Source organism: Rattus norvegicus, chromosome 8, assembly GCF_021556685.1.
Source record: "Rattus norvegicus strain SHRSP/BbbUtx chromosome 8, alternate assembly SHRSP_T2T, whole genome shotgun sequence".
NCBI classification, from domain to species: domain Eukaryota; kingdom Metazoa; phylum Chordata; class Mammalia; order Rodentia; family Muridae; genus Rattus; species Rattus norvegicus.
Window position 1 is genome coordinate 73,319,391 of NC_141541.1, and position 112,702 is coordinate 73,432,092.

General features: G+C 50.2%; 2 protein-coding genes, 1 long non-coding RNA gene, 1 other non-coding gene and 2 pseudogenes across 9 annotated transcripts; 5 read left to right on the top strand and 1 right to left on the bottom strand.

Moving 5' to 3' along the window:
* The first annotated feature begins 15,125 nt into the window (after positions 1 to 15,125).
* Positions 15,126 to 51,147, top strand: Igdcc4 (immunoglobulin superfamily, DCC subclass, member 4). 4 transcript variants are annotated; one of them, NM_001108767.4, is given in 20 exon segments: positions 15,126 to 15,221; positions 27,005 to 27,358; positions 28,009 to 28,150; positions 33,602 to 33,738; positions 35,135 to 35,275; positions 36,006 to 36,161; positions 36,988 to 37,401; positions 37,840 to 38,004; positions 38,503 to 38,640; positions 39,968 to 40,138; positions 41,554 to 41,790; positions 41,865 to 41,966; positions 43,389 to 43,572; positions 44,165 to 44,292; positions 44,436 to 44,606; positions 44,749 to 44,886; positions 46,375 to 46,480; positions 46,950 to 47,178; positions 47,726 to 47,890; positions 48,334 to 51,147. In NM_001108767.4, coding segments are annotated over 20 exon segments (3,780 nt in total). In that variant the 5' UTR covers positions 15,126 to 15,136; the 3' UTR covers positions 48,751 to 51,147.
* Positions 51,148 to 54,657: 3,510 nt separating this feature from the next.
* Igdcc3 (immunoglobulin superfamily, DCC subclass, member 3) lies at positions 54,658 to 101,399 on the top strand. 2 transcript variants are annotated; one of them, NM_001372159.2, is given in 15 exon segments: positions 54,658 to 54,920; positions 57,790 to 58,095; positions 91,917 to 92,061; positions 92,411 to 92,541; positions 92,906 to 93,043; positions 94,540 to 94,698; positions 95,628 to 95,793; positions 96,282 to 96,529; positions 96,716 to 96,880; positions 97,161 to 97,352; positions 97,485 to 97,589; positions 98,251 to 98,389; positions 98,507 to 98,714; positions 99,445 to 99,627; positions 99,629 to 101,399. In NM_001372159.2, coding segments are annotated over 15 exon segments (2,451 nt in total). In that variant the 5' UTR covers positions 54,658 to 54,787; the 3' UTR covers positions 99,662 to 101,399.
* Positions 63,475 to 63,908, top strand: LOC134480195 (peptidyl-prolyl cis-trans isomerase NIMA-interacting 4-like; annotated as a pseudogene). The gene has a single exon (XR_015627784.1). The product of XR_015627784.1 is annotated as a peptidyl-prolyl cis-trans isomerase NIMA-interacting 4-like (transcript).
* On the top strand, positions 67,719 to 69,025 carry LOC148004206 (uncharacterized). Its single transcript, XR_015627785.1, has 3 exons — positions 67,719 to 68,258; positions 68,354 to 68,413; positions 68,902 to 69,025. It is a non-coding gene; the product is annotated as an uncharacterized LOC148004206 (long non-coding RNA).
* A 6,289-nt stretch (positions 101,400 to 107,688) lies between the features above and the next one.
* On the top strand, positions 107,689 to 108,266 carry Rps9-ps14 (ribosomal protein S9, pseudogene 14; annotated as a pseudogene).
* A 2,573-nt stretch (positions 108,267 to 110,839) lies between these two features.
* Positions 110,840 to 110,955, bottom strand: Rnu5b1 (RNA, U5B small nuclear 1). Its single transcript, XR_015628266.1, has one exon. It is a non-coding gene; the product is annotated as a U5 spliceosomal RNA (small nuclear RNA).
* Positions 110,956 to 112,702: the final 1,747 nt, after the last annotated feature.

A 112,702-nucleotide genomic window follows, 5' to 3' on the forward strand; every position in this document is an offset into this window, starting at 1 on the left:
AGGTGGAAACCAGTGTGCACAGCTACACAGCAGGACCTGTCTCCCAGGCAGCAGCAGCACGAGTTTACGCAGTCTGCTAGGTATGGTGGTGTGCACCATGGTCCCACTCAGGAGGCCAACGCATGGGGCCTCAGGAGCACAAGAAGCCTGGACAGTAAAGACAGCAAGACCTTCTGTGAGGCAGTGGGGAGGGTTCAGGGAGAATTGTGTCACCTTACCTACCTTTACTTTCCGCCTCCTCAGGTGGAGGCTTTTGAGGCTTGCCTCTCTCACTGAACGGTCTCCATCAGAACCAGGTCCTCAGAACTTTTACCTGTATGGGATTTGGGATTGCTGCCCAAGAAAGGTGGGGGAACAAAATGGCGTCCACAATGAGCTTGGCTACATTCTGCTCCCTTCGAGTTTTAGGGGCTTGGGCATGTTTCTATAATATCCTGACTCTCTGAGTTCCTAGGTGGCAATAATGAAAACCTCCCAAAGCACCTGCTGTCTGCTGCCGCACTGGAGAATTCCGTGAAGGTTACTCAGAGTTAGCTCTTCCTTTTATGTGGGACTAGTCCTTACTGACTTGCTTTCTCTAGTTGGATTACAGACAGGAGGTGGCACTCCTAAACTAGCTGACTTCTCCTCAAGTAGGGGTCACTTGCTAGATAGTTACTGCCAGAATTGGCTAGATAATAAATAAATGAACCCCTGGATGGCTCGGCAGATAAAGGTGCTTGCCTCCAAGCCTGGTGACTGAGTTCAAACTGGGGACTAGTATGGTGGAAGGAAAAAGCCAACCCTGGAAGGTTGTCCTCTGACCTCAACACACACACACACAGAGAGAAAGAGAGAGAGAGAGAGAGAGAGAGAGAGAGAGAGAGAGAGAGAGAGAGCGCACTTGGTCACAGGCTCTATTCTTGCATTTCTTCTCCACATAACTGAGCTTTTTTGTTTTGATGATAACTTTGCCTGCTGGGGGGTCGAGGGGAGAGTACAGTTTTGCCTTTCCCTGGTAGCAAATTCTACTGAGTGCTTTTCATTCTCATGAGTGCCGCTTAGTTTTGTTGGTTTGGGTTTGAGGGGTTAAGTTTTTTCTTAATGTGTATGAATATGGGGGGTGAAGTGAGATGGTCCCCATATTTAGACATTTGAGAACTTTGTCTCCAGTTGGTTGCACAGGGTAGGTTTATGAAGTATGGCCTTGTGGAGGAAATTGTCACTGGGGTGGAACTTTGAGGTTCTGTTTGAGTATGTTTTGTCTGCTTCCTGCCTGTGGGTGGTAGGAGCTCTCAGCTGCCGCACTAGCTACCATGTCTGCCTGCCTGCCATGCCCCACACTGTGACGGTGATGGATTCCGGAAAAATAAACTCCCCTGTATGTTGCTTTGGTCATGAAGTTCCATCATAGCAAGGGAAAGTAACTGATGCAATGAGTGTATGTGCATGCGCGCGTGTGCGTGTGCGTGTGTGTGTGTGTGTGTGTGTGTGCCCGTGTGTATGTGTGGTGGGTGTGCCCGTGTGTGTGTATGTGTGGTGGGTGTGCCCGTGTGTGTGTGTATGTGTGGTGTGTGTGCCCATGTGTGTGTATGTGTGGTGTGTGTCCGTGTGTCTGTGTGTGTGTGCATGTGTGTGGTGTGTGTGTCCGTGTGTGTATGTGTGGTGTGTGTGTCCGTGTGTGTGTGTGGTGTGTGTGTGTTCATGTGTGTCCGAGTATGTGTGTGTGTGCACGCATGTGTGTGTATGTGTGTGGTATGTGTGTGTGTGGTGTGTGTGTTCATGTGTGTGTCCGAGTATGTGTGTGTGTGTGCACACGTGTGTGTGTTCATGTGTGTGGTACGTGTGTGTGGTGTGTGTGTGCCCGTGGGGGGGTGTCCGTGTGGTGTGTGTGTGTATGTGTGTGTGTGTGTGTGTGTGTGCGCGTGTAAGTATATGCACCATGTGCATGCCTGGTGTCAGGGGCTGGAGAGGTGGCTCAGAGGTTAAGAGCACCGGCTGTTCCTCTGGAGGACCCAGGTTCAGTTCCCAGCACCCAGCACATGGCAGCTGACATCTATCTGTAGCTCCAGTTCCAGAGGATGCAGCACCCACACACAAACATACGTGCAGGCAAAACACTAATTGCACATGACATGAAATTAACATAGATAAATAAAGTGTAAAGGAGGAGGAGGGTGTCAAGCCTCCTAGGCTCAGAATCCCAGGAATGGTTAGCTGCTATATGGGTGCTGAGGACTGAACTCTGGTCCTGTGTAAGCCCAACAAGTGTGCTTAAACTGTGGGCCATCTCCTAGCCCTGGTTTTTGTCTTTTTAGGAAGGAGGATGTGAGATTTTCTTGTTTTGGGTTTTGGTTTTGTTTTTTGTTTTGTTTTTTTCAAAGAGGATCTCACTGTATAGCCCAGACTGGCTTCTAGCTTCCAGTCCCCCTGCCTCAGCCTCCCAAGTGCTGGGATTATAGGCCTGTGTCACTATGCCCAACTCTATGCCAATGTCTTGAATCATTTCCCATGTCTTAGTCCAGTAGTTTCAGTCTCAGGCCTCACATTTAGAACTTTGATCTACTTTGAGTTGGTTTTTGAACAGCTTCTGAGAGAAGCTCCACCATTTGGTCTTTTTTGGTTTGTTAGAAATGGCTGTCCTTCCCTGACGTAGCCCTGTATGCCTTTGTTACCAGTTGGCTATAGATATTTGGATTTATTTCTGGGATCTCTACTCTATTGACAATAGGAAGAGAAAACTCTAGATGGATACCCTAAGGATCACAGATACAAAACTATGTGCAAAAGCAATAAAATTCTAGCAACCAGAGCCCAACAGCTTATCAGAAAAGTTTACGCTACGGAGCTAAATTTATCTAAGGGTTGCAAGGCTGGCTCAATGTATGCAAACTAACAGGATGAAGAGTAAAATCCGATCCTTATGAAGCATAGCTCAGTGGTAAGGAGTTCATATTCCAGCACCAGAAAAAAAAACTACAGTCATCTCAAAATATGCTGGCAAGTATTTGATACAATTCAATATCCCTTTCCCTTCGGGGTAAAAATCCTGAACACATTAGGTATAGCTCTTGCTGTGAAAGCATGAGGACCTGCATCTGGCCTCCAGATCCCATGTAGACAATCCAGCTGTGGTCATCCCAGCATCAGGGAAACAGAGCCAGCATAGCCTACCTGGTGAGCTCCAGGCCAACAAAAGGCCTTATCTCTAAAAACACTGAGATGACCCGGCTAAAAGAACTGGTCCCAAGTTCAGATCCCTGGAACCCACAGAAAAAGCTGGGCGTGGTAATGCACACTCACAATGGACGTTAGGAATAGAAACAGGCAGATGCTGAGAGCGCTCTGGCTGGCCGGCCTAACTGAAATGATAAGATTCTGGTTCAGAGAAAAACCCTGTCTGGAGTCAAAGAGGCAAAACTGATAGAGGAGGATGCCCAAAGGTTTACTCTGGCCTCTGTGTGCGTACACATAGGTGTATATGCCCACATCCCATACATGCATGCAACCCACACACAAGGTGGATCTTCCCTGAGGAAGACCTAAGGTTGACCTCCAGCCTCCTCAAGCACAGACACGTGGTCACGCACACGTTCACACACGTACACGCACATGCAAACAGACACATAGCAGTTGAAGAAAAAGAACAAAGCTAGGAGCACTACAATACCTGCTCTCAATGCAGCATAGCCATAGTAACCAGAATAGCACAGTGTTAGCAGAACAGACATGGAGGTCAACAGAACAAAGAGCAAAGCACTGGGATCCTTTCTCATTGAGTCCCACTGAGGCTTTAAGCCAACAGAAGTGCTTTCCTCAGTCTGCTTACTATTACAGTTGCCTGGGGAGCTTTTAAAAACCGTGGATGTCTGAGTTCTTCCTAGGATCGATTACATCAAAACCAAGAGGAGGGTCCTGCCATCGTTTAATTTCTATAGACTCCCTAAGTGATCTTAACACAGAGCCTCCGAGGTGGAACCATTGAAGTTGCCATTCGCAGAACATGAGCTTGCACGGATTCTTCAAAATCAGCTCATCTGTTGTTTCACAGGGGAGCTGAGGCTGTGCTGGGAAGAGATTACACCTCCACGTGCCTGGAGGGGGAGGGGGAGGGAGAGAGAGGACTAAGAGCTATCTGTGGGGCTGGAGATGGGGTTCAGAGCACTGGCTGCTCTTCCAGAATATCCCAGCGCCCATGTGGCAGCTCACAATTTTCTTTAACTCCAGCTCCAGGACAGCCTCTCCTAGCTTCCATACAAAGTTAGCATGTACGTAGTGCACAGATACACATGCAGGCAAAAACCATTCGCACATGTAAAAGTAAATAAAGCTTTTAAAAGAGGGAAAGGGAGCTCCTGCCCGGGCCTTCTACCTGCCCAGTCTACCTCCACTGTGAGGAGCAATGTTCTACCAAGCCGTATCTCAGCAGAGCCACTTGCCAGAGTGAAAGAGTCTATGTGGACCACAGAGAGCGAGGTCTCTGGACTGGGGAAAACAGGGTAAATGGAAAAAGCCAAAACTCAAGCTGGAGGGATGGCTCAATGAGTAAAGAGCTTGCTGTGTGAGCATGAAGAGCTGAGTTAAAATCTCAAGCACCCACACGAGCAGCCAGGCAGTTCAGAAAGACTGTCTCAGTTATAAGAGGGAAGGCCTTTAGAGTACCTCAGCTGATAGAGCTGCTGCTGACCAGGCCTGACAAGCTGGGTGCAAGCTCCAGAACCCACACAAAGATGTAAGGAGAGAGCTGGCTCCATTGGGCCGTCCTCTGACCGCTACATGTTCACTGTGACAAGAGTGCTTTATGCACATGTATACCCACTGACAAACACATCACCCACTGACAAACACATCACAGAGAGAGAGAGACAGACACAGAGAGAGAGACAGACACAGAGACAGACAGACAGACACAGAGAGAATGCCAGCCAAGCAAGGTGATGTGCACCTGTAATCTTAGCACTTGGGAAGCTGAGACAGGAGGATAGTGAGTTCAAGATCAGTCTAAACCATGCAGCAAAACCGTGCTCCAAAAACTATGTCCCTAAATCCTAGGGGGAAAGTCTACTATGGCTATTTGTGGTGAGAGTTTTGGTTTCTTTAAAAACCCAGTTATGCTGTGGGAATATGTTTTTATTTTATTCCCACGTGCGGGATAAGAGGCTGCTTCACAGCCTCATGCACTAGCAGGGCCGTGGTTTTACCACCTGAAGATAGTTTATGTTTGAAATTCTGGGGACTTTGCAGAGCATATAAATGTGGGAGCCCCTAGAGGGTTCGGGGCCACGCTGAGAAAACAGCTGCTGCTCCTGGCTGTTGCTGTTGTGGCTTAAGAAGGAGGAGAAGTGGGCTGGAGAGATGGCTCAGAGGTTAAGAGTACCCGACTACTCTTCCAGAGGTCCTGAGTTCAATTCCCAGCAACCACATGGTGGCTCACAACTATCTGTAAAGAGATCCAATGCCCTCTTCTGTATGTCTGAAGACAGCTACAGTGTACTTATATATAATAAATGAATACATCTTTTTAAAAAAAGGTTAAAAAAAGAAAGAAGGAGGAGAAGTTAAAGATGACCCAAGGAAGAAGATTGGGCTCGCCCAAGGAACTCAACACCCCCAATCAGCAAGAAGTAGTCTCTTTTGTTGGCTGGAAGAGATTTATGCCCCCTTCCCCCTCTAATCTGCTTTCTCCCCCACCTAGTGTGTGTAGGGAGTAGGGCCAGGGTGGAATAACATTTGAAAGGGTGGTAGATATAAAAACCCAATAAAATAACTCAAAAAATGTCAACAGTTGTTTTACTAAACCGTCATGTCAAACTGCCTCCTTTATACCCAAAGATTGGAGCTGCTCTCCGCATTGGCGAGAGAAGATTCTTTTTGCCCTGGGCAGCAGTTAGAGCAGAGACGCATAACTGGTTGAAGTGCTGAGATTAAGTGAATGGGTGTTCAGCCTAAGTGTAACATCGGCATTCAAACCCCTTTCTCCAAGGCTCAGGGAATGTCTCAGAAAGCGTGTAAGAGCTGTGAAGTGCTATTTTCTGGTCACCACATACGGTACACTTGTACACTCACACAGCCCTCCTCATGGGCATGACATCAAGCCACTTAAATCCCAGCATGGCCATTAGAGAGAAGGCCCAGGGGTTAAGAGCCCTGTTGCTCTTCTAAAAACCACAGGTTTCATTCCCAGCGCACACATGATGGTCAATAACTGTAACTCAGCAAGATGGTGGTGGTGCAGGCCTTTAGTCCCAGCAGCACTAGAGAGGCAGAGGCAGGTGGATCTCTGAGTTCCAGAATAGCCGGGGCTACACAGAGACAGTCTGTCTCAAGAAATAAACAAGCAAAAATCAAAACAAACAAAAAACTGACTGCAGTCCCATGGCATCCAACACCTTCCGATCCTCACAGGTACCAAGCCTGCATGTTGTACACAGACTTACATACAAGCTTAAAACACCCACACACATAAAAAAATAAAATTGCTTAAACCCAGCATAGACTGGGGAGGCCCCATGTGTAGTTAATGGCTGCTGAGTAAGAGAAGTCAGTTTTCTTTGCTTTTCTCGGGTATGGCCAACAGTAAATTGCCCATTCTCTAGTGGGTGTCTCTACACTTGATCTTTATGTGGTCAACAATAACTAGGCTCAGTGGATTGTTTAAAAAAAAATGAAGTTGGGAGGGAGATGTGTAAATCAAAATGCATTGTATTGGACTGGAGAGATGGCTCAGGGGTTGAGAGCACTGTTTGCTCTTCCAGAGGACCCAGATTCAATTCCCAGCACCCACATGGCAGCTCACAACTGTCTGTAACTCCAGGTCCAGGGGGTCCAGTGTCCTCTTCTGGCCTTCAAGGGCACCAGGCACACACATATACACATACAAAACACAAACATAAACAAATTTTAAATTAAAAACTGCACTGTAGCCAGCACTCAGGTGGCAGAGGTAAGCAGATCTCTGAGTTTGAGGTCAGCCTGGTCTACAGAGCAAGTTCCAGGACAGTCGAGGCTATACAGAGAAACGCTGACTCCAAAATAAAAATAATTAATTAAAATAAAAATTAAATTGCATTCTCAAAGAATAAATTAAAATATTGAGACAATAATGAGACAGGTGGTGTCACACAACTTTAATCCCAGCACTCAGGAGGCAAAGGCAGGTGGATCTCTGTGAGCTCAAGGCCAGCCTAATCTACAGAGAAACTGAACCTTTTTTTTTTTTTTTTTTCCATCTTTTGAGACCTGGTTTCTCTGTGTAGCTCTTAGCTGTTCTAAACTCTCTAAACTCTCTCTGTACACCAGGCTGGCTTGAAACTCACAGAGATCTGCCTGCCTCTGCCTCCCAAGTGCTAGGATTAAAGGTGTGCGCCACCACCATCCTGCTTAGTTTCTTAACTGCTAAGCCACCTCTCTAGTCTTTGTTCTGTTTGTCTTTTTTTTTTTCCTTTTTATCGGAGCTGGGGACCAAACCCAGGGCCTTGCGCTTGCATCGGAGCTGGGGACCAAACCCAGGGCCTTGCGCTTGCAAGCGCTCTACCACTGAGCTAAATCCCCAACCCAGTCTTTTTTTTTTTTTTAATCTGAGTACACTGTCGCTATCTTCAGACACACCAGAAGAGGGCATCAGGTCTCATTACAGGTGGTTGTGAGCCACCATGTGGTTGCTGGATTTGAACTCAGGACCTCTGGAAGAGCAGTCAGTGCTCTTAACCACGAGCCATAACGTTTGTATTTTAACAGGGATTATGTTGAATTTCTAAGTCACTTAGATAGTATGAAGATTTTTAACTTTTTTGACCTTGACCTTGAAGTTCTCCTGCCTTCACCTCCCTGCGGAATTACAGGCATCTACCACCGTGCCTGGTTTATTTTAACTGTTCTTATATCTTTACGTTTATTTTTTCATTTTGAGTATGCGTGTCGGCACACATATGCCATGCTAGCATGTGGAGGTCAAGGGACAACCTGCAGGCGTATAGGTTCTCTCCTTCTATCCTCTGGCTTGGCCTGAAGTATCTTTACCCTACAAACCACATCGCAAGCCTTTACTTACCCCTTTTAACCTATAAACACAGTCTGTAGATGTACCTCAATGATAGGGGGCTTGCCTCTCTACAAAGCCCAAGATCCAGTGCCCAGCATCGAAAGGACCTTGTGAAAGAGATATCTGAAGAATCATGGAAATGTAATATTTGCTTGAGTTCCTGCTCCGTGCAAAAAGCAGGCTTTGGCTAGGTCTTGGAGAAGAATCTTCTTGCCCAAGGAAGAGGGGGAGCATGGGAAACAGAAGGCAACTCTGGTGGTGCTCGGCTTTCACCCCTGCAGCTGTGATTCTAAGCGACCCTCAGCTTCCCTCGCTGGGCTGGGGCGTTCCGTTCCGTTCCGGAGTGGGTTTTCCAGACTTGTTCTGGGAGCTGCTGCAAGGCCAGGAGGTGGTGCTTGGCGGGGATCTGTGAAGCCGAGGTTGGCTGTCTGCCAGTGGTCTGACCCCACCCCCTCACAGCTGCCAGTAGGGGAGCCGTCTGTTATCCAAGACCTGGATGTAAGGCACAGCCACTGGGAGATGACAGATGCTGGGTGGGGGAAGGACTGTGACTCATCCTCTGGGATCTTGAGAGAGAGAGGCAGATTCTGGGCCATGAGCAAGACAAGGTTCCAGAAGCTTCCATAGGCGACAGGACTCTGCTTGACCTCAGCTACTCCCCTCCTGCCTGACCCCCGTGCTGATCTCTTAGTATGGGACATTGCTTTGAATCAAGCAACTCTAACTGTAGGGCCCTTGGTAGGAATGACCTTTTAACCGCGTGAGCTACCGACGCACCGTCCTCTTGAGACTAACTGCCGATGTGTGTGGGTTGAGTTCCCCGATGGCACCATGTAGACATGTGAAGGTCAGAGGTCAAACTCTGGAGTCAGTAGCACTTTCTAGTCTGTGTGAGACAGGGTCCCTTATAGGTCACCAAAGCATATGGCAGGTTAGCTCTAGACTCAGCTTCCCATCTCGATGCATCTGGTCCTGGGTCCTCAGATTTGCATGGCAAGCACTTTATCCACTAAGCCCGTGCCCCAATCCCGACATGGACAATTTGATCTTCACAGTGTAATAAGGATATAAGGAATAAGGTGCATTATTCTCCCAGGCTTTGTTTTTTTAAGTGGAAAAAAAAATTGAAACCCAGAGACATCGTAGTCCTTTTTCAAGCTGTAGGCCTTTGCGTTTACAATGCACAATGGGATGCTAATCCTGATCCCACTGGTTCATCAGGAGACAACTTGAGATGAACTGCTCTTCTAGAACTGGTTCCTGCCTGTGCATCCAGGAATCTGGACACTGTCGAAAGAATCAGATTCTCCCCTCCCCCACCCCACCCCCAAGGACTCTCAGTCTAGTGGTGGGGACAGATGGGTAAATAGAAAGTCCAAGTGACAAGAGAGATAAGCTGAGTGGACCCCTAAGAGGCAGAGGAGGAAGCAATGCGGACTGTGGACTTTGACTTAGAGACTGAGCACCTTGTCTGTCTGATCCATTACCTACTGTGTGACCTTGAGCAAATGAGTTAACTTCTCTGTGCTTTTATTCCTTCTTCCCATGACACTGAGCTTCAGTAGCCTTGGAAACATTCTTCACATGCTTGGGAGATTTCCATGAGACCATTTGAAAATAATAGAATGTTTTGTTTTATTGATTAAAAAGCAAAACAGGGGCTGGAGAGATGGCTCAGTGGTTAGGAGCACTGACTTCTCTTCCAGAGGTCCTGGGTTCAATTCCCAGCAACCACATGATGGTTCACAACCATCTGTAATGGGATCCGATGCCCTCTTCTGGTGTGTCTGAAGACGGCGACAGTGTGCTCACATATATAAAATAAATAAACCTTAAAAAAAAAAAGTAGCTGTTCTAAGAACAGAGTGGGTGGAGAGGAGGAGCCCATGTGGCTGTGAAGGCCCTGACTCTGTGTCACCTGACATCTACTGATGCTCATAAATTTTCTGTAAAAGAAAACAAGGACTGACCTCAGGAGCCATAGAGGCCATCCTGAGGCCCAGTCAGTTTGCTGAGACAAAAGCAATGAGGTTCATTTTAGAGCCAGCCCTTCACACAAGCTAGCTAAAGTACACATGCACTTTACTTGCAAGGTCACCACACAGAAGGCTCCCTCTGGGCTCCCGGATTCCCAATTGCTTCTGAAATTCCACAGAAACAGTTGATGACTCCAAACTTCCTAGACCGATAAAGAGAATGATTTTATAATAGAGAATTGTCTCAGTGTTTAAAGTTGTTTTTTAAGATTTATTTATTTATTATACATAAGTACACTGTAGCTGTCTTCAGACACACCAGAAGAGGACATCGGATCTCACAGATGGTTGTGAGCCACCATGTGGTTGCTGGGATTCGAACTCAGGACCTCTGGAAGAGCAGCCAGTGCTCTTAACCTCTGAGCCGTCTCTCCAGACCCTGTTTCAGTGTTTAAAAGAATGAATAAATAAATAAAATGGGGAAGTGGGCTGACTCAGTGAGTAAAGGCACTTATCGCCAAGCCTGAAGACTTGAGTCTGAGGCTTGAGACCTGATGGAAGGAGAGAGCTCTCCCTGCGTGGCATGGTCCGTGCACCCACACACGTGCAATAAAAAAGTAAATGCAATTTGACTTTATTTTAATGATTTACTTATTCATTTTCATTTTGGGTATTGGTTTTCTGCCTGCATATATGTCAAATCACTTGGAGCTGAATTACAGAGAGTTGCGAGTGGCTGTGTGATGTGGGTGCTGGGAATTGAACTTGGATCCTCTGGAAGAACAGCCAGTGCTCTTAACTGCTGAGCCATTTCTCCAGCCCTAGGAGATGTATTTTTAAATGACAACAATCAACAACAACAGCTATAATGATAAAACAAATGCCACATTTTCTAAACATGAGAACTCTTTGTTCCTGGTTAGAAACGTCCATCACATCCTAACTGTCAGAGCTTCTCCAGGATGAAGCCAAAGCCCAGAGAGAGGAGAATGGAAGTCACCCAAGGGGCTGGAGAGATGGCTCAGCGGTTAAGAGCACTGACTGCTCTTTCAGAGGTCCTGAGTTCAAATCCCAGCAACCACATGGTGGTTCACAACCACCCATGATGGGAACCGATGCCCTCTTCTGGTGTGTCTGAAGACAGCGACAGTGTACTCACATACATTAAATAAATAAACCTTAAAAAAAAAAAGTCACCCAAGGCCACAGAAGCCTGACAAGAACCACATTTTACTTCACTGTTCTGGGTGTGGCTGCTCCAGGCCTGTGTACCCTCTTCTCCCCTTATGCCTACAGGGCATGCGCCCAAGAGGTTCTCAACCTGTGGGTCTCGACCCCTCTGAGTGGTTTAAGAAACGCAGATAATTACATGGTGATTCATAACAATAGCAAATTTACAGTTGTGAAATAGAAACAAAAGTAATTTTATGATTGGGGGGGGGTCACCATAACAACAACTGTATATAAAAGGACTTCAGGATTAGGAAGATCGGGAACCACTGGGTTAATACATTTTTATTTCCCTTTTTACTTTCTGGCGAGTGGTTGAATCTGTGGTCTGTATATGCTGAGCATGCCCCACCCCGGAGCTGCACCCCAAAGGCTGAGAAGGGAAGAGAGAAGTTAGCTGACCCTTTTGGTGCCTCCTGGAGTTTACCTCTCTAGACAGTGCTGTTTGTTTACACTTTCATTCCACAACTTAACTCTTCACCCGCTTTGGGAAGACGAAGGTCCACCTGTGCAGCCCAGCCTCTGTTGGCTCCACCCCTGCTCCCGGGGCTCTAAGTTCACACTTCCTAGGTTCTGTGTACTAGATTCTTCTAGTAAACCCTCCCTGGTTCACCAAGTCTGGTGTGGGTGTCCTGACCCCTGTTTCCCAAACTGGTGCACCACAGAGCGGTATAATTGTGCTCTAAGCTCAAGCACCACGCGGGGTAGGTAGGAAGCTTCAGCTCTGTGCTCCCAACTAGAGCTGTGATAGTGTGCAGACCACAGTAGATCTGTCTCCTCCCCATAGCCCTTAAAAAAAAATAGTCTACATTGTTTTATTTTATTTGTTTACATTTCAAATGATATCCTCCTCCCTGGTTACCCCTCCACAAACCCCCCATCACACCCCCCCTCTCCCTCCTCCCCTTGGCCTCTATAAGGGTGCTCCTTCACCCACTCACCCACTCCTACCTCACTGCGTTAGCATCCCCTCTGCTGGGGCCTCAAGCCCTCCACAGGACCAAGGGCCTCCCCTCCCATTGATGTCAGACAAGGCCTTCCTCTGCTACATATGTGCATACACACACACACACACACACACACACGATAAATAGATAAATATATTTAATTTTATTTTTTGTTTTGCTTTGAAGACAGGGTTTGCTGGTTTCAAACTCAGAGATCTTCCTGCCTCTGCCCCCCAAGTGCTGGAATCAAAGAAGAGTATGCACCACCACTTCGTGACTAAACTAAAAATTTGTTAAGGTTTTATTTATTTATTTTATGTATATGACTGCACTATAACTGTCTTCAGACACACCGGAAGAGGGCATCAGATTCCATTACAGATGGTAGTGAGCCACCATGTGGTTGCTGGGAATTGAACTCAGGACCTCTGGAAGAGCAGTCCGTCAGGGCTCTTAACCACTGAGCCATCTCTCCAGTCCCCCTAAAAATGTAATTTATAAAACTGAGAAGAAAATAAAACAAAAGCAGGGAAGAAGAATGGGACGTGGAGAGGAAGCTGTGAGACATATCCTACTTCATTGTTGTGAGAGGTGTCACTTAGCCCAGTTAGGCTAGAATGGCTCATATAGAGCCGAGGAGTCTCGCCTCTGCTTACCAAGGGCTGGGAGCACAGGCATGTAGAGCCAAGCAGTGCTGGGCACTGAACCCAGGGTTTCTCCAACAAGTGAGCTACAGCCCCAGCTCCTGGAAGATTTCATGACACTGTGTAGTAGGCAAGAGTGGACCTCAACTATGATGGCTAGGCCCTGCCTGCTCTCTCCCCTCCACCTTATTGCTCCTTTTACCTTTTACTTTTCCTTCTCCCCCCTTCCCCTCCCCTCCCCTCCCCCCTTCTTCCCCTCCCTCTTCTTCTTCTTCCCCCTCCTCTTCTCCCTCCCCCTCCTCTTCTTCTTCCTCCCCCTCCTCCTCTTGTTCTTTTCTCCTCAATAATGAGCATTGAACTTAGGGTCTTGTGTACATTAGGCAAGAACTCTAAGTAACATCCCTAGTTCTGGGCAAAGGTCATGAGGCTGGAAGAGAAGGGGTTGGTATTGCTGGGAAGGGGTAGGCAAGCAGATCAGTGGAGTAAGAGGCAGGACTCTATTCTGTTCTTTGAGGTGGAAGCCTAGGGAGAGTTGAGCAGAACTGTGACAGGAACTGGTTGTTGTATGAACTAAAGCACACAAAGGGGAAAGGTAGTGAGGAGGCTCGGTAACAATTCAGGTGAGAGGTGAAGAGGCTGGAAAAGCAGGTGGAGAGGGGTCAAAGGTGAATGTTTGATTTGATTGAGATTTGAGCTGCAAGGCCATGGAGGCCGCTCGGCAGGTAAAGCTGCCTGGTGGGCAAAGCCAGGTGAGCTGAGGTCAGTTCCTAGAACCCACGGAGAAGGTGAAGGGAAATTCCAAAGTTGTCCTCTGACCCCCAGGCTTGTGCTGTGGCAATTATGCCTGACCCCCATACAAATTTCACACACATAGCAATAATTAAGAATTCAAAATATCGGATCTGAGCTACAGGAAGGATGTTGGTTCTAGGAACTGAGACAGTAGGGTCTGGAGGAGGCAGGAGGGATGGGAAGATCAGGGTTGTTAGCCGCTGAGCAGGAGCTGGGAGTGCAAGTCTAGGGAGAAGGTTCAGGGTGGAGGGATCTTCTCAGCCTCACTAGTCTAAAGAGGAGAGCCCATTCAAGTCTGAGGACCAGGAGGTTGCTTGGTTTCAAGGAAGAAGCAATCGAATGAGGTGCTAATGATGGCTCTAGAATAAAATGAGGCTGAAGAAGGACAATTCCAGGTTCCCTGAGATCTGCTAAATACAGACATAGTGGGGCTGAGTGTGTGCTCAACATGTGAGGAGCCCTGGGTTCAGTCCCCGGCTGTCACCAACAAGGCATGGTGCTTGTTGGTGCACACCTGTTAGCCCAGCACTGCAGTAGAGGTAAGAGGATCAGAGGCTCAAGGTCATCTTTGACTACGGAATGTGTTTGAGGGTACAGGAACCTCTGCCTTAACCTCTCCCTCCCCCAAAAGGTACAAAGCTAACTGGCAGCATATGAACCAGACTCTAAATGGGTCTAAATCGTGGGACTACCAATAGATACAAGAAAAGGAAGAATGTAGCATTTTCCTTTAAAAGAAAATGTGTGTGTGTGTGTGTGTGTGTGTGTGTGCACTTGCATGAGTTTATGTGCACTATGTGCATGAAAGCTCCTACAAAGACCAGAGGAGGGCATCAGATTCATTGGAACTTTGGTTACAGATGGTCATGGCTACCATATGGGTGCCAGGACCAGAACCCAGGTCCTTTGTAAGAGCAGGAAGCACTCTAGCAGCCACGGGGCCACTTCTATAACCTCCAATGCAGTGATATAATGTGTGTTGATTTTTATTATTTTAAATTATATCTAATTGTGTGTCTGCTTGTAGGTGCAGGTGCCACAGAGGCCAGTGGCATCAGACCTCCTGGAGCTAGAGTTACAGACAGATGTGAGTCGCCTGAGTGGTGCTAGAACCCAAACCTAGGTTCTCTGCAAATGCAATAAGCACTCTAACTGCTGAGCCGTCTCTCCAGGCCCAAACACAATCATTTAAAACAGGGGTTTGGTGTATATTCCTCTCCCGAACCCAGCCTGACAATTGGTTCCCCAGCTTTAGACACTGAGGCAACTAACCTGGCTGGCTGAGTTGGAAAAGAGGCCGTCTTGGAAGTGAGAAGGTGGAGGGCCCAACACCATTAGCAGGCCCTGCACCTGCTGCTTTAAGCCTCCTGTCCTTAGAACGACCCAAACCCCAATGTTCCCAGTCTGCAGGTATGTAAAACAGTGGTAAGCCAAGTCTTTTTCCGACCCTCACAGAGGTGGAACACAGTACAGAGGGTTGGCTACTGAAGAGGAAGGAAGGAAGCCAAGAGGATCCCTCAGCTTGGCATGGAAGAGGCAGTGGGGACAAGGGACTGTGGTGTCCTCAGTGGATCTGTTGGTGCAGCCTGTAGAGAAGCTAAGCAGGATTCAGGTCAGGACGTGAGCTGGAAAAGGCCAGGGCTCAGTAAACTGGCCTCCATTGAGCCTGGAACAGAGGTGGAGGAGACCCCGAGGGTAGGGTCATGACCAGGGCAGGAAACAGAGATTCAGAGGCTCAGGTGAAAAGATGAACAGAAAAGAGTCCGAGGTGACCCGGAGAGCGGGAGGCTCCCGCGTGCTGAGTGAGTCGCAGGAACAGGCTGGTGGCGCGCGGGCGCGTGTCCTCCGTGGTGCAGGGTGACCACACTGGCGAGGCGCCCCCGCGTGGGCCGCTAGCCCAAGATGGCGATGGAGGGGCGGGCGAGCTGGCCGCGGCCCCGGCCCCCGCGCCGGCCCCCGCTCGGGCCCGGGCCCCGGAGGCCGCGCCCCCGCCCGCGGCGCCGCGCCTCGCGGAGCCACTGACGCCCGGCGCGCCCTCCCCCGGCGGCGGCCCAGGCGCCCGGACGCGGCGGCAGCGGCCCGAGCCCGGCCCTATGGCGCGGGCGGACACGGGCCGCGGGCTCCTGGCGCTGACCTTCTGCCTGCTGTCCGCGCGCGGTAAGGGCCCGGGTGGCCGCAGTCGCGAGTGGGCGTCCCCGGTGCCGGCGATGCTTGCGCGCCGGGGACTGCGGGGACTTGCCCCCAGGGGGTGTGTGTCCTTGCTGTGCACAGCCTGGCACCGTGCGTGTCCCCCTGCGCGTGGCCCTTGTGCTTGTGAGGTGTGCATGTGTGTGTGTCTCCGGGTGGGGGTGTCCTGCAGGAGAACGTGTCCACAGCGCGTGCCTAAGGCGCCGGGTGGCATTGCCAGCGCGCGGGTGGCTGCGGCGCGGGTGGCTCCAAGCGGGGCATGCCTCTGCCCTGCCCGCACGCGTCTCGCGGTCGCGAGTGTGCCTGAGAGAGCGGGCGGGGCAGGAGTGTACGCTTGCACCTCCATTTGTGTCGGGTGCGTGTGTAACTGGATGGGACTGAGCTAATATTTGGCCTTGGCTTTTGGGGAGTGTCCTTGCTCTTGGTTGGGGCGGCGGTGAGAAAAACCACACTCAACTTTGCCCAATGGGTGTGGCCCCTGGGGCCAGTTAGGGAGGTGGGGGAATGTGGGGGTGCTGTGGACCCAAACTCGGGGTTCGGAGGGGAGCTGGGGGAAGGGCAGGAAACCAGTTGCTTTGCTGAACGCGTCTAACACTCGCTCTCTGGATGGGACGCGTGTCACTCCTGCCCCACCCCCAAGGGCGGACCAGGGAAGCGTGGACGAGGTCAGCAAGGCCCCCTCCAGTCCCCGGGTCCTAGTGTAGGGTAGGGTCACGGGTAAGGATCACAATTGTCCACACCGAAGAAAGGGCTGAGAGGGGGACCGAAGTATCTAAGCGTGTATGCCAAAGCTGTTTCTACCACCCCCAGCTCTCTCACTCTCAGTGGGGTGAGCGTTTGGGGGACAGCCCAAGGGAGGTTAGGTGCTAGGGCCTGGAGGGGGATGGGCTGCCCGCTTTGTTCGATTACTTCTTGCCTCCCCTGACGAGGGGGGAGTTAAGGATGTGTCCGGGGCGAGTCGGGGAGGGACTTGGCAGTGGGGGTGGGGAGGGGGATTTTTTCTCCAGCTGCTGCGGCTTTCCAGAGAGACTGGGCCAGGCCACGTGGGAGGGAGGCAGGGAGGGCGGCGGGGGTGGGGGGTGGGAGGAAAGGAGCCTCCACTGGGCCAACCCCAGGCCCATCTCCAGGAAAACAGCGGGTGGAAGGGTGCTGGAAACAGCTCGGACCCTAGCTCGCCCTGCAAGACACGCCCCTTTCCCTCGGAGACCGTGGACCCGGCTGGAAGCCGGTAGAAGCTCGGTGCGCGGGGCTGGGCCGCAGAGGCCGGAGGCCCCGGAGTTGTCAGGTGAACGTGGCGCGGGGAAATGTCAGAGAGGTGTCTGTCTTCGCGGAGCCCGAAGGATTAAGGAATAGTTGCACCTCCCCTCCTCCTCCTGTTCTTCCCAAAGCTCCAGGAACGCGGGATCCTGGCTGGCAACCGCACCCGCGCTTTATTAAATGCTTCTGAGGCTTCAGGCCGGGACACCGGGGAGAAGAGTTGAGAGACTGGACTCTTCTCCCCAGTGCAGACTGTGAGGAACAGACATTGGGATTCTCCCTGGCTGCCAACTGAATGGCTACAGCAACTACTGTCCTTGCCCTGGCTTAACCTCCTTTGAGTGTGTAAACCTCTGCAGTGTGCACCCCTACAGAGTGGAGGCCGGCCATTCTTCTCACAGTATGTGCTGAGCACTCTATAGGCTGACATGTGCCTGACGCCCAGAATGTTGTGAATAAGGTCCTAGACTCAGGCTGCCAGTCTTAGGGTCAGGCTAAGGGGCCAGGACTGGCAAGGTACTGCAGAAGAGAGGCTCCTGAGCCAAACTGGAGCACCAGAAAAGGTTCTAAAGAAAATGATGGAGAGAGGAAAAGCCAGCCCTGCAGAGGGAGGAGCCTTTCAGATCAAGCAGGGGGTGCCAACGCTGGGAGGCGATTTACTCCACATCATTGCATCAAGCTAGATCTGGCTGGAGTTTAGAATATGGGGGTGGGAGTTGGGGGCGGGGTGTCAGCCTCCTGTCAAGAGAGGAGGCTAAGGAGGAAGCAAGGCCCAGCTCACAAAGTGCAGTGCCGGTCTCACCCAAGTTTCTGGCCTGAGACCCGCCTGCCCCACTGTGGGCAGGTTTTCTGACTAGCTTTCGGCTCACCACAGCCAGTATGAAGAATAGATAGTTCAGGGCTAGGCAGGAAGCTTCCCAGTCCTGGGGAAGAAGTGGCGATACAGGAGAGTGGTGGCAGCCAGTGGACTTCCTTTCTGGACTATATATCATGTGCATTGGTGTTTGCCTGTATATCTGGGTGAAGGTGTCAGATCCCCCGGAACTGGAGTTACAGGCAGTTGTATACTGCAATGTGGATGCTGAGAATTGAACCCTGGTCCTCTGGAAGAGCAGTCAGTGCTCTTAATCAACCTCCAGGCCATATGACCAGCTCTGTGACCTGTTAATAGGGACTCATTTTGGGGGAGGGGGCTCAAAACAGGGTTTCTCTGTGTAGTCCTGGCTGTCCTGGAACTCACTCTGTAGAACAGGCTGTCCTGGAACTCAGAGATCCATCTGCCTCTGCCTCTGCCTCTGCCTCTGCCTCTGCCTCTGCCTCTGCCTCTGCCTCTGCCTCTGCCTCTGCCTCTGCCTCTGCCTCTGCCTCTGCCTCTGCCTCTGCCTCTGCCTCTGCCTCTGCCTCTGCCTCTGCCTCTGCCTCTGCCTCTGCCTCCTGAGTGCTAAAAATGTGCCACCACCACCTGGCTTTAATAGTGACTCTTGCTGTAATTTACCTAGACCTGTGAGCCTGTGTGTATTTTCATGACCTCACTAAGCATATATTTATATATAATTTTTTCCCTGAAGGTACCTTCTTCAAGCTAAGGAATCTCATGATTATAGCATCATAATAATGTAGGCACCTTTGAAGCTAGGCCTCATGTTGCCTATCTCTTAACTCCAGTGCTTGAAAGACTGAGGCAGGAGGATTGCTATAAGATCAGTGCCAGCCTAAGCTGTATAGTAACTCAACTTATTCCCTTCAAAAAAAGAGAAAGAAATTTGCTATGAGTCCATTTTACAGATGAGAAACCTGAGCACTTGCCTAGCGCAATCAGGAGCTGATCTGGAGCTGGACTCTTCTTTGCAAGGCAAACCAGCCACTCTTCCCAGGCATTTGGTGCACACGCAGCAAGTTCATTGTCTCTGTCTTCTGCCTCCCATGAGAGAGGTTGGCAGCTTCAGGCCTGGGTCTTCTCTCTGGTTGGTCCAAGGACACGGAATCCGTTTTCACCTACCTCCTACTTGCTCCAAAGGCTCCTCAGCAAGTAGACTCGGAATTCCAGGTGCAGAACAGGTGTCACTGCCAGACGGGCCCGGGGCTCCCAGGGGCGCAGGGAAGGATCTGTGGAGAAGATCCTAGCTTCATCAGAGGGGTGGAAAATGAGGTTTGAGGAAGGGAAACCAGAAAGGAAGTCCTGAAGTCCAGCACGTTCTCTTCTGGGCCAGGCCAGTTGTAGCTATCTCCTGGCAAGGACTCCAGCCTGTGGATGTGGAAGGACATTGGGGATGTTGGGGACATTGGAGTCAAGGAAGCCAAGGGCCAATAAGCTTTCCCCTGGGTGCAAATCAGTACTCTCCATCACTCAATAGGAAACTTCTTACTTTATCTCGACCTTGTTGTGTAGTTTTAAGGGCAGAGCTCTGACACATCCGAGACACAGGTGAGCTCTGAAGAAAGTTACTTTTAAAGGTATGAACTGTATAGCAGAACCCACAGGGTAAAGGGCTCCCCACCCTTAGGATGTGTAGACACAGTGTCAGTATGAATTTGCCGTTCTGACTCATGTGTGCTTTTTGTTTGCTCGTTTCGAACTGGTCCAGTGTAGCCCAGGCTAGCCTTGAACTCGCTATATAGTCTTGAACTTTGATCCTTCTGCCTCTACCCTCTAAGTGTTGGGATCACAGGATTCCCCATCACACAGTTTGTGCAGTGCTGGGAACCAAAACCAGGATTTCATGCATGCTGGGTAAGCATACAACCACCTGAGCCCATCCTGACTTCCCACTCTCCGTGTATCACAGCATGATATTAGGTGTCTAGTGGAGGCTGCATAGCATGCCGCGCCATTTCTTCCTGCGTTATTCAGATTGCTCTTAGCCCTAGAGCAAAGGGGAGGCTTGGGAAGGCATAGGGGATTCTATGGTATTATTTGAGAGGGTCTGCATGTCTACACAAGCCATTTGGGGAGTTTGTGTTAGACATCTATTCTACACAACATGCTGTTTTAGATGCTAAAGCCTAAAGGCCAACTAGGATATAATCCTGAGGCTGTTAAGGACAAACCAAAAAACAGGGCCAGGGTCATAGCTCACTTGGTAGAGTGCTTTGCCCAGCATGCAAGTTTGGCCCTATGGCTCAGCCTGCAATCCTAGCACTTGGGACTTAGAGGGAAAGGAAACCGAAATTTAAGGTCATTCTCAGCTACACATAGAGTTCAAGTCCAGTCTAGGTTACATGGAACCTTGCCTCAAAAAAACAGTCTAGCAATGTAACATCCAGGGTCCTCGTGGCAGGAAAGGAGGGACAAGTGTCTAAATCAGACTGCTTCAAAGCCTTTCTAAGGAGTAGCAAGGGGGCCCACAAGGCCCTCTCAGAGACTTGGTGACTTTTTAGGGATGGGTAGTTGGGCAAGGATATCAAGGGGACCAGATGGAAGCAGGCCATGTTCATGTGGCTTTGCTGTGACCCTAGAGGACACTGAGCTTCCTTCTCAGCATTGCAGATAGAGGGAGGGTTGAGGCTCTCCTCATGTCCTTGGCAGCCATCCGGACTCTCCTTCCAGCTGTTGGAGGGAGGGACTTAGTGTGTGGTAAGGAAGGTGGCCAAGGTTCTAGAAGAAACTGACTTGTGTCTCTTGAGAAAGAAGAGTGGCCTATGGTGTCAGGGAGGATGGCCCTTCACTGAGAACAAGCCATAGATCTGCAGAGAGTGAGGAAGCTCTGCCGTTTGTGGCAAGTCCTTGGCCTTGCTCCCCTCCCCCACCTACATGCCCTGTCCTTCCTGAACATTCCCTTGAAAATGGAACCAAACTCAGGCTCCTGATAACTTCGCCAAATAGCTCCAAGGAGACCCTGGAAGTCTCTGGCAAATCGCCTTTCTGACTAGGTTCTCTTAGGTTTCATAAAATCTAATTTATCCTCTTACCTGAGCACAAGGGCTTCTCATAGCATGGTAGCACAAACCTGTAAAAGAAGCAGAGGCAGGAGCATCAAGAACAAACGGCCTGAGCTGTAGAGGGAGACCATGTCTCAAGGAATGGAAAGAAAAAGGAAAGAAGAAAGAAAAGAAATCTGTTTGAAAAATAAGGTCAAGGACCAAGTCCAGTGACAGAAGCCTTTAATCTCAGTACTCAGGGCAGAAGTAGGGGGGCTGTTTGTGAGTTCAAGGCCAGCCTGGTCTACATATTGAGTTCTAGGACAGACTGGGCTATGTAGAAAGACCCTGTCTCAAAAAGAAAAGAAAAGATTGAGAGATGACTGGGAGAGCCCAAAAACAGAAGTTCTGCATCTCTGATGGACTCTCACCAAAAAGGAAAGAAAAAGAAAAAGAGAACAGAAGAGAACTGAGACATGGACTGGTAATCAGTAAGTGTCCTGGTACCTGCTGTGTGCTCCCCTCTGCACCAGTCTTAGGAAAAATGAAAACGCTTGTGCAAAGGACTTTGGGAGTCAGCCGTGCAGTGGATTGGGGGAGTAAGAGGCCTAGGACAAGAAAGATCTACACTCTTTCAGATATCACTATTTCAGGCTTGGCAGTGGAGAGACCTTACACATTTTAAAGTAAACATTGCTCTTTTGTGGAGCAGAGGACAAAGAAGTTTAAAAGTAAAAGTAGAGGTTAGGGAGATAGCTTGGTGGTTAAAAGCATGTGTTGTTCTCGAAGAGGACCCCACTTTGGCTCCCAGTGTGGAAGTTTGAGATCCAGGGGATCTGAAGCCTTTTTTTGACCTCCAGAGGCATCAGGCATGCATGTGGTGCACAGACATACATTTGGCAAAACTCATAAGAATGAATGTTTTTTAAAAATTAAATAACACAGGGTTGGGGATTTAGCTCAGTGGTGGAGGCCCTGGGTTCGGTCCCCAGCTCCGAAAAAAAAAAAAAAGAAAAAAAATTAAATAACACTTTAGGCTGTCTGTTAATGAAACAATTTTAGTTTGGGTTTCTTTATATTTGGGGGGGTGAGGGGGTGGGTGTGTGGTTGCATGGTGAACCTGTGGTTGCTGGGAATTGAACTCAAGACCTCTGGGAAAGCAGTCAGTGTCCTTAACTGCTGAGTCATCTCCCCAGCCTCTGATTTGGTTCCCCCCCTCCCCCATCCCCCCTCCCCCCTCCCCCCTCCCCCCTCCCCCCCCCCCTCCGGAGCTGGGGACCGAACCCAGGGCCTTGCGCTTCCTAGGTAAGCGCTCTACCACTGAGCTAAATCCCCAGCCCCTGATTTGGTTTTTTTGAAACAAGGTTTCATGTGGTCCAGGCTGGACTTGAACTCCCTATATTGAGGAGGATGACCTAGAACTTGGCATGTGTAGTGCTGGGAATTGAACCTAGGGGTTCAAACATGCAGGTAAGCACTCTTATCACCGAGCTCTTGAACTTCTGGTCCTCCTGCCTCCACCTGCCTAGTGCTGATATTTCCTTTTTTGGCGTGTGTGCCTCTAAGCACTAATTATCCAGAGCTAGAGAATCAAACCCAGGGCCTGCTAGCTTGAGCCACATCCCTAGGCCAAAAAGAAGTTTGATGCAAATGTTTGCATTTGGGAATTCCTATGTTTAAGGTTGAGGAAACTGAGACAGAAGAGGTTGGGGGAGGAGCTAACCCAAGATTGTGCAAGAAACGCCTGGACGTAGAATCCTGGCGAAGGGGACAATGATGGCGGAGAGGCACAAAGCTTGTTTCACCTCTAGGTGAGAGGAAAAATTCTTAGGAGAGTTCCAAATGGCATTTGAAAATCTTCCCTGGAAAAAGGCAGAGAAATCTCCTGAAGGAAGACTGGTGTCCCGGCAAAGTTTCCTGGAAAACCTTTTTCAGGAGCAACTGCCCACTTCTTCACCTCCCAGTTGCAGGTTCACCTCCTAAAAGTTAGATCCCCCACCACCATCCCTCACTCCAGTCCTTAGTCTCTTCGTCGGTAGAATGGACCTTGTGCTTCGGGGAGTTGCCACTGAAATGGGTCTGCTAGGCCTGGTGGAGCAGTTCTGCTGCTCTCTGAGGCGGATTCCTGCTCTTTCTGCGTCTTCGTCCCTGTGGCTTTCCCTGATTCCGCCTTGTTGGACTCCTCCGAGGTGGTGAAGTTAGACATCTGCTGATCTATGAATATTCAGGAAGGGAACTGGAGCTCCTGGGGCCCCCCTGCCAGCCACCAGCCCCTCTGGCGGCTGTCCTGCCCGCCAGAGCCCTGGCTGCTGACATACCCAGCAGCTGCTCGGGCCCCAACTGTTCACATTGTTTGTTCAGCACGGCAGGGGATTTTTCAAGCCCCGGACATGCTTTAGGGGGTGGGGAGGCTGCCAGAGGACTCGAGGATTCGTGTTATGTGGGGCTTTTCTCCCCTGAAATCCAAGCCTCCAGTTCTGCCTCTGGACCAGAACATTTGAAACTGCTGGGCTGGGAGCCCAGGCTTGCCTTCCACAACTCTGAATTTGAATCATGGAATCTGGGGCTTTAGAAGAGAAAGGGCTGAATGCTAAGGGGAGCAAAGAGCGTTTGTGTAGCTGCTTACCGTGTGCCCAGGGTCTTACAGAACGGGGCTTTGGGCATAGCTGGGTAGTGAGCTTTCGTCTGACCTGCACAAAACCTTTGGTCCCATTCCCAGAACCGAACCAAAAGAGGTCGAGCTCCTCTATTTGAGTGATATCCACCGGGCTGTGGCCTGAACCCTTACACACACAACACTTGGGTGAGCCTCACAAGGCTCAGTAGCATCTTCATTTTAGATATGTGGAAACCAGAGAGGATACCTGGCTGTCACAGCCGGCAGGTACAGTGGCAAGACTGGGGCCTTGATGTGTGCGTGTGTGCGCGCGTGTGTGTGTGTGTGTGTGTGTGTGTGTGTCTGCATGTGGGTGTGTGTGGGTGCGTGTGTGTGTGTGTGCGCGCCCGTGTGTGTGTGTGTGTGTGCATGTGTGTGTGCGCGCCCGTGTGTGTGCGTGTCTCCAAGGGTGGTGTGCATGAATAGGTCAGAGGTCATCGTCCTTTTTTTTTTTTTTTTTTTTTCCTTTTTTCTTCGGAGCTGGGGACCGAACCCAGGACCTTGCGCTTCCTAGGCAAGCGCTCTACCACTGAGCCAAATCCCCAACCCCATCGTCCTTTTTTTAAGGTGAGGGCATGGATGAGATGGAGTTCTCTGAGGCTAACAGCAACATGAAACACCCGGTGCCCTGCATACAGCAGTACTGGTTCCCTACAGCTGGGGAGGAGGGAGACTTTGAGGAGGAAGAAGAGGCCTCAAGCTGCCTCAACAGCTACAGTATTGGAGCAAGGTGGTCTTTACTCACTCAGAGCCCCTCTGCTAACCACGTCGACTGTGCATTTGCTGTCTCGTCCTGAAGTCTCTTGTACAGATATCGCCATTAAAGCAACGTCGCAGTAATAACACAATAAGTTATATTATCATAATTACAATAAATTATATTTTAATAGTAAATATATTAAAATAAGTAAAGGAAAGTTATTTTAAATTTATTTATTTGACTTGATGCATATGGGTGTTTTGCTTGTGGATATGTGTGTGCAGGTGAGTGTGCCTCAGATCTCTCATTCAGAACTAGAGTTACGAGTGATTGTGAACCCCACCATGCGGGTGCTGAGAATTGAACCCCAGTACTCTGCAAGAGTAGCACATACCCTTCCTCAATGGCTGAGCCACTTATCCAGCCCCCGCCTTAGTTTCAGAGACAGGGTCTCTAACTCAACTTAGGGCTCATTGGTGAAACTGACTCCTGGGTCCCCGTCTTCACCTTTCCAGCACTGGGATTGCAGGTGTGTGTAAACCCGAGGATCCAAACTCAGTTCGGCACACTTGTGTGGAAAACACTTTTCCACCTGGGCCATCTTTCCAGCCACTGGGAGGGGACTGCCTTCTCCCCTAGCACTGCCTGTCACTTAGGCCAGCCTTGCAGCCAGACCTGTCCAGCAGAGATTTGCTGAAGGAGTGGGAGGGCGGTGGTCTGGTCAGGTTCTTTCTGACCCTTCATCCTTCACATTTCTTCCCAGGTACCCTTGCCTTGGCCAGCTAGGGCTTCTTTTCCTTACTATTATTATTGTTAATAATATTATTGTTAATAATAATAATAGTTTTATGTGTATAAGTATTTTGCCTGTATGTTTGCCTGTATGTACCATGTGTGTGCCTGCTGCCTGCACCAGCCATAAGAGGGGATCAGAGCCCCTGGAACTAGAGTTATGGATGGTTGTGAGCTGATAGGCGTGCTGGGCCCGAATCCCAGTCCTCTGAACAGACAGCTAGTACTCTTAACCACTGACTCGTCCCTCCAGTCCCTGGGCTGTCTTATTCTGCTTCGAATGCTGTAGGAGGAAACATGGATACACAGAGGGGTCTAGGTATTGACCAGTGTAGCACACAGAGGAACGTGTATGTAGGGGAACATAGTTGGAACACTGTGGAATGTTCGTGGGATGGTGCTGTTTGCTCTGGAACAGATATTTTTGTATCAGTGAGACCCAGAAGAAGTGCCTGGCCCAAGGTCTTACGTCTTCCTGATGGTCTAGCCTTCCTACTCTGTCCCTCCAGCTTTGCCACATTTATGAGGATGTCACCTCCATCCTTGGTCGACTTTCAGATGTGCCATTACGCCTCGTCGTGAGACAAACCAGACATGAGAAGAGACCTTGGCTTGGGTGACTCAGTTCTTATGGGAAAGGGAGACAGCAGGTCAACTGTGTTGAAGTCCCCCCATGGGGAGCCATTGCTCCGTGACAATGATGAACAGGCCCTGTTGAAGTATTGCTTATGATAAGAAATATTTCCCTTTGTGATTTTTGCACTGATACAGCATAGTGTACACTCTATTCTAATCCTCCTTCTCTTCCCTTCATGGCAGGATGTCAGGGACAGCGTTAGGGTCTATGGGCAGCATGTAAGTATACACACAACACATGCACACACACACACACACACGCATGTACGAACTCTCACGTGCACTCAGTACATTTCTCAGAGTTTTCCAACTACAGCATTTTTCTAGCTTGTGGTATGAGTAACAGTGGTGGAGATGAGACACTGGAAGGACTAAAACCACTGAGCCACCACACAGTGCCAGGCAATGCTACATCGTACACATCACCCAGCGGACATTCATGACAGCCCTAAAAGGAAAGAATTGCTCTGAATTTTTAAGACCAAGATAGAACTGACAATGTATATAGAATTGACCACGTGGACAGATAATTATTTTTGAGACAGATTCTCACGTAGTCTAGACTAGCTTCCAAATTTCTACATAGCTGAGAATGAGGATGACCCTGAATTATTGATCCTCCTGTCTGTAGTGTTGGGATTACAGGTGTGTACCACCCCACTCGGTTTATGTAGTGTTAGAGGCTAGACCCAGGCCTCAGACATGCTATGCAAGTTCTACCAACTGAGCTATAACTCCTCCCCCAGCCCCATCCTGTGGTTTTGAATCCACTAATAAGGTTGTGTTTGCCTGGCCACTGTCTAATTCTAGAACATTTTCCTCAAAACGAAACCTCAAGCTCCTTAGTGGTCGCTCCCCATTCCGCTCTGCTCAAGCTTCTTGGTAACCATTAATCTATTTTCTGACTTATGGACATTTTACAGAAAACAGGATCACACAAAGTATGAGGCATCTGGTGGCTGGTGGCTTTTCTTGGCGTGAAGTTTCCAGGGTTTTTCTGTGCACTAGCGTGTGGAACACTTCATCCCTTCTGCTGACTGAGTAAAATATTAGTCACTTATCAATTGAAGAGCAAACATTTGGGTCAAGTCTACCTTCTGGCTGTTGTAATTGGCTGCTGTGTGCTGGGTCTTTTGTGGACAAAGAAGTCAAACCATGGGGAGATGGGACTCGAGAAGTAAGGGGCAGCTGGCAGGGAGAACTGGTGCAGATAATTCAGGGTCTCTCCTTAAGTGATTGGCACTGGGTAGTGAATCAAGGGACCAGGAGGCCACACAACCACAGCCCTGGTGTCTCTTCCTCCTCACAGGGGAGCTGCCATTGCCCCAGGAGACAACTGTCCAGCTGAGCTGTGATGAGGGACCCCTGCGAGTGGTCCTGGGCCCTGAGCAGGCTGTGGTGCTGGACTGCACTTTGGGGGCTGCTGCCGCTGGACCGCCAACCACGGTGACGTGGAGCAAGGATGGAGATGTTGTGCTGGAGCGTGACAACCTGCACCTGCTACCCAATGGCTCCCTGCGGCTGTCCTCACCCCTAGAGCCAGAAGACAGTGATGATGAGGAAGCTCTTAGCGTCTGGAAGGTCATTGAGGGCAGCTATTCCTGTCTGGCCCATGGCCCACTGGGAGTAGTGGCCAGCCAGGTTGCTGTGGTCAAGCTTGCCAGTAAGTGCTTGCATCGGGAATGAGGGTGGAGATTTGGAGACCTAAGGGAACGGAAGGGATGGGGAGAAGGATCTAAAGTTATTTACCTGCATGGAAGCAACTGGGAGCCCAGCCCAGGTCCCCTGCCCCCTGTCCTGTCGTACTCACTGGGTCCCCTCCTGCTATAATCTCTTCTTGCTGTTCAGTGCTCCATCAGCTGGGTCTTCAGTCCAGCACCCTCCTTCTCCACCCTTTGAGTTCTAGTGTCTAGGGTTGGCTTGTCTGTCAGGAAGAGACCAGAGACCCGAAGGTGTCTCTTCTTGTTTCCTACCCACACACCACAGTGTACGGGGATCTAACCAAGCCCTACCCTCCTGGCACTAGCTCCTCAGGGCTCTCTAGAGACACAGGGTACCAGGAAATACTCACCTCCCTATAGTGTGACTATGATGGTAATGTTGGACATGGGTACCTTCGGATTACATGCTGTCAGCACCATCTGACCAATAATCATCTCTTAGCCCTTGGCCACCACTCTGCTCTCCAACCGTGTCTCCCTCCTTCTGGGTTTGCTTGGCTGTGTTTCTGTGACTCTGTGTTCTGGTGTTCTGTGGCACTGTGCTGACAGCGATCGCTCTCTCACTCTCTCTCCTCACTATGCTCATTGCCAGCACTCGAAGACTTCTCTCTGCACCCCGAGTCCCAGACTGTGGAGGAGAATGGGACAGCACGCTTTGAATGCCACACAGAGGGGCTGCCAGCCCCCATCATTACTTGGGAAAAGGATCAGGTGACCGTAACTGAGGAGCCCCGGTGAGTGCCCCTCAGGGAGTCTGCCCCAGTGTGCAGGGCAGAGGGTTCTGGGACATGCTTAGAACTAGAATTCTTATAGCCAAGATGGCTCCATTCACCTAAGCTCACCAAGAGCCAATCGCTAGCCTGACTTCTAGCCCAGTGAGAAGGTTTCCTCTCTGGAAGAGAAGCTAGCCACCTGGCTGGGGTGCATAGCCCTAGGGGACAGCCTAGAGCTCTCTAAGCAGTCCTTGTCCACCACTTGCTTTATTGAGGGTCTAAGAGCCTGACAGTAGCTATGATCTATTTACACCACAACAGGAGCCACTGGCAAAAGACTGGGCTCTGCTCTGCTCTTTCCAAGCTTCCTCTGAAGTTTCTCCCTGGACACCTACTTCTCTCCCTCTCTCTGCTGTACCCTGTCAGGGACAGGCATCTGATCAGCAGGCTACAGGGTCTATCTTGGTCCATTCACGTCTCTTTTTATAAAGACAGTGGCTTGGTGGAACAATCCTAGGGAAGGTTCTAGGATGAAAGCCAAGCAGAGGACAACCAGGATTTTTGCCCCCTGATGTGACCTCTTAAAATGTCCTGATGCAGGCACAGCAGAGCAGAACCCAGAGGTTCACTGCCTCTGTGGCCTCTGGGTTGGCTTGCTTCACACCTTACCCCATGGATCCTTACACATCTGTGGGGAATGTGACTCCAAAGGTCTCTCCCAGGCATTCTGCAACCCTCTGCAGCATGAAAGTGGGATCCCAGCCTCCCCCTCCCCCGCCCTCACTCACGCGCGCGCGCGCACACACACACACACACACACACACACACACACACACACACACACTGTTGTTGGCCTGCAAAACACTCCCAAGTACATTCAGCTCCTTCTTAACTGTTGGGCTGCCTCATCATGGCTGACTTTTGACCTAGCAGCCGGAGTGGAAGGTGTAGAAAAGTCAAAGAACACTGATCAGATAAAGTCAACAGATAAAAATCCTTGTTGACGTGTATAGCTTGGTTTTTCACTCGTCCTTGGCACATCCCATTCAGTTCTTGTCTCCCTATATCTGTGGAATGAAATGTGTAGGACATTCGATTAAGTTGCAATTTCCCAAATGTGGTCTTTGTACCATGTTGTTTGTATGTTTTGTTTTAGACAGGGTCTCACTGTAGCTCAGGCTAGCCTCCAACTCCCAATGTTAGCCAAGGATGACCCTGAACTCCTGATCTTCCTCTCTGCTTGTTACTAAAATAACAATTTAGGTGGTATTGGGGATGGAACCCAGGGCTTTAGACCTCCTAAGCAAGTATTTTAGCTACTGAGCTACATCCGCAGTCCAAAATTTTTTTTTAAAATTCATATAAACAAAAAAGGGAAAAAATTCTCATTGTCCAACCACTGTTATTTAGAGGGAGTGGTCAATTGTTTGTTTCCCAACACGAGGTCTTGCTAGGTAGCCCAGGCTGGCCTTCTGCCTCAGATTCTGCAGTCCTGGAATTATAGGTCTGTGCCAACATCCCTGGCCTCATTTATTAATTGTGTTTTTGCTTTTCTCTCATTGTTAGGTGTTTGTTTTGTTTTAAACAGGCACTCCCTATGAACCTCAGTCTTGTCTAGACCTCACTATATAGACCAGGCTGTCCTCCTCAAAACAGTGGCAATGGGACTTCCACTCCCAGCATCTAATTCAGGCATCATCTCATGGAACCACAAACCTCACCCATAAGGTGGGGCTGCCAGCTCCCAGGCCCCGGTGCTTGCCACCAAGTCCTCTGAAAATTGATCCCAGCCTATAAATAGTCCAGGCTCACATGTCCCAGCACATTGTGTCAGGGAAGAAAGAAATGTCTAAAACAGCAACTTGACTATGGCCAAGGTGTGTATTTTTGCACGTGCCCAGATGTATGTTTATGTTAGCGGTAAACTCGGCTCAGTGGTCACTGGAGATTATACTCTTTAGGGTTGGCTCTGAGCATTTGCAGCACAAAGACACTCTGTCAGCGGAAAGGCACATGTTTCTGTAGCAAATGATAAAGGCTAAACAGAAGGCAGTTTCCTGGTATTTATGGTCTACCTACCTATCCATCCATCCATCCATCCATCCATCCATCCATCCATCTATCCATCCATCCATCCACCCATCCATCCATCCACCCATCCATCCATCCATCCACCCATCCAACCATTCCACCTATCCGTCTATCTATTCACCTATCTGTCTATTTCAAGGCAGAGTCTCATGTGGCCTAGGCTGGCTTTGAGTCCCTAATTTTCCTGCTTCTACTTCCCAAGAGCTCGACATAGGCATGAGCCACCATGCCTTGTCCATGAGGTGCTGAGACTAGAGCCCAGAGTGTCCAGAGTTCTGTGTATGCTAGACAGTCACTCTCCCACCCGAGCTACACCCCAGCCCCACTAATCTCTAATAATAGGGGATACTGGGGGCTGGGGATTTAGCTCAGTGGTAGAGCGCTTACCTAGGAAGCGCAAGGCCCTGGGTTCGGTCCCCAGCTCCGAAAAAAAGAACCAAAAAAAAAAAAAATAGGGGATACTTTTCCTTCCATGGGAGCCAGTCATGAATAAGACTGAAAAATGAATTTGTCTTAAAAAGGCAAAACGCACAACCTTATAGAATGAAGGGGGAAGTCCCCTACTGACTCAATACAGGCCTTACCGTTTTGAGTATTCCCTGTCCTTTGAAATACATGTATGGTGCACACCTGTGCACATGTGTTTAGGCTTTGTGACTTGCAGTATCTATGTCCCTTAAGGAATGTGAGCCCTTGGATAAAGGGTTAGGGCTGTGAAGTGTGCAGGGAATCACGGGACCCTTTCTTTGGAAGAGAAAACTGTTGCCCAGACATGTCATGTCTCTTGCCACAGTCAGACACATTAGAACTCACTCTCTCAGCCCTCACCACTGCTGCTTCTGTGTTGAAGCCCATGGTTGCAAAAGAAAGTATGGAAAGGCGTGTACCTTTTCACATTTGGAAATTTCCTGCCGCGGGGTGGTGGCGGAGGGAGACCCTGTTTTAAGCAGAGGCGGGCAGATCTCCGAGTTCAGGGCCAGCCTCTTTACAGAGCAAGTTTCAGGACAACCAGGGCTACACAGGGAAACCCTGTCTCAACCACACCCCACTCATCCCACCCCACCACCCCAAAAAAGAAATGTTCCTATTCCAACATTTGGAAGATCAGAAAGATCAGGAGTTCAAACTCATCCTCAGCCCTGTTTCAGACAAGCCTATCTCAAAAAAAAAAAAAAAATGTGCACTACAGAAGCTTTGCCAACCAACCAGAGCCTTTTCTTCATGTGCCCTGACCTGTCATTTATGTTTCCCCAAACCAGAATTGCTTCTTAAGCACTATTTTGTAACTTCTGCCCTACTAACCAATGCATCTCAGACATCTTTCAGAAGCCAGAGCTTCCAAAACCACATTGTAACAAAACCAGAACAGGTTTAGATAGCCCTGAGGAAGCAGAGCAGCACCCTGCCTCTGACCGCAGCTACAGCTCTGGGCCCAAGGAAGCAGCAGATTCACTCCTAACACAAAGCTAAGGAAATGCCATTGTTCAAGGATCAGCTTCGCTCTTGGCACCTGGTGCTCCCTTTTCCTGGCAAGCCCAGAGAAGGATCCTTAGGATTAGAAAGTGGAGGTAATCCGCCAGGGGGACGGTGAGACTGGAGGATGGAGGGAAAGGAAAAGTCACAGACGTGAGGTAGAGTCGGCCATGAGGGGTGTCAGGAGGGGTCCACTTGTTCTTTCCCATCTGATTTCTTGTGGCAGTAGGTTGCGCACTAGCCCAGACATTTCCCTGCGAGTTCAGCTGCTTCTCTGCCCCTACCTTCTACCTTAGCACATCTGTGAATGGATGGAGAGCTGAGGTGAGAGGCTGGGTCTGGGACAAAGGAAAGGGTCCCTGGGAGGATGAAGGAAAGACTGGTCCAGTCATATTCCCAAGCGCTTGCCTTGAATATCTCACTATACTCTTCTTTTGTCCCTTGGCCATTACACTGCTCCCATATTTAGGTCTCCCTAGCCCTTGCTTCTCCAGGAGCAAAGGGCCTTCCCTCCAGCACACAACTGCCCTGTCGCCCTCTGGTTCCACCCAGTCTGTACGCCACCTGGAACTGACCCCATCGAAGGCCTCATCACCTCCTGCTTGGTTGAACATACACAGTGCCCACCATCCCCCCAACCTCCCTGCCCCAAATTTCTCAGGAGCAAGGTCTCCTGGCCTCCTTAACCCTCTGTCCTATAAGTCAGGTAACAAGGCCCCCATCTTCCTGGCCCTCTAAATTGCTATGTAGATCGCTGGGTGGAAACCATTGGAATCCACGCCCATCCCCTCCCACAGCCATATCTAGCTATGAGTAGGGGGCTGAACATGGCCTCTAGGAACAGGAGACCTGGGCTCAAGACGTCTTTGTAGCATAGTGTCACATCATCTACAGCGGCCTCAATCCCACTGTGGCACAGGAGGGCCTTGAGGTCCGGTCCTCCTGCCTCCACCTCCCTAATGCTGACATTACAGGCGTGGAGCACTGCTGGTTTATACAGTGCTGAAGATCGGAGCCAGGGTCTGGTGCAAAGGCGATAAGGCAATAAGGGAATAAGGGAATTTTGTTAGGAAGAGGAAGAGGAAACACAGGTAAGAGGTTAATAAAAGGGGGAGGCAGACAGATGGTGGCTCAGCAGCTAAGAATGTGAACTGCTCCTCTAGAGGGATAGCTCCCAGCTCCATGTCAGGCTGCCCACAACTGGCAGCAACTACAGCTCCATCTGTAATTCCAGCCCCTTTCTCGACTTTGCAGGCACCTGCACTAACACAAACACTGTTTTTGTTGTTTTTCCATCTTCAGGTGGAAAAAAAAGGAGGTTTAAAACATCCAAATTCTTGAAAGGGTATATGTGTGTGATAAAAAGTTAAGTTTCTCACACCTCCAGCTTCTGGACTACCAGGTCCCCTCCTCAGAAACAAGTTCCTTTTATGAGGACATTCAGTACATATACAAACCAGTAAGAATTTGGGTCTCCACTCATGCTATCCTGTGGCACCAAAGCACACAGTGCGGATGGCTCCTGGACCATCTCGCATGGAAGTCCCCACACCGGTGAAGCCAGGATACACCCAAGAGTTTCTAGCCTCTGTGGACAGGGCTGCAGTAAACACAGACATTTGCTGAATGTGTCTGAGACTGACTGTGGTAGAGAGTCGCAGAAGTGCCAGGGCTACACAGCTCCTTGATGTTGACTCATGCTACCAGCTTGTCCAGAAAAGAGTGTACTGGGTGACCTCCTGCAGGGTGAATTTTCTCACTCACCTGAGCTCTTGTTAAACCTTGCGATCTTTGCCAGTCTGTTAGGTGAGGCTGTATCTTAAAGTTTAGATTTGCATTTCTGTCCCTAGGGGCCACCTCTTCTATCACCGTCCCCCATCTCACAGGTTCCCTTTGCTCCTTCCCAAGGCTCATCACTCTTCCCAATGGCGTCCTTCAGATCCTGGATGTCCAGGACAGCGATGCAGGTTCCTACCGATGTGTGGCCACCAATTCAGCCCGCCAACGATTCAGCCAGGAGGCCTTACTCAGTGTGGCCCTCAGAGGTAAGGGGACAGGCAGACAGGAAACCTGGGGATTCCAGGGGACAGTTATTTTGGAAATGAAAGGGAGTAGACCCGGATCTTCAGAAAGCAGACTGGGTAGTAGTTCTACATGGGATAAATCTGAGGTTTGGGACTTCACCCGGCAGTGGCAGGGCATGGGGGATTGTTCCTTCTTATGGGGTGTCTGTGTTTCCTACAGTTGGACAAGGACTGGTGAGCAGGCAAGGTATCAAGAGAGAGGTGTCAATGGCCTGCAGCCTCTGGTTCCCTCTGCCCTTCCAGGTGGCTTAAGGGCTCTGGGCAGGAGGTCCGCCCAGTCTCCTTATACATGCCAGTCTGGCTCCTTGCCACCCGTACTCTGGTCCTCTTCTGCCTGCCTTCCTTTCTTTCTTTCTTTCTTTCTTTCTTTCTTTCTTTCTTTCTTTCTTTCTTTCTTCCTTTCTTCCTTCCTTTCTTTCTTTTTCTTTCTTCCTTTCTTCTTCCTCCCTTCCTTTTTTTTTTTCATTTTTTTAAACATTTATTTTGTATGACCATGCACAAGTTCCATAGCACTCATGAACAGAGAAGGATTCGTGGAAGTCAGTTGTCTTCTTCCTCCACTTAGTGGGTTCCTGGGAGTCATCAGATTTGGTGGCAAGCACCTTTAGCCGTTTTGTAAGTCTCTTTTCTGCCTTTCTTTGAAAAGCTCCTGCCAGGGTAAGGTAGTAGCAAGGGCACTGGTTTGGGGGTCACGAAGACCTGTTTTAAATCCTGACTCTCTTCACCATCTGTGTGACCCTGAGATGGGAATGGAAAGTGCTTGGCATTCAGCAGCTCAGCACTGCTCCGCTGGCTGCAAGCCTCCCCCAAGGTCGCTCACTGGTTCCATCCCCTTGTCCCTGGGCCTCTGCGGCTCCAGGCTGGCCTTGCGCTCTCTTAGGCACTAGGTCTATGCTTCCCCCTGCTGGACAAACCATGTGTTCACCATTCTGCCGCAGGGGGAGAGAGAGAATTGGACACAGAAACACAGCTCGAAGTTTCCTTGCTAAAAACTACAGCCCACCTTTTGTTTGTAGAACCTGGAGGCACTTTGGAAACAGATCTACCTAACTACACAATGCTTCATAGGCAGGCTTAGATCTAGAACTGGGTGCTGAGTCTAAGGCAGAGGCTGTGTGGGCTGGATTTGGGCAGGAAATATGGGGGAGGTGTGGTCTACCCAATAATTTGTGGGGTTCACTTGCGTTGGGGAGCATTCTTCTGGCTCCAAGAGAAAGAGCTCTGAGGCCCACTCTAGCTCTACTTGGCAGCTGCTTTCCCCTTCTGACAGAAAGAACCATGACGCCCCTGACCCCTGCTTTGGTCATTCCGAAGCAGAGGGTGGCAAGCTGACCCTGTCCTCCTATCTTCTCTACAGGGTCCTTGGAGGCTACCAGGGGCCAGGATGTGGTCATAGTGGCAGCCCCAGAGAACACCACGGTGGTGTCTGGACAGAGTGTAGTGTTGGAGTGTGTAGCCTCCGCTGACCCCACCCCTTTTGTGTCCTGGGTCCGACAGGGTGAGTGCTGAGGAAAGAGGAGGAGGAGATTGGGGGAGTGGGCAAGGTGGTACAGTATCTCACAGGCTCCCAGTCAGGAGCTTCTACCTAAAGATGGAAGGAGAGAATTGACTCCACAAAGTTGTCCTCTGGCTTCCATGAGCACTCGCAAACAAGCGCACATGTGTACACATTCATGCAGTAATAAAGTCTAAAGAAGGTTGTGTTAAGCCCAGGGATGGAGGCGCACATCCTATCCCAAGCACTCAGGAGGCAGAGGCAGGCAGATCTCTGAGTTTCAGGGCAGCCGGGACTACTCAGAGAAACCCTGCCTCGAAAAATTAGAGGGCAGGGGCGGGGAGAGAGAGACAGAGACAGAGACAGGCAGACAGACAGACACAGAGAGAGAGAGAGAGAGACAGAGACAGAGACAGAGACAGAGAGAGACAGACAGAGACAGAGAGACAGAGACAGATAGAGACAGTGGGGAAGAGGGGAGGGAGGGGAGAGGGAGAGAGTTGTATTAAATATCTGCCCCGCCCACCAGAGGCCATTTAGCCGTCGTTTACCCACCTCTCATCTGCCTTTCCACCTAGGGATCAGAGTTAGAAGGAACTGGATTCAAGCCAGCGACTGTGGTGCAGCTTTGCGGGGTTCGGGAGTGGCGGTGTAGTAGGATCTTTGTAGTTGGAGAGGGTGTAGGGGGACAGTTCCAGCGTCCCCCTCTAACCTACTCCTTCTCTGTCACCAGATGGGAAGCCTATTTCCACGGATGTCATCGTTCTGGGCCGGACCAATCTACTCATCGCCAGCGCGCAGCCTCGGCACTCTGGAGTCTATGTCTGCCGGGCCAACAAGCCCCGCACCCGAGACTTCGCCACTGCCGCTGCTGAGCTCCGAGTGCTTGGTAAGGTCTGGCGCTGTGGGACATTAAGGACAGGTTTGTGTGTTAGAGAGAGAAGGGGCGATCCTGGAAGACTAAACTTGAGGGGCACGACATGGGAGGAGTCTGAATTTGCTGATTGATGGTGATTGTTGGAGGACTGGATTCGGTAGCTGGCCGGGGCGGGGGGGGGGGGGGTGGGGGGGTGGGAGGTGGATGGGGCGAATTGAGAGAGGAGTGGAGGAGAGGGGTATTTAAAGCCTGGCTTCTGTCATGACTAGTGAAAGCGTGGGAGAGCAGGAGTGGGGTGGGGTTATGGGAGGAGATAGTGGAATGGTTTCTGAGAGGGTATGAAGCTCAGGGGCCAGAATCTGTACGTGGTAGCATTTGGAAAGCTGTAGCAGTAATGTGAGTTCTATGCCAACCCGACCTACAGCTACAGAGTGAAAAGCCTATCTCAAAACAAACTTATCAAACAAACAAACAAACAAACAAATCAGCTGGAGTGGTGCTGAGGTGGACAGATCAGAAATTCAAGGCCAACTTGGGCTACAAAAGAGATTTCTCAATACAACAAAAAACTGGGGGCCAGGCTTGCTGAAAGCTGGAGTAACTGCTGGATATAGGAGACAATGGGGAGGAGGGAGTGAAGTTACAGCCTAGAGCTTTAGAGCTGGAAATCTGCTGGGCGCTGGGAGAAAGAGGGCCTGTGGCCGAATGGGCAGGCGGGTGGACCAGAGCTGGGTCCGGGTGACTAGGAGAGAGGACCTTAGAGTGAGGCTGGGGGCGCGGTGTTGGGACACTCGGGGAGGGGTAGGCCCTCTTGTCAGAGTCTCCCTCCTGCCTCCAGCTGCCCCAGCCATCTCGCAGGCGCCCGAGGCGCTGTCGCGGACCAGGGCCAGCACTGCGCGCTTCGTTTGCCGCGCGTCCGGGGAGCCACGACCTACGCTGCACTGGCTGCACGACGGGGCCCCGTTGCGACCCAACGGGCGCGTCAAGGTGCAGGGCGGTGGCGGCAGCTTGGTCATCACTCAGATCGGCCTGCAGGACTCTGGTTACTACCAGTGCGTAGCGGAGAACAGCGCGGGAACCGCCTGTGCGGCTGCGCCCCTGGCGGTGGTAGTGCGCGAGGGGCTGCCCAGTGCCCCGACTCGGGTCAAGGCAACGCCGCTGAGCAGCTCCGCTGTGCTAGTGGCCTGGGAGCGGCCTGAATTGCACAGCGAGCAAATCATTGGCTTCTCTCTTCACTACCAAAAGGCAAGGGGTATGTCTACTCTTGACCACGGGACCCCAGTTAGGGCAAGTACGGGATTGATAAGTAAAGAATTGCCTAATGGTGACCTCTGCAGATGAGGGGAAGGGATGGAGAGCAATCCTTCAGGGAAGTGGTCTTCAGTCTAGGATTAGATTATAGAGTGTACACACACACACTCCTTCCCGGAGAGAATGCTTTACAGGGTTAAAGGAGCTGTCGTCCACCCCAGCTAACTAACTGCAGGAGGGGACACTTAGACAGCGCAGGGAACTTCCTGGCCTATCCTGGAATTAATACAATGGATAGACTCGATGGCATTTATATTCTCCACCCTAGATTGTCTGTGACAATGTAGCTATACATAGACCAGTAGAATCCCCAGTCTCCAGCTGGTCAGATAGGGAGTGGGCTGTGACAGTCCCTTTGTCCCCCGTGCTACCACCTCAGGAGTAGACAATGTGGAGTACCAGTTTGCAGTAAACAATGACACCACAGAGCTGCAGGTTCGGGACCTGGAACCCAACACGGATTACGAATTCTACGTGGTGGCCTACTCCCAGCTAGGGGCCAGCCGGACCTCCAGCCCAGCCCTGGTGCATACACTGGACGATGGTAGGACCTCTGAACCTGCAGTGACCTGGGACCCAGAGACACTCCCAAGCAGGGACAGTGTGGCCCAAGGCCCTCTTCCCTGCCTTGTGATGTCTGTTGTGCCCTATAAAGCAATGGGCAGAAGTTCTTCTCCCAGTGTAAAAATGGGGAAACTGAGGCTCAGAAAATGAAACGACTTGCCAAGCTCAGCAGGACAGCTGGGGCTTGAGCCCAGCTCTCCAGTCCCTCTATAGTGCAGCCCTTCTTCCTAATGCTCATGTACCATCCAGCCATTGACTCGAAAGCTTCTGGGCCACACTGTTCACTAGCCTTGGGATAGAATGGATGTCTCCTCATCCTCTAGCCTAGGGCTCCCCCGAAAGGCTCCCTTTCCTCCCTCTGATCCTGGGCCCCGGCCTACTTCTGACTTGCTGTGTGACCTGGACAAGTCTCTGACCACTCCTGACCTTGTTTCCCTGTCGGTGGAGAGGAGTTCATGCCAATGTTCTTTTGTCTCAGTCCCCAGCGCAGCACCCCAGCTCTCCCTGTCCAGCCCCAACCCTTCGGACATCAGGGTGGCATGGCTGCCCCTGCCCTCCAGCCTGAGCAATGGACAGGTGGTGAAGTACAAGATAGAGTACGGTTCAGGGAAGGAAGGTGAGTGGGGCTGAGGCAGTGCAGAGATGACTGTGGGAATGGGGGTCCTCCCCTAGGTGGGGGGAGTTGTCAGTGGGAGGGGGTCCTCCCCTAGGTGGGGGGAGTTGTCAGTGGGAATGGGGCCTAATGGGGGTATGGTAAAGCTCTGGAAAAAGAGTGCCAAGAGACAGATAGATAGGTTGGTGCAAGCCCGAAAGACTGAGTTCAATCTCAGACTTCATGTTTTAAAGGTGGGGGGGAAGGCTGTCACAGTGGTAGTGCCTGTTTGTAATCCCAGTGCAGGGGAGGTGGAGACAGGAGGACACCTTGAGGTCATTGGGCTAAAGCCAGAGTTCCAAACCAGTGAGAGACCCTGTGCAGAAGAGAAGGTGGACAATACCAAAGAAATGACAAGAGGTTACCATCTGACCTCTACATGTGTGCGCACACACATGTACCTGCACATATGTGAAAACTCACACTCATGGACACACACACAGAAACAGTGTTTGGGGGCAGTTGAAGAAAAGGGAAGACAAAGAGGGTCAGTAGCTTGGGCATGGGTAAGAAGTATAATCACTGGAGCCTTGGACTCAGTGTCCCATCCTTTGAACCCTTCTAGGTTTTTGCTTTTGTTTGTCTTTTAAGATTTATTTATTTTATGTATATGAGTGCTTTATTTGCATGCACACCTGCAGGCCAGAAGAGGGCATCAGATCCCATTACAGATGGTTGTGAGCCATGGTGTGGTTTCTGGGGATTGAGCTCAGGACTTTTGGAAGAGCAGCCAGTGCCCCTAACAATTGAGCCATCTCTCCTGCCCCAGAAACCTTCTAGATTAAACACCAGAGAAGAGGGGGGAGGCTGCAAGAGTGCACATGGGGCATGGGCTGGTCCTACTGGGGAGATGATGCTGGTCTGGGGAAGGCGATGTGGTTTGGAAAGGAATGGAGAGTATGGAAAAGAAAAGTGAGGAGGGTCAGGGTAAAGATAAAGAGAGAAGCAGGAGGCTGACCCAAGGCAGCAGTCAGGGCTCCTGACACCAGGTACTGCTTAGTGCTCTTAGCTAATCATCAAACCTGTACAAGGGGTGTGGACTGGCTGCTGCTATTGGTTCATAGGGGAGGAGACCATAGCCGTGGTCTTTCCATGTTGAACCAAGGCCAATGGGTTTCAACAACTATAGATAGAAGGCTCAAAGTCAACCTGGAGGCACGAACCCTGCCTCCGTGCTGAGGGGTTAGTGCCCAGAGGACCCGGGGACCTGAAATGGAAGCATCAGTGTCCTTTTAGAGACCAATGGTGTCCCAGTGAAGACCCCAGCAGCCTATCCTTTTTGTCCCAGAAGATCAGGTTTTCTCCACTGAGGTGCCGGGAAATGAGACTCAACTTACGTTAAACTCACTCCAGCCAAACAAGGTATACCGAGTCCGGATTTCAGCTGGCACTGGGGCTGGCTACGGAGTCCCTTCTCAGTGGATGCAGCACAGGACACCTGGTGCACACAACCAAAGCCATGGTATGGAGCTGCGTGGGCAGACTGGACAGTGGGCACAGGTGCTCTATGGCCTTGGAACCAGGGCCACCCCCCTGCACAGACCTGTTGTTGCCCCCACACATACACAAGCACTTGATGCACCAGGGAGGCCTGGGTGTAGGAGTAAAGGTCTGGTCTCAAATATCTCCCTATTCACTCTGTGACTTTGACAAGCCACTCACATCTCTAAAGCTTCGTTCCTACCAAGGGGTGGCAGCAGGATTAGCGATGTAGTTATACACAAAGTGGTTGTTGGCACAGAATAGGAGCTCCTTGGGCTGAGACCATGGCTCACTTGGCAGAGTGCTTTCCTAGCATGCACAGAGCCCTAGGTTCAAGCCCCATGAACCCCAGCATGCCAGAAATTCAAGGTCTGTCTCACCTACATAGTGAGTTTGGGACCAGCCTAGGAGGCATGAAACTCTGTTTCAGAGAAAAGAAGAAACCCATTTAAAAAAAAGTTGCTGGCTTTGCCAAGAGGCTGAATAGCACACTGGTTAAATGGCCACAAAGTCTCCAGGAGAGTGGTAGTGGAGGCGCATGCCTTTAATCCTAGCATTCCAGAGCAGAGGCAGGCAGATCTCTGAATTCAAAGACAGCCTCGTCTACAGAGCAAGTTCCAGGAGAGCCAAGGTTACATGGAGAAACCCTGGCTCGAAAAAGAAAAAGAGAAAAAAAAGAGAAGATTATAAAGTTGGCTACCATATTCAGACATTAGACAATCTATAGCTTTTAAAAATTATAGACTTATAAGGCTGCCAAGATGGCCCAGCTAACAAAGGGGCTGGCTCCCTTTTCTGGGGATCTGACTCCTATTGTCTCCCCCAGAATGTATACGGTGAAAGAAATAAGTCCACACCCTGCGGACTCTGACCTCTGACCGCCACATGCACACACATAAATTAAGTAATTTAAAAAAATTTAAATACATATACAAAATGTTTGAAACAGAGTCCAGCATACAGCCAACTCTCTACTCTTGGGCTCAGAGGATTGCTCATCACGCTAATGGTTCCAAACCTCCCTCATGATCTCAACAGCCCCTTACCTGTCCTTCAAGAGACCTACAGGGGCTGGGGATTTAGCTCAGTAGTAGAGCGCTCACCTAGGAAGCGCGAGGCCCTGGGTTCGGTCCCCAGCTCCGGAAAAAAAAAAAAAAAAAAAAAAAAGAGAGACCTACAGAAACCCCTCTGTTCCCTAACCGCGGGCCTGCGCAGAGGCGCCCCCTGCTGTCTCTTCTGCATGCCCGGCAGACGCGCCTGCGCAGCTAACGTGCAGAGCTCAAGTCCACCGGGAGGTGACAGAGTGGAGCAGTAGGGAAAGCCCAGGCGTGACGACTCCACCACTTCACTCCTCATTCTCTTCCCTTTGTCCCCATCATCTTCCTCTGCCCCCAGTCCCCTTTGCCCCTGCAGAATTGAAGGTGAGGGCAAAGATGGAGTCCCTGGTGGTGTCATGGCAGCCGCCCCCTCACCCCACCCAGATCTCTGGATATAAACTCTACTGGCGAGAGGTGGGAACAGAGGAGGAGGCAGATGGTGACCGCCCCCAAGGGGGCCGTGGAGATCAGGCTTGGGACGTCGGGCCGGTGCGGCTGAAGAAGAAAGTCAAGCAGTATGAGCTGACCCAGTTAGGTGAGTAGGCCTGGGCTTGGGAGGGTCATGGGCAAGCTAAAAACAGGGAGAGTGACCTCCATGGCCTTCCCCAGTCCCTGGCAGGCTGTACGAGGTGAAGCTAGTAGCTTTCAACAAACACGAGGACGGCTACGCTGCTGTATGGAAGGGCAAGACGGAGAAGGCGCCCACACCAGGTGAGGGGGTGGGGCAGTAGGGGTCTCAGAGTCTCCTTTTCTCTTTTCTTTACCAGCCAGCAGACTGTGTGCATGCCACAGCCACCCAGCACACCCTCCTGGGCAGGAGTTTTCCTGTCCTAGACATGCCCCTCATTCTCAAGCTGAGCAGAGCAAATAGGGAAAGTTTGGAAAGAGAAACTCCATGTCTGATGCGTGATTCCTGGCTCTAATTTTAATCTTTAGATAGTTTTTAAGATCACATCCACTTATACCACACGATTCATCAGATTGTCCCATAGTTTTCTTTTAAGATTTATTTATTTATTTATTTTATATACGAGAGTACACTGTACTTGTCTTTGGACACACCAGAAAAGGGCATAGGATCCCACTACAGATGGTTGTGAGCCACCATGTGTTTGCTGGGATTTGAACTCAGCTCTCAACCACTGAGTCATCTCTCCAGCCCCATCCCATAATTCTTAAGTACAACACAGTGGTTTGTCACCTTGACAATCCATTCTGACAGTCAGAAGCCAAAACCCTGGGTTCTAATTCCAGCTAGGTGATATTCTCACTCAGCAAGTGTTTTACTAAGTATCTACCACGTGCCAGCTCTGTTCTGGAAAATTAGCAATGAGCAGCATGAATAAGATATCTGTTCTCTGGGAATTTGTTTCATGCTTATCTAATAAACATTTTTCATCACCAAATAGTATCCCAGACAGTTTTCTACCCACGCTGTAAGTATTAACTAATCCAACTTCCTAAGAACCCTCAAGAGGGGACCAGTGAGATGGTTCAGCAAGTGAAGGTGCTTGGTACAAGCCAGATGACCTGGGCTTGTTTCCCGGCACTCCCCAAATTGTCCTCTGACCCCCACATGCATATAGTAGCGCTCATTCCCTTCCCTCCACACAACAAATACATGTGTGATCGAGAAGACGCAGTGATTGAGAATTTTAAAGAAACAAATGTAAAAAAAAAAAAGGAGAAGAAGAAGGAGAAGAAGAAGAAGAAGCAGCTCGAGATGTTGGTGCTGTCGTCAGATCCATATAAGAATAGAGAACAGAGCTACAGAGAAATCCCACAACTTCTCCAAAGCCACATAGTCAGTAAGTGGCAGAGAAGGAGTTTCAACCAAAGGAGCCTCGTTCCAGAGTCATGGCATGCTTTCTCTGTCACATTTTCATCAGTGATGGGATGTGTCACAGTCACTCTATGTGTGACCTTAGCAAAAATTCACTTCAACTCCTGGGAGCCTCAGTTGCAGCAGGAATAACATCACCCAACTTACAGGATCAAAAGAGAGGCCCGGTGCCAGCTATGGTATCCCACAGCTGTAACCCCTGTGCTAGAGGATCAGAGGCAAGAGCTAGCCTGGGCTACTACATAATGAACATCTGCCCACTCTCCTTACACTTGGATTTTCCCCTCTAGATCTGCCTATCCAGAGGGGGCCACCGCTGCCTCCGGCCCATGTCCACGCGGAATCAAACAGCTCCACCTCCATTTGGCTTCGGTGGAAGAAGCCAGACTTTACCACAGTCAAGATTGTCAACTACACTGTGCGCTTCGGCCCCTGGGGGCTCAGGAATGCCTCCCTGGTCACCTACTATACCAGGTATCAGCAAGGGGAGGGCAACTGGAATAGTAAACTAGCGGGCTCAGCTATGGCTAGGGCACACCCAGAATCTACACAGATGTCTCTTTAGAACTGCTGACCAGGGAGTAACAATGAGGGAGACTTGTCTGGTCCCACCCCTAATGACCGAGTGTGTGGTCACCCTTTGGTGTGAGTGGGATGCCATCCATTGGCTGGGACCCTGCCCTCCCATCATGGAGAAGATAGCTTAAGGAACTGCTGGTCTGATTGAGAAGACGCCCTGTGAAAGCCAACAGAGAGATAAACTAAGCCAAGGATAGGTAGATACCTCAGAAGTGACTGGTCCCCCCACCCCCGGTAAAGAATAACTTAGATTAATTCAGGAAGGCATCCCCGAGGAGAGAAGGGTCTGCTTTGGAGATTAGACATGGAATACCATATGTCCGACCTCTCTGTCGTTTGCCTGGCTGTGTGTGGGAGGGGAGGTTAGTCTCCCTGAGTAGCAGCACCCTTCAGGTTGGGGCCTGGCTGGAGGCAGGGGCTTATGTCTGGGGTTCTGCCTGGCTTGAGGCCTGTCTGAGGGCACTAGTCCTATCCTTTCTCCTGGAAGCTCTGGAGAAGACATCCTCATTGGCGGGCTGAAACCATTTACCAAGTATGAGTTTGCAGTACAGTCCCATGGTGTGGATATGGATGGGCCTTTTGGCTCTGTCGTAGAACGCTCCACCCTGCCTGACCGTGAGTATCCACTGCCCTCTTCCCGCCTGTGTCACCATTGTCTGGGTCCGATGAAAGAGGAAGAAGAGGAGGCTGTGCCCTCAGCCCCTAACTGTTAGTAGGGGCTGTGCCTCTGACTCTTCACCCCCTCCCCTGCGCTGCAGGGCCCTCAACACCTCCTTCTGACCTGCGTCTGAGCCCCCTGACACCATCCACTGTTCGGTTACACTGGTGTCCCCCCACGGAGCCCAACGGCGAGATCGTGGAGTATCTAATTCTCTACAGCAACAACCACACCCAGCCGGAGCACCAGTGGACACTGCTCACCACAGAGGGTAAGGACGCTCATCCCCGCCTCCTTCCCTCTTGTTCTGAGGGTTCCCGAGAGCAGAGGCTGCAGCTACTGTCTGGTGCAGAGTTGGCTTGCCCATGGCGCTCTGGCCTCCTGCCTACGTTCTACCTGCCACCCTACCACAGGAAACATCTTCAGTGCAGAGGTACATGGCCTAGAGAGTGACACTCGGTATTTCTTCAAGATGGGAGCCCGGACAGAGGTGGGGCCTGGGCCCTTTTCTCGATTGCAAGATGTGATCACTCTACAGGAGACATTCTCAGGTACCAGGAAGGAGGGAGGAGGGCCTTGGGGCAGCCTGAGGTCCCAAGAGCCCTGGATTGGCTCCCAAGGCCCTGCTTTCTGGAAATTGCATTTCTTTTACTTTGGAGCCCTTCGTAGTGGGGATGGGGGAGCAGTGACAGCTTGATAGAGGGACTGTCAGCTTTGAGGGGTCTTTTATTATTTCATTTTCTCTCTCTCTGTGTGTCTGTCTGTGTGTGTGTGTGTGTGTGTGTGTGTGTGTGTGTGTGTGTGTGTGTGTGTGTGTGTGTGTGTTTGGCACAGTTCATATGTGAACATCAGAGACATCAGAGAGTTGGTTTCATATGGATCTCGCTTTGCCTGGAGCATTTGTGAACTCCTGAGTTCCGTGAAGAAGTGGACAGCAGGCTGGAGAGACACTCACAGGGTTCAATTAAGATACTAAATGAGGGCTGGAGAGATGGCTTAGCAGTTAAGAGCACTGACTGCTCTTCCAGAGGTCCTGAGTTCAATTCCCAGCAACCACATGGTGGCTCACAACGATCTGTAATGGGATTGATGCCCTCTTCTGGAATGTCTGAAGACAGCAACAGTGTGCTCATATATATATATAAAATAAATAATTAAATAAATCTTTTTTTAAAAAAGATACAAAATGAGAACCCAGGGCCCCTTATTGAAAAATTATTGAAGATATGAAGATGGGCCAACGGGGCACCAACCACACATAGGATCATGGAGCATGAGGGCCTGAGTTCAAATGCCCAGCATCCATGTAAAAGTTGGATGTGGCTGTGTATGCTGTAATCCTTGCTGAGGAAGCAAAGACAGGATATCTCTGGGGCTGAAATAGTCACTTGAGGTGGACCTCTGACCTCCACACCACACATACATTCCCTTGTGTGCCTCCCCACACGAACATATGCAGACATCACACACACACGTGTAACTACACACCACACCTAGAGCCCATCTAGATTAAACATATATATGCCACGAAGCCCTTGTTGCCAAGTGGAAGTCTTCTTCACCGAAAATCTGATCCTACAGAAGTCCAGTTTTGTGAAGAGAGGCAGGTGGTGCATAGCAGAGAAGACCATGGTGGACTCAATATGAGGCCTACTATAGTAAGGTCCTGTGGCTTTCTGTACTCCAGTCAGAAGGGAGTGAGCTTCCAAGCCAGGTGTGGTGGCACACAACTTCGATCCCAGCACTCGGGAGGCAGAGGCAGACAAATCTCTGAGTTCAAAGCCAGCCTGGTCTACAGAGTGAGTTCCAGGACAGCCAGAGCTATAAAAGAATCCCTGTCTCAAAACAAACTAACTAACAAACAAATGAGAGAGAGAGAGAGAGAGAGAGAGAGAGAGAGAGAGAGAGAGAGAGAGAGAGAAGTGTGAGCACCCCGAAGAGGAGACTAAGGCTAGCAGTGTTCCATAGAAGCTCTCACCTCTGGTTTATGAGCACTGTGCCGTACTGTCTTTGAATTACACTGTTCTCCTCCCCACCAGACTCCTTGGATGTGCACTCTGTCACAGGCATCATCGTGGGCGTCTGCCTGGGCCTTCTCTGTCTCCTGGCCTGCATGTGTGCTGGCCTGCGACGAAGCTCGCACAGGTGAACGAGGGAACCATTGAGACTAAGAGAGTTACCAGGAAGGGCTGCCTCTGAAGCCCCAATATAGTTAGAGCTATGGAAATGGAGTGGAGTTCAGTGCTACTTTTGCCCTCATGTGAGGCCCTGGGCTCCATCATCAGTAGCACAAAAACAAGTCGATAATTTATTTATTAGCATTTTGAGATGAAGGATTGGGGGCGTTGATCACATGAGACTGTAGAATAAACCAAGGGGAGCCTACCCCCCCCTACCCGTCCCCCTCACCTCACAGCAGGCTGAGCTACCTGTGGGCTTTTCTCATAGCTTCCCTGCTGGAAGCTTAGATGGAAAAGCTCCACGTCGCCATTCAAGGAAGGGTGCCATTTGAGGGGATGGACTGTATTCCCTCCTTTCCGGTTGATCACACCACACCAGGAAGCCAAATCCTCCACTCTTGTCTGACCCATAGCTTTGTTCCTGTTGCTCACAGGGAAGCCCTCCCCGGACTGTCCTCCACGGCCACCGCTGGGAACCCAGCACTCTACTCAAGAGCTCGGCTCGGGCCCCCCAGTGTCCCCGCTGCCCATGAGTTGGAGTCCCTTGTGCATCCTCGTCCCCAGGACTGGTCCCCACCGCCCTCGGATGTGGAAGACAAGGCTAAAGTGCACAGCCTTATGGGTGGCAGCGTTTCAGATTGCCGAGGCCACTCCAAGAGAAAGGTGAGACTGGAGTCTCGGTAGGTCAGAGGCTCACACGGACCCATTCCCAAATCAAACACTAGGGGGCGCCAGAGCACAACTTCTGACGGCGAGACGCACACCAGGCCCTGAGCTATCTAGAGAAAGTCTGTCTGCCCCACCTGGGAGGGCACCAGAGCTGCGAGCACCCATACTTCTCCTCACTAACCTAATATGGAGAAAAGAAGCTGGTCCCTTTGCTGTGGCCAAATAGGGCTGGCCCCAGGATGAGGTGAGATACCGTAGGCCAGGTTCCCTGGTGGCACACCCTGACCAAATGGACAGTCAGTCCTCCCATCTCTCCACTTTCCTCTGCAATAAGGAAGAGTCCACCAGGTTTGGGAGCTTCCGATTTTGCGATTTTGCACATCAAGTGTTATTAGGCTTATGACTCCGCCCTTCCTATCCTCCCAACCTCAGTTCTTACCCCTGCCTGGAGGAGGGGCTTTAGCGCAGAACCTATCTGGAGATAACAGGGGCCCACAGGTCTGGACCCTGCATACCATACTATCTTCTTCTTTCTCTGCAGATCTCCTGGGCTCAGGCAGGGGGACCAAATTGGGCAGGCTCCTGGGCAGGCTGTGAGCTGCCCCAGGGGAGTGGTCCAAGGCCGGCTCTAACCCGGGCTCTGCTGCCTCCAGCCGGAACTGGGCAGACACTGCTGCTGCAGGCTCTGGTGTATGATGCCATAAAGGTTGGTCAGTGTTGTGAGAGGAAGAGGGAGGCAGGAGGGGAAATCCCTATGCATTTCCAGGGACAGAAAGGTATTTGGAAGACCTTGTAGCTTCCAAAGGGGAGTGGGTGACAGGAAGCCAGTTTGGAGCAGTCTCTTCTTTACCTGGACCTAATGGCTCATAGTAGACTTACAGAGTATCTGAAGGTGGCCCTGACCCCTCAGATACGGTCAGCCCCTGCTGCTCTTTATGGAGGTCCTGTGCTTAGTACTTTCTAGTAGCCTGAGTGAGGGCGAACGCGGCATCCTGTACTTCTTGCCTCTGCAAGAGCCTGAGCATCTCAGGCGGAACTGTGCTTGTGTTGTCCAATGGGGAGTCAGCCTCTCCCCACCCTACATGTGTTTGATCATTTCTCTGAAGACCATCCTCAGAGACGCTCACCTTCTGTTCCCCACTCTGCCAGAGCAACGGGAGAAAGAAGCCGTCCCCAGCCTGCAGGAATCAGGTGGAGGCCGAAGTCATTGTCCACTCCGATTTCAGTGCATCCAAAGGATGTCCTGACCTCCACCTCCAAGACCTGGAGCCCGAGGAGGCCCTGCCTGCAGAGGTTCTGCCTCCCACTGCTGGGGTCATGGATTTGTCCCAAGGAGCAGACTGGCTGGGCAGGGAGCTGGAAGAGTGCCAACCAGCAACCACTGGGCCAGAGAGGCTCACCTGCTTGCCAGAAGCAGCCAGTGCCTCCTGCTCCTGCTCAGACCTCCAGCCCAGCAGTGCTGTAGAGGAGGCCCCTGGGAAAGGCTGCCAGCCCAAAGCCCTGTGTCCTCTAGAAATCAGCCCAAGCCTTCCCAGAGCCCCTGTCTCCTCTGCTCAGGTGCCCTGAGCAGAAGGCTGATACGGCTCAGGGACATGACATGCATGGCCACACGGTGTACCAGAGATATCAACAAGCCCTTTGGAGCCTCTAGGATCCTTTGGCTGGGGTGAGGGAGAACTTTATTCTCTCCCCTATATTTTGCATCACATATGTGATACAGGAGGGACTTGAGACACAGCTGCATGTGATGGACAGGTGTGTGTGCTGGTTGAGCTGGGAAACCTCTCCCTATGTAGCAGTCACTGGGGTCTGATTGACCCTCCATGGCAGGACGGTGTACCAGTGATCAGTGCCAGGTCTTTGAGCTTTAGCCTTGTCACCTAGCCTTTTATTACACTCTGAGAGTGTCTCCAGTGCTGTGTCTACAAAGAGGTGCCAGCCCCTCTTCGGTCAGCTGTGCTGAGCAGAGTGCCAGTCAACCGCAGGCCTACGACACGGCAACAGCACGGCCGTCATCCCCCTGGCCTCCTAAGGTCCAGACGGCTGGGTGAACCCAGCTCTCCTTTGAGCAGCTCTGTACCTAATTTTGTAATCTGGGAAGTGCCTGGTTTGGGAAATCTTCTTTCGCCCCACCCCCATCCCCCAGTCCCTCGCTGCCCCTTCATTGTTCTGGTGGTCTGTCTCATGTCATCTTGCTCCCTAATCCTGGGGCCCTTCTCTTTCCCATGATGCCCCTTATTTCCTCACGGCTGTTTCCATTTCTGTCTCCAACGCTTGTCTTTGTGTCGTGTGTTTCTCGTCCCTGAGTTCAACCTATGCACCCTTCCCTAACAACATGACTACCTCATGTCTGCTTCAGACCATAGTGTGACCGCTGGGTCCCCACAGCTCCCCTGCCAACCGCCTTCCTGGGCAGATGATCCACTCCAGGTAGATCTGGAGAAGACTTTGTAGCTTCCCTGGCTGCCGTCTCCTTGGTATTGAGATGAACCCAGGCCACACCAGGGAAGCCCTGAGAAGGGGTAGGCACTGATACCAAAAGGCTTAATAAAATGACTGCCCCCCATCTGCACAGAGAAATGAGTGCATGCTTTGCCATGCAGTCCTGGCCAAAGCTGAAGGGGTGAGGAGAAGGTAGTTACCAGAGCTGCAGTGACTCAGCTCCCTGACCTTGGAGCCTTGAACCTGACTGGATTCAGGGTGGCAAAGAGTTTCCTCCAAGATGCTAGAAGGGAAGTCTCTGCACAGGAAAAGGGCGGCTGGCTCATTTTGTTTTATCTTCCTTTACACTGAATCCAGAAATCATCTTACCACATAGGGCCAAGCCTGATTGGTATTTCCTGAGTCACGGAAGCCATACCATCTCCTTGATTTCTCACTTCAGCCGTGTTCCAGGATCATCGAATGTGGGATCTGTGCTCTCTTTCTGCACATCTTTCTATTTTACTGGCTGGCACACCAATCATTAACTCTGGCTTCTGGGCCAAATTAGAAATAACCAGTCTATCTCTCTATATCTTCCTTCCTTCCTTCCTTCCTTCCTTCCTTCCTTCCTTCCTTTCTCTTTCTTTTTTTGTCTTTCAGTGGAGTTGCAGCTCCTGAAACATCTGTGTTTATAAGCCTCATGTGTCATTCATGTATGACTCCACCTACATTTCCTCCCCCCCACTTCAGCCAGCCTATGATAACACTAAAGATTATTAATGCTGGTTTCGTATCTCGTTAAAGACAGGATTGTCACTTGAACTACTTCTGCAGCATTCAGAGTGGCCACGGCCAACACCACCGGATGTTTATTCATTGCTCTGAAGGTCAAAAGTCTCATTTTGTTTTCCTGGTTAGATTCCCCACCCCCAACCCCCCTTGCCTTGAATGAAATAACCGTTTTAACAGTAGGCTCTTAGCATCACACCACATAGTCATTCCTCATGTTCTTGTTTAACAAGCACTGAGGTTCTGGTTTAAATTAAACAGCTGCAAATGAGACAATTTATAACCCATTAGGCTGGGTGGAAAATTGTTTCTCAAAAGCAAATAAGTAATAAATCTGGTATCTGCCTATAACTCACAGTTGATAAGAAAGTAGCCAGTACTCACTAGCGTTATATATGATTTGGGTTCTGAGTAACTGGGGAGTGTTAGATTTGTGACTTTGTAGCAGCAGGTTTTATTAGGAAAGAGTCTATTGGCCTTTTACAGGGTATTAATCCCTTTGTCGCTTACCATGGATGCCTTAAGTTCTTTTGAGTCTCATTTAAGAACCTCTCTTTTCTCGAAGCATGACGAGTGCACTCGATACTTACTTGCTCACTCATTTACCTGTCCCTCCTTCGTGCTGGTTTATTTCCTCACACTTTCCAGCATCATGCTTCCTCCTTACAAATATGATATTCTTTAGTGTTACACTAAGGCATTGATCATGTATCTGTCCCCGTAATGAATTAATAAACTATTTTCCAGACATGTTGCTCTTTCTTTTAACTTTAAAGATTTCTTTTGCATGTTGCTTTGCACAGAGGCCAGAGCACTTCTGATCCTCTGGAACTGGATTTTTCCAGTTGCTGTGAGCCATCCAGGATGGGCCCTGAGAACCAAACCAGGGTCCTCCGCAAGAGCGATAAACACTGGCAACCACTGAGGCACCCCTCAGCCTCAAGATGTGTTCTAGGAACCAACTGACTAGAGTTTCCTCAGTCTTCCTACCCAAGAGGTTTATTTCCTGCCAGGATGGGCAAGAGAAAAATCTGAGAGTAGAGAAGATGGGCCCAAGAAAAAACCTAAAGCCTCAGCTGGGTGTGGTGGCGCTTATCTTTAATCCCAGCACTCACAAGGCAGAGGCAGGTGCACCTCTGAGTTTGCAAAGGCTAGCCTGGTCTACAGAGAGTTCCGGGACAGCCAGGGCTACACAGAGAAAGCTTGACTTGAAGAAAAAGAAAAGAAAAGAAAACCAAAAAAACCCTGCCACCTCTTTCCCACTCAGTAAGCATGTAGGAAACAAGCATGAACATAAGCACACACTCTCCCCCCACACGGATACACACATATTTTTTAAAAAAAAAATTCAGGACTGGAGAGATGGCTCAGCGGTTAAGAGCACTGACTGCTCTTTCAGAGGTCCTGAGTTCAATTCCCAGCAACCACATGGTGGCTCACAACCATCTGTAATGGGATCTAATGCCTTCTTCTGAAGATGACAACAGTGTAGTTGTACTCATATAAATATTAATAAAAATTTAAAAAAATTTAAGTTAAGAAAAGGGGGCTGCAAATGTCATTGTGCAGTTGAAAACTTTCCTAGCATGTGTACTGAGTGTTTGCCTGCACATACACATACACACGCACACCACGTGAATGCTTCTTTTTTTTTTTTTTGTTGTTGTTCTTTTTTTTTTTTTTTTTCCGGAGCTGGGGACCGAACCCAGGGCCTTGCGCTTCCTAGGTAAGCGCTCTACCACTAAGCTAAATCCCCAGCCCCACGTGAATGCTTCTTAAGTTGGAGGACTGTCTCAGATCCCTGCCAACCCTTTGAAATTGTGGTCCGTGGATGTGTTGACCACACCACAGCTGACCTGGGATACACCGGCTATCGGTGCACCCTTACGCTCACTCCGCAAGTGTGCACTCCTTCACAAATACCCTCAAGTGCGTACGGTCTCAGAATTTTCCACGCTCAGACCCGTACTCCACACATCTCAGAATCACAGCTGAGATCTCTAAGGAGCCTAGAAAGTGCCTCTTCAGTGGAAGGAATCACAGGCCAGCAGAGGCTGTCATACCCAGGACCACCCCCAAAGTGACTGGTGGGCCAGGCTCGGAGTTAATTGACAGATCATACAGAGAGATACTGCACATTTTGCACGCAGCAGAATAGCCATTATTTGCATATCACTCTCAGACCAAGGTTGTGATAAAGAAGAATTAAACACTTGTCAAGATGAATTTAAAATGACAGCAATTCAGGACACCAGTTTGACCTCTCCGGAGCCCAGAACATGCCAGTAAGGGGTGGTTGCTGATTCAAGGCCTGCAGGAGGGCCTTCCAGGACTTTCAGCCCCAAGGGGGCCCCTTCTTCAGGACTACCTTCCCTGTTGTCTGTATCGGCCTCTCTCTGGCCCTTCCTCAATGACTCCTTTTATGACGGTGGCAGGCTGGGGTCTCCGCTCTGGAATTTCTTCAGTGTTCTCAGGCTTATACTAATGCAGACCTTCTGTGGACAGACGTCTGCGCTCTACAGGTCTGAAGGTTTTCTGCTTTATTTTTTTTTTAATTTACTTATTTACTTTTGGTTTTTCCAGACTGGGTTTCTCTAGCTGTCCTGGAAGTCGCTCTAAAGACCAGGCCTCAAATTCACAGAGATCCGCCTGCCTCTACTTCCTAAGATGTGTGTCATTACCCTCGGCTCTTCTTAACGTTTCTTTAAATTAGAGAAGGGGCTGGGGATTTGGCTCAGCGGTAGAGTGCTTGCCTAGCAAGCGCAAGGCCCTGGGTTCGGTTCCCAGCTCCAAAAAAAAAAAAAAAAAAAAAAAAATTAGAGAATTGTAGGGCATTTGTGAGTGTGTGTGTGTGAGTGTGTGAGTGTGTGAGTGTGTGTGTGTGTGTGTGTGTGTGTGTGTGTGTGTGTACGTGCATGTGCCATGAAGCAAGTGTGGCTGGCTGTCAGAGAACAATTTGCTATGGGAGTCATTTTCTCCTTCAACCAGGCATGGAGCTCAGCTGGCGAATCAGGCTTGGCTGTAGGTTCCTTTCCCTGCTGAACCATCTCGTTAGCCTGAAGCCTTCTTTACTTACCTGTACCAGAGCATGGTAACAAATACTTGTAATCCTCAAACTTGGAAGGTGGAGGCAGGAGGATTAAAGAGTCTAAGGTCACCCTCTACTACAAAGTGAATTCAAGGCCAGGCTGGGCCATGAGAGGTGAGAAACTGTTACACTCCTACCTCCCAATCCCGCCAGAGACGCTGCCACCAGGATTAAGTGGGTGCTCCGTAATTTTAATGGACTCACCCATCAAGTTAGACCCAATACATGGCTGCATACAGTAGCAAAAAGACAAGACTCAACATCTCTTTGGGCGACATATATGTCTCTCTGAACAGCTGTCTTCCCACAGGTGAGACATCAGACAGAGATGGCGACTGTAACTTCCAGTGTGCATACCCGGCTACCAGGTCATTTGAGTGGATCTTTGCTTTTAAAGATCTGCAAAGTTGAGGGAAGCTAGTGTTGTCTTCAGGTTTCAGACCAACTCAGTGAAATTAACTGGGCTGGACAGCAGGCAGAACTGAGTGAGGTTTCTATGGGATTCTTATTGTCGTGTTAGGGTTGCTCTTCCCAGATCACCTACCGGAGTGCCCTAACTTATTCAATCTTGAGAGGCTAGTCTTGAAGCTACACGACCTAACCCTTGAATAGGACAAGAAACCTAGAGAATACCGAATCTCTGACAACTTTGAGCAGTTTTAAGAGAATTGTCTTTAAAACAGAGAGTTGGACCTAGTGAAAAGGGCACCGCAAAGAGAACGAGGAAAGAAAACCCCTCAGCTTTGCTTGTTTTTCCGCAGCCGGGACCCTCTTTCACAGTCTTTACTTTCCCAGATCCTCAAGTCCGGACGGACCACGAGGAGCGGATACCCTACTGCAGCCCGGGTCGCCGCGGCAGCTCCCGCTGCAGTTCAAAGCGCAGGGGGCGCGTCCGCTGCGCAGCCGGGAATGTCCGGCCGCTTAAAGCGCTCGCCGGCTCTTTTGTTCCCCAGACCCGGCCTCCGGGGAGAGGGGGTTGGGAGGAGGGGAGGAAAGGGGGGGGCGGCGGGCAGAGGAGGAGGGCGGTGCGGGCGCGGGCGGAGTGCGGAGCGCGCACCCCGGGCGCGGCTGACAGATCGCCGCGGTGGGTGCAAGATGGCGCAAGCGGCGCTCTCGGTGATACCCGATCCCCGCTAAGGCCGGCATGCGGCCCCAGCCTCCCGCCGCTCGGGCTCGGCCCGGGCCAGAGCCCCGGCCCCGGCCCCGGGGCCGGCCCCGCGGGACCCTGTGAGCCCGTGAGACTCCCCCGACCCCCGCCCGAGCAGCGCCGCGCGTAGCCGAGCCCAGCGGACCGAGAGACCGATGGCTGAGCCGCGCACCGCGTCCCCGCGCCGCCCGCCCGCGCTGCGCCGGCCCCGGCTTCTGCCGCCTTTGCTGCCGCCGCTGCTGCCGCTGCTGCTGCTGCTACTGTTGCCGCTACCTGTGCCAAGCCTGGGTGAGCCGGGACTCAGGACGCAGGCGAGAGGGGCGGACCCCGGGACACCGCGGGGACCTGTGCTAGGAGCGCGTGCTGGAGGGACCTGGCGGGACAGCGCGCTGCGGGCACCGGGAAACCCACTCCGCCTGGGCTGCCAGTAGTTTGAAGGACTGCGGGAGATTAGGGGGGAGAATCCCGAGAGAGGGCCGGGGCTCTTTCTCTGCGCCTCCGGGGCTCAGGATGGGTTCAGGGCAGGACCCCGGTTCTGGACCAGAGGAGCTGGGAGCGGGGCAAAGCGGGAGTTGGGAAGGCAGGCTGGCATTGCGGATTGGAGGAAACAAGCCCGAGGAGAAAAAGCGGACGAGTCCCAACAGAGGAAGGCGATCCCCGGTGCGCAGAGCCCTGCTGGGGACCCTGAGTAGCCCGAGGCGAACGAAGCCGGAAGCAGCAGATCAGGGTCCCAGGATCGGGGTTCGCCTGCGTTGAGCAGAGAAGGCATCCCTTAGGGTTTAGAGCTAGGACTGGGTTCCAGGGAATTCAAGGAGGAGGAAGGAATGATTCCCGGTGGGCGGAATGGACGACCCTGGCAAGAGGTGGGAGAGCTGGAGGAGAGGTGTTGTAGCCTAGGGCAAGCGCCTGCCAGCGCTGCTACCCAGGACCCCGCCCTTCCCCGAGGGAGCTAAGAGTCCCTGTCCTGGTTCGCCTGGCCACCCGTCGCTTCCTCTTGGACTGTAAAAGATTCATCTCACCCAAGACGGGTGTGGATCCAAGCCCTCCTCTTTCTCAAGTCCTTCTCAGGCAACACACATTTGGACAATTCGCTTTCCTCCCTTCCTTCTCCAAAAGCAAAATATTGCATGTACACCCGAGAGAAACTTTATCCCCTGTAGCTGCAGCGGGGTTGAATTGGGGGAGGAGGCGGCTCAAACTTAGGATTCGTGGAGGATGCGAAGGATTTGAAAGAGTGTGAGCCTCAAACGTCTTAAACTGTCCTTATCCTACAGTGGTAGCGATGCCTAGACCCTCCACCCTGACTAGGTCTCACCCAGCAGGGAAGGGTTTGAGTCTGCGAGGGAGGAGCCTGGTCCAGGATCACTAATTCCCTGGAAATGGGAGGAGGGGGCTCAGTGCCCGCCCCTTTAGACCAGGAGGGCTCATTCCTCTTGGAGTGAAGGCATAACCGATCAGATAAATTGCTTGCTGGAGAGACTTGCTGTCACCTCTGGCATGAGTGCCTATTCCTTCATCAAATGCCATCCTGTGCAGTGTTTCCCTTAAATCCAACCACTGTAGATGGGCCCTGAGTCTATCCCTCCCACACCTGCCTCCCGCCTGCTCATTTTTATTCTGAGGTTACCTGGGAGTGAAGAGTCTAGGTATACAAGAGCTTTCTGCTAAATTTGGGAAATGTAAATTGATGTTTACTATTCCCCAACTCTCCGTATAACAAAGGCCAAAAGAGCAACACCCAGAGCCTGGGTTTAGGGGGACGGGCCACACACAGCCTGAATACTGGGTCCATACCTGGGGCCCCTTTGCAGGCATTGGACCAAGTCGCTGATAGTTTTACCAGCAAATGGAAACCTGATTTATTTCTATCTCACTCCACTTTTTAGGTTTTTTTGTTTGTTTGCTTGTTTTTTGAGACAGGGTTTCTTTGTGAGGCTGTCTGGACTTTCCTCTGTAACCCAGGCTGGCTTGGGACTCAGAGATCTACCTGCCTCTGCCTCCTGAGTCCCTAGATTAAAAATGTATGCCCCGGGGTTGGGGATTTAGCTCAGTGGTAGAGCGCTTGCCTAGGAAGTGCAAGGCCCTGGGTTCGGTCCCCAGCTCCGAAAAAAAAAAGAACCAAAAAAAAAAAAAAAAAAGCATATGCCCCACACAAGACTTTTTCCTTTTAATTCACAGTGAGGGGACATCTTTGTCTCCATTGTTTGTGAAAAGCCAAGATGCCACCCGCTTTAATTCTTGGTCCTCGTACCTCCGCCCCACCCTTGCAACCATGTTGGGTTTCAGTTCTGGGGAAGGAAACCAGGGTTTTATGCATGTGAGCCAAACATGCTACCAAATGAGCTACATCTCCGCCCTTCTCGTCGCTTAGGGATTTTAATTTTCTGCAGTGCTCTCTTGTTAATCATGTCAAGCAACTGTATGACACAAGCCACATTGCTGTTCCTTCATTTAAATAGTTGATGAGGGGAAGCTGGGATTGCACTGAATTTTTAAGACTACATTCCGAAAGTCTGTGAGCCTCAGTGCAGGGTGATCGTGAGAGTGGAAGCAGAGTGTTGGAATCAATCTTGCTTTTGAGACTCTGATTTAAAAAACAAAAAACATTTAGTTCATTTTACCTTCATGGGTGTTTTTCTTCCTCACCTGCTGGTGCACCTCCATGCCTGGCTCCCATGGGGGCCAGTAGAGGGCATCAGATCCTCGAGACTGGATACAGATAGGTGCTGTGTCCCCATGGCGGTGCTGGAAATTGAACCTGAGTCCTCTGGAAGAGCAGCAGTGTTTGTAATCATTGAGCCATCTCTCCAGTCCTCCAAGACTCAGATTTCCAAAGACCAATTGTGAGGTCCTGGGCAAGTCACCAAACATCATCACCAGGTTTCGGTTTTCTTATTTGTGAAAGAGCGAGTGGTGTAAACAGTATTCACTCACCTGCAGTGGATGGATTTAAATAAAACACTGCACAAGATGGCGTTTGTAGTACATGAAGTTTCCTTGTATAATGGGGACTTGTACTAAGCTGACAGATGCACCACAGGCACGCGGCGGGTACGTGGGACCATGAACTGGACATCTCTGGGTACGGAGTTCTTCCTGGTTGTGTGTACTCTCCATGCTCATGTCTTTTCTTTCCATTTCCCCTTCCCTAATCCAGGTCTGGGCCATTCTGCTGAGCTGGCATTTTCCGTGGAGCCAAATGATGATATTGCAAACCTTGGACAGCCCATCATGCTGGGCTGCAAAGTAGAGGGCAGCCCTCCAGTGCAAGTCTCCTGGAGGAAGAATGGAGCGGAGCTGCCTGAGGACACCCACACCACCCTACTGGCCAATGGCTCCTTGCTGATCCACCACCTCAGGCTGGAGCAGGGAGAGAGCCCGTCAGATGAGGGCGACTATGAATGTGTGGCTCAGAACCGCTTTGGGCTGCTGGTCAGTCGGAAGGCTCGTATCCAGGTTGCAAGTAAGTACATTGTCTCTCTTTTCCCTCTCCATAACCCAGGCTGGTGACCAAGGTCAGCCTGCATCTTGAGGGCGAGGGAGGAGCCTCATTTTCTAAAGCTGAAAAGAACACACTTTGTAGATTGGCTCAGTTGACAGGTGGCACAGTGGTGATTTTGGATGGCACAGATATGTCATGTGCTCTTTTTCCGTGACTGGAATGTAAACTGACAAGAATGAAGCCAAAGGCTCACAGGCTAGAGGCAGGGCCTCATCCGTGTCGTCGTTCAGCTTATGAAAGTTTTCCCGAGTATGTCGTACACAAACGTCTTGGTCCACTGAATATGGTTCTGGTGTTTAAACATAGAAACATTTGCCTTATTCTGTGGGGGCACTTAGATTTTTGAAGGGGCATTTTAATGACATGAAAAATTTAATTATAGGTTAACTTTGAAAGATTCTGAGGGGTTGGGGATTTAGCTCAGCGGTAGAGCACTTGCCTAGCAAGCGCAAGGCCCTGGGTTCGGTCCCCAGCTCCGAAAAAAAGAACAAAAAAAAAAAAAAAAAAAAAAGACTTCACTATGCCCGTAATGAATCCTCAAACTGGTCAAAATTTTTCTTTAAAAACAAAACAGCAAAAACATACAGTAGGTGCTTGGGAAACAGCTTAGTTGGCAAAATACTTACAGCACAAGCTTGAGGGCCTGAGTCTAATCCCTAGAACCCTTATAAAAAGCCGGGTGTGGTAGTAACAACCTGAGTCCTAGTGCTGGGGAACTGGAGACAGGAGGATTCCTGAAGCCCACTGTCCAGCCAGCGCAGTTGAATTAGCAAGCCTTAAGTGCCAAGGAGAGAAACAAGATGTCATTGTTGCTGAGGAAGACACCTGAAATTGACCTCTGGCCTCCACATACACGCACATGCACACACATACACTCATGTGCACACACACAAACACACACATACTCATGCATGTCCCTCTTAAGCATACACTGAATAAATAGACAGACAACAGACAGACACACAGATGTCAGGAAGAGATTTATTGGATGAGCAGGAAGAAAGTAGGAAGGAAGGAAGGGAGGAAGGGAGGGAGGGAGGGGGGAGGGAGAGAGGGAGGGAGGGAGGGAGGGAGGGAGGGAGGGAGGGAGGGAGGGAGACTTCTTGAAAAACAGCAAGAGTTGAGGCCAGTGGCCAGTGTTCTCTGTCCTAGATCTCTGTACTTCAGGGAGGCGACTCTTCCTTAAAAAGCTGCTTTGGCTTTGGTAACAACGCTAGCCAACATTTATTTAGTACTTGCTGTATGCAGGGTACCCAGAATGCTTTATGACTTATTTCATTGAATCTTCACAATGACTGAGGGAGACATGTGGTAACATTCTCCTTTTAGAGAAGAGACATCTGGGCCTGGAGGAGGGTGGGATTCAGTGGTGACATTCTGGGAGGCAGAAGAGCCAGACTGCAGCCTGGGCAACCTGAACTCTGTACCCTCCCGCTTAAGCTATGGCATGCTGCCTCCTTCCCTCTGAACGCTGACAAGTCCCTTCCTGACTCAGGGGACATTTGCACTGTTACTTTGAACAGGCTGGTGAGTGATGAATTGTTCCGGGCAGGAGCCCTCATGCTGGGCTGAGGATGCCCCCTTTGTTCTGAGGAAGACTGATCCAGGCCCCCATATGGAGCTTGCTGGGAAGCAGCCCTGGGCTTGGAGATGGGAATCACTTCTGGTGCTGGCCCTCTCCACCAGGCTAGGGAGACTGATGTGGCCTCTGAGCAGATGGCAGGATGTGTGAGTGGGAACCAGAGGAAGACCTGGAGTCTGGGGATGGGAGGAATGAAACTTCCCGGGGAGAAAAACTGCCTACCTCCATGGCCTGTTTCATTCATTCATTCATTCATTCATTCATTCAATCAATAATTCATTGGGTACAGCGAATTTTATTGATGGTATTCAAGAAAGTAGGGCTCTCTAAGCCCCCCAATTCTTCTGTGGGTCTTGAATGGGTGCTCAGGATTTTTTTTTATTTGGTGGGGGCTGAGTTTGGACAGGAACTCCTATCTTTCTCCCTATTCTTTTTTTTTTTTTTTTTTTTGTTCTTTTTTTTTCAGAGCTGGGGACCGAACCCAGGGCCTTGCGCTTGCTAGGCAAGCACTCTACCACTGAGCCAAATCCCCAACCCCTTCTTTCTCCCTATTCTTGTAGGAGTGTGTAGTCCCAGGCTTCTTACTTCTTGGAGGCCATGTGTAGGCCATGAGGTCCATCATGAAGTCCACCACTCTATTGCTGTAGCCGTATCCATTTTCATACCAGGAAATGAGATTATAATGTTATCCTTGAGAACAATGCCAGCCCTACCATCAAAGGTGGAAGGGTGGGTGTCTCTATTAAAGGCTTAGAGAACAAACTGGCCCTTGGTGTAGTGAAGGATGTCCTTTAGTGAGCCCTTGCCTGCTTTACCACCTTCCTTTTTTTTTTTTTTAAAGAATTATTTATATTCCCTTTACATGTATGAGTACACTGTAGCTGTCTTCAGACACACCAGAAGAGGGCATCAGACCCCATTACAGAGCTACCATGTGGTTGCTGGGAATTGAACTCAGGATCTCTGGAAGAGCAGTCAGTGCTCTTAACCACTGAGCCATCTCTCCAGCCCCCTTTTTTCTTTTTTAAAGATTTATTTATTTATTTATTTATTTATTTATTAATTATATGTAAGTACACTGTAGCTGTCTTCAGACACACCAGAAGAGAGCACAGGATCCCATTACAGATGGCTGTGAGCCACCATGTGGTTGCTGGGATTTGAACTCAGGACCTCTGGAAGAGCAGTCAGTGCTTTTAACCACTGAGCCATCTCTCCAGGCCCCTTTACCACCTTGATTTTTCATCGTACTTGGCAACTCTCTCCATGTGGCATGTCAGATCCACAATAGACACACTGGGGGTAGAAACATAGAAAGTCATGAAAGTGAGCTTCCCATTCAGGTCTGAGATAACCTTGCCCACAGTCTTGGCAGTGCCAGTGGGCACAGGGATGATGTTATGGGCAGCCCTACAAACATCACACCACAGCTTCCAGAGTGGCCATCCACTGTCTTCTGGATGGCAGTGATAACCTGGAGGGTCATGAGTCCTTCCACATGTCATCAACTGTTTTAGTGCAGAAAAGTAGAGGCCAGTTGGGTCTTTGCATCACCACAAAGGATCCTGGGAGGTAAAGGCTCAGGAAAGAAAGGAGCTGTGGGGGGTGTGTGTGTGTGGAGGATGTGTTTTTTCTTTTTTTAATGTTGGGAATAAAATGCAAGGATTTAGACATACTAGGTTAACCTCATTGTGTGTATGAGTGTGCATGTTCATGTATGTACACATATGAGGGGATGTGAATATGTGTGGAGGACAGAAGTTGATGTCATGTTCTCCTCAATCACTATGGGCCTTACTGTTTAAAATAGTGTCTCTCGTTGAACTCAGAGCTCGAGGGTTTAGCTAGACCACTGGCCAGCAAGCCCCAGGGATCCTGCTGCCTCCACCTCCCCAGCCCTGGTCCAGCTTTTTACATTGGTTCTGGAGAGCTGACCTCTCAGGTCCTCACCAGTGTGACCAGTGTGAGCCATTTCCCTACTACTAAATGTGTTTTCCTGTGGGTGATGTTAACTCTTAAGATATTTTGTTTGACCTGGGCATGGTAGTTCACACCTTTCTGGCCTTTTTGATAGACCTCTGTGAGTTCAAGGCCAGCCTGGTCTATATTAGTGAATTCAGTCTGGTCTATATAGTAAGTTCCAGGACACCCAAGGCTAATTAAAGAGACCTTGTCTCAAAAAAAAAAAAAAAAAAGGTTTTGTTTCTTTCAATTCTGAGGCTAATTTTTCGGGGTCCCAGAAAAGCTAAGGGAGGTGACTCTGAGTGTTGGTCTGATATATATACTCTTCCTCCCCCTTCTAAATCTGTGCCCTGTGGGGACTTGCTTTGGCCCCAGTTCCATCACTCCACTTCACAGGCTGATGTCCCCCCAAAGCTCCAAAGCTGACTGTCAGTCTGGGTTTCCTCCATACCCTGGCCCTACCTGCTGGCACTGCAGATGTTGTATGATGTGGGGGGAGAGGAGTGCAGTGGCTTCATGAAAGATGTGAGTGGCCCCTAGGACCCCGGCTTCTCCTGTGAACTCCATGGGGTTTGGCTGGGTAGGAGTAAGCTTGTTTGCACTGCTTACAGGCAGGACTGCTGAGGCAGCCAAGCTCTAGGACAGAGGGCACTCTGTCCACTTCTGCCCAAGGCTGGGCTCTGCTATAAGCTGGTTTGGCCCTGGAACCTCAGTTGGGGATCAGGTTCTAAGCTCCCAAGTTCATGATCTCAGGAGTCTTGGACTCTCTGCCTTGCTGTCTCACAGGCTAACAGCATGAGGGTTGAAAACTGAGAGTTGCTGATGTGGAGTTTGTGTTCCCTTGGCTGAATCTCCTGCACCATGACACATGTATACATATCATCCCACTATGAAGGAGAGCCACAAGGACCAGTGCGTCCTAAACTCCAGTCCCAGAGAGCATAATGCTTCTTCTGGCTTCCTTAGGCACAGATGTGCTACAGGGACATGCAGGCAGGCAAAACATTCGTACATATAAGATAAGAGTTTAAAAAGGCGGGATGCAGGCCAGTCTTAAGAGGTAGTCAGGGATCTATCTGTTCCTAGCTCTCTGCCCTCCAGTAGAAGCTCTCCATCCTGCCTCTTGATTCTTGGTCCCGATCGCATGAGGAAATAAAAGAGAGACACCCTGTGATCATGTGCAGGATTCCCCAAGTTGAACCCTTCCTGACAAGCCCCCCAGGGAGCAGGGGGAGGATGTTGGTAAGGTATGATTTTGAATCTAAGCATCTAGACAAGGCTTGAGTTTCTGCATCTAATAAGAGCCCAAGTGATGTCAATGCTGCTGACCCACAATGGACATCATAATCTCACAGCATACTTTCTAGTTTTGAGAAACTGCAGGTGGCCTAGTGAAGTCCATAGAGCCAGGGCTTCAAGGGCAGAGGCTGGGCAGGCTTGAACCAACTCTGCCACTCACTCACCAGAGGCCCTGAGCAAAGGTTGCTTAACCCTTTTGAGTCACTGTATACCCATTTGGACAAAAGCCACAATCCCTCCCCTCAAGGTATCTAGGCTCTGGGAACACTCTTTGAGGTGGTAGAATAAAGGGCTTGATGCCTAGGAAAACAAGTATCTTGGATAGTGGTAGGTGTTGTCCACTATGCCAGATGCATACTTATCAGGTGTTAATGAATTATCTTTAATAGAAATATTAGCAGTGCATTAATCCAACAGCTATAGTTCTTTACCTTATGCTGGTCCCCAAGAACCACACAGAAAAACTAAGATATATTTAAAACTGTACCTCAGGTTCAACGGCAAGCTTAAGAGATGCCGCCGAAGAGGAAAAGTGGTTCTGGGAAGGGAAAGGAGGTGCAGCCTCTGGGAGTGACAGTGCTGACAAGAAGTCTCAGGGTCCTAAAGGTGGTGGCAATGCAGTAAAGGTCAGACACATTCTATGTGAAAAACATAGGAAAATCATGGAAGCCATGGAAAAGCTAAAGTCTGGGATGAGATTCAGTGAAGTGGCCACCCAATACAGTGAGGATAAAGCCAGACAAGGGGGTGACTTGGGTTGGATAACCAGAGGATCCATGGTGGGGCCATTTCAAGAAGCAGCCTTTGCCTTGCCTGTAAGTGGGATGGATAAGCCTGTGTTTACAGACCCACCCGTTAAGACAAAATTTAGATATCATATTATTATGGTTGAAGGGAGAAAATAAAATCACGTGAAAGACTGAAAAAAAAACTGTACCTCAATCTCCTATGTTAATCTGTCTCCTCCCAGCCCCATCCCATGAGATTCACATATTATTATTGATCTGGCTCTTTGGGCTTCAGGTGTGTTTCTGTGACCTCTCTCTGGACCCCTTCTTCATGGCTCCAAATCCTCCATTCTCCTGGCTCATCTGAATCTCCCTCTCTCCCCATTCTCCTTCCTCTGGCTGACAGATGTCCCGGCTTATTTTCTATTCTGCCCAGCCCATTGGGTGATCAGCATTTATTGACAAGGCAGAGAATAAATGGTAAGAACTGTTTAAACAAACCTAAGGCAAGGGATTCTTGGTATACACATTACAATGTCGAGTCCAGACGGAAACAAGATCTGAGGGCAGAGAAATCAGCATTTGAATAGCACAAGGGTAAACTTTACACAGTCTACAAAAACATTATGCCCACAATCCAGCCAGGCTGGGCGGGCCTAACAGTGAGTTCAGATGTAGGCTGATAGGGCAAACAGATCTGGGCTTGGTGGCTGTGGGCCTTGCCCCACAACTACCCACTGGCTTTGGGACCTTGTGCAAGTCACTTAAGCTCATGGAGCCCCAGATTCCTTAGGATATGCGTATGAAGAGCTCAGCCCAGGCCACAGCTCGGGCTCTAGACTGTTGACGAGGAACCAGAAACATGAACTATTACTTTTCTGAGCTGTGACTCCAGTCTTGGCTGTGGTGTGATTCCTAGGAAGGAACCAAGAGTTCAGACCCATTGGAACTTGCAAGAGCTGAATCATTCTCAAGATGGCATGAGGGAGAGAAGGCAGGCCAACCTCATCCTCTCCACATGATTGATGATTGCTTAGTCTGGAACTATGTTTAGGTGGGGCCAGGAGAAGTATGGGCAGGAGCTACTGGGGACGACACTTGGTGGGAGACTCAGTGCACTTACAAGGCCCTGAGTAAAGGATGGGTGGTGTGGAAGTGGGTCTTAGCCCTGGAGCTTTGTGAAGGTCTTCATCCCCTGGAAATTGATTGTCCAGCTCAGGTGTGAAACTAACGCTTTCCTACTCTCCTTGAAAGGCAACTCAGTGAGGGGACCCAAGGAAATGTCCTCGCTGCTTTTCACACACATATCTGGTTACTGTCAGGGCAAGAAACAGGCATTGAAGCTGAAGTGTCAACCAGTGGGTGAGTGTCCACACGTAGACATACTGGGAGTTCACCTCTGTCATGATGTGATAAGTGGGTGCGGGTCAGTGCCTTTTACTTGCCTGCCAATCGTGTGTGTGTGTGTGTGTGTGTGTGTGTGTGTGCATGTGCGTGAGCATGTGTATGCACATATGAGTGTAGAAGCGTAAGGACAGTCTTGGGTATCATTCTGAGGTGCCATCCACTTTGAGGTTTTCTGTTTTGTTTTGTTTTGTTTTTAAAGACAAGATTGTGTGTTCTTGACTGGTCTGGAACTTACTGTGTAAAACAGATTGGCCTCGAACTCATTGAGATCCACCTGCCTCTGCCTCCCTAGTGTCAGAATTCAAAATGTGGCTTACCACACCCAGCCCACTTTGTTGTAGTGAGACAGTCTCTCGCTGACCTTGAGCTCTCAAGGTAGGGCAGGCTGACTGGGCAGAGAGCTCCAGGATTCTGCCTGTATCCACCTCCCTAGCACTAGAACTGATGTGTCTATTTTTTTTCTACAAGCAGGTTCTGGGAATTGAACTCAGGTCCTCATGCTTGCAAGGCAACTACTTTACTGACTAGACTGTCTCCCAAGCCCACATGTAGATCGTTGTTTGGCACTCTTGAGTAAGTTTCGAGGGGTGATAGAGAAGGGGAATGGAAAGGCCCTCTTGGGACCCCAGGAGCCCTGTGCATGTGAACAGCTCACTGAGGCTGTGGTGCAGGCCTCGCTCTGTGTAAGGTTCTCAGGGCAGAGCTGCCTCCGAGGCGCCTTTCCCCTGTCCGTTCTTGCCCTTGGCACACCCGGTTCCTCCCCAGTCCTTTAACTTACAGACCTTTCTTCTTCTTCTCCTATGCTGGGAACAGTCGTGGTCTGTGGCATTCAGGTTAGAGCCTTGGCAGTGGGTGCTCGGACCATTAAGTAACTGCTACTCACTCCATCTGTCTCTTCAGCTAGACTTTAAGCTGGGGGGCGGGTGTTTTTGTATTTCTCACATTCCCTGCCTGGGGAGCTTGGTAAAAACTAAATGAACATGTGGTCTTCTGGGCTCAAAGTGTGTTCTCTCTCTCTCTCTCTCTCTTTCTCTTCTCTTCTCTTCTCTCTCTCTCTCTCTCTCTCTCTCTCTCTCTCTCTCTCTCTCTCTCTTTCCTTCATTTCTGAAATTGTTGGGTTGGTAGCACAGTTCCAAGGGACAGAGGCCATGAACGTGAAGAATGGATCTGCCTTGTGTTCATACAGGGCAGGATCGTGGATGCTGCTCTTCTCTAGAGAAACTTAAGCTCGGAGGGCCCCACCAGATGGGGTGTGACTCCCACTCAATTGCCCGATGCTCCTATGAGAAGGGCCTTGGATGTCCTGCTTTGGACCTTCTTCTCTAACCTGATGTGTCCTGCAGCCCCAGGCACTTCGGCCTGTTGGGAAGGAGGCCTCCGGCTCTGTGCAGGGCCCAAGGCTGCCCCTCACCCCACCCGCAGGACTCGAGTGTGGAAGTTGAGTACTTCTGGTTCCCACACCTTGGCTCCACTGTCGCAGGCAGCCAGCTGGCCCCTTAAACACAATGTGCAAATCTTCTCTGTTCCTGCCCCCTCATTGTCAGTGGCCAGGCGCCTGGGCTGGGAATGTGGGCCCGTGAATAGGAGAGGCATTTGCAGCCTGCAAATGAAACAGGCCCCCAGCCCCCCTTAACCCTCTGCCCCCTTCCCACCCCTAGGGAGAAAGGACTTTTTCACTCCTGGCCTGCTTGTATCGCCTTTCTCTCTCCTCTTCAGAGCTCCTGCAGGCTGGAGTGTGTGTGTGTGTGTGTGTGTGTGTGTGTGTGTGTGTGTGTGTGTCTTGAAGAGAGACTTTCGCACAGTAGCTTGAAGGCTATTTTACACCCCCTTAATAAAAGTGGAATGGAACAGAAAGGTATTCAGGATGGCAAAGTAGACAGCAGACAGCTCCTCCTGGAATTTGTAATTCCACCAAAAATGTCCACCCTGTGCACAGTTTACCTATGACACCCTATATTTCTCTAGCTGTGGCCTTGTGGGTGGGGAGAAGTGGGTGAGCCATGGATCATTGCTTTAGAGGACGAGGTCTTAGACTGTGAGCTGATGGGCATGGCCATAGCTCCCCGGACATCGAGCTCCTAGTTTTCATTCATTGGGTGGGTCCCCAAATCTGTCTGCCATCCCAAGTGAGCCTATGGACAAATGCTAACTAACTCTTCCCAAGGAACCTCTCCCTCTTTTCTGAGCCCTGTCCCTAGACTTGTTAAAACTCTGAAGTTTGCTACTCTCACCTGTGTACTGACCAAGGAGGGACTCCTGGGCACCTGAAGCCCAGTGCTAAGAAGATAGGAAAAGGCCCATAGAGGGCCCTGAGGGACAGGTGGACTGCCGCTAGGCACAGGCCGGCCTTGTTCATGCAGGGGAGAGTCTGGTTAGAGACTTGGCTCCCACCAACCTCCCAGCACCACCTCTGTCTCTGCTGCTTAGAACTTCCATCCACTCCCCACCTCTGCCTCCCTCTGAGGTGACTTTGATGTGTTTGCCTTTTAATAAACCCGAGGGCCAGTTTCCCCTGGCTTCTCCTCAGCCCTTCCTTCCCCCTTCCGTGGTCTGCCATTCCGCCTACCTTCCTCCACAGTGATTTCTCTAGCCTTCTTTGCTTTCAGGGAACCCTCTGCTGTGGAAACAGATTCCCTCTACAGAGAACCAAAGAGGGGACGGTTCAAAGAGGACCCCAAAAGAAGGGCTTTACAGATTCCTCCACAAGCCAGGGCCTCCCCAGAGGTCAGTCCTCACTGGAAGGAATCTGAGAACCTGGCTGCCCCCTCGCTGGACACTGACCCCGACTGTGAGGTGGGGCAGCCCTGGACTGCCCTCTGGAATGCTGGTGTTGGGTTGCAAAGAGATGCTAGCGGTTGATAATGGGCAGAAACTGGACTTTCAGGTCTGGCTGCTGCCCCCAAGGCCACTGGAATGTGGGGGAGTGGAGACTACCAAGAGGCCCTGGGGACTTGGGGTGGGCAGATGGAGACCAGACCACCTAAAAGCAGAGGAGGGGCAGGTGAGGGGCAGACCACCATGAAAGAGAACCAAGTCGTAGCTCTTTCACTGGACTGCATGCTACAGAAAAGGACCCTAAAGTGCTCGGCCCACTGCAACCTGAGTGGTCTTCCTAGTCTCCAAGAAAAACCAGACGTAACTAGAGGGTGAGTCTAGCTTCGTTTTGTCTGTTGTGGTTGTACAGCGTCTTCCTAGGCAGCCCAGGCTGACCTTGAGTTCATGGCCTTCTCTGTCTTCCTAGGATTACATGCAAGCATCACCACACTAGGGCTTACAGACTTTAAAAACCGAGACTGGAAAGGTAAGAGTGCCAGCCGCTCTCCCAGAGGACCTGCACTGGGTTCCTAGCCCCACATCTGGCTGCTCACACCCATCTGTAATCCTAGTCCCAGGGGACTCAGTATTCTCTTCTGGCCTCTGTGGGCCACCCACCCACGTGGCATACACTCATACAGATGCACAGGCAGACACATTAGCATTTTAAAACATTTTTTTTAAAAAGCTGAGGTGTCTAGGGCACCCAAGGGCTCCCAGTCTTTCAGCAAACTGTTCTGGCCTGAACCAGGACCGTCTGTACGTAGGTCCCCATAACCCCATCTTTCTGCCCTGTTCTTCAGGCCTTTCCCAGCTCCTCCGTGTCAGATATTTATGAGACACCAGTCTGAATTCTGGCTTTCTCCAAGAACCTTATTGGCCCCTACTTCCAAAAGAGGGTGGGAGGTCCCTGTGCCCCTCCCCTAGGACAAACGGGCCGTGTATGTCTCTATTTTGCTTTTGTCATGGTTGCAGTTCTGATGAGGGCTGCTGACACCCGTGGCCTATCGCAGAGGGCTTCCTTCACGAGTTCCCAAAGCACACTGGATACAGGAGCCTGGCCGTGAGTTGGCATTCAAGTGAAACAGCTAATAATAATTAATAAAAAAAAATGTAGTCGTGGTCATGGAGGCTACTGCTCTGTAATAAACCCTCTCTGGGCTCATTTACTTAATTCCCACAAGAATTACATTAGTATTTCTAGTACTTGGTTATAGATCAGAAATTGGGGGGATCCAAAATGATTGAGTCGCTTACTAGAAGGTACAGAGGAAGTGGGGAAACTGAGAGTCAAAGCCAGGTTAGCCTGCTACAGTGCCCACTGGAACACAGCAGACACCCATAGCATGGGTGGGTAGAGGGCCAGGAACCAGAGAACAGCTTAGAGCCCCAGCCACGGTGATTCCTCTTCCCCTACTCTGAGCCTCTGCTGGGAACTCCCAGGTAGGCCTGAACGTGGGTTACCTTCCTGGAGGGGGGTGGGTGGGGGGGGGTGCATCAGGGAAGGAAGTTAGGAGGTTTGCTGGGGCTGCTGGAGGTAGAGGTGGGAGTTGCCAGTTCCTGAGGAGGGAAGACGAATTCCCCTCCCCCCCCAACAGGATTCCCTGGACTCCCTTTCACTTTCTTGTTCCCCACGCATAATGATGCTGATTGCTCGGCATCTGTCATAATTACTCTTTGTTTGAAAATTCAGAACAAATCACAGGAGAGGAACTGGCTTGGTTTGTGATGGCTCCTTCTCCCCAGGGGTCCTGGCAGGAGGGGGAGGGGAAGGAGGGTGTCAGGGAAGAGACATAATCAGCCTGGAGGAAGCCGCTGATTGTCCTTGTGCTGTCCCCTGGCCAAGGCAGTAACTACAATCCTGGGGGCTTGGTGGCCCAAGGATTCCAGGAGTTAGCGGCCTACCTCTGCCCAAGGTTATAGTCTCTCCCCAGCCCGCTCTGGAGGCCAGATGAACACCCCCTCCCACTAATCTGGAGGGAAGTCTGTGGTGGTCCCTCTGCCCTCTTAGCCCCCATTGAAGAATGCCGCATCCTACTCATAGGGAAGGGCAGTAGGTATCTATCTGCTGGAAGTGCACAGGGCAGAGATCCTTATCAGTGATGAGGAGCTGTGGCCGACAGGCTCCAAAACAGATCCGTCACTGTGACTCTTGAGTGGGAAGTAAGAGCAGGGAGCCATGACTGACATCCATCGTGCTCAGGGCTCCAGTCTTCCTGGACACGTGACTTCAGACTGAGCACTGGGCAGAAAGACCCCTTACTTCTGGTTCTGCCCAGTGTTCAGTCTGAAGTCACCTGTGCGAGTGTGAGGTTTCGTGGGCCCAGCACTTGTGACCCTGCTGGCCATGTGCAGTCCTTTGTACTCCTCCCAACCTCCATCTTCCCATCTCTGTAGATGATTAGCCCCTTGCAGCCAAGTCACCCTTGCAACAGTAAGGGTCTGTGCAGATGCAACGTATGTGTGCGCTGTTGTGTGTGTTTCCTTTCTTGGCTCTGGAGATCCAGAACCCAGTGTCTCAGGATCCCTATTCCTATAGTTGGCAGTGGTCATTTTCTGCAGGGACACTTTGCTTTGGTTAACTCTAAAAACTTAACCTCCACGCAGTCTGGGAATCTGGAACTACAGGAGAAAGTGGAGGAGAGATAAGGCCCTGGGCTCCCAGCTCCATTCTTCCCACTGTGCTTGGCCAAGGATTTCTGACCAAGGGGCTGGGCCAGACGATCTATTTGCAGTTTGAAATTGGGAGGGAAGAAGCAGAAGTCTCAGAGGCTGTAGGAGAGCAGACTCAAATATGGGGGAGCATGTCGTCGTGACAGTGATGTTGCCAGAGTACATCAGAACGGAAGGTCGCAGGTCCAAATCACACCGCCCCTGCCTGCCCGATTCTCAGACTCCCAACTAGTCTGTTCCTCATATCACTGCCCTGGAAATGGGAGAACCTTGTCCCACGTCCTGAATGTACAGCTGTGACGGGGAATAGCAAGGGACCAGATGTTCTTTCCCATGTGCTGATTGGTCAAGTGGGATTTGAGTTTTAATTTCAGAGCCAGAGTTGAATAGGACCTTAGAGAGTTGGAAGCCTGGGATAAACAACAAGTCCTGCATCTTTTTCTCCCACCTTCAAATTTGGCTTATTTTCTCCCTTCCTTTGGGGGATTCTCACCCTGCCTCTCACATCCCAGCATGGAATGCCACTCAACAACAATCCGATTCACCTTGATTTCCTTGAGATCCCTGATAGTGATGTCACACTCCTCTAGCAGCCCAGAGAAGCCCTGTCTCATGTAGTCTCCCCTGCAGGATGTTCTGTTTCTGTTGTCTCAGGTCACCCAGTAATGGGAATATATGGAATAAGCCCAGCATTGCGCCTGTTTGGATTCCTGCCCCTTCCTTTGTTCCCGACTTGGAGTCCCAAGTCAATCATTCTGTCATCAAACTGTGACAAAAATTAAGATCACAACAAGCAACGTTGCCTGCTGCTTCTGGGATTAAGACTTTATGAGATAAAATGATACTGCTTTTTAATTGAATGTATTCTTTTAATTTATTTTATTAAGAGAGGGTCTAATGCATCCCAGACTAGCCTTGAACTTGACATGCAGCCAATGATAACCATGAACCTCTGATCCCAGAGCGCTGGGATTATAGACACGTGCCACCTTTCTGGTTTATATAATGCTGGAGATCAAACCCAGGACCTCCTGTGTGCTGGCAAGCAATCCACCAACTGCCCCGGCCCTGATAGCTTTACTTTTGAGACAACTCCAGGCACTGAGGTACAAGGATGTACCACCCAGCACAGCCTGCTGCTGCTTTTATCACGTCATTCTGAGGGGGATTCTGAGGATCCATGCGGACTGATTTGCTCTTTGGAGGCTTCAGAAGCCTCAGTCTTTCTGGGGCAGGTGCACAGGACTCAGCTCTCCCTCTGATCTGCAGACACTTAGAGGAGAGCATCCTTCCTTCCTGTAGCCACCCTCTGTGCATGGTCTGGAGTTGATACTTGAGGGTGGAATTGGGACTCAAAGATGATCAAACAGTTTTATCTATCTCTCTTCATTCGACTCTACCCCTAATGCCCATTCTAGTCACCTAGAGTCTTAGCGAGAATCCACTTGTGTGCCGCCACTGGAGACTATCTCCTAGGGAAGCAGAGGCACTCCAGGATGCCAAGCTACTATCTTCAACCTGAAAAGGAGTAACAGGACAGACTCTATGCTAAAAAGCTCCCCTTACCTCCAGTTCCTGGGCCTCCTCTTTGGAAGGACCATGCATATACATGGCCGCCCCCTTCCTGCCACCTATAAACATCACAACCAAAGTGGTGCTGAAGCATCCCACGGGCGGGTGTTGCTGTGGCAATGGTCGTTATCCTTGTCTTCCTCGCAGAGCGCTTGCCTGTGGAGGGTTTTCTTGCAAGTCACTTATTTGGGTTGGTAAGATAGGAGATGAAATTGGCATCAGATAATAAAGATTGTCATCAGAGCCGGAGGTTCCTGTTGCTTCTGAATAGTGGACCGTCTTCAAATTATACCTGAGGATTGAGCGTTCAGCACTGTCACTGAAGTCTGATCAAAGTACACACGTGCACACGAATGTGATCTCTGATTGAGTACTTGAGTCTTGTAAGATAAAGGTTAGAGGCTGGGGGGATGGCTTACTCGGTGTTTGCCATGCAAGCTTAAGGCCCTGAGCTCTGATCTCCAGCACCCATGTGCTGGGTAGACAGAAACAGGAGGCCCTCTGGGAATTTCTGGGCAATATTTCAGTTTGCCAAGTTGGTGAGCTCTAGGTAAGCCAGAGAGCCTGTGGCAAAAAATGAATGTGGCGGGGTCTAGAGAAATGGCTCAACCATTAGGAGAACTTAATACTCTTCCAGAGGACCCCAGATCAATTCCTAGCACCTACTTCCACTGGCCAAGTAGCTCATAACTGCGTGTAACTCCAGCTTCAGGGGATCTGACACACTCTTCTGGCCTCCAATAGCATGTGCATACACCTCTCTCTCTCTCTCTCTCTCTCTCTCTCTCACACACACACACACACACACACACACACACACACACACAAATAAAAATCTAAAAATAAAATAACAACAATAAAAATAGGTTGAAGAACGATTGAGGAAGTCACTTGACCTTCAACCGGTAGCCTGTACATGCATCTGCACACACAGACACATGTATACACATGCATACACACATACACAATGTGAAAGTAGTAACCTCTATCAAATTAAAAATGGTCTTTGATCTGCTACTAATAGCTGTTTCCCCCTGGGTTCGGTCCCCAGCTCCGAAAAAAAGAACCAAAAAAAAAAAATAGCTGTTTCCTTGGATAAGTTCTTTTTCTCTATAGGAAATCAGCGTTAAGCATCATCTCTTAGAGTCTTGTGGCTCTATGAAGGGGCTCAAGAACTCACTCGAGGCGGGAGAAGGTGGGGGATGGGTCGGGTGGGGGCAGCTCCAGACCGCCCGCCTCTACCCCATACAAAGAGACTCTGCTTTATCTCCTTGTTTTGTTCTGCTGCTCTCTAAATTGACTAACCAGGCAGACCTTTCAAGTAAGTGAGTAGTTCACAGCAGCAGGTGTCGTGAAGCCGAGCTTAAAAGGCCCAATACAGCCTCAGGCAGAAGAAATAGGAGTCCCATGACAAAGATTTACTTGGAGATATGAAGGAAAACATTGTGATCACATCTGGGCTAGGCACAGGGTTCTAATAAACTTTGCTTCGGGACCGAGTAAGGAAAACGATGAGCTTCCCTTGGAATTTGAAAGTGTGCTTTCCCTTGTGATTGCAGCTAGCACTTGGTGACAAGGGACTGTGTGGTGGCTCTCACTCATTCTTTCCAGTGTTGTTCCTCTTCTGAGGCAGGGTCTCATACAGCCCAGGCTGGCCTGGGCCTCACTACGTAGCCGAGAATAACCTTGAACTTCTGATCCTCCCACCTCCTGGCTGCTCGGTAGTACTGGGATTTGAACTCAGGGCCTTGTGTGTGTACGTACTGTTATCTGGGCTACATCCCAAGCCCTATTTTTTAATGCTATTTCCCAAAGTAGATGGTTTCTCCGATTAAGGGGTCGGTTGTGGCTGCCAGCAAGGGGCCTTCAATGTTGCCATGAGAGGAGCATTAGAAACTCCTGCACATGTAGGGAGAATTCTCTGGTGTGTGTTACAAGATAGTGCTCACTAACATCGGGCAGAATAGAGGGTGGGGGAAAGTCACCCCTGATATAGAAGTTGGATTGTCCGTGTTACCTGGAAGACCCCTCCCTGTCTTGTTTGGTATTGATGAAGAAAAGGTGCAGCGTGAAACACCTTACACAGCAGGACCACCAGTTTGCCCGTCCATATCAGTTTCCTTTGGTTCTGATTGATTTCTTAGCTGAGCTGACTACTTAATAGAGGACGAAATGACTTAGGCTCGAGGGTTTTCTGATGGGGAGTCTGTCTTCTCCTATCTGTAGCTGGAGTCCACACTGCACTGGTACCAACCCACCAACCTACTAGGGAAGACCGTTGTTTGCCTCAAAACTGCAGCTTCAGTGCACCTGATTCAAATCCTGCTTCCTGGCCTTCCAGACTTCATCCTGCCAGGTTTTTTTCTGTCTCTTCTAGGCTTTACTGAGTTCTGCCCTGGGGGCTCATTCCCCTATCTCTCCCAAGCATTCTCTAAACTTTTTGGTGCTTGCAGTTGGTGACCCACAGGTGGACCCCGAAGCGGACAATTTTCCTCACTGTTCCTCCAATGGTTTCATGTGTTCTAACGAAATCTAATTAGGGCCTGGTGAATGCAGGCCTTTCCTGGCTTTCAGACTCAGGCACTGGGGGACCAGAGGAGGTGACTGCTAACTGAGAAGGCTGGTTGAGGAGTCAGGAGTAGTGGGAGCAGGAGCGGGTGCTCCCCTCTCGTCCATCTTCTCTTTGGGGGACAGGAATTGCTGTCTCAGTTTCACCTTATGAGAGGGAGCAAGGGGCCAGGCCTAGTTGGGGAATTCGAACCACTGGAGAGGGATAGGGTGGCGGGAAATGGTGCTTCGCTCGCCCCAGCGACATCAAACCCTCGTTTGGCGTGCGAGGACAATGGCTGTCTTATTTTCTCCATTCGCCTTGCACAATGTCGGATTCTCTCATTCACCCGCGGTGGTGCGAGCGAGGTAATTAGCCAGTGCCATTCAGCGCGGACACTATTGCTATGCGGGGGGGGGGGGGGGGGGGACGAGGACGCCCGCGTCGGCCCGGATTAGCCGCGGGGCGGGGTGTGCAGCTGCGGCCACTTCAAAGGGGCCCGGCCGGCCCGGCGGGCTGTGGGAACCGGGCCTGCCTCCTGCAGGAGCGCCCCGCGCCCGCGCCTGCACCGCGCACCGAGATCCTGCACCGCGCGGCTTGCGCTCTGGCTGCGGAGATTCCGGGCTGCGGTTGAGCGGTGCCGCGGATGCTGGTGTCGCACCCCATCACACTCCCACTTTCATCAGAACCTCAAGTGCTTCTCTCCCTTTGAGTCCCGGGAGTCAAAGGGCAAAGGGGGAGGAAGGAGGGAGGGGAGCGAGGGGGATGGGGAGCTTGACACAAAGCAATGACCTCGGAGGAGTGAAGCAGATGGTCCCACTTACTCCTGCCGCTGAGCGAGCGAGGCTCTCAGGGCCCCTGGCTCGGGCCCTGACCTTGCCCGCCCGCCCCCCGAATGCCTCTACCCGGCCCCCGCGGGGGCTGCGCTCTGAAGGCTCTCCCACCGCCTGCTGCCCTCCGCATCTCGCCTCGCCTAGGGCACTGGAGTCGGAATACTAGGACCAGCCGGCCTCCAGGAAGAGGTTGGGGGGCTGGGCTGAGAATCTGCCCCTGTCGCTGTTCTCAAGAATCTGCACGGGGCCAGAGGTGCCCAAAGCTAGCTAAATATGTGAGTGGTCTCCTGGAGTAGAAACAGATTCTTGTCGTCTTTCATCCACCCCAGACCAAGGAATCTCTGACAGTGGGACACTGGCATTTGCATTGTTAGGCAGAACTCTAGGTTGTTCCAACCCATAACAGCGCTCTGTCCGACTTTTTAATTCTCACTGAAGAAGCTTAGGCTAAAGGTGAGGAAGTTGTGCAAAGGTGAGGACTTGGGCAGAAGACAAGATGAGGAAAGGCATGGCACTTAGCTCAATTGGTAGAGTGTCTGCCTGGTGTGCATGCAGCCCTGGGTTTGATCCCAGTACTCCATCAACTGGGTGCCATAGCCCTTATCCCAGCAATTGGGAGGTGCAGCCCGAAGGATCAGAAGTTCAAGGTCGACCTCTGCTACATTGTTTCAGGCCAGCCTGCCATGCAGGAGACCCTGTCTCAAAATAAAATGAGTAGGAACAACTGGCCTTCTGGACCATTCAGAACAGACCACAGTTTATGAGGACTCATTATTTACCTCGTGTCCATTCGTGGTGCTGGAAATAGGAAGGCAGCTTAGTCTGCTCTCCAGTCTTGTGGGAATCACAGTCCACAGGTGAATAGGAAGAAAGATAGTTTGATGAGGCAGGAAGATGGTTTGATAAGGGCTAAATGGGAGCCGTAGGCAATGTTTCTTTTGGGAGATGTGGAAGGCAGAAGTGTTTGCAGGGGGAGAGCACGAAAGGGCTCCAGACCAAATGGAGAGGAGAGGCAAAGAAACGGGAGCTTCCACAGTGTAGCCTGGGCCTGGGGCTGCGCCTTTTACACCAGCGCTCAGGAGGCAGAAGCAAGGGGTTGGATCTCTCTGAGATCTACACAGAGAGACCATGTCTTTTTAAAGTGTGGGGAGCTGGGTGCAGAAAATGGGTTGCTAGGGAGATGGCTTAGTGCTTAAGATCACTTGGTGCTCTTGCAGAGGATTCCCAGTACCTTAACCATTCTCAACTCCAGTTCCATGGGATCCTTTCTAGCCTCTGAAGTTGCCTATTCATGCAGGCAAAACACTCATGCTCATAAAATAAATACGCACATAAAAAGTAAAGATAAAGGTTGGGGATTTAGCTCAGTGGTAGAGCACTTGCCTAGTAAGCGCAAGGCCCTGGGTTCGGTCCCCAGCTGCGGGGGGGGGGGGGGGGGGGGGAGTAAAGATAAATCTTTTTTAAAACTCAAAACTCTTGGGAGGCAGAGGCAAGTGGATCTCTGTGAGTTCAAGTCTGCTCTATATAGAGTGAGTTCTAGGACAGTCAGGATTCCTTGCCTCAAGAAAAACAAAAGCAAAACAAACACGGTATATTCAGAGAAGGAAAACTTACACGATCGAGTACAAATCACGTGACCATGAAATTACCTTTTGAGCATAGAGAGATGAGACACTCATCACTCTATAATAATGAAGACCATGAATGTCTGAATGCCAATGAGTTTCCTCATAAAACACAACAAATAGACACTAACTGGGACGAAGAGGAAGAGATGGCTCATCTGTTAAGGGCACTGACTGCTCTTCTAGAGGTTCTGAGTTCAATTCCCAGCAACCACATGGTGGCTCACAACCATCTGTAATGGGATCCAATGCCCTCTCTGGCATGCAGGTGTACATGTAGATACCGTAATCAAAATAAATCTTAAAAAAATAAAAAAGATGTTTCTCTTTGTCTTAAAAAGAGGGAGGGAGGGAGGGAGAAGCTTTATGAGACACTAAGCAACTTTGCAACTTTTGGGAGGAGGGACATAAGACTGAAATGGGGAAGGTTCAGGTGGGCGTGGGATTACTGTAACAGTCCTAAGTGATGGGACCTTAAGCCAAAGCAGCAGGAAAGAAAAGGGAGGTAAATCAGGACCAATTAGCCATGGAGGGAGAAAGGTGATCAGTGATTCCTTTGTATATAACCTGGTCTACTGGCACGTAATGAGACTGTTAATGAAGTGTACAGGGGAGAAGAGACTTCATTTGAGCTGGTCCCATGATTCCTGTGACTTTTTAGAAAACATTTTGAAACCCTCTGCAGATGGTTTGTTTCTGAGGTGTTAGGAGACCTCCAACTACTGTCCATACCAGCTAAGAAACTCCGTGGTCCTCCACAGTTACGGACCTCCTGCCTCCTGAAAATAGATAAGGCTTGTTCTAGAGAATGATTGGGGGTGGGGACCCATAAGTCCCCATCTGTAGGGGTTTGGTGTTGAGGTATAAGAGATTCCAGGAGGCAACATCATGCTTGCAGAACACAATGCAGAAGTGTCCTTTCCTGGATCCGGAGGGGACAGTGTTGTCCTAGATTCTTTTACAATTTTTTTTTTTTCGGAGCTGGGGATTGAACCCAGGGCCTTGCATTTGCTAGGCAAGCGCTCTACCACTGAGCTAAATCCCCAACCCTCTTTTACAATTTTTAATTGCGTGTATGTGTGTATGTGTACACATGAATACAGATGCCCATGGAGGTCAGAGACAGCAGGTCTCCCTCGAGCTGTCTATAGTTACAGGTGATTGTGAGCTTCCCAGTGTGGAAGCTGGGAAACAAAATCAGGTCCTCTGCGAGATCAATATGTGCTCTTAACCAGAAAGCCACCTCTCTAGTCTTTAAGAAAACAAAACAAAACAAAAACCAAGTTCTCTTATAGTCCAGGCTGGTCTCAATGATATGTAGTTGAGAATGACCTTGAACTTCCAACCTCCCTGTCTCCTGCATGCAGGGAATGCAAGTACATGATGGTGTCTTCTTCATGTTTAGGTCCGTACCTTGGGCATTTTTCTACCCTTCTCCACTTCCGTTTTACAGATGAGTAAAACCAAGGTTGAAACTGAAAAGATGCATGGCTTGTGTCAGCCTGAGCCGGCTGCCTCTCTGGTACCTAACCCCTCTCCATCAATCCCTGTGAATCCTAATATATGGCTCTGGAAATTTGGGGGAAGTGTCTGTTTTTGTTGAGTTGTCCTGGTGGTCATGTGAAAGCAATTTACTTAATAGCTCCAGCCTGGGCCCCCTAACCAGATGCCCTTCCGGGAGGTGAGAGAGATCCGGTGTCCAGACCAGAACAACGGAAGTTAAGGATATGGTGGGACCCGGCAGATTTACGTAGGAAGATTGGTGACCCTGACACTAGCAGAGACACACAGTCTGCATAGGGAGGCAGCTCTGCTGGACCTGGGCATTTTCAAATCCACCAAAGACTTATTCTCAGGGCCACTCCCTCCCCGACCCTTGGCACACTTGGTGCCTTGAAGGTTAGTTACAGCTGGGCAATATTTTGAACTCCACGACCTTTTAACTCCCCTGGTGCACAAGGGGGGAAATCAAAACAAACAAACAAAGCCAAACTGAGGTCCAGAGAAGGTCTTTGACATCACCACGATTGTGTAACTAGTTGTTTAAGGAGTTAGCCCAAGTTCCTGGCCTCACCAATACCCCATGGAAGCTACGGCATTTCACCACGAGTTGTCCTCCCAGCCCAAGGGAAAAATACTTCTCCATTTGTATATCCCACAGGGGATCCCCCTGAGCCTCCCCACTCTGGAAAGACCCCGGACTTGCTTAGAGAAGAGCCACCTGGGACAAGCACATCTTGGCTATTTATTTACCTGTGTTAATAGAATTTAGGGGCCATTAGTGTGGTGATAACACTGCCTTATCATGGTGCTTTCCTGCATTAGTTCCACTCTATAAAACCACCAAACCCTGGGGCAATTAAATGAAAGTGAACTTGCTGTGTGTGGCTGTCTCTAAAAAAAAAAAAAAAAAAAAAAAAGATCGGAATCATGGCTGGAGCGTCTAAGATATAGAGCACTGGTGTGTCCTCCTGTGGGCATGTCAGTCATATATGAGCAGCTTGTGAGTGTGTGGGGGTTTGTTGGTTTGTTTGTTTGGTTGGTTGGTTGGTTGGTTGGTTGGTTTTGGTTTTTACTGAGGGCAGCTGTGATGTTGGGAAAGAGCTCTGGATTTGGAGTCAGCCCATGTTCAGTTCAAACATTAATTTCATTAGTTATCTGTGTGACCTTTAGCAAATTCTTAACTTCTCTGAGCCCTAGAAAAGTGGACAGTCCCTGCCTCTCGTAGCTATTGTGCTGGTGTAATAGCTACCCTTCAGCTCCAGTAGGCCGGTTTTCTTGTTTGCTTGTTTGTTTTTCCAAGACTGGGTTTCTCTGTGTAGCTCTGGCTATCCCAGAACTTGTTCTGTAGACCAGACTGGCCTTGAACTCAGAGTTTCTACCTGCCTCTGCCTCCCCAGTACAGGGATTAAAGGAATGTGCCACCCCCCCCCCCAGCTCAATGGACCTGTGTAGCCATATTTTTAAATCTTTTGTTCTCCGTGTATGGGTGTTTTGTCTGCATGCATGTCTGTGTACCACATAGATGTCTGGTGTCCTCAGAGGCCAAAAGAGGGCACTGGAATTAGAGACTATTGTGAGCCATAAACGGGTGCTGGATATCAAACCTGGGTTCTCCGGAAGAGCAGCCATCCCGCCAGCCCTCAGGCACGTTATTGTGACAGCACCTAGGAGCCTGGTGATTTCACTAGACTCTTTCCGGAGTGTAATGAGAACATCTAAGGACAGTGCCCAGGGGTGGGCAGCTTTGCTTCTGAGATGACAGAGAGTCTGATCCTGGCACTCCTGTTCAGTGTGTATCTGTTGAATGAATGAATGCTCAGGGTGGGTTCAGCAGGTCTGCTGTGTGACTGGGACAGGCGACTGTACTTCCTGGACCAAACCCCAGAACGTATGTTCACCTGATACGAAGCATGAAAACAGGGCAAAGTACTTGAAACTGGGCTTGCTTTTGAAACCCTAGTCGGTCGGTGAAAGGACCACATGGGGCAGGGGTGGGGGGAGGGGGCTTCCGTACATTTCCTCTGTTCCCCTCCCCCTCCACCCTCTAAAGCTCCAGAGGCCACCACGATGTGTCACATCCACCCTTAGGCACACATACCTAATAGGCGAGCACACTCACTCCAGGCACACTTCACACTCTCCCCGGGAGGCTGGAAATGGAGGAGGAGTGGGGGGAAGAACTGGAGCCTCCAAACATCCGGGCTAAGTGATTAAAAGTAGAGCTTTGAGGACTTTTATTCTCCTGGGATTGTAAAAGCCCAGTCTAGGGGCTCTGGAAGCTCCAGCTCCCAGTCTCCCCGCCGTTCTGCCCTTGACCTACTGTGGTATCAAAGTTTGGAGGTTCCCCAGTCTTGAAGGAGCCAATAGCCAGAAGCACAGACTTTCCTAAAGGGAACGTACCCCCCCCCTCCACACACACACACACACACACACACACACACACACACACACACACAAACCATCCCACACCACTCCCCTTTCCAGGCCCCCATTTGTCAGAGGTGGCTGCAGAGGGGTGAGCTGTGGATTTATGACTGGGGACTTGAAAGACAAAGTTGCCTTTTGTGTTGGAATTGGGGCCAGAGTAGGGGGATTGGTGAGCCGGTGGTGGAGCCAGGAGGTGGGAGAGAGGGCCTGGGGTTCAGGGGCCCAAGAAGGGGTCAGGAGCCTGAGGAGGCCAACTTGAAGGATGCACGAGCTTCTACAGGGTCACTGGCAAGAGCTGGGCAGCAAAGCTTCTAAAGCACCTCGGTCTATAGGAGCTGCTTCAGCTCCGTCCACCCTCCTGCTATTCCAACATCCGCACAGCCCCTTTCTGCTTCCTAGTGCACTCTTGGGATTCAGAAGCCCAGCTTTAGCCACAGTGAAGTACACAGAGCCACTGAGCTGTGCTTTTTACCCCTGGGTGACCTCGGCTGCCCAGTACCTGTTGCCCCTTAACAGAGTCAAAATGAAGGGCTAAGGGGGTTCTGGATGGTGGGGACATGTGAGTGTAGTAATGGTGAGTCTGGGCTGGAGAACTGGGTTGAAAGGCCTGTATTTCCCACCCATGGGTAAAGTGCAGTGTGGACAATACCCCAGCTGCCCCAGGACCCTCACCATCTCCGCCCTCCTTCCCCTAGTCTTTTTGGAACGTGACGTTTATAGAGGTACCCGTGGGATTAGAGAACATGTGAGGTGGAACACAACTGGTCAAATCCCACTAGACCTCACCACTGCTTCTGAATGGGTCTGGAAGGAGGCCAGCGTCGCCATCGGGGGCCTAGTTCAGCAGGTGTTTTAACTACACCTCAGAGAGCCACATCCAGGGGCCAGAATGAGCCCGGCCAATAAAGGCATGAGTTTATGGGCTTCATAAACATTTTACTAGAGAAATCAAGGCCTCGATTACCCAGCGGCCTCTTCCAACTGACAGCTTGTCTCTATGAAACCTCCAAGCATAAGTCAGACAGAAGACCACACTCTAGTTAATTCCTTGTTGTCCCTCACCTCCAATGACCCCCCCATCACCATTTTTTTGCAAATTCTCTCCAGGCCAACTCCAGAGCACCCGAGGTGCCTGCTTTTGCCTCCTCTCCTGGGAAAGATGCTTGACTCTTGATGGAGTCTTTCACCCCAGCCTTGTTCTTTCCTAACCTCAGGCTCTCTTTTAGTTCGGTTTTCCTGATTCCCTCCAACAGCAGGCGGCAGCCAGCCTAGTGAGGGGAGTATCTGTTTTACAGGTGACAAAATAGAAGTTCCAAGAACCAAGTGTGGTGACTCACAGTTCTAACCCCAGGACCTAGGAGGCAGAGGCAGGCTAGCTCTGTGAGCTTGAGACTAGTAAGTCTTACCATTGGGAAGTAAGTTCCAGACGATCAGAGATATATAGTGTAACCCTGTCTCAAAACAAACAAACCAACAAAACCCAACAAAACAGTTCCGAGAGATTGTATCGCTTGCCCGAGTTCTCGGGGTTCATAATAGTGAGCTGAACTTGGGGCGAATGTAATCATAGTGTTGAACTTTGACCTGGGTTCAGTGTGACTCCAGGGTCTTTAATGTTGTCTGCACTGCTAACGCAGAAAGTTCTTAGCAAACATTCCCAACTTAGGACAGGAAGGAATCTGGCTGCGTGAAGCTGCCAGCCTACAGGTCTATAGACCAGGGATGGACTTCATCCTGTTTCTGTGTTCATACAGCCAAAAGGAGGGCAAGCCAGAGAAGCAGGGCAAGTTAGGGACGGAGTCGGAGACAGAGACGGAGACAGAGAGAAGGGGGTCCTTTTTGAGGGGACAGCTATGAGAAGGAGGCAGAAAGAAAGAAGTAGGCCTTGCTTGCCCATAGAGGAACACTGTTGGGGAGAACTCCGCAATGGCTGAGGCTCTACGGGGCTTCTTGGTGGTGTAGCCAATGGCCCTCTCATGGCAGTTGAGCATTTGAAAAGTGCCGCTGAGTTTAAGGAGCAGAACTTACATTTTCACATCGAATTTATTTCTTTATTTCTCTTACATTTATTTATGACAGCGTGAGGACTCACATGCTCTAGGGGCACACATGGAGGTCAGAAGGCAAGTCATAGGGGTCAGTTCTCCCCTTTTCCCCTATGGGTCCCCGTGATGGGAATTAGGTTGCCAGGCTCAGTGGCAAGGACCTCTACGTTGAGCCACCTTCCAGGCCTAATTCTAATTTAATGTGCAGACAGCTTGAGGGCTGAAACCTCCTTTAGAAGATGGGACAACCCCAACCTCAGATGTTGGGACTCTTGTGTGGGCACCAAGTAGCCTTATTGTCTAGTGGAAGTATTTTAGTGCCACAGGTGACTAAATTTACAAAACAGTAAGAACAAAACACAAGTACAGTTGCCATTTATTTTTGTATTTTTTCATTTTTGAGACAGGATTTCATGTAGCCCAGGTTGGCCTGGAACTTGATATGGAGATCAAGCTAGCCTCAAACTCAGCGATCTGCCTGCCAAAGCCTCCCAATGAGTGTTGGACCAAAGTGCAGTTGATTTTAATACATTGTATTTTACCTGATATTTCTCACATGTTTTCATGTCAACATTATCAGCATTTTTAAATTATCGATGCAATTTTTATATTGTTTTGTGGACTGTTTGAAGGTCCAACCATTACCATTTCAACTTATAATGAATATTTTAGAAATTATTTTAAGGGCTGGAGAGATGGCTCAGCGGTTAAGAGCACTTGACTGATCTTCCAGAGGTCCTGAGTTCAATTCCCAGCAACCACATGGTGGCTCACAGCCATCTGTAATGGGATCTGACGCCCTCTTCTGGAGTGTATGAAGACAGCTACAGTGTACACATAAAATAAATAAATCTTTAAAAAAAAAAGAAATTATTTTAAACTAACAATTATTTATCCTTCCCAGTGGGTATTTTTTTATATTTTTTATTTGTATTTCAAACATTATCCTCCTTCCTGGTTTCCTGTCCATAAACCCCCTATCCCCTTCCCCCTCCCCTGCCTCTATGAGGGTGTTCCCCCATCCACCCACCCACTGCCTCCCACCTCCCCACACTGACATTCCCCTACACTGGAGGGTCCAGCCCTGGCAGGAACAAGGGCCTCTCCTCCCATTGGTGCCCAACAAGTCCATCCTCTGCTACATGTGCAGCTGGAGCCATGGGTCTGTCCATGTGTACTCTGGATGGTGGTTTAGTCCCTGGGAGCTCTGAGTGGTTAATATTGTTGTAATTGTGGGGTCGAAAACCCCTTCAGTTCCCTTTCCCAGTGTTTTTCCTCTGGTAAAAATACATACAACAGAGGCTGAAGAGATGACTCAGTTGGTAAAATGTCTGTCACAAAAACATGAAGACGTCTGTTCAGATCCCAGGACTCACATAAACTTCCAGCTTTAGTGGCTGGAGAGGTCACCGCAGTGCTGGGTGCAGACAGGAGGCTCTGAAGCTCTTGGCCACTCACTTTAGCCGAAGTCATGAGATTCAGTTTCACAAAGAGACTCTGACTCAGAAAATAAAGGTAGTTGGGAGGAGACACATGCCGGCAGCTTCTGGCTTTCCACACAAACTGACAAGCACACACAGGACACACCACAAGATGCACATACCAAATGGGATTAATTAATTAAAAGATTCACACAACAGAGCCAACTATGGTGGTACAGGCCCGCCCTTACGAGCAGCACTCAGGTGGCGAGGCAGGAGGCTCAGGAATTCAAGCTGATCTTTGGCTTTGTAGAGTGTTCGAGGCCAGACGACATTCTACGAGAACCTGTCTCAAGCAAAACAAAGCAAAAATCTACATGAGATAAAATGTTGTCATTCTAAGTGCGTGGCTCAGTGATATAAAGTGCATTTGTGTTATTGTGCAAACATCACCACCCTCTACCTCCAGACTGTTGTTATTATAATTCATTATTCTTATTTCAGATGGGGTCTTATAGAGAAACACACCTACTTAACCGGCACCATGAAGCGTTGTTTATTGTGAGGGGTTTGGTTTGGTTTGGTTTGGTTTGGTTTGGTTTGGTTTGGTTTGGTTTGGTTTGGTTGTTTGGTTGGCTTTTTGGTTTTTTGAGACAGGGTTTCTCTGTGTAGACCTGGCTGGCCTTGAAATCACTCTGTAGACCAGGCTAGCCTTGAACTCATAGAGATCCACCTGTCTCTGTCTCCCAAGTGCTGGGATTAAAGGCAGATGCCACCACTGTCCAGACCCCAATTATTGTTTTGTTTTGTTTTGTTTTTCTGAGATGGGAGGTTTTACACATTATCTGGACTGTTTTTTCATAAGTATTATTTTATTTTAATTATGTGTATATGATAGGGGTATGTGCATGTGTGAGTGCAGATGCCCACAGAACCCAGAAGAAGGCATCAGATACCCTAGAGCAGTTATGAGCTGCCCTGAGTGGGTTCTGGCAATCGCACTCGGGTCTTCTACAAGGAGGATACATGCTTTTTAGCCACCGTGGCCATCTTAGCTGCCCTAAGCTGGACTTTAACTCAGAGGCTCAAATGACTTCACTGTTTTAGCCTGCAGGCATCCACCACCCTTCCCCAGTTTTTCCCTTTTCCTCTTTTTCTAACACTACCTTCTTTTTTCCCCAGACAGGAGCACACACAGAGCTAGGCTGGCCTTGAACTTGAGAGTTGAGGAAGACTTTGAGATCTTCCTGCTTCTCCATCCCAAGTGCTATGAACTGTCTCGTTTTAATGAGTGTGTGTTGACGTTTCATTTATAATTTTTGGTTTGCGACTCCTGAATGATCAGTGTCTTTTACCTTTTTTACCTCCTAAGTTTTCAAAATCTACCGGATGGTGGTGGTACAAGCCTTTAATCCCAGCATTCAGGAGGCAGACTGTGCTGGTTGAAATATGCTTGGCCTGGGAATGGCACAATTAGGAGGTGTATCCTTGTTGGAGTAGGTGTGGCCTATTGGAGGATGTGTCTCACCGTAAGGGTAGGCAATGAGTCCCTCCTCCTAATCTTGGGGGAGCCAGTTTTCTCCTGGTGGCCTTCAGATGAAGATGTAGAACTCTCAGGTCCTTCTGTATCATGCCTGCCTGGATGCTGCCATGCTCTCACCTTGATGATAAGGGACTGAACCTCTTTAAGCAAACTCCAATTAAATGTTGTCCTTATGAGAGCTGCCTTAGTCATGGAGTCTGTTCATGGCAGCAAAACCCTAACTAAGACACAGAGGCAGGTGGGTCTCTGTAAGTTTCAGGCTAGCCTGATCTACAGATAGAATTCCAGGACAGGGGGCTGGGGATTTAGCTCAGTGGTAGAGCGCTTACCTAGGAAGCGCAAGGCCCTGGGTTCGGTCCCCAGCTCTGAAAAAAAGAACCAAAAAAAAAAAAAAAAAAAGAATTCCAGGACAGTCAAGACCACACAGAGAAACCCTGTCTCACAAAACAAAAAAAAGTTGGTTTGTTTTTTTAAAATCCAGTATATATACTATGTTACAGGACGTCTCAATTTTACGTGGGTATAGATCACTATACTGTCTCATAGCAGTGGACTGAGTCTTCAAATTTGAATCAGCTATAAATTATAGGTTAATTTACATAAATGTGCGTGTGTGTGTGTGTGTGTGTGTGTGTGTGTGTGTGTGTGTGTGTGTGTGATTAGCCTCAGGATCTTTGGATAAATATTCGCTGTGATCCCCTCTTGAATGATGGGTTGAAAAGGGGTGGTCAGTTCTCAGAACCCACCTCTACCCCTCCACCCCCATGGTGTTGGGGGAGGCCTCTAACTTTGACAAAGTCTACGTTTTCCAAATATGCCCACGGCATTTTTTATCATCACTAGGCCAGATAGGAATCTGACTGCAGCCGAAGGTGGGAGACCTGAGTTCCTTCCCAGTCCTCTGCCTCCGGCCTTCCCTGCCCTTTGTGTCCTCCCTGGAGCCTGTCTAATCAGATCCAGGCCTGACCTCTGCAAAGGCCCTGGACCAGGCAGTAAGTTCCTCTCCGGAGCTGCTGTATACTTGGTTCTCAGGAGATCGCGCCCTTCTGGGTGATTTATAGGGGTGTCCAGGGGCCATTTCCTGTCATTTCCATTCCCTTCCAACCCCTTAAGGATTGCTGGCCTCGTTCTCGGCCACTCTTGTCTCCACCATAACCTGCTGTACCCATGGAGGGTCAGGGAATCTGGACGACCCTTTTAAAAATGCATGGGGACAGGATGCTGGCTGCCTCCTTTTCCTTGTTGCTTCCTTTGGCCCTCACATGTGGCAGGGTTCCCACCTACTCCATTACTGCTCCTGTCACCCAGCTTGAAGTGAGGAACCCAAACTGTCCTCAGAGGACCAACAAGTGTCTGAAGAGGTGGAAAGCACCAACAGCCAGGGACATGGCACTGACTGAATGTTCAGCGGCTAATGCCTGCCACAGCTGTAACCAGCCTCCACAGTCATCAACCGTAGAGCCTCTGTGGTGACGTGTTTAGAGAACTCAGAGGTCCTGCTGGCAGCCTGATGTTTCATGTATGCCCAGGAACCTTTCCCTGGAAAGTTAATAACATAAAAGTACCCAAGAACCCAGCACTGCTATCTCAAGCCCATATGAAGAGACCATATTTTCATTTTTTAAAAAGATGTATTTATTTTATGTATGTGAGTACACTGTAGCTGTCTTCACATACACCTGAAGAGGGCATCAGAACCCATTACAGATGGTTGTGAACCACCATGTGATTGCTGGGAGTTAAACTCAGGACCTCTGGAAGAGCAGTCAGCACTCTTAACCTCTGAGCCATCTCTCCAGCCCCATATTTTCATTTTAAATTCAGAATCCCACTGTGCAGCCCAAGCCCTGCTTGAATTCATGATCATCCTGCCTCAGCCTCCATAATCCCTGGATTACAGTGAACATTGGACACCTGGCTGAGAACAGATGTCTATGGGATGTGGAAGCTCAGACCTAGAACCCCAACACAGGAGGCTAAAGAAGGATTACGTTGAGTTTGGGGCCAGCCTGGGCTACATAGCAAAACTCTACCTCAAAAAACAGAACAAACAAACAAACAAACAAACAACACACACACACACACACACACACACACACACACACACACACCACACACACACGACAGAGTGAGAGGACTTGTGAGCCAAATACTTCTTTTTTTTTTCTTTTCTTTTTTTTTTTTTCTTTTTTCTTTTTTTTCCGGAGCTGGGGACCGAACCCAGGGCCTTGCGCTTGCTAGGCAAGCGCTCTACCACTGAGCTAAATCCCCAACCCCGTGAGCCAAATACTTCTACCCTGACCCCAGAAGAGACTTAAGTCTGTTTGAGAGGGGTGCCCAGAAGGTTCCAGGACCCCAGCTAAGCTGAGCAGGCTCTCTGGTCTGGAGACTCTAGCGAAGGTAAGAGCAGAACCTGAGGGTCCTGAAGGGCAACTATTCCTTCATTCATGCTACATAAACGAGGGCTGAGCCTCTAGGCTGCAAGCTCTCTACAAGTCTTGGGGCTGAGCAAAGAGTAAGTGAAGGATGTGGAGAGGAGAGGGGAGCAGAAGGCTTGGTGACGGGGGAAAGAGTACCCATGGCAGGCCAGCCTGATCCCAGGGGAAGCTGAGGAACAAACTCTATCTGTACTCATGACCTGTCCTTCAGCCATTAAGAAAAGGCTGCTTGAGGCTGGGAGATGGCTCATGGAAGAGCACTGGCTCCTCTTGCCGAGGACCTGGGTTCAGTTCCCAGCACTAACATGACAGCTTCCAGCTGTCTGTAATTCCAGCTCCGGGCAATCAGGCTCTCTCTTCTGGCCTGTTTGGGCAGTAGGCACATGTAATAGTGTATAGAGAGACGCAGGGAAAATACCCATTATACATAAAATAAAATTTAATGAATAATACCTTTTTGTTTGGTTGGTTAGTTGGTTTCTCAAGACAGGGTTTCTCTGTGTAGCCCTGGGTGTCTTGGAAATTGCTCTTTAGACCAGGCTGGCTTTGAACTCACAGAAATCTGCCTATATTTGCTTCCTAAGTACTGGAATTAAAGACATGCACCACCCCTGCCCTGCTAAAAATAAATGATATCTAGAAGAAGAGGAGGAGGAGGGGGGAAGAAGAGGAGGAGGAAGAGGAGGAGGGGGGAAGAAGAGGACAAGGAAGAGGAGGAGAAAGAGGAGGAGGAGGAGGAGAACAGAAGAAGAAAAGAACCTGGTTTAACATACAATTTGCTGCAGTGTTTCTTAGCCTTAACTGGCTGAGGTACTAAGGGACACTCCCCATCTCCTACCTCTCACCCCACTCCACAGAAGGTCTAGGCTTCAGAAACCCTTTTGCAAGACATGAGGGTTTGGTTCAAAAATGGTTTTCTAGCATTTTTGGACAAGCAGAGCAGCCCTTCAGAGTGAGTGTGTTAGTAAGCACAGCACTCAGGGACCTCAAGGGCCACTCTGATGCAGGCAGTGAGGGCCAGGCAGGTAGGTCCCAGGGGACCTTTAAGAGTCCAGTGACCCTACTGCTGTGAGAACTGACTCCTTGTCCAGCCCCTTCCAGCACTGGAATTCCCTTTCTCTATACTCAACCCTGCTGTGCCGACAGTCTCCTTCTGAGGCTGGGGAGTTGAGGGAGGGCTGCCCAGCAGAGGCCAGACACCTCCATCTCAGCACCCAAGACTGAGAAGCAGCAGCCTCTTCTGCCTCTCCGCAGTCCAATTCTAGGACCTCCATGGAGTCCAGGCTGAGGAATAGAGGCAAAAAGGCTTGTTTCTGTGAGGAGGTGGCATCTGCAGTCGGCAGAACCATTAGCCCCAGGTTGGGGATGGAGGGTGAGAGGAGGGGTGTGGGGAGGCCACCGTGCTTTTCCAGCTGGAGTGAGGAAGAGATCTCAGCTCCTACATAGGCAGGGTCTGAGTGAAGGGATAAGAGAGCAGATTCTGGAACCTGGGTTCTCTCTCCCCCCACCCTCAAAATCTCTCCAGCCCTACCTTCCTGGAGGCTGTGCTCTACCATTCCTGAGCCCTGGATTGACCCACGGACCTTTGGCCAAGCACAGCCCTTGGCCCGAGGCAGGAAGGCTGACCTCTGGATGCTCCGAGGCAGGAAGGCTGACCTCTGGATGCTCCGGGTATTCTCTCATCAAGCCTGATAGGGACCCCAGCTGGACCATGTGCCTTCCCCTCCCAAACCCAGGCCCCCAATCCCGTCCACAAGAACGTTACCCACAGGGAGACACTCGTGATTGATCACCTACACAACACCAGAAACACATACCGGCCATGGTAGCTGGCCAATTCAAACCCTTACTGTGGTCCAGATGGGGTCAGGTCACATACAGGAGACAGAGCCAGGCTTCCCAGCAAACACGCAGCCCAGAACACATGTCCAAGTAGCTGTGCACACCCATCTACCACAGTCCCGGGAGGCCATCAGAGAGGAGGAGGCTGGGAAGGGGATTTTTATGCATGTTTATATTTAATGAACCATATGCAAATGAGATGGAGATGGCCACAAAGGAGCCAGCCCCCAGAGACTCTTGAGGGGAAGGCACAAAGGCTCGGCCTCCTCCTTTCAAGCTGCTGAGCTTCCATGGAGTCCAGAAGAGGACTGTGGATTGAGGGAGCCTGAGAAGGAACACAAGGGCCAGGAGGAGAGCTGTCTAGGCATGCCAGGGAGCCCAGAGCAGGAACTACTAGCCACAAGCTCCAGGGGTCCCTGCTGCTGGGGTAGGGGACTCCTTCTGGGAGGAAGGGAGCCCCTGTCCCAATTGATGGAGTGCCAGAGGGGAGGGGCTGCAGCCTGGACAGATGGTGTACCGCCTTCCTGCACTTGAAGCAAAGTGGATTTTAATGAAATCTCAGTCCCAGCCCTGAAGCTGGGAACTCACGCGGGAGGGGCTTTCCCCCCAGGTTTGCAGTGTGGGCCTGAGCCAGGGTGGGAACAGGGTGGGAAGGACACTTAACCAGCTGGGGGTACAAGGGGGCACCATGGCCCCCTCTGCAGATCAGAGTTTAAGTGTGAGTCTGATCCCCCCAAAGGTGGGGAGGGGGTCCTTGAATATTTATGACACATTGAAATGTAGATTGGAAGGTTTGACAGTCTTCTGAGAGGGCCTGTCACCTTGCATGGATACACTACCCTCTTGGGGCGCTTGTGGAAACTGCAGAAGAGAGGGAAGAGGACAAGGGAGGAAGAAAAAGAAAAAAATAAAAGCCACTGGACCATGGTAAGGAGAGTCTGGCAAAGCTACGATTGACGATGCCCTACTAGGTAACTGTGAATGAACCAGCTCCCTCTCTGGGCCTTGGTTCCCACTTCTGTAGAATGTGGTTCACACTGTTCAGGTCACAACAGATAAAAATATACTAGCCAACTTGGGGAAGTGCCTTTCTCTAGGTGGCCTCCATGAGAGAGGTCCTTCCCTCCTAAGGAAACCGCCTAGAACCTGTACATACCCTGTCAGAGCTTCATCTTCCTGGAGTTGCTCTGCCAGGCATGTCCACCCCGACAGCCAAGGGAAGCCATGAGTTCAGTCTGGTACAATGGTCCAAATGTATTTAAAACAGCATGGGCTTTTGGTTTTCTTGGCCTTCTTTTGGTAACTCCTCTGGATTTCACTTATGAGCTTCATAGATGACTACATCTTATCTCGGTGTCTCCTTTCCAGGGGTCTTAAAGGTTATGTCACCTCAGGTTGGAATGTGCCTCCCCACGGTAGGGAGGGCTGAAGGAGACTGTGCTCTCAGAGGATGACCCCTCATCTCTTCCTCTGTACCTCCACAGTGCACCTTATCTGTCTCTCCTTTTCTGTCTCCCCAGCTATGTCCGACTTCCACGTGCACCCCCAGGCGGTCATGGGTGAGGAGGGTGGTGTGGCCCGCTTCCAGTGCCAAATCCACGGGCTTCCCAAGCCTCTGATCACATGGGAGAAGAACAGAGTCCCCATTGACACGGATGATGAGAGGTGAGCCTCTTGTGGGAATGACAGGGGATAACTGACTTGGGATGAAGCCTGTGGCAGCCATGTGTACCACCAGCACCTACAGGCTGGAACAGTGCTACTTGTGTAAGCTGCAGTCAGAATTGTGGATCCGGGTGGCTTACTAGGCCCAGATTCTAGGCTCATGAGAATGTGTGAGAGTATTGTGTGTGTTGTTACTAAGATTAGGAGGCTATGTCCACCCAGGAGGGTCCCAGTAAGCATCTGTGATCACAGCAATAAGGTTGGGTTAGTGCCCATGTCTCAAGTTTCTGTCCCCATGGCTTGAGGTTGCAATGACTGTGCTGGTAGTCAATTATGCCCTCCCTAACAGGTACACATTACTGCCCAAGGGGGTCCTGCAAATAACAGGACTTCGGGCTGAGGATAGCGGTGTCTTCCATTGTGTGGCCTCCAACATGGCTAGTGTGCGGGTCAGCCACGGGGCCAGGCTCACCGTGTCAGGTGAGCTCCTTTGGCCTTCCCTGTTCTCTTGGCCACCCCAGTTGGTCTACTCCCAGACAGACCCAGTTCCCCAGTGTGACTGAGTGTATACAGAGGCCCTATGAGCATAAGGCCACAAGCCGAAAGCACCTGAGGCTGGCCTCTAGCCTTTCTGGAAAGTATGTCTTCCCTGAGCTCTACCAATACTAGAGACCTGGCTGGGAGAGGAAGGACGGTTGTCAGGACCCGCAGGTTCCCCAATTCTCCTTGTCTTCAGAACTTGGTTGGGGGCTGGTGCATATCCTGGATCGTGCGTGGGCGGGCGGGAATGAGGGAGTGAAAAGACTTCCAACTGAAATGAGGAAATGCGGGTTTCTCCTCCCAGGTTCGGGCTCTGGGACCTACAAGGAGCCCACCATCCTTGTGGGGCCTGAGAACCTCACCCTGACAGTGCACCAGACTGCAGTGCTGGAGTGTGTCGCCACGGGCAACCCGCGCCCCATTGTGTCCTGGAGCCGCCTGGGTGAGCCTTATCCATAGTGCCTGCTCTCTGGCCAGCCCACCCCCCTGGGAGGGCTGGTCTCACGGTCTCATCACCCAGCTCTGGGGGGGCTTTACATTGTATTTGTTTTTCACAAGGGTCAATCGGATCCCCCCCCCCCCCTGTGGCCTGGGGAGGGGTTGAGTTTCTCTGGAGGTCAGCCTGCTGCTACATTCTCTCTCTCCCTGCGGGGCTAGCTTAGTTCCCTGGGTTACCGAGTACAGGCGGTCCTGTCTCTCTAGCCCCTAGAACTCTCTGCAGCACCCAGTGCCTCCCACGCCACCCTCTATGCCTGGCCACACCCCCGCTATCAATCCTCAGTGTTCAAAATCTCAGCAAGCATCCTACCCTGTCGGCTCCGCCCCGTCCCTCCTCCCCTCCTGCCGCGCTTGCCTGCTCCTAAGTCTTCCCAGCCAAAATCCCCAGGCAGCTGAAGAAAGCAGTGAAAGGGTGCAGATGGACCACTAGTCTGAGCCGAAAGGTCACTGGGGGAAGGAGCCTCTAGAGGGGGTGGGGTGGGGTGGGGTCACATTCACAGGGAGACTGTGCCACACTAGCAGCTGAGTGCTGGGGGAAGGAGGGGCCGTGTGGGATAATGGAGTAGATTTCACCACTTCAGGGCCTGAATGGGGAGCTGTCTCCTTGTGTTCTGGCTGTGCTAATCTGATCCCTGGGGTTGGGGGAGGGCCTGGGTCCCAGGGAGAGGCTGGAAAGAGCAGGCTACCATCAGGAGCCACTAGGCACTTCAGGGGCCATCTGCTCCGTCATTTCCCAAAGCATGGCCTTGCAAGAGAGAAAGAATGGCTCAGGGGCCTCATACAGATGGGGAACAAAGTTAACCAAGGCCCTTTACTGAGGAACCCCCCAGAGCCTTTCTATTCCTGTGCATGGGCCTCGGCATCCTAGATAGAACAGAACTTAACAACTGCTGATCAAATTCAAATCCTCTATGGACTCAAGGTAGAGTTTCTCAACCTTCCTGATGCCGTGACACTTTAATACAGTTCCTCTGTGGTTCCCAACCACAAATTTATTTCATTGCTACTTCAAAAGTGTAATATTGCTACTTTTATGAAGGCCCTTTTATGAACCGTAATGTAAATATCCGTGTTTTCTAGTGGTCTTAGGTGACCCCTGTGAAAGGGTTGTTAGACCCCACCCCCACCCCCAAAGGGGTCACACCCCACAGGTTGAGAATGACTGGGCAATAAGGTTTGTTATCCCAGCACCTGGGAGGCTCAAACAGAAGGATCTCACCCCAGGCTGTGCAGTGAGACGCTGTCTAAAAACAAAGCAAACAACAGTAAAACCAGGGAGCAGTCACCATACTAGAATCAGAACGCTGGCTCCTGCTGCTGGGCTCCAGGGCTACACATTTGGAGATCTGGGGAGGGGTGCTAGAGGGGTGAGCCTTCTGGAATATTCTTACCTGTCCTATCTTCCTGACACAGCTCATTCCCTCTCCACTGTCTTTACAGATGGCCGCCCTATTGGGGTGGAAGGCATCCAGGTGCTGGGCACGGGGAACCTCATCATCTCAGATGTGACTGTCCAGCATTCAGGTGTCTATGTCTGTGCAGCCAACAGGCCTGGCACCCGCGTGAGGAGGACAGCCCAGGGTCGGCTGGTGGTACAAGGTATGGAGCAGCCAAACCCTTCCTGTGCCCCCTCCGCATCTCTGGTCTGTACCTTCTCGCTCCAGCCCTTGCCCCACCCTTTGCCCCTCATAAGTCCAAGACAGCAGGGCTGCTCCCAGAGTACGAGTATTAGCAACAGAGGGCTGTGGCGTTCTCAGACTTGCCGCCCATGATCTCAGCGGGTCATTCCCCTGGCTCACACGTGTCCCTTCCCGTGGAGCCGTTTCATTCACACATGTGCCACTTCCACGCTCACACCCGCCTGCTGTGCGCCCCACTGTACCTGTCATCTTCCTCTCACACAGCAGCTCCCACCTCGCTCCCAGGATGTGGAGGCCGCAGCAGCCAGCCTCGATTTCCATTCCCAGGGCTTTCCCCCTGGTTGTCTCCTCCTGCGGCACAGGAGCGGAGATGGGAAATGGGGGATCCTGAACCTAAGTGCTGTTTGTTTAGCATGCTATGTGCTGTTAATCTGCCCACATGAAAGTGATGGAGTATTTCATTCTTGAGTGTTAATAGAGGCTTGAGCAAGCCGGGGATTGGAGGGAAGTGGAATTGGGGGGTGGGGGTGGGAGGGCCTCATTCATCTCCTGTCATTACAGCCTTGGAGGTGCAGCCAGCCCTATTAGCACATGTATTTATTTAACAATTTCCTGAGCAGGGAGCTCAGCTTGATTGCTTTCGGATACAGATGTCAGTCTTTTGAATAGTCCTTAAGATGGAGTCCTCTTCGTAGATGCTGGGGTGAAGGAAGAAGACAGGGAGCCTCTACTGGCCTCCTGGGAGTAGTCTTCTGTGACCCACTATCTGTCCCACCTCGCTGTGATCGCCACCGCTCCCACCTTGCCCCTCTCCCCCACACTCATGGCTGTCCCTGTTCCTCAATGCATGACCCCTATGACTCTGCATGCTTCTTTGTGTCCATTCAGCCCCAGCAGAGTTTGTCCAGCATCCTCAGTCCATCTCCAGGCCAGCTGGGACCACAGCCATGTTCACCTGCCAAGCCCAGGGTGAACCACCGCCTCATGTCACGTGGTTGAAGAATGGACAAGTGCTGGGGGCAGGAGGCCACGTCAGGCTCAAGAACAATAACAGGTGTGTGTGTGTGTGTGTGTGTGTGTGTGTGTGTGTGTCTGTGTGTGTCCCTATGTAAGTATGTGTGTATCTGTGTGTGTGTCCCTATGTAAATATGTGTGTATCTGTGTGTGTGTCTGTGTGTGTCTGTGTGTCTCTCTGTGTCTTTGTGTGTGTGTGTGTGTGTGTGTGTGTGTGTGTGTGTGTCTGTGTCTGTGTCTCTGGATCTCTGTGTATGTGTGCGTGTGTCTCTCTGGGTCTGTGTGTGTGTGTATGTGTGTCTGTGTTGGCATGCTATCCTTGGAAGAGACAGCGGTCTAAAATAAGTAGCCCAAATATACTGTATATATCTAGCCAGAGGAAAGTGATGGGGGTCTGGGGGCTTGGGGCTTAAGTCTTAGACCCACTGCCCTTGTGCAGACAAGTCTTGCTCTGACAAGGAGGACCTCGGTCTTTTTATCTCTCAAGTGGGGTGTGGCTGACCTCTGAGGCTCTCCCTTCCCCTGTAGCACATTGAGCATTTCTGGAGTCGGTCCTGAAGACGAAGCCATCTACCAGTGTGTGGCTGAGAACATTGCTGGCTCCTCACAAGCCAGCGCCAGGCTGACCGTGCTGTGGGCCGAGGGGTTGCCAGGCCCCCCACGCAATGTCCGTGCTGTCTCTGTGTCCTCCACTGAGGTTCGAGTGTCCTGGAGTGAGCCTCTGACCCACACCAAGGAGATCATTGGCTATGTCTTGCACATCAGGAAGGCTGCTGGTGGGTAGTGACCCTCAGGAGAACTCCATCACCCACCCTCACTCACCGTAGCTAACGCTCTGTACCACACATACATCCTGACCTAACACCTTCCTTTCCTTCAGCACCCTGCTCCCTGACCTCAGTTCACCAAAGCTTCCAAGATTCCTTCCTAACCTTTAACACTCCCTACCCTTCGCCTTCCAGACTCACCCAAGCTGGAGTACCAGGAAGCTGTCAGCAAGAGCACCTTTCAGCACCTGGTGAGAGACCTTGAGCCCTCCACAGCCTACAGCTTCTACATCAAAGCCTACACACCACGGGGGGCCAGTTTAGCCTCCGTCCCCACCCTGGCCAGCACCCTGGGTGAAGGTGAGGAATGTGGGATACTATAGATGCTCAGGCTGTTGGAACAGAACCATCCCCTGTGTACCTGTTCAGGTTGTATGCTGTACAAGGTGCCTGGTCCTGAGGCTGAGTGGGGACTGGCTGTCCTGGGAGGGAGGGGCAGCCTTTTCTGATTCATTGAGAGATGCTGTCTGAGCAAGGACCTGCTCTATGCCAGAGACCAGAGGGCTGTCAGGATCTTGGGTTCTAGGTCACAGGTGGAAACCTTAGAGTTCCCACTGACTGCTCACATCTTGGCTTCTAGCCCCTGTCCCACCCCCGTTATCTGTGCGGTTGCTGGGCAGCTCCTCTCTACAACTGCTGTGGAAGCCCTGGCCACGGCTGGCCCAACACAATGGGGGCTTCAAGCTGTTTTACCGCCCAGCCAGCGCAGCCTCCTTCACCGGCCCCATCTTGCTCCCTGGGACTGTCTCCTCTTACAACCTCAGCCAGCTCGGTGAGGCCTACAGGGCATGGGGCGGGGCCAGGGGTGGTACTGGGGCGGGGCCAGGGGTGGTGCCCCTTCCACTCTCGGACAAAGGTGTCTGGCAGGGAAGGGGAAGTTGCTCAGTAGCCCTACCTCCTGCAGACCCCAGCACCGTGTACGAGGTGAAGCTCCTCGCCTACAATCAGAATGGAGACGGGAACGCCACGGTCCGATTTGTGTCTTTGAAGGGAGCCTCTGAGAGGACAGGTGAGGGCTAAGGATAGGACGTGTGCCGCAGCCGCAGCCCGGCCTGCAGGGAGGAGGATGCGTAGTAAGCAGGCTAGGAGAGAGCCCAGTATGTCTAGCCTCAGACACACAGCTTAGGTGGAAGCAGAGATGCTTAAGCTGTGTGACCTTGGACACGTTGTTTAACTTCTCTGAACCCTGTTTTTTTCCCCGTTATGAAACAAGGTTAAGGATACCCACTTTATAAAGCTATGGCCAGGATAAAATAGTCCATACAACCAAAACAAGGGGCGGCTGGGCCTGGCTGGGACTGTAGCTCAGTTGATAGAGCTCTTGCCTCGTATGTACAAAGCCTTGGGTTCTACCCCTAGTGCTACAGAAGCCAGGCGTAGCATCTGTAATCGCACCACCCAGGAGGAAGGAGCTGGAGGATCAGAAGTTGAAAGTCATCTTCAGTTACATAGCAAGTTTGAGGCCAGCCTGGGCTACATGAGACCCTGTCTCAAACAGCACTAGTGCCGCTCAGCTGGCACAGAGTGGCTGCCATAGCGAGTACCAGAGAGTACCAGAAGACTGAGCTAGGGTCCCAGAGAAAAAGTTCACGGGGTCAAGCAGAGGGAGAGAGCTGGGGAGTCTTGCTTCAGGCCAGGCAAGCTGTGCCCCAACCTGCCCTCCCCTCTAGCGTTGACTCCCCCATGTGACTGCCGGAAGGAAGAGGTCACCAACCACACATCTACTACAGGCATTGTCATTGGCATCCACATCGGAGTCACTTGCATCATCTTCTGTGTCCTCTTTCTTCTGTTTGGCCAAAGGGGCAGGTGAGTTCTGAGTCTGGGGAGGAGCAGCTGCAGGGGAAGGCAACAGAGCCGGCCCCTCGGTCTTCTGTCTATCTTTATCCCCGATGGTGCTCCCCTAACATTTGGCTCACCTCTTAGGGTCCTCCTATGTAAGGATGTGGAAAACCAGCTCTCCCCTCCCCAGGGTCCCCGGAGCCAGAGGGACCCTGGTATCCTGACCCTGAATGGAGTGAACCGAGGAGAAGGGGGCCAGCTAGGCCGAGATGAAAAGCATGTGGATGCCAAGGAGTTGGAGCAGCTGTTCCCCACAACTGCGTCAGCCGGGCAGCCAGGCTCCAGGTCCACGGTGAGTGCCCAGGCCTCCAACCCATCTCCCTCAGTCCCTGACTCCCTCAGTGCTACCCCTCCCTACATCGTGGCCACAGGACAGGATCTCTAACTCCCGTCAGTGCTGCTCCTTGGGTCCTCCTTGGGAGGCCTAGGGACAGCCAAGCATGTCTGGCTAGCCTGCAAGCCTCAGGCTTCTGGCACTTGGCAGGTAACAGCTATGAATGGGATCCAATACAAAATCATAAATGTACTTAAAACAGGATGCACCTGGTATGGTGGTGTACACCTGTAATCCTAGCACGCCGGAGGTGAAGGCATGAAAATCAGATTTTCGGGATTATCCTCAGCTACACAGAGAGCAAGCCTGAGCTACACGATACCCTCTTTTTTTTTTTAAAGAGGTTATGATTTCCAGTCTGGTGGTCCACACCTTTAATCCCAGCACTCAGGAGGCAGAGGCAGTTGGATCTCTATGAGTTCTGGGCCAGCTTGCTCTATCTAGCAAGTTTCAGGCCATCCAAAGCTACCTGGTGGGAGCCTCGGGGGTCGGGGCTGGGGTGGGGGAGAAAGTATGTTTTTCCCATCACTTCCCTGACTGAATGGCCTCCAACACCATCTTTTTCATGACAGCCTCCTGCCGTGAGAAAAGTTTAGACATGCTGAACCTTCCCTCTGGGGTGGGACGGAGGCTGATCCTTGCCTCTGGCCCTGATACTCACCTCCATACCTGACCCTTCCCTCCTCAGGACCCCACAGCCCCTACTCCATATGAGGAGACCCAGCTCTCCATGGTGCAGCTTCAAGACTTCAACCTTGCGGCAGGGAGGACAACAGAGACTATGTCTTCCTGTGCAGGGCCTGGACCTGTCCCAGCATCCCAGGATGTAGGCCTTGGTCTCCTCAGTGACAGACAGACGTGACAGACAGACGGCCCAGCCTCTAGCAGTCCCAGCTCCCCAGTGAGCTTACTGGAGACAATAGCCAGCGCTGGTGTGTTCCCGAGGGGTGGTACCCCATTCTCAGGTCAAAGGCGAGGTTTTTCCTCTTCTGTGGGATTTGGATGTCCTAGGAGCTCGCCAATGAAGGACTGGGTTCTCAAACCACAGGACCCAGTGGGTCCTACAGCAAGGCATCTCCCTCCTCGAACTAATGTCGCCCCCTCACCAACGCCTGCTGCCCACAGGACTCAGGAAACAAACCTTTTCCTTTAAAAAAAAATCAAAATTTAAAAGTCAAAAAAGAAAGAGAAAGGAGAGAGAGAGAGAGAGAGAAAGAGAGAGAGAGAGGGAGGAAGTGAATTATACTCCAGAGCCATGTCCCTGCTGTGGCTCGGCCCCTGATGTGTCACCCTGCTCTGACCTTGTTTTCTCAGGATGGATTTTTAGCTGTTGTGACTCAGCACCTACCTCAGCCGGAATGAATGTCCTTGGGGGTAGCGGGGCAGTAGCCTCAGCCTCTACCCCACAGAGCCCGAAAGCACTCCTACCTCAAGCCCCGTAATGGGGACCCCTCCCACCTATATTGTTGCCCAGAGTAAAAGAAAAAGGAGAAAAAAAAAGAAAAAAAGAAAGGGAAAAAAAAAACCTAACCCCCAAAAGAACCACTGTCCCAACTCCAAGTGTGAAAGAAACTGTCTACCTCAAGGCTCACGGCCCTCAGTGTGGGCCTATGCTGTCACTGGACCCTCCTTGGCCTCCTCCTTCCCTGGCCTGGCCTGGCCTACCTCTCCCCCGCCAGAGGAGGCTGTAGCTAGGTGACCATGGGGCTTACCGAAATGGAGATGAAACTGGTCAGAGAGAAAATGTGAAACAAGCCAAAAACAAGAGCAAAGCTGTTCCATGAAGTATAAATTGTCCCAAACTTGTCCCATCCCTGCACACCACCTGCACTCCATCTCCTGTGTCTGTCCGTCCACCCTTGTTCCGACCTTCTAACAACCCACTGTTCACCTGGAGCCCTGTAGTCCTCCCTGCCTGGGCTTAGGGAAGGCGGGACATAACCCGGAGATCCATCTCTCTGTCTGACCAGACACAGGGCAGTCCCTGGAATGTACTGCATGGTGTGGAAGTGGGTGTTCTCTCATATAGGCGCCCCAGCTTTCTGGGACCCAGGTAACCTGACCTACCCAGTCAGCAGGGGTGGCCAGGAATTATTTTTGTATGAGGTGTGTTTACGTTTTATTTCTCTTTTCTGTTGTATTGTTCTTTGAACTACTTAGGTTAAAAAAGTTAGAAACAGAAAGAAAGGAAAAAAAACACAAAGACCTATTTTTGGTTATACTCAGAAACATTTTTTTAAATAGCAGAAAGAAAACTTTTTTTAAAGAAAAAAAAAGGTTGTGTATTCTTTAAAAAAATGAGGTTAGAACATAAAGACCCTGACCCCAAATCCTCTAGGGACTCCCACCCCAAACTCTAGAGAATTAGCTAAAACAGTAGAATGTGTGGCGTTTTGTTAGAAACCTAGACTCTTGTCCAAGTGGACTTGGGAAGGGCAGTCCCTTCTCCCAAATGGTAGGTGGACTCTAGGGCTCTTCCCACCTGAGCCAGTGTCATCTGTCCCTGAGTTGCTTCTCTGTGGCGTCCCATTTTCCTTTGGTCAGAGAGGCTACGGGAGACGGATCTGGCAGCCTCTTCGGCCCAATTGGGTTTGTCACAGTCTATTCATTTTAACTGAATAAAAGTACTGTTGCCAAAGTGAACACTGAGTTTTTTGATACAGTGTCAGTTTCTGGGCCACAGATGTTGGGGTGGGGGTGGGGGTTGAGGTGGAGGAAGGACCCTCACAGGCTCAGAGCCTAAGATACTAACAGCCAAACTGTCCAAACTCTGTGAGGCACCCACAAGTGGGCACAGTGTGGACAGATCGCATGTCCACACAAGACTTTGTGAAGTAGCTGTGCCAGTGACCATCATTTTCATTATCAGATACATAATTCAAGGAAGGGGAGACGTAAGCCGTTGCGCGGTTGGGAGAATACCTGCCTAGCATGCACAAAACCTGGGTTCCATCCCCACACTGCACAAACCAGGCATGGCGGTGTGCAGCTACAACCCCGGAACTCAGGAGGTAGAATCAGGATGATAAGACATGCAGGGTCATCCTCTGTTGTGTTGGTTACCCTCTCCTCCCACCATTTACCCCATCTACCATCTCTAGGCTGACGATGGCTTGAAACCCATTCTGAATGCCTGGTGTAGTGAGTTTTAACATGGCGTCTCCTCTGCTCATGAGCTATGCTTTGGGCAGAGCTGGCCCTGGGTGGGCTATCTCTCTTCTGCTCAGCTTCCTTCAACTAGGCAGCTTGAGGTTGGAGGCCTCACTTCTACCATGTCAGAGGCACAAGCTAGGTGGCAGACTTGTCATTATTTCTCATCCGGCCCTACTGGTACAATCTGATTGCTACATTGTTTCTTAAAGCAAGTCAGGAAGACTGCTCATACTTAGGGAATCCGGTTACACCAGTGGGACAATGGTCAAGGGACAGACATGTGGACATATTTTAAAAACAACCACCGAGAAGCTAAGTCTGGCAGTACCCCTCTGTAAGCTTTGTACTGGGGAGCTGGAGACAGGCAGATCCTAGGGCCTCACTGACCCACCAGCCTGGCCTGGTCCAAAAGATGAGTTTCAGATTCAGTGAGAACTTACATCTAAAAAAAAAAACAAAAAACAAACAAACAAACAAGCAAAGCAAACAAACAAACACAGACGAATAAAATAAAATAAATCAGTAAAAGCCCCCCAGCCCCTGATGTCCACCTCTGGTCTACACACAACATACAACCACATATGTATACACATACTATTACATACACACACACATGTACACACAAACATGCTGTCTGTATCATCTGGATGTTAGGGACAGGAGGATCAAATGTTCTGGGTCATCTTCAACTATATAGAGAATTTGAGGCCAACCTGGGTTAGAGACCCTGTCAAAAATCAAATAGGAGGTGGCAGGTGAAATGGTCTGTCAGGTAAGACATTTGCCACCAAACCTGATGACCCTGGGACCCACATGGTGGAAGGAGAGAAGTGACTCTTGCAAGTTGTCCCCTGACCTCCATGGACACTCTATGACATGGATGCCATATAGATACACATACAAGCAAGCAAACAAGACTTAAGTTGGCGCAGGAGAGCACGCCTCTGTTTGGCCTGGCTTCCCTGGAGCCACTGGTCCCAGCCTGGCAGCACTGAAAAGGCTGGGCTGTGACAAGAGGACTTTGCTGCCACCTTGTGGAACCAATGAACACTACAGTCATTGGGATGGGTGTGCCTTATTAAACACCAGGAGCAATCAAAATGTGCCTTACCCCCTGTAAGGGAGGTGCAGAGCAAGCCTCCATGAACTCACAATACAAATAACTCACAAGTATCAGAAGCCTGTCTTGGATGCAAACCAGTAACGCTCTGTGGAAAGAGAAGGCGTGGGATTGATGAAGTAGATTAAGGAAGGCTTCGTGGAGGAAGGAAAGACAGGGAGAACATTCAGGACAGAAAGCAAGACACAAGCCAAGGTTGGAGGTGTGGCAGTGCAGCGGGCAGCCAGGAAGCTGTCATCTGCTGTGTGGGGCGTGGCACTTAGATACACAAATGGAACACCTGTAAATGGAATGACTACTAGTCTCCCACAGCACGTGCTCTTTGAACGCTTGATGCTGCTACCTGAGATCTCCTCAGGGAAGAGGTGGGGTCGGTGAAATCTCATGTCCCAGTAGTAATTATGACAGCAGTCTTTTTAGTCCGTGTGTTCATTTACTGTGGAAGAGGACAATGGGTATGTGGTGGTGCATGTGTGAAGGTCACAGGGCTAATTGTGAGAGTCTGATCTCTCCCACCCCATGTGAGTCCTAAGGACAGAACTCAGACCACCATATTTAAAAACAGGTGTCTTTATCAAATGAGGAAGACAAGTCCCAGAAAAGTAAAGGGAGGATCCGGGGCCTGACTCCTAGATTCGTTGTGGTAAGCAGGCTGCTGCCTTGACCTGTGCTTCGGGAGGAAAACCGGAGCATTGAATGTAAATGAAATGAAATGGAGTTGTTTTCATTTTGCTTACTATGATTTTTGCATTTATAATATATTTACATCATCTACCCTTTTCCCTTCCTCCCTCTAACCTTTCCCTCTATCTTCCTTGCTCTCTTTCAAATTCATGCCATGTTTAATTGTGTGTGTGTGTGTTTATATATTCCAAAAGATATATTAATACAATCTGCTCATTCTGTATAATGTTGCTTGTGTGTTGTTTGTTTGTCTCAAGAATGAGGAGATCCTGGCCTATCTGACACACTTCCTGTCCAAAGGACTGTTAAGTATATCATAAAATGGGACAGGGAGCCTGCCATAAACTCATTGCCCTGGAATAGGCCTGGGGACAATGCTCTATGTCCATAATTCAAGGTGTCCTCACAAGAGGCAGGGATAGTTAAGAGGACCAGCTAAGGTTTATAATCCTGGCTCTGTCACTGTCTAGCTGAGTGTCTGGTGGACACATCTTGATCTCTGTTCTAATTTCCTACCACATGGGTTGCTGGAGGAGTGAACTAGACAGAGTGCAGTAGGCCCTCGGGGCTGAGCACAGTGTCATTGTTATTATCGAGGAAAGAGGCTAATGCTCTATTCCTATCACCAAGCCCAGCTATCTAAGACAAGCCCTTGGCTTCCCCTCCCCGGCCCCGGCCCCCCGCCCCCGGATGCTTTGCATTAATACCTCTGGGCCTTTTTGCAGGCTGTGCCTCCAGTCTTAACGACCAGCACCTCAGTCTGGGGAGATCTTTTCCCATCCTCTCCCAACTAGAACCACTGCTGTGCCTTCCACCACACCTTGCTTAAGTCTCTCATACTGAACCTGTTCCTGAAGTGCTATAATACAGGCTTACCTTCAACTGCTCCGGAAACTTAGGGTTCAATTTCCCAAAAGCAGAGGCCTTTGCCACTTTATGATCTGACTGAAGTAGCAGTAGAAAACTTGAGGAATGAAAAGGAAGGAAAACTAAAGGAAAGGGGGGAAAAGCAGAAGAACTAGAAATGAAGCCAAGCATGACTGAGGCTGGGCATGTCATCACACGCCTTCAGCCTCGGCGTTTGGGAGAACAGGCAAGCAGCGCTCTGTGAGTTCAAGGCCAGCGATATTTTGAGTGCCAGGCCAATAAGGACTACATAGTGAGAGCCTGTCTCTCAAAACAAAACAAAAGTAAACCTGAGCTGAAATGGTGGGCACCCCCTACCCCTGTAGTGTCAGCCCTGGGCTACACAGCAAGATCACATTTCCAAATAAATTATCATCATCATCATCATCATCATCATCATCAATAGTAATAGTACTGGAACTGGAGAGATGGCTCAGTGAGTAAGAGTGTTTGCTGTACAATCATGAGAACCAGAGTACTGACTTCAGTACCCAAGTAACAAGCCTGCATCCCACATACCTGCAGACACGCGTGTACTTACACATACACGGAGACCAGACACACATACATATTTAAAAGTAAAAATAAACAGATAAGCTTGCTTAAGCTACTAAAGGAATAGCACAGGTACACCTCTGTGTGTGTGCATATGTGTGTGTGTGTGTGTGTGTGTGTGTGTGTGTGTGTGTGTGAGACACTTAAATGTTGTGAAGCCTTGGGTTCCTGCCCCAGTTACTGTCTAACAAAGGGCCCTGGGGGGACATTTGCAGTTTAACACCCCCACCCCCACCCTCAGCTCCCTTTCATTCCTCCAGGGCACAAAAAACAGACTTTGAGAATTTCAGTGCAGCCCCAGGCTTGACCTTTGCCCCTCTGAGTATTTCCTCAACCAGTGTCGATCATAACCAGACTTAAATAGCTGCTTTGTTAAGAGATCAAATGAGGACCCAACTAGAAAATTCCTGGCACCTGGTGCAATGTAGGCACTCAATAAACATTCTTTGTTAGGGTGTCGATTGTTTGGTGAGGCTCAGGATTCCAGTCGGAATATAGCTCAGGGGAAAGGGCTTTGCCTAGTGGGCAAGAGGCCCTGGGTTCGACCCCCGGCAGCAGGGGGTAAAACAGAAAAAGATACTGCAGATGAGTGACAAAGGACTGAACTGGCACCGCTCTCCAGGCTTGGTTGTTCTTGATTCCAGCCCAGCAGTCACACAAAGGTCACAAAGCTTTCTCCTGGCCTCCGCTCTTCCTGTTAAGACACAATAAAGGACTCTGACTGATGATTAGAGGAAGCGGATATACAATTAATTTCTATTTTAGACCTAAAGCCCTCCTCCTACCTTTCAAGAAGAATTGCATACCTATCCCAATTTACACACTGAACAAACATAGGATTTTCCAGCGGGTTCTGTAGTCTTTGAAGTGACCAGACCAGACTATTGATTTATTTCCAACTAACCTCTTTCTTTGAACCCAGAAGGGTCAAGGTTAATTATATAATAAAACACACTGTGCCCAGCCGCCCTTCTGAGGGCACAGGGAGTCCCCACTCCCTTTCTGAGCCAGAAGAGGTGGATCGGATTTCTGATTCCTTCCCCCTCAATTCATTTCCTTCATCAGAGCCCATTAAGAAGAGTGGGGGAGGGGGCGGGAATGACCTCTCATTTCCTCCCTGAGAGATAAATTTTAATTTGCCGAAAAGCAACAAAGGGACTCGAGCCATGTGTTTACACTCCTTCAGCTGTAAACCCTTGCAGGGCATCCCTGTCGCAGAGCTGGCAGAGAGGTGGGTGGGGTAGGCACGGCTTACAGACCCCGGAGCCTGGAGTCTTTATCTCCTATGGAGTGGAATGCTGTCCCCCAGAGGGACCCTGCTGGTGCTGTTAGCACAACGGAAGACTCTACTAAGGCTGACTAACTGGCCATGGGCTACTCCCACACACGCTCATTCTTCAGTGGCCCCTGAGACGGGCAGCATGGCATGACCATTGGTCGATGGTCCCTGTGGCTCCCTTCCAGCCAGCCTGGCCTACTCGGTGACTTCCAGACTAGTGGAAGACCGGTCTCTAGATAAGCAGGCAAGCGAACAGTGCTGAAATCCAATAAATGTCGGGCACAGTCGTAAGCTCTCACACTCTGGAGGCAGAGGCAGAGGCAGGTAGATCTCTGTGAGTTCAAAGGGGATGTATATAGCAAATTCCAGGCCAGGTTAGGCTACAAAATAAGATCCCAGCTAAAAAAAAAAAAAAAAAAAAAAAAAAAAAAAAAAAAAAAAAACAGCCCAGATAGCTCAATTGGTAGAGCATTTAACCTCGATGGTGGCTGGAGGAGACTTTGAGTCGTGGTGGTGGTGGTAGTGTGTGTGTGTGTGTGTGTGTGTGTGTGTGTGTATGTGTGTGTGTGTTGGGGGGTTTGGAGGGGTGTGATCTGATCAAAATGCATTGTGTATATCTATGAAATTCTCAAGGAATCGATTTTAAAAGTAAATAATAATAATTTTAAAAAATTAGGCTGGTGAGGTGGCCCGGAGTGTAAAAGCATCTGTCCACGTGAATTCAACCCCTAGAACGTACAGGGGAGGAGAGAAACAGAACCATAGGAAAAGAGAACTAGACAGCTGCCCTTTCTTCTCCAGCGTGTGCTTCTCGGAACATGCCCTCTCATGCATACAAGTAATAAGGATAAAGATAATGAACTAAATTAATTTTAGTCCAAGATGCACAATGCACAGTGAGCACTTGAGGATCAATATGTGAGGTTGACCCCCGGACCCTACATACACGCACACAGGTGCTTGCGTGCACACCTTTACATACAAAAATTATTTTATGGGGTTGGGGATTTGGCTCAGTGGTAGAGCGCTTGCCTAGCAACCGCAAGGCCCTGGGTTCGGTCCCCAGCTCCGAAAAAAAGAAAAAAAAAAAGAAAAAAATATTTTATTTTTCACCCATAGACACCCACGTCCAGGGAGAGAACTTGGTTAAACTGCTACATTTTATGTCTGTGAAGTTCTAGAAAGTGAGGAGTGTGTCCTGAGTCCGTAGGCGCAGCGGGCCTACCATAGTCAACATGCTGGTCGCCAGAAGCTGGGTTGCGGCAAAACCGATGTGACCCCACAGAGGCCCTTCGAGAAATCGCGTCTGGACCAGGGGCTAAAGTTGATTGGAGAGTATGGACTCCGGAACAAACGTGAGGTGTGGAAGGTCAAATTTACCCTGGCGAAGATCCGTAAGCCTGCCCTGGAGCTGTTGACGCTGGATGAGAAGGATCCTCAGCCTCTGTTTGAAGGCAATGCTCTACTGAGGCAACTTGTTCACTTTGGGGAGCTGGAGGAGGGCAAAATGAAGCTGGATTACATTCTGGGCCTGAAGATTGAGGATTTCTTGGAGAGATGGCTGCAGACCCAGGTCTTTAAGCTGGACCTGGCCAAGTCTATTCACCATGCCCGTGTGCTCATCTGCCGACGTCACATCAGGGTCCGCAAGCAGGTGGTGAACGTCATTGTTCGTCTGGACTCTCAGAAGCACATTGACTTTTCCCTCCGTTCTTATTATAGTGGTGGCCGCCCGGGCAGAGTGAAGAGGAAGAATGCCAAGAAAGGCCAGGGTGGTGCTGGAGCTGGTGATGATGAGGAAGAGATTAATTAATACCTTGTTGCACTGGTGGATTGTCTAGTTTTCCAGACAAAACAGAAATAATACTTGGTTTATTAAAAATAAATAAATAGGGGGTTGGGGATTTAGCTCAGCGGTAGAGCGCTTGCCTAGCAAGCGCAAGGCCCTGGGTTCGGTCCCCAGCTCCGAAAAAACAAAAACAAAACAAAAACAAAAACAAAACAAAAAATAAATAAATAAATAGTGAGGAGCCTTCAGGAGGCGGAGCCTAGAAAAAGGAAGTTGCGTCTCAGGGGCGTGTCTCTTTGGAAAACTTCCGGCCTCTGCAGGCTGGCCTCTTTAGGGTTTCGGTAGAACACCTTCCTGCTATCTGCACTTGCTCTAGCCTGAGTTCATGCCGTGACCCAATGACCTTATCTCACAAAAAAGAAGAAAGAAAGAAAGAAAGAAAGAAAGAAAGAAAGAAAGAAAGAAAGAAAGAAAGAAAGAAAGAAAGAAAGAAAGAAAGAAAGAAAGAAAGAAAGAAAGAAAGAAAGGAAGGAAGAAAGGAAGAAAGGAAGAAAGGAAGAAAGGAAGAAAGGAAGAAAGGAAGAAAGAAAGTTGCTGAGTTTTACCATCACAAAGCCTCAAGAGAGAAAGCCCAGTCTACAGGTGAGAACACCGAGGCCTCTTAAGGTTCTGTGACTAGACAGCAGGTTGTGGCACTGGTTAACAGGTCCTCAATTTTTGTCCAGGGGGCTCCCTCTGTACTTACTCTAGCAATGGATGTGAGGAGGTTTTTAGATGGAGTACGTCTCTGTGGGCCATCTTTGAAAAGAAGACCCTGATGGAATAATTACTGTTAACTCATTATAATCCTTCATATCCAGTGTCTTTAGACATCCCAATGGTATCTTCATTAGTGATCCCTGATCCAAAGTCAAGTCAAAGTCCTTCCGGCTGGTATTAGGTCTGCCATCCCAAAGAGATGTGCCTTCCAATTGACTAGGGTCATGGGTTTGGGGCAGAAACAGCTCAGAAGCCTACTACATTTATTTATTTATTATTTTATGTATATGCGTACACTGTAGCTGTCTTCAGACACACCAGAAGAAGGCATCAGTCCCATTATAGATGGTTGTGAGCCACCATGTGGTTGCTGGGAATTGAACTCAAGTCCTCTGGAAGAGCAGTCAGTGCTCTTAACCTCTGAGCCATCTCTCCAGCCCTTTCTGGAACATTCTGTGTTTGCCCCAAGGCCTGGCACCCACACCTCTGCCTCTACAAGGCCTTCATGACTCCTGGGCACTCTGCTCCCATCATCCTTCACGTGTATGGCTTCCCCCTGGGTCCAGTGCTCAACAAAGTTCTCCATGGGCAAGGAAGTACTCTAACTCAGTGGTAGAGCATGTGCCTGCTATCACGCATGAGGCTGTAGTTACGTTAAAGCCAAGCATGCCCGGTAGGTCCACTCCAAGGTATGTATGTGAACACGCATGTGAATGTAAGTGACTGCATGGATGTGAGTGTATGCAGGCAAGTGCGTGTGTGTATAAGTACCTGCATCTTGTTATTTACAGAAATGTATGTATGTAAGTGTGCTTACATGAGTAGGTGACTGCTTCCATATAAGAATGCATGTGTGAGTACATGGGAGTACACATATGTCTGTTTATGAATGATGCGCACGGGTGTGCGACAGCATCTGCCGCCTGTCAGTCTCAGCTGCTTTCATCACCACAGGAAGTCTGAGTCAGGCCCCACAGGATGGACAGCCTTGTAGTAACTAAAGGCCAGGGCGGTTCTTATAGACCGAGTGCACTTTGGTTCTGCCACTCTCTGATCTCTACTCCCTGGAGCCCAGCGCTTAACATCATGAAATGTCAGAGCCTAGGGCACAGCGGGTGGGGGTGTCAGACTGTCTGACTCACCTGACAAATAGGGGAGACCAGGCCTAGTCAGGTCCCTGCTGTTTAAACACTCAGGACTACAGAGGCTACACAATATTTAGTCCCCAGCTAGCTGACAACAGCATCTCTCCAGTCTCTTCTCTCTCCTGCCACAACAACCTGGAGTCTTGTCAGTCACAAAGTCTGCAACATTGGCCTCCCAGGGACCTCAGATTGGAAAAGGGGGTCCACCAGGGGAGCCATTGCAATGTGACCGGGCTGTAACCTTCTCCATCATCATCGGTCACACGGAGTTTTTCATTGCATCTGCCTTATCCCCTCAAGAGAATGCTGAGCGGAATTCTAGCTGTGGTTAATGGTAAGGTTGTTTTTGAGTCTATGTCCTGGAATTTGCTATATAAACCAGGGTGGCCTTGAACTCACAGAAGCTCATTCCCCCCTCCACCTCCCAAATACGGAGAGAAAGAGTTCACAAGAACTCTACCTCACTCAGTTTTAAGGGAAAGGAATAGGTATTAAATTTTAAGTATGGTTTATACAAACACCCAGAATACAACTAATAGGTGTCTCACACTCAAACTAGGGCCTTCTTGAAAACAGTGGTAGTAACCTGAACCAAAAGAACTACTATTCTCTCTGTGAGAACAGGATATACTAAATGTCGCTAGCAAGTGAAAGAGCAGGACATCGGTTCTATTATTTGACACGCTTAGGTGTAGCCTTGCCGGAACAAGGCCTCAAAAAATTGGTTTAAGACTCAGAGTTGTTCCTCTCCACGGAAATCTTTAGTAAAAGGCGAAAGATTTATACGATCTGAAGAGAAACCAGAGTATACCCAAATACTTGGGTACTCAAAGCTCGAGTAAGAACAACACCTAACTCAGTGATGGTGTCTACTTGACTCACGACGACTCTAGCTAAAAAGAATTACTCTTTTTCTTTTATAAATTTATGCTGACTTTCATGAAGATATTCGCAAAACAACATAGTAATTTTTTTGTTATGTTTTTGTATTGTGCGCAGTGTTCTGTGGGTATGCAAATATATGGCGGCCCCGCCCTGAGAACAAGGGCGGGGACTCCACGCAGTGCCTGGCCAGGCCACCAGAGGGCAACCAAAAGCTGGCTAGGAGCGGATCCGCTCTCAGTTCAAGTCTGAAACTCAGATTTTTTTGGTCTGTGTTTCTGAACGTCTACGTTTTATTAACTTAAAACCTGCATTTGTTTTATTTTTACTTTTGTGGTGCTGAGGATTTGAAGTAGAACCTCACACGTATCAGATAAGCACTCTACAACGTGCTATGTTCCCAACCCTAATTACTGCAATAAATTCGAACAAGAACATAGCATTCAACTGTGGGTACACTAACTTCGGAATCCCGCCTCTTGCTTTAGTGAAAGCGAGGGGTGGATTTATACAGTGTGACACTTTCGTGTTTCATGGATTGCACGGCGAGCGTCTGAGCAGCAGTGGTTGTAGTGGACTTAAGTTGTGTGCTCAGCACTTCACTTGTGAATGCTCTGCCTTCTTGTCTGTCATTTAGAGTCTGTGATCGCACTTGCTTTAAAATTGGAGCTTGCAGCCAGCCAGGCATATGTTGCAGGCCTTTAGTCCCAGCCCTCGGGAGGCAGAGGCAGGCAGATCTCTGTGAGTTTGTGGCCAACCTGGTCTACATAGTGGGTTCCAGAATAGCTGTGTAGACCCTGTCTCGAATAAATATAATATAATATCATATAATATAATATGATATAATATAATTGTAGCTTGCACACTAGTTCTGGTGTCCTGTTGGTCATATTACTGCTGTGGATAAGGCCTTGTGGGTCTCTCTTTTAAGATTCGTTGTCCTTTCCCAGGTGGTTTCAGTGGTGCCCAGCACCTGCCCACCCTAACCCTGAACAGCACTTTTCCTGTATTTGGAGACAGTCTTGCTATGTGACTTGGGTTGGCTTTAAACTCCTGCTCTTGCCTTGGTCTCTCAGATACTGGGATCACAGGCATGCACCACCACACCCAGCACTGGCCAGCCTCACTGGCAACCAGGTGAATCGGCAGTTCTCGATTCTGGGTAGAGGGTTTTGGAGCTCTCAGTTTGGAACAGCTGTGACAGAAAGGTGACAGCCAATGTTCCCTTGTGACTGGGGGGCCCTTGAAACCTTAGTGCATCTGGGAACTGAATGTTGTTGGGAGACAGGGTCTTACTCAGCACCTCATGCCCACTCAGCTCCTGGATTATCTTTTAAGCATTTTTTTTTATTTTATCTATTGTTTGTTTGGTTTGGTTTGGTTTGGTTTTGAGACAGAGTTTCTCTGTGTAGCCCTGACTGTCATGGAACTCGGTCTGTAGACCAGTTTGGCCTCCACCTCAGAGATCTGCCTGCGTGTCTCTGCCTTGGGACAGCTGAGTCGAAGGCGTACACCGCTGCCCAGCTTGATTATTTTACGTGTATGACTATTTGTGTGCAGAGGCCTGAAGAAGGGATCAGATTCCCTGGAACTAGAGTTAGAAACAGTTTTGTACTACTGTGTAGGGGCCAGGAACAGAACCCTGGTTCTCTGTAGGGCAGCAATACTCCCAAT

Coding starts and splice junctions, on each gene's coding strand:
- Igdcc4 (XM_087562793.1), top strand. CDS start 15,703: ATGGCGCGGGCGGACACGGGCCGCGGGCTCCTGGCGCTGACCTTCTGC. Junction 36,162..36,987: donor TGCTGAGCTCCGAGTGCTTG/GTAAGGTCTGGC, acceptor TCCTGCCTCCAG/CTGCCCCAGCCATCTCGCAG. Junction 43,573..44,164: donor CTGGTCACCTACTATACCAG/GTATCAGCAAGG, acceptor TTCTCCTGGAAG/CTCTGGAGAAGACATCCTCA.